Source organism: Tachypleus tridentatus, chromosome 8, assembly GCF_004210375.1.
Source record: "Tachypleus tridentatus isolate NWPU-2018 chromosome 8, ASM421037v1, whole genome shotgun sequence".
In the NCBI taxonomy this organism is placed as follows: Eukaryota; Metazoa; Arthropoda; class Merostomata; order Xiphosura; family Limulidae; genus Tachypleus; species Tachypleus tridentatus.
In genome coordinates, this window is record NC_134832.1 from 3,690,582 (window position 1) to 3,832,402 (window position 141,821).

General features: G+C 34.8%; 3 protein-coding genes across 7 annotated transcripts; 1 reads left to right on the forward strand and 2 right to left on the reverse strand.

Annotated features, from left to right (window-relative positions):
- The first annotated feature begins 7,906 nt into the window (after nt 1–7,906).
- On the forward strand, nt 7,907–89,132 carry LOC143258421 (palmitoleoyl-protein carboxylesterase notum1-like). Of its 3 annotated transcripts, none has more exons than XM_076517328.1 (14): nt 7,907–8,252; nt 40,837–41,456; nt 64,984–65,036; nt 65,628–65,723; nt 68,762–68,822; nt 69,606–69,664; nt 69,898–70,000; nt 70,668–70,856; nt 73,527–73,627; nt 74,359–74,497; nt 76,110–76,157; nt 76,451–76,603; nt 85,181–85,380; nt 87,504–89,132. In XM_076517328.1, exons 2-14 carry the CDS (start codon nt 40,969–40,971, stop codon nt 87,809–87,811), a joined length of 1,998 nt encoding a protein of 665 aa, XP_076373443.1. In that variant the 5' UTR covers nt 7,907–8,252; nt 40,837–40,968; the 3' UTR covers nt 87,812–89,132. The 3 variants fall into 3 exon arrangements, with proteins under 3 accessions (XP_076373443.1, XP_076373441.1, XP_076373440.1); XM_076517326.1 differs by having other exon boundaries at nt 69,606–69,658; nt 85,181–85,416; XM_076517325.1 differs by having other exon boundaries at nt 7,908–8,252; nt 85,181–85,416; nt 87,504–89,131.
- A 7,170-nt stretch (nt 89,133–96,302) lies between these two features.
- On the reverse strand, nt 96,303–105,047 carry LOC143258422 (uncharacterized). 3 transcript variants are annotated; one of them, XM_076517331.1, is made up of 5 exons: nt 104,389–105,047; nt 101,535–102,264; nt 99,108–99,253; nt 97,824–97,862; nt 96,303–96,837 (listed from the first exon to the last, which is right to left on the reverse strand). In XM_076517331.1, the coding sequence occupies exons 2-5, from the start codon at nt 102,176–102,178 to the stop codon at nt 96,695–96,697; spliced, it is 972 nt and encodes a 323-aa protein (XP_076373446.1). In that variant the 5' UTR covers nt 102,179–102,264; nt 104,389–105,047; the 3' UTR covers nt 96,303–96,694. The 3 variants fall into 3 exon arrangements, with proteins under 3 accessions (XP_076373446.1, XP_076373444.1, XP_076373445.1); XM_076517329.1 differs by lacking the exon at nt 104,389–105,047 and adding an exon at nt 102,744–104,331; XM_076517330.1 differs by lacking the exons at nt 97,824–97,862; nt 104,389–105,047 and adding an exon at nt 102,744–104,326.
- A 15,653-nt stretch (nt 105,048–120,700) lies between these two features.
- mRpS26 (mitochondrial ribosomal protein S26) lies at nt 120,701–141,402 on the reverse strand. The gene is made up of 8 exons (XM_076452336.1): nt 141,263–141,402; nt 137,696–137,801; nt 137,049–137,221; nt 136,025–136,166; nt 135,544–135,572; nt 133,485–133,610; nt 122,553–122,676; nt 120,701–121,884 (listed from the first exon to the last, which is right to left on the reverse strand). The coding sequence occupies exons 1-8, from the start codon at nt 141,286–141,288 to the stop codon at nt 121,741–121,743; spliced, it is 870 nt and encodes a 289-aa protein (XP_076308451.1). The 5' UTR covers nt 141,289–141,402; the 3' UTR covers nt 120,701–121,740.
- Between the last annotated feature and the right edge of the window lie 419 nt (nt 141,403–141,821).

Genomic DNA, 141,821 nt, shown 5'->3' on the forward strand with positions numbered 1-141,821 from the left:
CCGGGCACTATTCTAATAACCCTTCGCTGAACCCTTTCCAGCAATGCAGTTTCTTTCCTAAGGTAAGGAGCCCAAGACTGAACCCAACATTCCGCTTTCCTCCATACAGCACTCTCCTATTCAGTTTGCGAAGTTATCTCCCACACCTACAGAAATATTTTTACAACTTTTTTATGTGGCGCGTTGTCAAATGATTTCTAAAAATTTAAGTATACCAAATCTACACTCTACATAAGCAGTAACCTTTTCAAAGAATTTCAAAAGATTTGTAAGTCAATATTTTTTCCTTACGAAAACAATCTTGTCTATCCAATAAATTTCTAATCTTTGTTAAATGACTTTACAAAACATCTTTTATCAGACTTTCCAAAACTTTTCCACAATTGATGTAAGACTAATGGTTCCATAATTACTGGGACAGTTTTATTAGTTCCCTTGAAAATAGAAATTACATCAGCTAACTTCCAGTCCTCTGTTACTTGTTCACTATTCAAGAACTTGAAAAATAATAGCAAGTGGCTCACATATCCAACCTTTAACCTCCGTAAAACTTTTGGAGAAATATTATCTGACCCAGAAGTCGTATCACTTTTCTTTTATAACCAACTCAGAATTTACGCAAATATTCCGTTCGAACTTTATCAACTGTTCAAATTGTGGAATACTACTTAAATCTTCGTTAATAAAAACCAAACAAAAAGTAAAATTTAATAACCCAACCATATTGTACTCATCATATATGATCCTTTCTTTACCATCTCTCAAGGTTCCTACCCTATTCTAACATTTTGTTTATCATTAATGTATTTTTAAAAATCCTTACTGTTAATATTTACATTTTGACCAACCTTTTTCACACATACTTTTTGATGCCATAATTTCCCGTTTCGATCTCCCGCTAATACAGCGGTATGTCTTCGGATTTACAACGCTAAAATCAGGTGTTCGATTCCCCGCGGTGGGCTCAGCAGATAGCCCGATGTGGCTTTGCTATAAGAAAAACACACACACATTTCCCGTTTCAACAATATTTTTATCTTCTATAATATTTTAAATTTCCTATCACTCCAGTCAATTTAAATGTCTTAAATTTATGATGCTTTAATTTTAATGTGTATACTCTTTGTGACCCAAACTGGTTTTTACTTGCATCCACTATTTTCTTTTTATAAAAAATATACTTACGCCCAATATTTAAAAAAAAAAATCTTTAAAACATTTCTACACCTGCTCAGTGTCTCCACATAATTCAGCTTCCCAATTTATAACAGATAATTCATGTTGCGTTCCTTCAAAATTTGCTTTTTTGAAATTTATAACCAAAAATCGTTATTACTTATCTTCCTCTACAGTATAACATTGAACCTAATGAAGCAATGATCACTTGCGCTGATGTTCCCCAGTTCCACTCTTTCGATTATTTCTACGTTTGGAGTTAACAATAAATCTAAAATATTGTTTCTAGTAAGTTTCTTGACTAATTGGTGAAGAAAGCCATCTTGAACAGTTTTCAAAAAATTTTTCTAGCACTTCCTAATCTATATGTCTGAAATTAAAATTACCCATAATTATGACTTAATTAATGGCTGAAAATGTAATCTCATTGTAAAGTTTCTCGCTAATTTCATCAGAATCATCTTGTGTCCTGTAACAAATTTCCACTTTAAGCCTATTCCCTTTACATCTTTTAATAAAATACTAATTGATTCAGTATCCTTTGATATCCTCAACTTCAACATCATGTAACTCACATTTAAACATACAGATCCACTCGTTCTCTCCTTCTTAGTAATTTATCACTATTAAATAGTCTGTAACACTGTAATTCAAATAAATAATTTCTATTATCAAAATCATCTACATTTAACCATCTTTTAGTTATTTCCATTATATCAAAATCTTCCATTTCTACCAGTTCTCTAAAATCATCTGTTTTATTTCATATACTTTTAGCATCACATTAGTAGCAATGAAGCTTATCTTTATAACTACGTCTATACTTATTTCCTATGCTTAACTTTGCTCAGTCTCTTATTCTCTTTCCCTTTAGTTTTTCCAGGTCCTCACCACTATCCTAGTTTAAAACTTCCTTTACACCTGAGTTAATAGCCGTAACAAACAACCCAGCCCCTATCTTATTCAAATGTAAACCATCCATTCCAAAAAACTCATTTTCTTCCACTGAACTGATCCCATAAATCCAACCAGCCAATCTGCTCATCCTTATATACTAATCTAAGCCTAGCATTTAGTCCTAGTGACATACTTATAATAGTTCTGGATTGTATTCCTCATAAAATTAAGTTATGGAATTTTTCTTTAAATGCCCCTTGTACTTATCAATTAGCTTCTCTGATCTATCTATCCATGCATCATTAGCCCCTTTATTATATTTCCTGTTGTGTTAGTAATATCCTCCATCAGTACCCCTGGGTAACAATTTGTTTTCCCCTATTTACCATACAGAGTATCCTATCCACAAGTGTTGTTAAGGAATTACCTAAAACTATAACCTTATAATCCACTTCATTCTCTGACCCTTTAATTTTCCTTCTCTCCAATAGTTCCTCATCTACATAACCCAAATAGTTTAAATGTGTTGCTCAATAAAACATTTTCATTATAATTAAATTCACTGCTTTTGACCCTAATAGTTGTTTTAACTTTCTGAAAGTCATTGTTGACTGATATATTTATTGCATTTAAAAACTTAAGGTATTTTGAATTCCTGCTGCCATTTCCCATAGTCCACATTTCTTTTCATCTATTATCTCTATTTTAATTAGGACAGACTTCAACTTTTTTTCCAACCAAAAAACTGTACAAGCATATTGCACATCTTCGTTACTAGCTACCTTAAAGTACAGTCCCGGGTTCCCAAATAAGACTTGCACCCATTACACCTAACAAACTAAAAAACCTTAATTCCTACACTAGTATTAACCATTGTTTTTATACATATATGCGTACAAAAATAATTAATCATTACGAATTACCAGTAGCCTATTATAAACACTCTTATGCTAAGCTTAATGTTTAAGAACCAATTATATTAGATTTTACCACTAGTTTATCTTCATACTAAAGTAATAAAGTTTATCTTTAATCATACAGAACTTTATTAGAAGTGACAATAACTAGTTTTTGATGTATACGTAACGTTAATACTACATTGTATTTATCCTGATTTATATTATAATCTACCTATAAAAATAGATTGAATTTAAACTCATGGACCTAAGTTCAAGTAAACAAGTTAATCCTTAAAACACGAAAAGACTAAGTTAGTTTTAGGTTGAATTTATTTAATAAAACATTGTATTAATCTAAGCCTAAAGTTTTGTTACATGTACTAAGCCTTTAACGTTGTAGTGAAATTTACATCACTGAACTGTTACAACTTTTACCGTCTTACACTTATTTGGCAATCCTACCATAGTTGCTCTTGTGTTATTTAACCCAAACCACTAAAAATTATAATATTAATATTAATAGTAAATCATTTTCAGAAATCTATAAGTGCTTTACTTTTAAACGACTTCTCTGTTTCGAGTCGTCTGTTGTCCCGTTTGAAGGTAATACTTAAGACGTTTAGTAAAATCCTCTTTTCCAACTATAATAATGTAAACCTGATAGCAGTACTGATCGAATTTAGATTGTTTTCAAATTGTAATGAAGTTCCAGCGTCATTCCTCCACACTAAAAACGCGTCATCTACTTACCTTAACCACACTAGAGGTTTCACCTCAAAGTGTTAAACAGTTTCAAAATTGAACATAAATAATTTTCATAAAAGGGAACAAGGGAGACCCCATTGCTAAACTTTTAATTTGTTTAAATAAATTATTGTTCATCTTAAATTATGCGTTATACACACTCATAAGCAAATTTTAAAACTTCTTTGTCTCCAGTAATCTACTTCCCAAGCAATCCAAAGCTACCTTATCTGGAACATTCATAAACAGTAACACAATATCAAAAGATACTAATTTATTAATCCATTCTGTATTTATCTCCGAGATTTCCTTAACAAATAAAATAAGTTTTCTCATGTATATTCATAAGAGTTCAAAATTAATTGGAACATTTCCAAACACCAAATTTCAATAAAGGGTTAATTTGTTGATGATTTTTTAAATCACAAAACTACACAATGGACTGTTTGTGTTCTGTCTACCATGGGTGTTGTAACCAGGTTTATATCGTTATAAGCCCGAAAATGTACCTCTGTACCACTGGATCAAATGAGAAATCTATATTGTCCACAAGTGGACGAAAGTGGATACCAATTTTGTGGATTTTAGGTAGAGCAAAGAATATTGACAAAATGAACATTTAGGGAACGAGGTCTTTCCTTTATAGTGGTAACAAAATAGCAGAGTTTTAAAGTTCCATTTTTATACTATTAAGAACCGCTGAGTTGTGGCCCTTTTTTACTTGTTCATAGCATTCACACTCTAACAATTATTTTATTTTGTTTTTATAAACCACCACTTTATGTAATATTACAACTTGACTACATTTACGAGCTTTAATAATTACTATTATTTCTTTTTAATGCCCGTAACTGTGATGTCTCATCTTTAGTTAAATTTAGGTTTACCTGGATAAATAATGCATTGGCTATTTCTGCTCTAATTGCAAGATTCATCCTATCATTAGGCCCGGCATGGCCAGGTGGTTAAGGCACTCAACTCGAACCCACGTCATACCAAACATGCTCGCCCTTTTACCTGTGGAGTCGTTATAATATTACGGCCAATCCCACTATTCGTTGGTAAATGAGTAACCCAATAGTTAGTGGAGGGTGGTGACGGCTAGGTGCCTCTTCTCTAGTCTTACACTACTAAATTAGGGGACAGTCAGCGCAGATAGCCCTCGTGTAGCTTTGCGCGAAATTCAAAAAATAAACAAACTATTCACTTTTAATGTTTAAACAAGCTTCTATTGATATAATAAGGCCATCTTTCAATAAACAGTTGTTGTTAACTGAAAAATGTAAGCCTAAACTTAAAATTTCCATCCGTTTAGATGAAATATTCTCATTTGACAAGTTAATAACATTAAGGTTTTAGAGTAATTTATTGTACTTATCTTCTAAAACTGCAATCTTGTTATTCGGTTTATCTCTTAAAATTTCCTCTTTTTCTCTTAATCAAATTATTAAGTTTGTTACTCAATTTCCCCTTAGCATTTATTCTTAATTCTTTAACCAACTATACGAATCTAATCTATTCCACAGCACTCTGGTTAATTTTAAATACAGTTAATATTCAGTTTATGATATCTGTCTTCTTTAATCATAATTCTCAAATTTTTGACCTGTGTTTGTTGTACAATAAACTTGACCTTCTTGCTTTTCAGATTGTATTTCACTTTAATACTGTTCGGAATTACCTTCTATCCTTTTACAGTTTTCAACAAAGTAAATTTCCTTGTGTGTTCGACTTCTGAATTTGCTAAGCTCTGTGTTCAAGTCTTGAATAACTTCAGACATTCTAGTTATAAGTTGTAGATGATCTCTAAGTCCCAGCTGTTTACAACTCACAACAATGAAACCAACACTGATAACTTCTGCATAGTTTCTCAGGTCACAACAATTCAGAATTCGACACAGAAGGAAACACAGTGTTTATTCTATTCCAAGATATATCCTGGTTGTGCTTCTTGAAGAAATTGTTCGTATCCAGTTTTGTCATTTCCTTTAGTACTGTTAGGTCTGTGTTTCGCTCGGTCACACACTGTTATAAAAGTGGATGAAATATATTTGTAACGTCATACAGGTGTGTTGACAGGTGTTGACAGTTAGGTTGCACTTGTACCTATCCAAAAATCTCTAGGTACATACATCCTGATGAATGTATCAACCTCAGACAAAGCCTGGAGTGAAATGTCACACTGTATATTGATTCTCATTGACAGTCATTACGCCTTCCAACAGAAAAAAAGATTTAATTGATCACAACAAGATGTTGGTTGCTGTGCCTGATAACATCATGTTATCTTGTAGCAATATTCATCCACTACTCGACCAAACATGGTTCAGTTGAGTGCTTGTTAATGATTGGAATAGTTAGCAAGTGCATTGAAACCTCAAGTATGTCTTGCGATTTTAGACCACTTATCGCCACCGCGATCCATCTTTTCTGTCCTATACTTAAGCAGAGGTTGTCTAGCAACAGCCTGGATTTCCTTATAGATTCCTATAAAACATTTAGCCCAGAGGATCGACTGAGATATGGACATATTTCTCATTAGCTCTTGGTCCAGAAAAAAGTTATCTTCTAGTCTTTTTTTGTACTCTCGGGTCATATTTTTATCCAAAATCTAGTTTTCTCATCTCCATGTTCTACCATTTTCTTTATAAAATATTCTTCAGCAATTTAGGTGTGAGGTATAGGATTAATAGAAATTTATTACTTTTCAGGCTAGGTTTTTAAGAATGATGTTAACTACATGCAGACTACCTGCTTCAAAATTCAAATAATTGACCGGAACATACCTCAATAAAAATATATTCTTCAATACTTATATTAATATCGATGTTTTTCTATTCACAATAAGATGATAATATTGATTGATTGTTTTTTAATTTCGCGCAAAGTTACACGAGAACTATCTGCGCTATGATATTGAACTGTTTTGGATCGTTTGAACTTACTCAACTGATAATTGTGAAAGTTTGTTTGTTTGTTTTTGAATTTCGCATAAAGCTACTCGAGGGCTATCTGTGCTAGCCGTCCCTAACATAGCAGTGTGAGACTAGAGGGAAGGCAGCTAGTCATCACCACCCACCGCCAACTCTTGGGCTACTCTTTTACCAACGAATAGTGGGATTGACCGTCACATTATAACGCCCCCACGGCTGAAAGGGCGAGCATGTTTGGCGCGACCGGGATACGAACCCGCGACCCTCAGATTACGAGTCGCGCGCCTTAACACGCTTGTCCATGCCGGGCCTAATTGTGAAAGAAGTAATAAATTCCTTGTCAAATTGCAACATTATAAGATGTAACTTCCTGCTATGTAAATAGTATCTGTAATTATGGCATTGATTAATATGCTAGGTAATTATAATTAAAATTAATAAAATATGCTACGCATGGGCATAAGAAAACATCTGAAATACATTCATTGACATTTTATGCACTATGTCAATAAGAAGAGCATGTTATAGGAACATTTTTGGCTCGACAAACACGCTTACGCTAAACATATTGTTAATTGGTTAGAAGATATCAGCGTTCTTAAATATATTTTAAGTTGAACGTGAAAGACATAACATAAATATAATTTTTATCTATGGTTTTGTGTTACATGTTAATATATTGTTTTGTTAGTTTGAAGCTACGCACAAAGCTATACGATGGGCTAACTGTGCTCTGTTCACCACAGGTATCAAAACCCAGTTTCCAGCGTTTTAATTCCGGAGACATACCGTGGCGAAACGGGGAATTTGCTGTTAACGAATTTTTTTTAAACACACCAACACTGAGGTTGATACATCCTAAAGTTGTGTAGAATAACGAAAGTTTCATCTTTGTTTTTTATATGGTTCTTCCTTGGGTTTCTACAGGAATTCTTAGTTTCATTTTTATATTTTTAATATGTTGCCTCAAGGGCTGATACTTTCTAGTTTTGTGTACGAAGATTGCTAGTTTTTAATCTGTTACCACAGAATTTGATACTTTCTAGAGTTGTGTATGGAGCTTGTTAGTTTTATTTTTATTTTTAAATATTCCACCTCTTGCTCGCCTCTTTTTTTTTTTTTTTTCAATTTTTACAGTAAAAATAAACATGGGGCTATGAGGATCGCGACAACAGTAAACCTACACGACAAAAGGAGGCAGGCGCCAAGCACAGTACGGCACGCGCTGTTTCCTTGCAGTCGTTTGCGAGCGAGCGTTCTCTCACACTCAACGTTCCCCTATTATGTAAACAAGCCGAACTTTTGATGTTTCCGACATTCTTGTAGGAGGCCAATCAGCGCGCCCCCGGGTTTAAAGCGCCCGCTTTTGGGTACTTATTTCCGTGCGATCCTACGAAACGAGTAGAAATACATGGCCCGCTGTGTGTCTTTCCGTCGATGTCAAGAAACCGCTGTGCTATACTAGTGTTCCTTCTAATGTAGGGATAACAAAACCTGCTTTGGAGCAGCCCTCTTTCTTTTTTATAAAATTTAACGCAAGGAAAATTCTTTGTATAGCTGAAATGGACTATTGTAGTTAAATATTACGGAATGCCTTACATAGGTAAGTGTTATATATTTGTGAAAACCTTGTCATATTAAGCAGATTTGTTAGCTATGTTTTAACTCTTTTTTTATTTCGTAAATTTTAAAACTACTAGAAATTTATTCCTTCTCTAATATATCATATTCTTTTATGAATAACATAAACATCCGAATTATACCAAACTAGTTTTTCCTTGCCAATCATTCTTTATATCATAACAAACATCTGTGTTCCCTCATCAAACCATATACCACACCCGTTTTCTATGACCAAACATCCGAGTTTTATCAAATCTTTTCCGAGTTCGATCACACTTGTTATCTCTTAACAAGTATCCAAATTCCACCAAACCTCCCTACTTTTACCAAACACCCGTTATATCCTACCAAACATCCGAATTCTATCAAATCTGCTATCTCTTACTAAGCACCCTAAACCAGCTTTATTTTGGTAAGCCCTCGTTTCTATTTGTGTATACCTTTCTGTGTCAAACTTTCATCTCCAGTTACTAGTGGTTTTTCATACACCTTTAACATACACTCTAGTACATTATAATGTTCAACACCGGGACCTACTTATTATTAACTCAGTCACTTTCAAATTTATCTCTAACCTTACAATATAGTCATTAATAAATTATCAATCTTACATTCCCGTCTTAAATAAACGTGTTATAGGTTATTTCGTAATTTTTCATATCGTGTATTGGTAAGTACTTAATAAACGTTTAATATTCTATTATACACCGTAAACTTATATAAATATTATTGTCTTCTGAAATAAATTCCGAATTTTGCATCACTTCTTTCGCATCTATTTTTTTTTATCTACATCCTATTGCTGGAAACCTTCATCTTTTATGATTTTTAACGTATTATTTCATGATATAATATCAATATTTAGAAAGTTTGTAGTTAATTGTTATACTGACGAGCAGTTTTAACATTCTTGTGACTATTTCGTATGAAGCACGTTACTCCTTGTCACTTTAGATATACATATCAATTTTTAGTAAACTGTTACATTCTTTAACAGTCTTTATCAGCGTCGCTATTTCTCCATTGCTACTCTCTATTGGACTTCACATCTCTTGGAGTGCACCTAATTAGTGCACAAAACGTAATAGTAATGAGTTCCATTTAAACATTATGACAGCATAAGACAGCTCAATGACCTTAGATAACATTGTTATCTTTAGAAATGTCCTCTTATTGTTAGACATCGTAAAGCATATCATGATTTTTCTCTCTTCCGAAAAAAAGCAAAAAATTTTTGAACAATATATATATATGTAACAACGTTTTAATAGTTGAAATAATAACATTTTTCTTTCAACATAAATAAATTATTTGAAAGTTTTCAATAACTAATATTTCCAAAAGTTTTCTTCAGTGTTTCGTGCAACGACTGTTCGATGATTCGTGTTAACTGTTTTGCTCATTTTTAAGGTATTTAATAATGACTGTTGTTTCTCTTTACTGGTATGGTTGAAAATATAAAACTTTACATTTAATATTCTAATAATAACATTATATATGCATAGAGAGAGAGAATCTTAGTATAGTAGGTGTTTTATCTAGTGTGGACGTTTTGATCGTACACACAATTCTAGTACACCAGACGTTTTATTGAATTTGGTCGTGAGAGTTTCAGACCACCAGATATTTGAATTTGGTCGTAAGAGTTTCAGATCACCAGATGTTTTATTGAGTTTGGTTGTAAGAGTTTCAATATGCCAGATGTTTTATTGAGTTTGGTCGTGAGAGTTTCAGTATACCAGATATTTTATTGAGTTTGGTCGTGAAAGTTTCAGACCACCAGATATTTTATTGAGTTTGGTCGTGAGAGTTTCAGTATGCCAGATGTTTTATTGAGTTTTGTCGTGAGAATTTCAGTGCATCAGATGTTTTACTGAGTATGGTTATCGAAGGCACTCTTAATTCGCTCTTACAGCTGTCAAAATCTGTTGTTGTTGGGTGATTTTTTGTCCTAAACCATTAAAACTGTCGTTAATAATCTCAGTTATTTAATATCTCTGAAATCTCCGGAACTTAATATCTCTCAAAATCCCCGTGATTTAATATTCCTGACACCTCCGTAATTTAATATTCCTTAGATAACTGTAACTTAATCTATCCGACTTCTCCTTAACTTAATCTACCTGACATTTACGTAACTTAACCTTATTGGCTTTTCCGTAACTGGTATGGATGATCAAAATTTTGTTCCAATTAGTAATAGAAAAACCCTTGTGTAAACTTGTTTCTCTTACTCAGATTGTCGTTTTCTTTTAATGGTCACTTGCTTTATCTTCGCCGATCGATTCAATTTCTCTCTCTGTGTTTTGGTGTTACAACTGAATGCATGTACTAGCATAAGACAGCTCAATGACACCTTAGATGAACATTGTTATCTTTAAAAATTTCCTCTTATTGTTTGTTTATAGTTAAGCACGAAGATGTACAATGCTCTGCTCTGCGCACCACGGGTATCGAAACCCAATTTCTAGCTTTGTAAATCTACTGTGCCACTGGGGGCTCCTCTTATTGAGAAGTGAGAGGTTTGTGTGTGTGTGTGTGTTTTCTAAAAGCAAAGCCACATCGGGCTGTCTGCCAAGCCCACCGAGGAGAATCGAACCCCTGATTTTAGCGTTGTAAATCCGTAGACTTACCGCTGTAAATGAGAGGTGAAAAATCAGACCTATTTCTTTCTTCATTCCCTTCAAGATAAAGCTTACTTCCCTTAAGTAGCTTTCATATTTTAATTTTTATTGCAATAAGAATAAACTCATCTTCACATATGTCTTTGATTTAAAGAGTTGTTAAATATCGTTGTTTGGTGTATAGAAAAGAAGGCTACTTACTGCAGTAAAATACACTTCTCCACAGAATTAACAGGTTTGACGATAAGGTTTATTAGTATTTAAACCAAACGAAGATTTCCACGTTTCTGTTTTAATGAAGCCCTTCTGAAGAAGTTGAAACGTTAAGTGAGAGAAACAAGTTTTCTGTTATTAGGTCGTTTATTACTAGTATCAAAATGTTGTTGTTTTTTTACACTAATGTGCGCTAAAATTGAGATTCAAGGGTTGCTACATATCGCTGGTTAGCGTTGAAGACAGAACGATACTGTAGCAAGTTACAACAGTTTAGCTTTATGTTACTTCTTAAGAAAATAAATTCACAGCGAGCAATTAAAGTATTACTTTACTTTAGGACACACATTGTGTATTTTGACAGCATGAGCAGAAGTCGCTTTGATATATCATACGTTAGGCTTACAGGAAAGTATTGCTTCTTCCACTTTGTTATTTGACTGTACATAACAATATTTAAAGACACCAGATATAAAGTATTTCAGATTACCCCCCTCCTTTGGAGTGACAGCTTTCGAAAGGGCCTTGGCGGAATCTTGCACACGTGACTGACTGCTCACAAGATCGTGTCATTCCCCACATTCTTTTTCTTACTCTTCTCCATGATTTTTCACACTAAGAAATTCGTAATTTGTACTTTCTGAACAGGAGCACAAAATAAAGGAAGGGTTAAGTAAAAATGCGTATTTACAAAACCTCCAAAGATGAATTAATATAGAACAGTCTAGTAAAGTGGAACGAACATCAATTACCAAATCATGAATTATATAGATTGTACTCTAGATATCAAATTTTGGCTTGTTATCACCATGTATTCTAGACACCAAATCCTCATTATCTAACACTGCGTATTTTAGACAGTAAATGATTAGCCAACACAGCAAATTTTGATCAGTTTACACTGTTTATTACAAGTTCCAAATCCTGGATAGCTAACATCATACATCCTAAACAAACACTTTGTCTACTTTAGACACAAAACTCTCATTAACAGACAGTACTCATTATAGATATGAAATCCTGATCAAATCATAACACATATTCTAAATTTCTAAATACGGATCATTATTGATGACGAGAAACCCATTTGAAATAAAAATGTATCTCAGAACAACTGGTATGGGTATTAACACCTAGGAATCTCGTAACATTGTTCTCTCCTTATCAATAAAAGTATTAATACCCATTCCAGCCGTTCTGAGATACGTAAATACTGATCAGTTAAGAACACATATTTCACACTAGGCCTTGATTAGCTAATACCAAGCAAAGTGAAGTCCTAGACAGTCAGATCTGAACGCCGACCGTTATGTCACTCCCCGGGGGATCGTAAGAGAGCATGCCAAGCTTGGTTGAGTTCAATAGAATAGCATATGATGCACATAGACTCGGGGGTGTCATAGGAGTGGTCAGCTCACACACCTACCCCCTAGGCCGCACCCCAGACAGCTCAAATGGTAATGCTAGGCTTGATGAAGATTGGTCAAACAGTTCATTAGCTATCAGTGGACATAAAACCTCTCACATGATACAGGCTTTTACCCAATAATGGTTTAGATATATGAAACTTTCTTATTCAACGAAAACATTCATTTCAGAGTAAACATAATATATAATGCACGCTAATAAATCTTAAATAGCTCCCTTCTTTACCGCCATATTCAAGCATGCGATATAGAAATAAATAAGAAATAGCTAAATTACTGATGGTTTCTTAGCGTGTAAAATGTTCATTAGGATATGTAGCTCTGGTGCCACAAAGTAAAAATACTACAGAAGAGAATCGCCTTCTCATACCACACTATGTTAAATGTTACTTTTATACTGAACCGTGACAGAGAATACGTGCTGTGCTCATTTTAACATCACTTGTATTACGAAGAATAAAAGAAAGCCTTCCGTATATTTTGAAAACTGTAAGTACATTTGTCCTAGAGGAAAGCATTTAGCGATATTAACATAAGCTCACTGAGACTTTTACTGGATTTTATGTTTTCGTTCTTAACGTATTTGTTTATTGTATTAATGCAAGCTACAAAAGCTATCTTCTGTCGTGTCCAATTTTGGACTACTTACCATTAGGATTACAGCAACACCATAATGCCAACAATTCACGATAAGGAATTGTTTGCTACTTTTATAACTCACCTACAGTTTAAAGTAGAAAAATAACACGTATTCAAACCCAGTTCATCACTCTATGACAGGACCAACACATGCTCGTTATACATACAGTATATTGACTGCCTTCATTATAATTCACCACATTTCCTTAAAGAGTAGCGAAAATATGTATTGATAGAAAATTAATATAACATGGAAAATAAAATGAAACTATCGAAAATAAAAGCAACATAAGGTTGTTTATAGAAAGTTACATTAGAATAACTCATAATAAAACAAATAAAATGATAGATTAGGATATTATATTTAAAATACGAGTAACTAGACATTTAACAAAAAACATTTGAGCTGGATGAAATAATTTATACTAGTAAGATTCATCAAATAAATGGAAAATAATTCAAGAGGAATATGACAAAAATATATGATCTAATGAAAAAACGCTACCTGCAAACAAGGCGAAGTTCCAACTGGAAACTAGGTTCAGTTATCACTGAAATCTGACTGTGGATAAGATATATTTTAAAGGAACTGACTAAGGCTTATAAAACAACAAAAAAACTCACGAAACAGAAGAAGTTTGCTGAAACTAATTTTTTTCACATGAAAAAAGTTTAAAACTAGGACACAACAGAAGATAGTTGGCTGAAACTAGAGTTTCCTGGAATAAAACGCAGGGTTAAACCCAGTAGTTATGAGGGTCCTCCCTTGGTGGCTCAGTGATAAGTGTGATCATTTATGACATTCAAAATCATGTTTCGATACGTGCTTAGACAGGGTACAGATAGCAAGTGCTGAAGCTTTGTGCTAACGAGTAGACATTTGCCACGTGACCGAGTACAACACGCCGTTGTGCTACTGGGAGAAGGGGGGGGCAGCTAATAAGAACTTGGGTCTAAAGTACGCGGCATTAGCTAATCAAAAACTGAATTATAGAATACTTGGATTCAGTGTCAATAATAGTTACTGTTAGGTAAAGAGCATTTGTTTTCCAGAATATATAATACTAGATAATTAGAAGTTAGTGTCTATAACACATAGTCTCAGCTGATTAGGATTTGCTGTCTAGCATTAGTGCTATTATCTAAAAATAATTAAGTTTATTGAATTCGTGTCAGTGAGAATTAATTATACAAAATGCATAACTTTAGCTAATCAAAAGTTGGAACTTCGTGTAACATAGTTAATTTTCGCAAAAAAAAAATCGTTTGTCTAGCTGATATACATCATTAATTTCCGGATTATTATTTCCGGGGAAGGGTTAACTCTCAGTTGAGACTGAGAATGATCTTATTTGTAATGAAATGGAGATATATATTCGATTTAGTGGTGTTTTTCTAGGGGGGTTATTAGGCTGAAATTGAGTGTGGAAATTCTGGAAAACGTTTATATCCGCTTTTTCCTGCACAATCTCTTTATTCTGTTCGCTTCTCAGGAAGTCACTTTAGAGATAAGCTGTCTCAGGCTCCTATTTCATCAGTTGATCCATCGAGTTTTGGGTCTTTTTTCCCCAGTTGTTCTTTAGCTTGCATCTTGACGGCTCAAAGGTCTCGGAGTAAATACTTCATATATTAATATTGTGGTTCACGCAGGAAAGTTTATTGCTCAGTTACTTAAAAGGACAGCTATGCCTTGTTTGGTCCAGTTGTCAGAGCTATATAATTCAACTTATTACCGCCAGGTGGAGGCGGAAGCATATTCCGACTTTCAAAGAACACATTTGTTCCTTGAAATTTAGGGTCCTGGAGCAGAGTTTGTATTTAACCTGAATAGATCAATGTCATCTGGTGTGACAAGGATAAGTCTAGAGACTTACAACTCTGAAATCGAGCATTTGATTTCCCGTAATGGACACAGATTGACTAACATATTGTTTTCCTAAAATAGACAACTTTCTATGATTCGTCTCACCATATATATAAAATACCAAGTTATTTATTATCCTCTAAACTTAGTTGAAAGACTCAGGTTCACCAAGTCCATTGATAATGAGCTGGAACCATTATTAGCATGCAAACTGGTTCGATTGTTGGTTTCTACATTCATCCCTGTTGTAGGTGGCACATCTCGACTATCATCAACTCCTACAGCAGGTCGTAATTCCGCTTCTGTTCGATGTTCCTGATCCCTTCGGTCCATTGATACCCAGAATAGATTCTGGTTGTTTGATTGGGATGCCACCAGCAGCGTCCGTGACTATTGTATACCTTCGGGGTCTGTGGAGGCCAGACTCTGAGAATTTCTGGACGTGTGGTAAACCTTAACAACATATCCATGATCATTACATGTACTTAAGTTAAGATTAGTCATTCAGTTCACATCTTCACCAATATTATCCACCCAACCTCGAATTTCGGAACTTGTTCTAGAGCTAAGTGAGTTTGGTTGGTCTGAGGTCAGAGGATCGTGACAGTCCTTTTAGGGTTTTATTTCCGTCGGCTTGTTGGACCCTAGAGGACAGAAGATTGCTGTCGAGTCACCTATCTTTCTCGTCTATATCAATTCCTAGAAACTCCAAAGTTCCCAAGTGACTCATTCGTCACTCGGAGTTGAGTTGTTTACTATAATTATGGATATCCAAGTTCGATATCGTCGGCTCCTATTTGCACATTGTCATAGTGGTTGCATCTCGCCAATATCAGTGTTAGTTCATAGTTCTTACCATTGTACTATCATTGGCACCATGGCAATCCTGCCAAATCCTATGAGTTTTCTCTCATAACCTCCATTCCCTAGCCCGGTGCACACACAATTCCATGGAAGACTGGCTATGTTGACACCATCTTGCCTATTTTCAGAACGTCACACCTGGATTTTAATTTCAGAAACAACCAAAGAAGACATATATTCTTGCTCCAACACAGTGTATTGTAGGGCTGGATATTTCCCCTTCCCCATCACATTTCTCAGTTGGGCACAGCCAACTTCACATCCAGCTTCAGGTTTACTCATTTCTCTTCCTCCCAGTGTATGGATGACTCTTAGGCATAATTCGAATCCCCATACTTTTGGGACAAGCACACAAAATATCCCTTCGGTTGTCTGTATGCGACAAGTGGATCATAAACATCGATTCACTGGATTGCCCAGTTTCCTTGTTCAGGATCATTCTCTTCAATTTCAAACGGTTGTTAGATCGAGACAGTACAAAAACATGGGCTTCTCTGCCGGCAGTTCGTTTAGAAACCCATCTTCAATAGATAAGGTGCATATCTCCGTTGTCAGGAAGTCTAGCATCTACACACGGATAACGAGGCTTCACTACACATTGTTTTAGACATTCTTGCTCTTTAAATGGTTATGGCTTGTAGTCTGCACTTAAGGGAGAAATCGTTAGGTTTCACTTCGACAATTCCCAGGTGGTGTTTTGCATTTTCCATGAAGGGAACACTGAGCCCAGAAATATTTGTTTTCAAACTTTAGATCTCTTTTTCTCGAGATCGTTTCTATCATATTACCCTACTAGTTTGCCATGTTATGTGTGATGACTTCAGTGGCAGTTCAATTGCCTCGATCAGAATAGATTCTCCGAAAAAAATAAATGCTGCATTGCAAGATTTTCTGTTAGACTGGCTCTCATTTTGCAACACCTATGATTGGTTGTTTAACCACTCTCTGGAACTCTCTCTCGACTACTGGCAATTTAGTCTCTAGTACCTTAACCTCAGGCTCTGGATGTGGGTGCATTAAGGAACAGGATGGAACAGAACTACAACTAAGCATTCCCAAAATTCCTATGTTACTCAAAGTATTAACTATGATTCGCTGTAACCCATTGTCGAGTCCTGTTGATGGCATCAGATTGGGAGCTATGCCTCTATTTCTACTTCTGTGGTATCATCAGTTCCTTTCTAACCAACTGTGGAAGCAGACATGATCTGATATTGTACATCCGGCTATCCTAAAGCTCATATTTCAGGCACAGAGGTTAAGTAGACCTTTGCATGGCATTGGGTTTAATTTCTAAGGTTGTCATGTTTCTGTATCAGTCTTTGCTTAGTTCTGTGATGAACATTTATTAATGAAATGGCATATATTGCAATGGAGTATTGAGAGGAGTTTGAATCCACTTCAATTAGAAGTGCAAACCACAATTTGCTTTGGATCAGCAAGGGTTTTACATTTTCCATAGTCACTCTGTATAAGATGCCCTTATTGATTACCTTTCATACTAGATATAAACAAATATTTGAGAATCTTAGTATTCTCCGACTTCATCAAGTCGTTTTTGGTCCTTTGTCCCAAACGACCATTCCAGTTATCTGAAACTTTTGTTTCATGTGCCATCTATCAGCTTTCCCTGAAGGTATGTTTTCCATTGGTGCTGGCGTACAAATTTTGCTTGTCAGTGTAGTTCCTGCTAATTTGCACAGGATATGTTAGCATTATACCTATGTCATCAGACCAGTTCTTCTTCTGTGAGGCACCATTAGCCAGTGAAGGTGAAGGGGGATAAATCTTTTTCACCAACTCATCTAGTCACTATTTCTCACTTCTATGACCAATCAAATTTTGAGGGTCTTTATTGCCCGCATTTATGCCTTTAAAAATGCTAGACAATGACTTTCTTCTTCGGATTATTCAGTTTCCCAGGATTTATCCACAGTCGTATTGATTTGATAAGGTGGGTATCAGATTACTCCATATTGACTTTTCTTTGTTATCTTTGAGTACGATGTGTGTGTGTTTTCTTATAGCAAAGCCACGTTGGGCTATCTGCTGAGCCCACCGAGGGGAATCGAACCCGCTGTACTAGTGGGGGGGCACATTGAGTATGATGAAAAGAAGATTTCTGCGAGTCACCACTATTCAGATTGGTCACATTTCTTTGTCCTTAGCAATGTCGTTGAATTATCTGCTGAAAGGCATTGTGCTGATTAGTGTGTGGACTTCCTAGTACTTTTACCTCTCATTCTTTCCATGATTTGGCAGTATCTTCATGTGAGGATTTTTACTATCCCCATATTACTATATTAACCACTCCTACAAGACTATGTAGAAGGGTGAGTAAATACATTGCTACCTATCAACAGTATCCCATTCTGTGACAAGTGTTGTCCAGGGAGATGTGTTTTTATCAAATCAATTGTGCACTAGTAATCACTAATTAAATGTACTTTATCTAGGTTGCAACAGACTCTGTAAAAATGAGGTGTTCTTTAAGGTGTTCTTGAGGCTGATGGGGTAGTATTCTTGCACTAATCAGGACTGTCACTCATGGACTATCATGAGTAAAGCATAAGGGGATTATGCCCATCCATGCTGATCATAAAACTGAACAAACTGGGTTAGGTATACTTATAAAAATGTAGAAAACTTTATTTAATTGTTGCACTGTTTCCAAAGCACTGTTCTTCAGGACTCCTCAGAACCTACTAGTGGAACTAGAGAGTCCTTACAACACTTGGTGTCCAGCCCTTCGGGTGGTGGACAGAGGCTTCTCCTCCATGGTATAAGAAGAAATTTCCTCCCCTCTTAGAAAAGGTGAAATTGAGAGACCTCATAATTCCTCATCCCACGTCTTTATGTGAGCTCAATTTGTTCCACATCTTCCCCATAATTGCCACTCAGTTTGGGAGTGAAGATGGGTGTTCATGATTCCAGATCAGATTAGTGCTGTTTCCTTATATTGAGAAAAGCATACACGATCTCATCATTCCAGCACTAGGGTGTTACCTATCGGACTTATTCAGGTTAAGGAGAAGGTTTGTTCACTTCAGTGTTGCTTACTTTTCCACCGTGATTCTTGTTGCTGAAAACGCAAACATATCACTATATAGCAAAAAACTGGGATCCATTCATAGATATACGAGTATGTGTTTGTGTATTGTGAGCCATTTGTGGGACATGCCCCTATAATTCCAAGCCCAAGCAATGAAACTTCAGCTATGTGGTTAGAACCTGACCAATAGTGATGATAAATCATGTAAAGTTTTGTTCATAGTTCATGATTAAGTTACAGGTGAAGAGCATACCCGTCCTTGATGTAGGGTGGTCCCGCCGTAGGGTGCCAATCTTCTATTGACACACTCATGACCTATGCAGATGCTTTTTGTCTGGATAATGCTCTCAGTGTCCCCTCCACCTCATCAATTTGGGATTCTAACTGTAGTGTGAGAGCAGCTAGTTATGTTTTGAAAGTTAACAGTTTCTTAAATATAATTCCAATAACACTTACCTCTCATCCTACTGTACCTCTCAAATAACAGCCTATGTTAAAGACAACTAATTGAGTCAGTCTCGAAAATACTGACAACATTATCTGGATCATGTGCTTATACACAGTACCAGGATAGAGGGTGTATCGATTTAGTGGAGAGAGTTAAGAGACAAGTATGACCACGGGCAATTAAGTGGAGTTAAAAGATTGGAGTAAGCGAGAAAAAGTTAGACTGATGCCTAGGTGGTTAAAGATGAAACTCCCGTAGTCGAGTAATAGCTGTAGTGTGAAAGTTAAGGACATTTTAACTTTTAAATAATAAGAATCTGTTGTTTAGAATACTTTCTGTTAAACAATCAGAATATGTTGTCTAGAAATCCGAATATGTAAAATGTACGGTGCCACTTAATGAGAATGTGTTGTCTAGAATACTTTGTGTTAAATAATCATAATGTGGCTCTCAGAATACTCTAGATGTTAGCGTTCTAAACTCATAAACTTGAAGACCCATTGGGGACAATATAATTAAAACCAAAATAAGAATTTTGTGTTATTAAAAATAATTTACGATCCATATCTGTGCTTGTATAATAAATGTAAAATATAAAGCATTGTGTTGGTATAAGTCCTGAACTGTTCGCCATTAAATTCTTTTCATATAAATAATATACAAAGAAAATCGTGAGAATAAATAGTTTTTTTTTAATAGTAAGTAACACTTCAAAATTTACAAGCTTTCAACTTCTTATAAAATTAACCAACATCTCGTAAAATCATCTTCACTGGGACTGCAAGTTTTGTTTTTTTAATTAGACTGTGTATCTTTTACCGGTACTGTGTGAGCTTCTTGTAACTGGGTTACATATGGATGGACCTCGCACAGATTATCAATAGCATTAATTGGGATTGATGGACAGCTAACTTATGATATATAAAGCAAATTGTGCTTATTGGATAAAAATTAAACTGGCCAAGAAATTATTGACTTCCGAAGACGCCATTGCCATAGCCATACGCTATACAACTTGAAAATAATAGAGAAACTCATAGTGTATGAGAGCAACCTGATATGACACATCTGTGCCATCTCCTGGTAGAAATACTAACTTTTTAAGAAAGTAATGGGTCTTTAAAGTGCTATGCTTTAATCATATTCACTTTGGTATCATATATATCTCTATCAATTTTATTTTCTGTATGACGATACAATAATAATGTCCGATAGTTCCTTAGATTGTTTTACCATCATTGCTGGCATTATTGTACAAAAGCTATTTTCCCTCTATATGAAGTGCTTAAGAAAATTTCCTCTTGTTGCATCTCAAGTTAGTCTTTTTTAGCTCTATACATTTTACGTTTTTGAAACTTATCTGCTATGATGAGATGTTTCATTTAGCCCTATTCTTACTTTGTGTGCATCTTTTACCAAAATAATTTTAAACATAAACTTTACAAATATTTTACCTAAATACTAGTAAGTTTCCACGATTTTAAATATAAATAAATTATCCTTCCTCGTCCTTATCTATTTTCCCTACTCTCAAAGATCTTGTACAAGGTTTTATTTCAGGTAGCCATTTGGGCCTGATATTTGTACTTAATCTGTTGGATAAGGTTTTAATCCAAGTGGCCGCTTGGGTCTGATACTGCCATCTCATTTCCTGGGGATGTTAGGCTCACATCGGCAAAAGATGGTAGATTTGAAAGGGACATCAATTGGAACTCATGACTTTGTTTCGATTTGATGAGCTACAGTTTAATATACATAAACTTATTTCTAATTAAGTTCCAAGTGGAATATAGGTTGTAATTCTTCTCTAACTACCAAACCTTTAGGTCTAGTCGGAGATGTGACGTCATATCTGTCCACTTCCAGTGCTGTACATCGAATACGTCCAAGATAATTATTGCCATTCACCAGTACTATCCATACTGAGAGGTTGTAATATTCACCATTCACATTGTAAAATATCAGATGTAATAAATTAATTTTATCTTCCTCTGTTAGCAGCTAGGTAGACTTCTCCTCTAGTTCACCTTAGTAGTGAGGTATCAGAGGTCACCAGGGTTGAGGACAAATTATCGTTTCCTATGGTCCTACTTTCTGTCTCATATTTTTTCTTCTTATTTTTTTCACTAGCACCCAAGAAAGAGAGATAGTTAGCATCTTACAAACCTCTTATTGATATCCCCATGAAATAGCAACAGTTTTTGTTTTGTTTTCACGTGTAGTGGCATAAAGTTCACCAGACAACTAGTTGGCTTAGACAGTTGTGTGACCTATAAATAGAAAAAATACCTGACCTCCCTCCAATAACTCTCATTCATCAGTGGTTAGTAAAGTGGCATTTTGCCATCCATTGAAATGGTTCAGATATTTAAGTTAATATTGGCCAGTATAAGATTCTCAAACGATAATTAACCAAATGTTATGAAATATTCTGCACTTCGTGGGTTACAACAGATGATCAATAATTAAAAATATACCTAAATTAGTTTGATTTGATTTTAAAGAGCTTTAAATAATAAGAACAAATACAATGCGTCATAAATAAATAAATCTATTTGTATTTACAATCACAGACATAAATGTGTATAACTTGTATTAATTGTAAATAAATTAACAGCAAAAGCTTGTATGATAAAAGTATGTCCATTACACAAACCAACTGAGACTTCGCAATTATAGAAGCGTTAGAATTTCTCTTATTTTCTACATATTTAAGGTATCCGGCTCAACAAATACAATATAACCGGATATTTCATTCACACTGAAGCCCATTTTAAAGAAACGTTACCTTAAAATATAGAAAACTAGTCATTTAAAGCAACCAATAAAACAATAATATAATGTATTGGACCTCTCTATGAAATAACTATCCTCAAACCAAAATCATTTTAGTAGAAGTGTATAACGTATAAATCTTTGTATATGTTTATGTTCATTTATTGTGAAATGTTACTTATTTATTCTATTTCTCACCTTCCAGTGACACAGCTAAAGGTGTGTAGATTTATAACCCTAGAAACCAAGTGTTGATACCAGTGGTGAGCGGAACATAGATAAGCCTTTGTATAGCTTTGTGTTTAACTTTAAACAAGGCCCGGCATGGTCAAGTGATTAAGGCACTCAACTCGTAATCCGAGGGTCTGGGATTCAAATCCCTGTCACACCAAATAAGCTCACCCTTTCAGCCATGGGGGCGTTATAATGTTTCGGTCAGTCCCACTATTCGTTGGTAAAAGAGTAGCCCACGAGATGGCGGTTGGTGGTGATGACAAGCTGCTAAATTAGGGACGGCTAGCGCAAATAGCCCTCGTGTAGCTTTGCGTGAAATTCGAAACAGATCAAGTTTAAACAAATCTATATTTTAAAATGTATTTATAGAAAATAAGCGTGTTAAAAACCATTTATTATTACATTTAAAGCTATCAATGCACAAACATAAATAATTTTTCTATACACAAGAAACTGGAATGATGAATTACTTAATAGATAAAATGGGTGGTAACTCTAAAATAAGTCGTTTTATGTAAATTAAATACTTTTTAAACTTCATTTCGAGAAGCGCTTTTTGCTATCGAAACTAATAAGATATTACAATTTTTTTATAAACGAATCTCTGCTCTGTACTTTAATACTAATTAATTATTTGTCATAAGACATTAGATTTAGGTCTACTAATATGTTATGACAAGGGTAGTTAATTACAATCATGTTTCACCAGTTTATAAGAGGCGTTCACGCCATAACGATAGCTCTTGTGACAAATACAAAAAGAGTGCTCTGAACACTGCTTTGTTTGTTGTATCCCAGCCGACACTATTCATTCCAGATTGGGTGAAATATGTCGTCGGAAATGGATATGAAGAACATAGTGTGGTTGGAATACTAATATATGTATTCTTCTAATTCTTAAATGACAAGGTAAAGAATGTTCGTTGAAAATATAAAGTCCTAATACTAATTTTTATGACAAATATAATTAATTATAATCATGCTTGACAGCTTAAATGCCTTCACTCCATAACAATAAATCATTAAGCATGTGTTAGCTAAGTTAACTTAATGTACATAAGTACATGTAACCTAAGAAATGTCAGTACAGATCTAAACATGCTTCGTATTTTAGCTATAGTAAGAATACATACCTTTTAAAGATATGATTCTCTTCCAATACATATAAGTGTGTTAGAAATGATAATATAGACTTGGCTGGTTTCTTATTTTTTAAGTGCAAAGCTACATGACTCTCTACACTCTGTTCCCCGTGGAGCGTCGAACTCTGGATTTTAGCGTCGCGATTCCCGGGGACATAGCGCTTCCACGAGGATACGATGTTTGTTTGTTTGTTATGAATTTCGTGCAAAGCTACACGCGGTTTATCTGCGTTAGCCGTCCCTCATTTAGCAGTAAAATACTAGAGGGACTGCAGCTTGCAATCATCACCCATCACCATCTCTTGGGTTACTCTTTTTCCAACTAAAAGTGAGATTCACTGAACTTTATAACGCTCTCATGGCTGAAAGGGCACGCATACTTATTGGAACGTAGATTCGAACCCGCAGATTGCGAGTAGAACACTCTAACCACCTTGCCATGCAAAGCCAGATGGCAATGATACGGGATACGCTGAACTGTTATAGTTGTCAAGGGAACCAATTCGAAGTAATTTTTGGTATGTCATGAATTTGTTTACAGAAATACATTGACTTATACTCCACATATTTATAACTGATATTTATACGTACAAACTGTTCCTTTATTTAGTCTTTTAAAAATAAAACGTAGCCTCAAATACAACCGTAAGTTATTTATCTGGTTTCGACGAAAGATACTGCCCTCTGACAAATTCAAGTACATTTTATCGGTATTTATCTGACAATTTCATAGCATTTAAAAACGACTGGCATCTGACACATTCTGTGTTACCTAACATATTCCATTTATGATAATTTCCGTAATTATATTCCAAAAATACTCTAGATATTATGAGGAATCTATGACAAGACAGCATTTTAAAGAGTATCATATTTAAACTGGTTCCAAAGTTTAACTAACATAATATAAAGTTGAATATTAAGAAAAAGTTAAAACTTAAATTCTGAAAATTAAGCAGTTTGAAACAGGTTTTCTTACAAAAGCTGCAATAAACAAAAATGTTAAATTTTACTTCATATCGTGAATAAAACCAAAAACAAGCTAACAAATTATAACAAAAGAAATGAATACTTATATTTGTTTTACAATCTACTGTATATTTATAGTATTCAAGAACACTTAAAAGTCTCTAAAATCTTTAAGTAGCTCACCACAGGACTCCAGGTCAGCTCATCCACTGTGCTACTATATTTCAGACGAACAACAACGTTAGAACGAACTCGAAACAAAATATTTTGTTACTCCATGTTAGGCCCGACTTCGAGTCCCCGTCACACCAAACATGTTCATCCTTTCAGTCGTAGGGGTGTTATAATGTTACGGTTAATCCCACTATTCGTTGGTAAAAGAGTGGCTCAAGAATTGGCGGTGGGTGGTGAGAATTAGCTAAATTAGGGACGTCTAGCGCAGATAGCTCTCGTGTAGCTTTGCGCGAAATTCAAAAATAAACAAACATCTTGTTTCTTTCACAGAGACGTATCCAAGTTTAATGTTACCTTGAAAGACTGTGTCGTTCCAAGAGTGAATTTGATCTAATGATAATAGTTCAGAAAGCCATGAATGCCTGATGTGTCTGTCAGTTACAATCAATAACAACCTGGTGTTTCTAACTACTATAATTGGTAACAAACTGATGTCTCTATCGGCTATAATTAGTGACTGTCTGAGGTTCCTATGATATAAAATTGGTAACAGCTTGATGTAAGCCTATTATCGAAACAATGCAACTAAAATCGATATTTTTCTTCAATGTAATATTTTAATTTATTTAGTTATTTTGTTTGATTTTATTTTGAATTATAACCACAACTAATACGAAGTCGCGGGGAAATTGTTTGTTTTTTGTTGGGTTTTTTGTTTTGGTTTTGAATTTCGCGCAAAGCTACTTGAGGGCTATCTGCGTTAGCTGTCCCTAATTTAGCAGTATAAGACTAGAGGGAAAGCAGATAGTCATCACCACCCACCGCCAACTCTTGGGCTACTCTCTTATCAACGAATAGTGGGATTTATCGTCACATTATAACGTCACTACGGGTGAAAGAGCGAGCATTTTTGGTGCGACCGAAATTCGAACCCGCGACTCTCGGATTACGAGTCGAACGCATTAACCCACCTAGCCATGCCGGGCCGCGAGGAAATTAAATGAGTCTGAAATACTTTTGACAGTAGGTGTCTATAATTTGCTGTTTAACAAATTGTCGTAGATCACTATCCTTCAGCCCAGTTTATTACCCATCTTAATTCACTTACTAAATTCTGTCGACGTGATTATATAATGTGGTTGTGACCTCTACAATATTTTCGCCACCGCTACAGGTGTGCGTGTTGGGACTGTTTGCCACTGTTGTTTACATCTACTTATACCACTATTTACTACTGTAAATCCTAACTGGCTCGCCACAGTCACTCCACCTATTAGAGTATTACCATAAACGTGCCACAGGCTGAAATGCAGGTTATCTGGTGTCAGGTATAACATTTCTGAACTTTCGACGAAAATCTACCTCGGTAAGTTCATATTGTCTCAACAATGCTTTTATTAATTCTTCACAATCTATGGCATCTTTTGACATCATGTCTTCATACACTTGTAGGAATTTTGACGAATCTTTCACATGTCTCTAGGAGAGCAAGCATCCATTTTATCTTACTGTTCATAAAGTTTGGGCAACGTAAGCTGGAAGGCCCTGACCTCATTGTCGTTCTTTAGCCCTCTCTCTTTTTGTTGGACGAACTTGGTGACCTCAGTTTGTTCTCTATTTGTTTCTCCTTTTACTTTCTTTTTTGGGATAATATTTCACGCTCATGTTTTCTTTTAGTCTTTCTTCTCTGCCTATGTTTTTCTCTCTATCTTGTTGACCTTTAGTGTCATCCTGTTTTTGGTATGCCAGCCTTTATTTCGATTTTGACAGATTATTCTTGGTCTTGCCTGTTATACTCTCTCTACCTTTGCCAGCTTGACCATTTCACCTAGTCTTTCAATGCTCTCTCTTTTAGAAACAGTGAAATGTCAGTGAAACAAGTAGTCATGATGTAATATAACATTAGTATATCTATCAGCCCTTCAAAACTATCTTCACAGTAAATATCACTTAAGAGCACTGAAAAAATGTATATAGATCAACCTAATGTTTTAACACTATTCAGGAAAAGACCTATAAAAAGCTGTACTTCAGCTATGGTAGATACTATGAAACATCTTATAACAGACGATACCCCATAAACACAAATATCAGGAAACGAGGACAATATGGCAGGGTTTCACCAAGGAAAGATTTCCAATTATATCTCCCATTCAAGCAAGCATATCGCAAACGCTAAAAAAATAAACAGATGGATGTCCCATTCTGTATAAGAACGTCCATCCTTTGAAGGGGGGAATTATGGTCATTACAGACTTCTAACGGAGTCTTTTGTATTTGAAACAATTGTGCAATGTTATTGTCAAGGATTATAAGATAGAGTATATATAACCATGGCTACGAGGACATTGGCGATGCTCTGAGGTTCCAAAATTATCTTTAATATAATATACTGATCCTCTGTTTAAAAGAAACTTCATACCATGATTAGTTTAGCAGTGCAATATAACAGTTTATCAATACAGATGTGTTGACCACAGGACATGAGTTTTGTATGGTTGTAGCTTTACACTTTTGTAATAAAAGAAGTTTTGAAACTTTTATATTGAAGCAATAATAAGTTCTCAAGTTTTGTGCACCTTGAAGTGGCATATTGTAAAATATAACATAGTTTTATTTGAAAAACATCCCATACTATGATTACTGAATAATGCAGTTTCATGCTGCACTACCTCTTATTAACTCACCGAAAAGGATCCATTACCAAGCTTGGGTCACCACCATAATATATATAAAATGCTAATTCTGGTGAGTAAAGAATGGATCACTAGACTAAAAGTTATACTTACCAACTTTAGAACACCCAATTCTACTGAACAATGTCAGCACAAAAGCAAAGTGGCATACCACACTTCTTCATGCACACAGAGCATGCATATTTAAATGAGAAACAGTTTACACAACTGAGCATGAACAAAGATGAGAGTTGAGGTTAAGCCTACTGTTGAGAAGTATATTTGTAAACACTGATCACTAAGTTTCATCACTGCCTAACTAGGCCCGTAAAATTAACAAAAGCCAATTCAATTTCTGGGACAGTGAAAGGTGACATAAGCAACTTATTTTTTGTTTTTCTTTACAAAACTTTCAAGCAATAAACTGCCAGCCCAATATTCCAAGGACTGCTGCTCAGCCTCGCTGGACAATGACCAATTGCAACACTTGAGGTACATTTATCAATTACATCTGGTGCTGTTTAGAGCCAGTGAATGCAGAATATAAACTATATGTTTGGTACCATTTAAGGATTGGTGATGCAGTGGAAAGGAAGGTTTGATCCACTTATACATTTAATGGAAGAGCAGTCCTTGATATATCTGTGGAATAATAGGAGGTTTTCATAATCTGTAAGTTAATGCAGTGTTTCCAAGGTTGTCCCCGTAATACTAAACGAGTTTGAGAGACTTGACTTCATTTATGAAAGCACTGTCCGTTTCATTCATCTCAATATGGTAACCTCAAATCAGCACTGAAAAGCTAATGGCAGTTATAGTTATGAAAAAGCAGACTCAGTAGATTATCAAAGTAGTATCTTTAAGGTGAAAGAAGTATAGGATATTCTGTGGAATGACAGCCATACATCTCCTTTTCAGTCAGATAAAGGAAACGTGCTTGCACAGTATGGATATGATGTTTTGGCAACTGGAAGACTGTCAAAGATGGGGATTTTCCTATAGCTGATAAAATTAAAGGGAGCCGTGAATGCTTTGTTTCATTGTTATATCCTGGACAATGCTGAACTGCCAACATGCATTGGTTCATTCCAATAATGTCTTTTGACAAGCGTAAGTAATTAGAATCCTACTTCACCTGCTTAGAAAAGAAGTATAGTCCGTTGGGACCAGAGTTTGACTATAAACGACTTTGGTTTCAGAAGATAAATTATTTCTAAAGAACATGAGTGTACAAAGAAAGACTGATTCGCCTATAGTTTAAGTCATAGTTAACAACTGAAATTCAGGAGACTAACACTTATGGCCAGATGGTTAAGACACTGGACTAGTAATCCGAGAGTCGCGGGTTCGAATTCCCGCCACACCAAACATGGTCACCACTTCAGCCGTGGGAACGTTATAATGTAAAGGTCAATCCCACTAATCGTTGGTAAAAGGTAGCCCAAAAGTTAGCGATGGGTAATGATGACTAGTTGCCTTCTCTTTAGTCTTGCATTGCTAAATTAGAGACGGCTAGCGCAGATAGTCCTCGTGTAGCTTTGCGCGAAATTCAAAACAAACCAAATTAACATGATATGTGAAATCTTTTCTGATTTGGTCCCTGTTGTAGCTGATTATACACCAGTAACGCCAGGCTGGTCTTGATTTATGCAATCACATAAAAGAGGAATAATAACTCCTGGTTATATTAATATCTATAGAGCTCTGTTGAACAATGGTATTTGCTCGTAGTGAAGCCTTCTTTCACATCAGTCACAACAAAACTTTATTTCCTGTTAGGATCAGACAGGGGGTATTACACTCACTCTCAGTACTATTAACATGTAGGACAAATTCATGACCACGTATCTCAAGTAAAATACGGTTATACTGTAGAAGTTTGCTATCAGTATGACTCATGCTTCAAATCTGCAAGCAGAACATTTCGTGTTATCCATTATCTTCAAAAGTACAATGGGCTATATTTGTGTAGCTAGATGGAGAGGTGATCTCACTAAGAAACTTGTTTGTTTGTTTTTTGTTTGTTTTTTTGGAATTTCGCACAAAGCTACTCGAGGGCTATCTGTGCTAGCCGTCCCTAATTTAGCAGTCTAAGACTAGAGGGAAGGCAGCTAGTCATCACCACCCACCGCCAACTCTTGGGCTACTCTTTTACCAACGAAAAGTGGGATTGACCGTAACATTATAACGCCCCCACGGCTGGGAGGGCGAGCATGTTTAGCGCGACGCGGGCGCGAACCCGCGACCCTCGGATTACGAGTCGCGCGCCTTACGCGCTTGGCCATGCCGGGCCTCCACTAAGAAACAACGATAAAGGTTGCTATGTATAGTTTTCTTGTGTGGTTGCATCCACTGCTCTAATCATAGCGACAACAATGGAAGTCCCATATGCTATGATCCAATTAAACTTGAAACCAATATGGGCTTTAATAATAGTTTCCCTTGTTTATATGTAACCACAAATTATTCTGTAGTGGTTAATATGAGCACAAGAAGTGGATATTAGTAGATACAGGCCCTTTCTCTTAATGATTCCACAACCACAACATGCTTACATGGTGCTCACTTGCTTAAGAGCTGAAATGATTTAGACAAAGAACAGCAAAAAGGAGTTGAAAGGACTCATGGACGATTTTTCAAATATCTTTGTCAGACCAGACACATGTTTCAACTAGATCATACCAACATACATCACATAGATACAAATTCCAAGAAAGAGTTACCACATTAAATGTGAACCAAATACTGCCAGGATAGGGTTGTATAGTAACTGGAAAGTGTGCAGTCTTCTTAAACAAGCATCATGAAGGGGATGTGACAGACTTAACTGAACTTTTTGCATGGCCTTTCACAAAGACGATGTGATGGAGCAGCAATTCGAAGCAGTTATTGCTATAATAAAAGTTTCTGAATACCTTAGGAGGTTCACTCTACTAAATTTTTGCACTTAGTATTTGACTAATGGGATGTCTAGCACGTTATGTTGGTTCACCTTAAGATTACTTTTTATATGTTCACTGGTTTCTATAATTCCAAGTAATGCATTTTTGTTTTTTGACCATTTAGTGGCGCTGGTCTTGAATGGTTTGTAATGTAAACTTCGTAAAGCTGAGAAAGTACTAATATTATCATGTATTTCTGTATCATTGCAGACGAACATAGTGCAAAAGCCACACTCAGTGACACATGTTATCAGCTGCGATGATCCAAGAACTTACTGAACCAAGAATGGTAATGTAGCTGGTAGTGGCAAACTGAAATTTATTTGGGACATATCTAGGTAATGCGAAAATTGTATCAAACATGATTCTTAGTGAAAATTCGGATCCTGTCAATACAAGCCAAGACAGAAAGCTATCTATAAAAATGCCAACTATTTCAAATGACTGAGCGTAATGATTGTAAACAGAGCCTGTACAGATATCGTACAACCATTGGATACAGTTTTGAGTCATCCATGTCTGTGGATCCATCTGTGGCAAAACTGTAAACACTGTTAGTAAGTATGCTTGAAATCATTTTGTCATCTTCACAACCCAACATTTGTACAATGGCTGTAGTTTTGGTTCTAGCACAGCCATATTTTTTCGCTATATCAGAGTCTGGGAACATTTTTCTGAATAGATGTCCTACATCACTTCTGCATTTATGGTTTCATATTCTGAATTCTTACTCGTAAATGTCGTTATCTACATCGTTTTTGTCTTCGCCTCAGCCTTTTGTTGGTGAGATGCCAATTTTGTGTGTCTGGAACAATCGTTTATCCCGCCATACGCCATAGAAAAATCGATGTGACAAACTGTACAAAACGCACGACTGTCACTGGCTTTTGACGCAATGACCGGATATTTTGCACTATAATCTTTCCTAAATTTTCGATTCACAGTTTTAGTCCTTTTAGATTTGCCAGAAACAAGACAATCTGGTGAACGAGGCCTCTTTTTTTTTTCAACTGTGAACGATCGCATTGGTGTTTCTATGCCGCTTAGAAAACGAGAAATACCGATCTACGCGAGCGCTGATTGGCTAACAAGCACTAATGACGTAACAATGGATTCCCCCACGTACCCAGTATGGAGAAGCACCACACTCAAACTATTGGTAGACGTCGGAGATACAAATATTTTTTTATTATTTCAAGCACAAGCATGATTATCGCAAGTAGTCATTTGGACTATGTCTTTTATTTATTATCAGAATTTATTTGTATCTCACTAGAAATTTTCTTTTCACCCCTTTCAAGCCCTGTTGGAACAATTTATCACTTTATTGTATAGGCCTATATAATATATAATAATTTTGGAGTTGCAACAAGTCGTAATATTTGTCTGTATGAGCGTATAGTCGTAATGTATACACCAAAATCGTAATGGTTGGCATCTCTGTATCTAACAAACTGCCCTCAAGATCACTGGGACCTCAGCTAGAAAAAACAAGTGGTAATCAATGTGACACTACGCTTGATCAGTTAATTTAGCCCATGGGCTAAGACTCATTCTGTAACCTTGAGTTGTACATATTAAAATTATTGGTTAAAAATAGATTAAACGTCCTGAAGCACATGAAAAAAAATGAAAACCAAGGAAGGAATTATAATGCTTGGGTATACAGTTGCGTCAGATATTGAATATGGTGAATATATGGACTTTATTATATCATATCGACTTTGAAATGAAGGTGGGTGGGCCGCTTAACACAGTGCGCAACATTTGCCAAGATTTTCACCTCTGTATCATTCTTCTACCTCTGCCTAAAGATACAGGCAATCAAACAAGATTATATCAACCGTTTGCTGGATTTTCTGCTAATTAATTGAGAAATTGTGATTGATTAATCAATACTACGATATTCCACCAAGTGCAGATATATATCCTTGTGCCGACAATACTTTATAATAATTGCTGAATTCAACCACCAAATTGCACATAACTTTGCTTGCAACCATTTGGGGAAAGCTGCTCAAAACTATAAGGAAAGGTGTGATAAAAAAAGAGAGGATGTTTTCCACTGTGAGAGCTGGACGTGGATGTATCTACCAGATGTATATTAGTCACTCATTTCTACAGAGATTGGTCTTTACCTCGTTCTTTATGGATGAATTTTACGTAAGCAATATAAGGTCATAAACAGCTCAGGAAGTGCTAACACTTTGCATGGAACAGGAAGAGGTAAATCGTGAAGAGAAATTGGATAAGATTAATGAAACGGTTAATTTTTTTTCTGTTTTAGAGGTAAGCGAGTATTACCTCAGTTGCATTGTTTCCTAACTCGGAAGAAGATAACGTTATATCCGGGTTTCGTGAATCTACTGACCCAATAACCATGATGAATGAAATGCCAGGTAGCGCTGATGATTACTCCATCACATATCCAAAAGGGAACATTGACCCATGTTTGTTGTGTTTAAAAGATATTAAATGTACACCAGCATGATTTATATAGCATCTTACGTAACAGGTATATTATATATGTATACTTATGTTATCGAAGCTCTCATTTTTGATTTTCTCGATGTATGTGCTGGAAAACATTGTCACATAATTTATATTACAATGTCTTTATCTATGTTAGTTTCCAATATGTTACGTCAAAATGTACTTGCTTCTTTGAAAGCATACGTTACATATATTTTTAAAGTGCACGATGATATAAATAAATGGTAATATAAAATGATGATTTACATGGCAATGCAGATATAATATTAAAAGTCTATACATTTTAGTCGGGTTGTCAGTTATTGGAAATGAAAACGGTTCACTTTCGCTTATAGACTTATAGCATTATTGTTATTTTCAGTCATAAACTTAGCCGTATTTGTTTATTACAATATTATTCAGTTTTACTATACTGTTCTGCTAGACTGTTTGGTGCTTATCTCCGTAACTTCAGCAAAAGCGCTTAGTTTTCAGGAAGTTACTTTAATGTTATTGTTTGTAATTAAACACAAAACTATACAGTGGACTCTCTGTGCTCTGCCCACCACGGGTATCAAAACCCGGTTTTTAACATTTCAAGTTCTCAAACATACCGCTGCGCCACTGAGGAGGGGGGGCGTTACTTTAATAAGAATATAGTGTAGCAGCCACCTACAGGTATAGAGTATCAAGTATCTTCAGATCGGGGGATGGGGGGGCAGCCAGGGACTACCAGCATCTTGTTTCTTCAAGGTGATATTACAGTTTTCACATGTGGCGCTGCTACGTGCACTTCTCTTTCTATTTCATTGGTTTGAACAACTCAGTGCATAATGTGTGTGCTCAGTACAGTTACACATATTACATCTGAGAATGATGGAGGAACATGGGCCGGATGAAACAATAGCCACAGACAGTCTTGGACCTCAACCTAGAGCTTGTGGTGCTCAATTTTGCGTGTCAGTCTTATAACAAATCAATCATTTCGATGTATCTGATATAACATTTACACGCAACAGAAAGTACCAATAACACCAAATATTTAAGGTGCCGGTGCCTAGGAAACCGGCAGGCTCAACTACCACTTTTAGACTGCCCACGTGAGCCCTAAGAGTGTCTGGATGAGCATAATATCTATTTGTAACAAAGAATACCACGGTAAATCCAAGTAGTTCCTGCGCGAGCAACTAGAGCCTCTCTGGTGACAAAGTAAACTTTGTCACCTCAGTAAGCTTGCGAGTTGGTAACTCAATACATTTGAATACAAGATAATATTTTTATGGTGGAACTTATACGATATAACGTGTGAAAATGATTGTGTTGTTGTTCTCGCAAAGGACCAAACCCAAAATAGCACTTTGTTTTAATCTCCAATAATATTATTTTGCGACTAATGTTTTACGTTGTTGCCGTCTGTTATACACTTGATAGAGACTGTGAAAGGAACCACTAGATGTGAAACTGTAAGTATTCTCACACACGCCTTGCTCCAAAGATTTTGAAATTCTAATCTCATTTTGCTGGAGAAGTATGCAGGTATAGATAAAGTTTGATATTTGGTGTATGGATTGATCCCGTGTTAAAATACAATCTACTATCACAGTTGGCCCAGCATGGCCAGGTGGTTAAGAATCTCTATTCGTTATCCGAGGATCGCAGGTTTGAATCCCCGTCACATAAAACATGCTCGCCCTTTCAGCCATGGGGTGTTATAATGTGACGGTCATTCCCACTATTCATTGGTAAAAGAGTAGCCCAAGAGTTGGCGGTGGGTGGTGATGACTAGATGCCTTTCCTCTAGTCTTACACTGCTAAATTAGGGGCAGCTAGCGCAGATAGCCCTCGAGTAGCTTTGCGTAAAATTAAGAAACAAGTGTGTATGTTATATTAAAATACACAACGTTGATCGATTGAGTGTTTTAATATGGTTTCAATATTTGTAAAAGTTTCCTTGAATTTTAATCCACGATTAGTGTATGTTAACTTATCTGTCGTGTGACACTTTGTTTTTGGTTTAGTAAGTTTCAATTATATACATACACACACTTAAGTAAGACAAAATGTATGATAAATGTTCAACAGTTATAGAGGTAAATGCATGTCATATTGAACAAACAGAACCATCTCCTGATGTGGTAAAGTACATAAGAGTTTTATACTGTATTGGAATGTAGAGTTTTTAATAAAGGTTTATTTTCTTATCTCTCTCACCACCCCCTCTTTATATCGCATAGTATTTGAGAAAATCTTAATTACTTTATTCAAATATGGGTGGACTTGTGATAAAGGTAATTTATATTAATAATTTTTCTCTCCTTATGAGATATTATATTTAAGAATGTTGTACATTATTAGAAATCCTAAACGTTTGTCAAATTCGTTCTTTTCCTTTCGTAGACATTTTTAATCGATTCCAGTTCGCATATGGGAATGAATAATCCTAGAAGTCTGAGAATATAATAAATTGTGCAACTAAAATCACGATCAAGAGAGAGCCTATTGTTTATTAACCACTCCAAGACCCATATAGGTAAGTTTCAAAAGTGCCGCCGCCGGGGTTCAATCCCGCGAACCAGAAAATTATAGCTTCTCTACGGGTCTTTAATTACCTAGACTAGCGTACTTTCCTAAACACGATGGGAGCGGTTAGCCCCCATACAGCTATGTCGCTACCGCCGCCTGCGCAGCTTGTTCCTCGCGCTACGTGAATACGCTTGTCAGTTGCCCCGTGGATAAACAAAAAAAAAAAAAGAATAGATTTCTACATAACCATAGCGTTTGTACAAGCTCGTATTAATCCCTCTGGAATGTTTTGTAAGTTATTAAAAAACTTCTTTAATAAATAAAAAAATATCAAATGTTATTAACATCATCCTGAAACATTACTGAGAATTGTAAACACTCGCAAGCATTAAAATATTAAGTTGAATTAAATGCTCTTCATAGATGTTTATTTAAAGCTTATGAAAGACAATCAAAACGTGTTAAAGTGATTGTGTCAACAGAGCTTAGAGACGTATACATGAGGAAACCAAAACAATTTTCTGTGTACTAATGTACGATATGTGATCATATGTAACTTACTAGGGTAAGTCGTCCAAAACTGTTAGTTACAACCGTGCTTTTCTCATCAGTTTGTTAACCTTATCCAACGTTTATATTCTACTGTTCTTTGTTCTTCAGAAACCGTCAGTAGAATCTTTCTCATTAGTTTTATTTTTACAACGTTTTTTATTCAGTTGTTATTTTTGGAATCCACAATTAGTTATTTTCCTGGTCTCCAATTCTCTGTAGCCGTAGGGAACAATGGAGTAAACATAAACCAAAAAAGAAGGTAATTATTATAATAAGTAGATTTGAACCAAAGTAAAACAAACTTCAGACTTTAATAATAAGTAAATTTCAAAGCTATACAAGCACTTAACTCGTTAATTTTGAGACTTCTCTATGTATTTGTTAATGTTGGTATATTTAATGCTATAATGCGCAAAATTAAATTTCAGTAAAACAGAGAAGGCACTGTGAAAAGAAAGGAGCCGGATTGTAAGAGTTTATAGAGAAAATAAGTATTAAAGATACGGAAAATTTTGGAGTACCTTTTATTACTATAATAATTCCTCTTTGTGTTACACACTTCTAAATCTACAACGGTCTGTAATAAACCTTCTAATATGGCTTATATGTTGTTGTACCATGTCTACGGACTTCGTTTTTCTATTACTGATGTGGCTTGCGTACAATTGACGTTTGAATTTTTGAAATGTTAAAACGTTTTAACATTACAATTTATTAAAATATGCTGCCTTATTACGATTCTGATCCAGATTTGATTAATTAGGCCTATAAAATTGAATTTTTCACAGTTTGTACTTCAAAGCTTTCGTCACTGAGTAAATACAAATAATATTGTTCACACTTACTCAAATTTTTAATTTTAGAGAAACTTATCATTTGTTTAAAATTGATTATACCCAATATAAAAGATCTGAAATGTAGTTCTATATCACTTTAATACTCTTTTCTTTAATAATAAAGAACGAGAGAAGATTTGGTTTGTTTGGAATTTCGCGCAAAGCTACACGAGGGCTATCTGTGCTATTCGTCCCTAATTTAGTAGTGTAAGACTAGAGGGAAGGGAGCTAGTCATCACCACTCACCGCCAACTCTTGGGTTACTCTTTTACCCACGAATAGTGGGATTAACCGTCTCATTATAACGCCACTACGGCTGAAAGGGCAAGCATGTTTGGTGTGACGGGGATTCTAACCCGCGGCCCTCAAAATGCGAGTCGAGTGCCTTAACCACCTGGCCACGAATGTTAAACATATTGGTAATTAGTGTAAAGGAAAGAAGAAAAGGGTGGAATAGAAGATATAGAACTAATGAACAATATTTAACATCAAGTTAGACACAAAATTATTTTAATTTCCTGCAAGAAAAAAGTTTTATTTTTTATTCGTACTTTCACAACAAAGGTCCGGCATGGCCAGGTGGTTAAGGCATTTGACTCGTAATCCGAGGGTCGCGAGTTCGGATCCCCATCACACCAAACCCCTTTCAGCCATGGAAGCGTTATAATGTGACAGTCAATCCCACCATTGGTTTGTAAAAGGTTAGCCCAAGAGTTGGCGGTGGGTGGTAATGACTAGCTGCCTTCCCTCTAGTCTTGCACTGCTAAATTAGGAACAGCTAGCACAGATAACCCTGGAGTAGCTTTGAGCAAAATTCAAAACAAACCAAACCAAAACTTACACAACAAATATTAACGGAATATTCTGTGGAACTAGCACTTTTTTTACACGTGGAAAGCTTTCGAATTTATTTTTATATTTACTTTTTAATATAAATGGTTTACATGATTAAGCACAAATATAAAAGTGTCATTTAGCTCTACAACTTTGCTGATGAAAATAAGAAAAACGTTAAAGTTTTCCCGCTCTTATAGAATAGTTTTAAAATACCCGCTGCTTTATGTGCTGTCGCATAACAGTTTTAATGTATATTTTAGTACCACTTTCATTAGTTATTAAGACAAATTTCAAATTTTTATCAGCCCTTAATTAAGAACAATTTTCACTATTCGTTGTAACGTGGATATGTTAGTAACTTTACGCTCGAACTATCAAACAGTCACGAAATAAGTTTCAGTAACAGTGGTATATTTTTTGTTTGTTTCTCAACAAATTAAATGTACCACAAAATAGTTATTGAAGAATCAATATTTAACATTGTCTTCACGGAAAGATATTATATCTACTTTTTATACATTTTAGAGATATGCATGTGAATACCTTACATCTTTGTGATTTGAAGAGGCTTAGAGTACTCACTAGTTCAAACAGAGATTAATGATTTTTTTTTAAGAACGGTGTTCTAATTCCTTATTGTCTTGGGAATTTCTCCGAGCATGTTCAGTGTGTTGGCCATGGTTACACAGTATTTCCTGATATCCCAGATTCTTTTGTAGCAGGATTCTCTATAAAATGTTAACTTTACCTCGTATGACCTCAGAAACTTTCCAGAGACATTCCATATGTTCGTGAAAGATAGATAGGCCTATTAGAGCTGCACAGGATAGGTCTAATAGTCAAATGGATTAATTATATTTTTGGATTTTTCAGTCATTGGTTTAATAAGAAAAAAAGAACCGTTGATTTGCTTAGCCTCCATCGATGTGTGTGTGTGGGGAAGGGGGGGGTATTCTGGACTTTTGATCAGAAAAGTCTTTCATATCAAAGCCTCCACTGGATTGATAATAAGGGCCTTTTTATAAATGTGCTTTTGGAGATGTCACTATGCGAAATTTTTCTTGTCAATATATATATCTGAAAACTCCTGTTTCCAATACTTTGTGTCGTTTGGCTCTACAGCATTTAACAAATACGTCCATATTTCCTATCAAATCTTCGTAGTTAATATTTATATTATAGTGTATAAATGCTTCTTTCTTTCTGACAGTGAACTAATAATATATCTCCCTATATATGGTCTTCCACTCTTTCCATGATGCTTTCAAAACTAGTTTATTCAACAGACTATAATATTCTTCCATTTTGATCAATGTTTTAATTTTTGTAAAACTGAAAAGTATCATATTCCCTCTGATGTTACTTTCATTTTTGAATAATTATAAATAATTATTTTGGTTGTTGTAGTTGTTTTTAAGAGTAAAATTTTCCCCACTTATTGTGTCTGTTATTTTTTATTGTTTCCTTTCGTGCCAGTCATTGTACCAATTTCATATTTTGTGTCCAAACTCTTCCTTGGCATTACTCATTACACTGTACTACTAAACTTCACAACGATCACTTTTTCTCGGTTCTAATAGAAAAACCAAATGACTTTTCAACACGTGAGAGGTTGTTTAATTGATACCTCCAAGAAAAAGAATTAAAGGCGTTCACCCAGTACATAAAAGAGCTTCTTTAACTAATTCTTCTAATAAAATGAAGATTATATGAACTCATATCTACAGATGACATTGTAGAACAGAACAGCGTATATAGCAGGTGATCTCTGTCAACCATTGATTACTCAGTTTAAGATACAATGAATCTGGTGTCCTTGGAGTTAAAAACTTCTATATGATATGGAAATGAATAAGAATGTACGACTAGGAAACCATACAATAGTATTGGCTCACAAAATTAGTATCTGTGACGTAAACAAAAAGTTATAGTTTGCAAATATAAGACTTGTTGTGTCGATCAGAGATACATGATAAAACTTAATTTCAATATCGTATTTACCTTTAACAAACCAGTTGTGCACAATCGGATTCGTAATATATCCAACGAGAGTTTTAAGAAACTGATGTAATGGTTATCGTTGAAAGGTGATGTCCTGTTGTCCACATCCTCGATATCATCAATGACTATTTCTTGATTGTTTGTTTTTATGTAATATGGTTGGCATATATGAAATAAATGTTTATTCATTTTTTTAGTCTAATATACAAACATCCAAGTGATAATCCTGCTGTCAGTTTTAAGCATTAGAAGGCTTTCAACGTTCGTAATTTCTTTCTCTGTCTTCAACTCCAGATTGAAACACGTGCATTTTTTTTCATTAACAATACATTGTACACATGCTGATCTATAGAATTCACTAGCTGCTTCAAAGAAGAGTTTTTCCTTGTTGGAAACTCATGTATGGCCTTCGAGCGATGACCATAATTTATTAAAAATGACAGTTTTTCTCTAGTTGAGTTGGTGGCTATATGGAAGTCAGCCAGATAGATATTTGCTATGTGATGGTGACATTGGAATCACATGTGTATAATAAATGTTGAGTTTACCACAACACACTTCTATAAAAAATATAGTCTTATCATCTTCACATTTGAGCAGAAAATGTTACTTGGGTTCAAGTCTCTAACACCAAGAGAAAAGTATAAACTACAATTCTTTTTTTTAGAAGAAAGGGTTAGTATATAAATTAATAACAAAGACTGTTAGGAGCTGTTCCACTGATTCCTTGAACTTAAAGCGATTAGCCATAAAAAGACAGTTACATTAAAATACAATTTTTATCTTATGAATACATTCATAAAATACTTAGTTCATGCAGTTTAATTACCAACAATGTACTTCAATAAATAAAACACATGATGCCTTTATAAGTAGGTAAACAACGATTTATAAGACTAATGAAGTGATGTATTTAGGGTGGAACATACCACATGTTTCGACAGACTAATGTTCTGTTGAAACACGTATTATGTTCTATAAAAATATTTTACTTCATAACGCTGAAAACAGTATTTCCTACTTATTGTTATTGACAATGCATTATCTTACATGAATACTGCTATTAGTTCATATGTTTAGTTATTGACACTGAATAGTTTTGGGCAGATAAAACTACACAAATTTCCCTCAAGCAATTTTACATACATTAAGTATTTAAAAGATGTTGAATAGTTCGGCAAGACTTAGGTTATTTTCACAAGCATTAAGTGTTTATAAATTTTTAAAAGGTTCTGGAAGTAGTCATTATTACATTGATAATTTACACTTAAATGTTAATGTGATTTGGGCTTTTTTTTCAGAAGTTTCAACAACTTGAAGAAACAAGAGTGGGAATCTTCAGACTTACCGTTATATAAAATGGAGAATTGTTATATCATTGGTTGTTTTAATAGTTTACCTACTGAGTTACCGCTGTTAACCTGAACAAAGAGATGTTAGATTGGCAAGGTGAAACAAAGTATGAATATTGCACCACGAAATTTGTATTCAAAAAAAACTTTAAGAAGCACGAGTGTAGTATTAGTCCTCAGGTCGTTGTTAAACATTTTAGTACAATGATCACAACAAGAGCCAATGTTTCAATAGTTTTAAAATGCCACACGTGGCCCTTAGCCTACAAACCAGAACATGAGAAACACATCTTAAGTCAGTTTTCGTTTCTGGTAGTGTTTCTACTTATCAGTTCCTTTCAAGCAACATGTAGTCCATTGTCAGAGTTTTTGGTTCGTCAGTCTGAGAAGCGGGAAATTTCATTTAATCCGAGTGAGCTGGCCAAGATAGGAAGTCCGGCAGTAGGATTGGAAGTTATCAAACAGCTTGCTCAGGCTCTACATGGCTGCGGAGTCCAAGGAACTCCGAGCATGCGCAGAGTTTATTTATCAAACGAAACTGCAACCTGCAACGACGGGACACCAGCAGGGTAAGTGTTATAGGATTTAGCAATTTAAGTAATAGTAAGGAAGCATATGAAAACGTTTCTCTTATATTAGAGTCAAAGCATTTGGTTTACTTGCATTTTAAACCAACTGCTAATGTTTAATACCAAGTGTATGTATACACACACACACACACACATGTGAGTTAAAAGATAATAAACAAAAAATCCTGCATTATTAAAAAAGATCCCAGGGTACAAGCTGTAATGTGGGATATAAAATATACCCTAGGTTTTGGAGATGACTGCAGAAGTTGGACCCACATTGCGGTGGGGATACACGGTCTATCAGTCTTAACCTCCATTCATCAGCCTCACATAAAGAAATAAAATAAAGGAGTGGTAATAGATATAGAATAGAAATTAGGAGAGCGAGATGTGGGTGCTGATGTCCACAACGTCCCACATCTACACCCCTTGATAGTTCTTTATTAAACCTTCAGTATAATTGATAACATTAAACCGACAACAGCTTTATAAGAGGTAAGTTAATATCTTTACTTTAACCTCGGGTTTATTGGTTATATAAAACTCCACTTTTAAGACAATTTGTAAATATTGTAATTGTGTTTAGTATTTTTAGTGTTCCTAGAATTTACCCGGTATGTCATTAGAAAAACTATTTAATTTGAAACTATTTCTCTCAACACTAGGGTAAGAAGGAAAGCTTCGTGTTTACTATTAAAACATTAGCGAAATTTACTAGCAGTATAAACCTTCACTTAGAGTATATCCTATATTACCATATGTTAACGATATTAAAGTATCGTTTTTAGTTAGAAAAACCATTTAATTTAAAGCTCTTAACGCTTTGGTTATGGCGCTAGACTCGCAACCTGCGAATCCTCAACAAACATGCCCGCCATTTCAGCATTAGGAGGGCGTTATAATTTGCAGTGAATCCCATTATTCGTTGGTAATAGAGTAGCTCCAGATCTGACTAGCTGCCTTCTCTCTAGTCTTTCATTGTTGAATTACGGACGGCTAGTCCACATGTGGCTTTGCGCGAAATTCAAAACACACCAAGCTAAACATTCAACATTAGGCTAAAAAAGTATTACTTTATGATATCATCTGGCATTCTGTAGGGATGGGGAATAATTTAGATGTTATGATATATCGTTTAAGGTTTGGATTATGTAATAACTTCTACCATAATAGCAGCAAAATATCCTAAAATAGTAATTACAATTTATAATAAGTCATCTTAACTACGAACAATAGGCCAATTACTAAAGATTTCTATGGCCACTCTGCCCTAGGTCATCGGTTGGATATCCTCGTTGCTGGCTGTGTTTCCGGCCTTCTTATAGAATGACGTAACACGTTTTGTGAGTGAACACAAAGTCCATTTAAAGTAACCCCATTACCTTTTTTATTCTTACTACTATTAATTAGAAACATTCCACACATTAAGAAAAATTAAATAAATATTTCAAAATGAAGTAAAAGATATTCATTCTATACTTACTTGAACAAGTCGTTGTATACAATATCTTATCCAAGATATGGAATAGTTCAACCTATTTACGTAATTTTCCTCGGAACAGTTTTTTTATTTCGAAGTACGTTTGTGCCAATTTAGAACATACGTATTTGATTTCATATGTGGACATATTTATAATTCATGGCATTTCACAAGTTGCATATTTAAACAACTAGTAAATCTTTATGACTGTATATCGTTTGGAGTTAATATTACGACCGCGTTCCAATATATATTTCATCAAGAACCCTTATTATGGCCTAATTTCGGTAACAAAATAGTTTTAGTGAACCTAATGGAATGAAATTATCATGACAGCGGCTGTTTTAAGTTTGACCTGACCTTAAATTTTACTTACATGAAAGGTTGTTACTGCGTCAGATTCATGTATGGCCACTTTGAACTTAAGTATGTGCGCTGCGTTTCAAACAACACCGACACGTGCTACTCTGGACCGAGAACCGTGAGTATAATACATAAACACACCGTACTTGTTGGGAAAAAGATCGCCAACAACCCTTATAGATTTCAAAAGGGTTCATATTGTCAAGTCCTAGAAATACATTAAACTTAGAAAACTATTTTTTTAAACTGTTATTTATCAGATTTTCCTATAATGTTCTTATGACCTATGAAACTACATATCTGTTAGTGTTTTATATCCCAACAGTACTTAAGAAATTCAGTGAAGATGAAACATGATATTCCTGCCTACAAAGTGCTTTGGGCTCGCACTTTCCTGACAAGTATATTCGCTAGTAGCAACTGTATGTGGTGATGTTTAATAGTTGATTAATCATTATACATCTTTTACTGTATAAACATTATGACTACTAACCGTTTTGCTCTGGATTACACAAAACAAGTTCGTCTGGAGGTCAAATTAACACAAAAAAATGTAATAGCAAATGCAGTTCTAAAACCTAATTATTCGACACAGGGTAAAATGTTTTCAAGCTTTGTAGTTTAGTAGCAACACTTGGTACAGCAGTACGGTTACTAGCTGTAGTTTAGTAGCAGCACTTAGTACGTCACTATGATTGCTAATCCTTAGCTTTTATGGCTTAATAACTAGTTTGCCTGCTAAAGAGCATAATGAATTTGAGGTACTTATTAATACATAAAAACAACAGATTCAAACAGACAAGTAGAAATAATTACCTCTAAAACAGAAGTATTTTGTTGCAAACCAATGATATACTATCTTTCCTTTAGGAATAGAGCGGTAAGTGCGCTAGTTAACACTTACGTAAAAACACCTGCAATGTTCTAGTAAGCTTTCGGCTGTCTAGTTGTTCTAAGAATAATATGAAATGAGATATGGGTGTGAAATAAAAAGAATAACACAATCCGAAATCTCTAAGTTTTATCACAACAAGTCCTTGGCCATATTATATCGCTGTGTGATGAGCGCGATCAATCTTATAAAATTGTCCTGTAATTTTTCACCATTGTTAATTCTGTCAAATGAAATTCAGTCAGTTTTCCTGTCTCCCACAGGTATGTTTTGTAAATTACACTGTGCAGTTTTACTTTATTTTATTCTAACTTGAAAGTGTGACACAGCCTTCTGGTGAAATATAGTTTCTCTCCCCAAAATATCAGTGTAGCATCCTCCCATGATTCCTCACCCCTTCCTATTTATCTATCTTTATGCTCCTAATATTTTTATTTTATTCTGGTAGAAAGCTTCAGACATTTTGTTTAATTCTTTCTGGTTAACTCTCCACCTATGTTCTATTTATTTCTGTTTACTTTTCGTACTGTCATGACTTTCGTCTTCACCTGGCTCGACTAAAGGTATTGTCATGACTTTAGTCTTCATCTGGCTCGACTAAAGGTATTGTCATGACTTTAGTCTTCATCTGGCTCGACTAAAGGTACTGTCATGACTTTAGTCTTGATCTGGCTCAACTAACGGTATTCAATAAAAGTAGTTTATTCTGTTTACATCTTTTTCACCTCGATATTTCTAGTAGAGATATTTATGCTGTCTTTACATTTCTCAGGCATAACACACTACTTTAAACTCTTTAATTGTATTAGTTGTTTAACATTAATTTCGTGTTTGACTTCTATTCTGAGGTTTGAAGACAATTAAATAATATATTATCGATCCAGTGTTTTGAAGATGGATTATCGTCTTATTTTCCATCCCAATTACAGTGGATACGTCTTTCCACTGTGGAACTTCATTTACTTTATTCATGATATGAGGTCAATTTTGACACCACAAGTTAAATTAGTTAAAAAATAAACAACAACAATCTTATGTTTTTCATCTTTTTCTTGATCTGTTTTGCTGTCTATTTCTACTGGTGAATACTGTCATCCACAATGATATAGCTACTAATAATCCATTGTGGTATATTCATGCACTAATCGCTGTTTCTTATGAAAAAGTCCTATTGTTTTCGAATTTTAACAAAAATACATTATGGCTTTTTTTTTGCATCTGTCCTATGATTTTAGTTTATCTGCATTAATCTTCTTGTGAATGTCTCACTTTGACATTGCTTCAAAGGCAAGACATCATAAATACATTATTGATCCATTCTGGAATCTGTTATTGCCATATAGTTCTAAAGAAAAGGAAGGTGAGTGTATTTGGTTTGTTCATGTATAACAGACATAGTCTCTCTCATTCAGTTGTGTTTGAGTTATTACTTTCTTGCGGTTCATTGTGGCAGATATTTGCTAACGATTTAAGTTTGTATTCTCAATGCTTTTCTCTTCAACTTCCACTTCTGTAAAGTTTTCTCTTCATAAAAATGATTTTTACCATTCTTCTCTGATCTCAGTAACTTCTCTTACGTTCATCTATGTGGATTACTCTTGGCTACATCAGACTGTCTATACATCCTACCAGCGTTTTCATAACGAAATTCCTCTAGATCCCTTTCATAGTTAGCTTATTTCTTTGTAAAATAAACATAAACTAATCCAATCTACATTAATCTTACACTATAGATTTGGGTAAATAGCACCATAGCTAGATCTGAGCCTACACATTTCACTTGTATAGCATAAAAAATAGATTCTATTTTCCTGTGTTTCTTTTCCTCTATCTTCTGTTGTTTTCTTTAACACAGTGTATATTCTGGTCCACTTGTATATAAGTGCCACTTCATTCCACTCAACACTATGATATGGTTATAGAAACCTTGAAATAAACTGCTCATTTACCATGAACTTCATGTCGTTCAACAGAAACTCTGAAGATGGCAATTAATTGATTCTGCTTTGTGTTGACAAAAGAAAATGTGGTGAATGTTGTAAACCTCATTTGTTTCCTTACTCTTTCTTTCGTAATATACTAAGAAAACCCGTAACCGCATAAACTGTATTATGAAATGGTAAAACAACCTTTGTTTTGCATGTTTTTAATTTTATACGTTCTCCTCAGGTATTGCATATATTTTATTTTTCTCTCTATGAGGGCGGCTTTTTATTTCCAAGAAGAAATCTCTTCATAGGTGTTAACTGAAGTATATTTGGAAGAATCGCATTGGTAGTTGTGCTTATAAGAAACAAAAATAAACAGTTACATTGCTTTACTTTTCATCACACAAAGCTTGGTGTCGGTTTAAATGCTGCTCTCAGTTTGGACCACCCAGCAACTGATAAGAATGAGTGGGAGGTATTTACCACCCATTCTAGCAGAAACTGGAGAGCAAAGCTTTTCTCGCTTTCTTTAGTACAGTATTTAATATGACGCAGAGAGTAGTGGCGGTTATTTAAAGATATCATATTCTTCAGATATTCTGTTTCCTCTACTTGTCTTATGGTCACCACCATAACCAATAAAACTTTTATACGTTCTTAGCCAAAATGTTTCCATACTGTTCTAAATTGATGTTATTATCTAGATGCATGAAATAGTTACTGAGTAAATGCCCGAATTGTAACACAGAAGGAAGCGTATTATGAGGCAAACATGCATGAGTTGTTTTTCTAGTATGTATAAGTTCTTTTGAGCATTTGTTCTTCAGTACACACATGTATTTCGCATAAAAAGGTGTGCTTTTAGTATAATCCTTTTAGAAACACATTAAGGCTTTATTCAGACAATTTCTCTGTACTCTCTATGGTATCATGCCTTGTAACGTGCCAGAAATCGAAGGGCATCAAATCTTTCGATTGTCCAGAAATGTTATGAAGTAAACGGACATTGCCAGAACAGTGGGTATTTCAAATGCACTGTATCGTGAAACATCATGAGACCACACGAAATGTTGTTCTGTGAAAATCTACTGGTAGAAGCCATAAACTACTGCCGCAAATGACCATGTTTTGATCAAGTAACACTTCATGATCGAAAGATGTATTCTAACACCTTACGACAGGAATGGCATGAATACATTCGTTCCAGAATATCCAGAAGAAAAGAGAATAGAAAACTGACAAAACAAGGCTATTTTACAAGAAGAGCTAATTGCAAATCAGTTTTAACCAGAATTCACCGTCATTGTTGTATCTCCAGATTGTAATCACACAGAGAACTATTTGACAGAATTGGACCAGAAAATTGCTTATCAAGACACTAAACCAGCAACTGTACCTATGTTGCAGTGCCATCTAGTGACAAAATTGGATGAAATAAAGATGGTTTACATCGATAACCTTTTCAACAGCATGTCACTTTGACTTTCGGAGTGTATTAAAGTACAAAGAGGACCAACCAATTACTAAGTGTTTAAGATGAACTGATATAGGTTACAGGCGCTATTTATAATAATTTGATGTTGTCTTTTATCATTATACATGTTTCAGTAGGATTTATTATGGTAGATGAAATGTTGAATTCCACATCTTTCTACGGGTGTCTGATAAAACTGTTAGCTGTTATCATTAATGATGTCCGTATAACCTGTTTCATTATACAAAATACATATGATATTTAATATCACATGCATTTCTCGGTTTGACAGCGTTAAGCGTATTTGTGTTCCATATTACAGATAATCTGTTTGTTACAAATTATGCAAGCATTTTGGTCAAGACTGTATATCGATATGTTATAAAAATTCTTGTATAAGACAGGCACATATTGGTGTGTCATAAAGCTGTTGTACAAAACTGAGACGCATACTGGTATGTCATAAAGCTGTGACATCTATTGATGTGTTATAAATCTTCTTATATACAATTTAGACAAGGATTTTCGTTACAAAGCTTACTGTAGACCTCTGAGACATTCTGATGTGTTATAAAGGTTGTTGTACAACACTAACATATGTATTGACTTGTTATAGAGCTTTTTGTATAATATGGATAAAATCTGTTCTGTTATAATGCTTGTTGTACAAGTCTAAGAGAGACATTACTGTTTTAGAAAGCTAAGCGTATAAAGCTGAAAGATATATTGGTGTCTTACAAATATTCTTGCAAACTCTATTTGTTGACCTGAAGATGAACTAAGAATATCGAAACGTTGTTTCGTACTTTATTTCAATTAAAGTTTTAATATCCATATCAGCCATCTTCAGAATACCAACCTTGGTCTGTTACGTGGTGCAATGGTGTGTGGGTGATATTAAGAACTGTAACATAAGTTTATTTGTGTTTCATAGGTGGAACAAATAAAATAAAGCTAGGATGAAGCTGGGATATGTAAAACACTGTTAGAGATTAGAGCATTTATAAGAATGGTTGCAAATTAATTAACATCACCAAAGAGGGAGGATTTTTCTCAATATTTGCTATTGCTCTTTAAAGATCAATCCTATAAGACCATCAATCGGCGTTAAGGTAACTTAAAGACCATATACGTGTTCGGATAATCATAGATTCTCCGAGTAATATTTCAAATGATTATCTACTAAATAACACATTCTGAAGATGAAAGAAACTTCAACTCCTCTACCTAGAGCAACATCTGATAAAGATTTTGATTCTTGATGTCTGGAAGCAGGAAGAAGCAATATATTTCTGGTAATATCACGCTTGGTTGATACTAATTGCTTTCTGAGGAAGTCCTATTATGATAGTTTACAAAGATAAGGTAGTTTCAAAAATTTGTATTCAAGTAGTAAACGAAGTCTTGATGAGGAAACACGAGAACGGACATATTACAGAACTGTTGTGATTCTTGAATGAAACGTTACCGAAAATAAGACATTCAGGAAAAAATGTTCTGGGGAATATATTTTTCCGAGAAGGTAGGTGGACAAGTTATTGCAGATTGCCAACTTCCCTATACCAATACCTAAAAGCCCGGCATGGCCAGGTGAATAAGGCACTTGACTTGTAATCCTCAGGTCGCGAGTTCGAATCCCCGTCGCATCAAACATGCTTGCCCTTTCAGCTGTGAGGGTGTTATAAAGTTACGGTGAATCCCACTATTCGTTGGTAAAAGAGTAGCCCAAGAGTTGGCGGTGGGTGATGATGACTAACTGCCTTCCCTCTAGTCTTACACTGCTAAATTAGGAACGGCTAGCGCAGATAGCCCTCGTGTAGCTTTGCGCGAGTTTCAAAACAAACCAAACCAATACCTAAAGAGTAATTACAGTGATGGAAATTAGTCATATAATATTTCTCTAGTGTTTTAGTTTGAAGAAAATCTTATTGGGTATAATGTAGTAGTTAGATCTCTCATCTAACAGTTTCCTACAGAGAATGAACTGATATGAAAAATTTAAACAAGAGAAATAAAACTACGTTGAATCCAGAATACGTGGTTTTCATACTGAGTTTACAGAAAGACTTGGCTGCACATTCATACTGAGTTTACAGAAAGACTTGGCTGTACATTCATACTGAGTTTACAGAAAGACTTGGCTGCACATTCATACTGAGTTTACAGAAAGACTTGGCTGTACATTCATACTGAGTTTACAGAAAGACTTGGCTGTACATTCATACTGAGTTTACAGAAAGACTTGGCTGCACATTCATACTGAGTTTACAGAAAGACTTGGTGGCTGCACAGATAATTCTGTCTAGAACAAGATGATCTTTAAAATTGGGAATATTTTGTAGAATAATAGAAATCGAAGAATGCTTTCTACGGTTAGGATTAGAAGAGAGTGTTTTCGAAGAAAGTGTAACTGGATCAATATAACTAAGTGAAAAATTGTGAAACGATTGAAAGTTTAGGCCTCGTCTTTAGTTTTAATATTTGAAACAATTTCCTGCTGAATACTTCAGAAGAATAAATTAGTAAAATAATAGCTACATATTCTCAAAGTCTGCGGTAGGTATAAATCAACTTAAAACACTATACAAAACACACAAGTTAAAGGTGTCAGTGTGATACTGTGGTTGCCATCTTTAGCGTCACGTAAGACCGTATACATACGCACGCACACACTTATCGTTCATACAAAACACTATTTGTTTAATTCATAAGTGGTGGCTGTTTTTTCTCATTTTTCGTGCAGACAGTTACATTTTGAACTGATAGGCTGAAGAAAAGTCAGTTATACAGCAGTACCCACCACCAGCTTTTATGTTGATCTTGTCTGAACAAATAGAAGAATTTGGCTGTCACTGTAATAACGCATCAACAGGATCAAATGCGGAACGAGTAGTTGCTAAAAATGGGATGCGAACCTTGGATCCACAAAGTCACAAGATTGGTACGCTAACCTCTAGGTCCTACCCGAGCCCAGTGATTGTTATTGGTAAGTTTACTTTCCGTGTAAATTAAATTTTATCATTGATCAAGAGTTGACCAGTTGCCGGTCTGTGAAACAAAGTCTAAGGTATGAGCCGCGATGCCGTTGAATATGTTTCGCGGTTTGAGTTGTAAGTATATTATAGGTATATTTAATTGCGTTATTGTGTTAAAAACTCTCGTGAAAACATTTGACTGTCTTTCCTCTGTAGTCCCCCAGTGGCTCAACGGTATGTCTGCGGACTTACAACGCTAAAAACCGGGTTTCGATACCCGTGGTAGGCAGAGCACAGATAGCCCATTGTGTAGCTTTGTGCTTAATTCAAAACAGCAGCTTTCCTCTGCACAGTGAATCAAAGTTAGAAATGACTTTACGTGAAACATATGTATAGCTCTGACGTTTCAGAGATCGGTGATAACGACCCTTTGGCTAATACATAAGAATTAAACCTTGCAAGCTTTAAATACAAATAAAATGAAGTTTAAAGAAATGCGTTTCTCTAGAAGTTATTTTGATATTTTTTATATGACAGTTGCTTATAGTTATGTACCAGTTACTAAACAATGAGAGGTCGTTTTAAGTCTTATATTCTTTATTGATTATATTTTATCGAAAATTGTCTATAAACTTGTTGTAAAAGGAAAGAAGCGTTTTAACCATAATCTGGAGAATGTAGAAACATGAACAAACCTTGCATGCCTAAGTTCTGTAGAACCAAATAATTTGAGCATTGAGTCACTTCTGTTTATTTCTGCAGAACAGTGGCTTGTTGATGTGGTCAAAGGTCAATCGCATATTATGTTGTTAAAAAAAATTCCTCAGAGAATTAGGGGTAAAAGAAAAGTTTCCACGTAGTGTCTAAATCTAGAAGATTAGACGGTAAGATCTTTTAAAACTGCCTGCTGTCATGTTTGATTTGTATTTTTTACAGTTTATTTTTCACTTTTTCGTAACTACTGGTATAAGAAAGTAATTAATAAACATTCAAAAGTGACTTTTTTGCAAAGAGCAACATTAGTTTTACGTACGTTAGTAAATTATAATTATATGTATTTCAATACATCCATTGTGTTACTTTTAATCATATATTTGGTGTTATAGACGAGTTTACTCTAAATACGTTCTAATCCGGACATCGGATTAAAGATTCTTTAGACGGTCGGGTAACATTCAAACATAAAACCAAACTGCAGAACAAAGGAAGTCATCAGATTTCAAGTTGGGAGCCATCTTTTCCCCATATTCTAAAAGTTCCTTTGATAACCAAATACGAGCCCTTCTTTTAAAAGTAGTTCTTGCTTAGTGAGGACCGACCCTTTCTTTTGTGTCGGCAATCTGTCAGTAGGGCACCAGGTGTGCTGAAAACGTGACTTTACAAAAGTTTCCAAATCTCTTATTCTTTACTACATATCTCTGACTGCTCCGCTGTTTAGAGGTATTGAAGGAGAAAATCCATCAACGTTTGCCGCCATCTGCTCAAAGCCGTGACGTGCTGAGTCGGCCATCGGGAAGAAAATCACTGACAATCACAATGAAAGGAAGTGGGAACGTGACCTATGACCTACAGCAGTGTTAAGCACGTGTAATCACCATTCCGAACTCTTGCTATACGACTTCAAGTGTGTTTTGTGACGACTGAAATTCATATAGTAAACGAAAAACTTTACATCTATACTTAATTAATAAACCATTTTTACAATGTTTCTAGTAATAAAATATAAAAACCATGTTTGTATAATGGTTTTAGTATTGTAGTTTCAAATATACTGTTGGTGTGAACGTGCTTTTCAGTCACTATGAGAAAAACCTATACACTGGATAGGTGAAGTGTCATTGGCCACTGTTGACTTCTTCATATTGTGTAGCCGCTTAATCTCAAAGTCTGTGTGCAAGGAAAGTCCAGTTCACTGTGATATAGGTCTAATATCTCTTTGGTTAACTTGGATGTAGGAATACTAATGAAAATTGGAAATTTCCGAAACTAGTATAACACAATAACACACGTTGATCAAAGTGCAGACTGAACTAAACTTGAACTTAGACTGAGGTTAAACAGTTTTGGAATACTAAGTTTATTTGTATGTATGTATTTGTTTGCATGACGTATCTGTTATCATAGATTAAACACCGCGTTTACGTGCATGACGTTTCTAGTATTACAACTTCTCACGGTCATATAACAATGGCTACTTTCAATTCACAACAATGGAATAATAAATGAGGGTGTTTATTGTGGTGAAGTGTAATAGTTTGTTTCGTCAGTTATCAGTTATCTTTGAAGCAGGTTTCGCTATGTAGTTTTCGGTTATCATCACTACTTACCGTTTATTACAAACAGTTGTAGGTTCAAACGCTACAGGAATTTATGATCAGACTTCACCCGCAGTGAGTTGTTTTGTTTTTTTTTGTACCACATTTTGAATACCAGATTTGTTCAAAATTCTGGCAAGTTCTAAGTCTCCTCTACCCCTATTACGTTACTAATAATTATATAGAATATCTTTTCAGAATTATATCACCTAAACCTTAATTTCTTATATTACGTTTTAATATTATACTTAACAATTTTAGTATGGTGAATACCGTTAGTTTTACTTTTTACCATCGTTAATACAAGCTATATAACACAGTCGTATATAACATAGCATTGCATCATTAGTTGTTACGTAATTTTACGTTAAAACTCTACTTAGCCCTTATTCTTGCAGTCTCATTTTAATACACGTATGCACATAGACTAATTCTTAGGCTTACCTTAATACTTCAGACTCGCTGTTCAATCGTAGTAGTTGGTTTAGGCCCAGCTTATAGTATCGTTAGTAAAATATTTTATATTTTTTTAAATTAACTTGGTTATTATTATTATTTTCACTGTATAATATTCTATGTTATTCCCCCTCTTCCCGTTTTAACTTTAATAAGCTATCAGTAATATCTTTCTACATGACTCTATACTTAAACTGTAACATTCGTCTTGGCAATTAACTTCATACGTTCACTTTTGTTTGTGCTATTTGTGCTCTGCCCACCACTGGTATAGAAACCCGGATTTAAGCAGTGTGAATCTGGAGACATTCCGCTGTGCAGCTGGAGGTGTCTGTACGTTCACTTCGTCTATTATCTTAAAATATATTTAATGGACTTTTGTTAATCACTGGACGTTGTAGGAAGAAATTATGCGAAATTTTGGGTACATACTCTCTTCAAGTGAGAGAAAATCGGTAATTTAAGTTATAATTTACTATTTATTAATGTTTGTGCATTTTTCTTATAGCAAAGTCACGCCGGGCTATCTGCTGTGTCCACCGAGGGGAATCGAACCCCTAATTTATAGCTTTGTAAATCTGTAGACTTACAGCTGTCACAGCAGGGGACATTTATTTAATATAAGTTTAATCAACAGTAATTATTAAAATGTTTATCTATAAAATATATTATTTGTCTCTTATTTATCATTTAATTTATATAAATTTTTTATTATAAGTTAATTATATGGCCAAGCGTGTTAAGGCGTGCGACTCGTAATCTGAGGGTCGCGGGTTCACATCCCCTTCGCGCCAAACATGCTCGCCCTTTCAGCCGTGGGGGGGCGTTATAATGTATGGTCAATCCCACTATTAGTTGGTAAAAGAGTAGCCCAAGAGTTGGCGGTGGGTGGTGATGACTAGCTGCCTTCCCTCTAGTCTTACACTGCAAAATTAGGGACGGCTAGCACAGATAGCCCTCGAGTAGCTTTGTGCAAAATTCAAGAAACAAAAACAAACAAACAGGTTAATCATAATTGAATTTGTTTGGCTTTGTTAGATTATTTCAATTTAGAACTAACGTATTTCTTCTAAGCTGTCCACGAGTTTTGGCCAAAAATATCTTAAATACAAGAGTAATGTTCCTAGAGCCAGCAACACGTTTAAGGGCTTATAACGGTAAAAACTGGGTTTCGATATCTGTGGTGAGCTCAGCTTCATATTTAACAACAACAACAAAAAAAAAAGACAAGGGTAGCCAGCTGATATTCTATAATTATTAATGTCTGCTCGAGTTAAGTAAAAAGCTACACAAAGGGTTGGCTATCTGTGCTGTGCCAACCAGCCACCACGGGTATGGAAACCCAGTTTTTAGTGTATAAGACTATACAGACCCAATGAGAACAGCATATTAAGTTAGGTATATTCATTACGGAATTAATAATATCTAATTATGATCTGTTTAGGAAGCTTGCTTTGTTGTGAAATTGTTGATAATTGAACTGGGTTTAGATTTTCTCTTCCTGCAGCTATAATATTGCTATTCGAGCTGCCATATACAGAAGTGGTCTAACAACGAACACAACCAACCAGCTTTCATGTTAGATTAGGTTTATAAGAACTTGCTTTGAGCTGAAGGTACTCAGTTTTATTCTAATCCTCAGTATGAACTCTTTCTCATGACAGGTTGAAAATTTACCTTGTAATAATAAAACATTTTTTTTCAATGTTGTCTTGAAAGTGTTGAAACAAATTGCATCGACGTTGTCAAGTTGTCGAGTCTTTTGTCATGTATGTATAATGTCGTAACAAAACTTTGCACACGACATTATTTCTTTCTTGTTTATATAGAACAATAAAAATGTGCTGCTTCATTAAACTTTACAAGACCTTCCTCGTCGCACCACATATACTCGCCGTTTCAGCCGTAGGGACGTTATAATGTTACGGTCACTCCCATTATTCGGAAAACTCAGGGAAATTATGTGCTGAAGTTAGGTTGGGGCATACTTTGTACGTTTTTAGAATGATTACATGATGACGGACTCTTATATTCTGAAAATTAAACAATTTCTAAATCTTGTTAATTTATTCATTATTCTTAAAATGAGGTCAAGATCTTGGATGAAATGTCAAACTTTAAAATTTATATGCAGTAAAGTAGGTTAAATGTGATAGCGTGAATTAACGCTGGACAACAACAAAACTGCTACTGCAGAAAACGCGAGTGATTCTGGGTAATTTGGTGTTGCTGATTTCAAAATGTAGTCAGAATTTATCCTTTGCCTCGAAATATTGAGTTATTGGAATATCACAGTATATCATCATTATGTGAAATACTATGCAATTAACTCATTACAATAAATTTATTCTGTGAAATTAAGTTTACTTAGGCAGTTCACTGGTCAAAAAGGCATACATTTTTGATGATTTCAAACATGTATTGTGGTAAAGTTCCAAATATATTGTTCATATACCCTATTTGTTCTAGATATAATTGTTATGAATTTCAGCACTTTTGTTTCATTCCCACTCTCACCTTCTGCGCCAGAGAATCGCAAATCTTTTTTGTGCTCAGTTTGATAAAACATTCAAAAAGTCCTTCGACTGATCATAAAACGGGCAGAGTCAGATGCTTTCCTTTCAGTTGCCTTTCACTCACTCACTTGGTCACTTCGCCTTCCTCCAACTACAGTAAAAAACACGGTCTGATCGTCTTCCTCATACCCATGATACAATCAAATTCTGCAAAACCGTCTTTTTAAAATATCTTAAACTTTGGTTCTTTAAATATAAACTTTTATATTTTTAATAAAATCATTTGAAATGCTGGCTGCGTCAAACTAAAGTAAATTCAGAAAAGGCAAAAATTACCCAAACATTTTCTGTTACATTTATGAAAAATGTATTAGTTTCACGTAAGAAACGCATCGCACACAAGGTAAAAATAGCTTTCCACCACTATTTTGTGTGTAAGATTATCTATCTGACTGTTATTTTTACATGACCAATGTTAATGAATACTCAGGCAAAACTAAACAATACATCAAATATTCAGATAATGCATCTGAAATAAAAGTACTTTAAGGTGATGACCCACCAGTGAACTAGGAATCAGAATAGTTATCGTACGAAAAAATCAGTGAACCATCTTCATCCTCTTTATCTAGTAATTTTCTTCCACGGGTACTTCGACATAAGCTACCTCATCTACCACAAAAGATAAACCAAATGATCTTATTGGTTACTTGTCTATATCAAAGCAACATATATAAAAATATTTTTATTAAATTTATCATAGCTCGAAACCTAGGAACGATCATTAATTTTCTTCATGATTCGTAGAATCATCATCGTCAAATTACTCTAACAGTTGCATGTTTTCTAATAGCAGAGAAATGTTTTCAGTTTTACTGAAAGGGGCGTGGAATAAAATAATTATTAAAAGGTAATTTCGGGCAACAGCCTCCTAACCAATCAGTAATTGTTCATTTTGGGAGCAGTCCCTTAGAATTATTGAACATGTATTTATATTGTTGTTTAAAAAAACATTAAATGAAGTTGCCTCATTCCCTACTGGTACTCGATATGTACAGCTAATTGAAGTTACTAGCACGCTGCTTCTGATTAAATAAATATATATTTTTTTAATTATTTCCAGTTGGAAAATAAAATAGTCAATCAATACATGTTTCTGGATATTATTAACATTGTCGGTATTTTATCTTGAATGGCACGTTATACAACACATTGGACAAATGGTTAGGTGAGATACCACTATAATGGCCAGATCATATACCATTAAAATGGTCAGTCAGGTGCGATGCCACTAAAACGGTCAGTTGAAATACCAGTGTATTTCAAGCATAACAAGTAGTAAGTTAGAAACGTTGACTGAAAATCAGCATTAGAGGGGAGTATCAGTCAGCTGAATTCCCCAACTATGGCGTTATTCTCAGCAAAATTGTAGGATTGGGTATCGCTGTTATGAACCCCTACCCCCACAATGAAAGTGAAGAGCTTCTTCAACATCTCAAAACCTCGATCTTCCAATACGCAGCCCAGAACGTTGACCACTAGGCTATACCAGTTACACGGAATTAATTTAAAATTCAAATGCAGTCAATAAAATGGTGCTTTCTATTTATGATATATTATTTTATGATTAGTTTTAATCGTTTTTCTTTTAAAGATTATAACAGGTTGAACAATAAACTTTAAACTAGTAACTGGTTTGTAAGAATACTATAAAGAAAATTCCACAAACAAATGAAAGTTATTCAACACAGTTTGTATAAAATTTGAATTGAGAATTTATACAGTTTTTGGACATTCACAACATGGGATTGAATTCCCTGCAGTAGACATGGAAGATCGCCGAGTATGGCTCTGCAAAAGAAAACACATTTACAAGACAATTTAGTTTTTCAGTTGTAAGCTTTCTTCTCCTAAGACACAGATTCTACTGTTGCACAGCGGTAAACTCGAACTACTAACGCTAAGCTTAAAGGTTTAGTCCTTGCGGTGAGCACATTTAAATGTGCGCCTTCGTGATTGAAAAAAAGGTATGGCTTGTTTTAAACGTCGCGCAAAGCTATACAAGAGCTATCTGCGATAGCCGTCCTTAATTTAGCAGCGAAAGGCTAAAAGGAAGGCAACTAGTCATCACCAACTACCGCCAAGTCTTGGGCTACATCAGTTGTGCACAAACTTTTTGAGTCAGGGGCCACAAACAGGCTTCTCGTAACCGTTGGGGGCCACAAAAAAGTGAAGATTAAAATCATCCCACAGTTGTTTCACACAAGATGGACATCACATTTAAGAACACAAATAACGATTACATCAAAGAGTTTGCACATTATTCTAAGAAATGTTATGATACATCAACTGTCACAAAGTAAGTGCGATGAATGGTGCAACATGTCATCTACGAGCTCAGAAATGTCCGGCTTGATGTTTGACGTTGAAAGACGCAAGACTGCTTCCAGATGATCATCAGTCAGCTGATTGCGAGTGTTGTTTGTGATCAGTTTCATATGCGAGAAAGCCTGTTTGCAGCATTAAATGCTGCCAAACATGCTGGTGTGGACAAGTGCATTCTCTTTCAGATTAGCAAATGTATCAGGTAATGATTTGTAGAAGTCAAGCAAACTGTTTTCTCGGTAAATATCACGCAGTCCATCAGATGCCTGGACTTCAGTAAGTTCGAGCTGATATTCTGCTGACAAGTCATCCACTGACACACTGAACGGATCAGCAAAAAGTTTCATCAACAATCTGCATTGGTCAAAGTGATGAAACCGTGAGTTGAAGGATTGAATCAAGGTATCTAGCTTCCCAACATAAACTTGTGTATCAATGTTCTGATTCTTCTGTAGCTGTGACTGAAAAGTGGGAAAGTGCACAAAGTTGTGTGATGTTGCTTGCTACCGGAACAACTGCAACTTTGTCCTGAAAGCTGAGACGTGATTTGCAAGCTGACAGACAAGCTGATTTTTGCCTTGCAACTTCAAATTCAGATCATTCAAGTGTTGTGTCATGTCCACTAGAAAGGTCAAATCAGCTTGCCATGCTGGATCAGTCATGGAAATCACTTCTGTGTCTTTGTTCTTGCTTCTGAGGAATTCTATCACCTCATCAATCAACTCCCAGAATCTTCTGAGCATAATCTCTTGACTCAGCCAGCATACTTCACAATGATACATAAGGTCACCATAGTCTGAATCAATTTCTTCAAAAAGGCTTCGAAACAAACGGTGATTTAGACCTCGTGATTTGATGAAATTAATGATTTTCGTCACTAATGCCATCAGTGCCTGAAAACCAAGTTCTTTACTGCACAGGTTCTGTTGGTGAATAATACAGTGCAACTTCACCAACTGTCTGTTCTGCTTTCCTCGATGCTTCATCAACAATGCTACCAGCCCGCTACTTTCTCTGGTCATGGCTGGTGCTCCATCAGTTGTCACATTACCAGTTTCGTGAAATCCAATACTGTCTCCTCGAATAGAGCAGACCCAGTTGTCTGACCCTTCATGGAACCCATGCCGATTAATTCCTCTGTGATATCAAACGATGACGACATACCACGAACAAAAACTAGTAACTGTGCTGTTGAACTTATGTCAGTCGACTCCTGTTGCCAAAGAAAAGTAGACAAAGTTGGCTGCTTTATTTGTAAACTGCCTTGTCACGTCTGCTGAGAGGTGTGAAATTCTTCATTGAACTGTCATACGATTCAAAGCCACCGTCTGTAGCATGCGAACTGCTCCCGGACACAACTTTTCCGATGCAGGAATCATACATTGCTTGACAAAATCAGTGAACGGTCGGCCAGATTTCGCAATCATCAACAAAATATCGTAACTGACCTTAAATGCTGCACCTAAATTTGCTGACTGCTTTGAGAAAACCTTCTGTTGGTGATTCAGCGACCGCCGCAGAGATTCAATTCGAGCTGTTCGTTCATCACCGACAACGTTGTGGAAATCTTTATGCTTCGACTCATAATGACGCTTTATATTGGGATACCTTCGCCACTGCTACTGTCGAATGACACAGCAGACAAATCATGTTCTTCTGTTGTTGAACAAAACAGTATTGCGCGGTCCAATCATCATTAAACTGCCGGTTTTCGTCGTCAACATTTCATTTACGATTATCTGCCATTTTTGTTACGAAATAATATCAAAATAGGGCTCGTAAGTAAATCTCGGAGAACAATTGGAACGCGTAAGTTTTCGTAATTACGGAAATACTACGTCATTTCGCCAATGATTAAATGTCTATGCATTAACGAGATTTGTTTCTTAAATTTTCTTTATTGCTCGACACAAATATGAAACCGACCAGTATCTAATCTAATGCATATTCTTCTATAGCGCTTAATCTTCGCGCAGGCGCGAACTCTAAGCGCGCGAACTATCTATGTTTGACTTTCCCGTTGGACATCGCGGGCCACTCGGCGACTCGTCGCGGGCCGGATTTGGCCCGCGGGCCAGACTTTATGCACCACTGGGCTATACTTTATCAACGAATAATGGGATTGACTGAAACATTATAACGCTCCCATGGCTGAAAGAACGAGCATGTTTAGTGCGACAGGTATTTGAGCCCGCGACCCTCAGATCGCTAGTCGAGCGCCCAAACCATCTGGTCATGCTGGATCCTAAACAAAACGAACTATCAAACATAATAGGCTGTGTGTAGCAACTGCAGTGAACATTGTAAATACAAAAGTGAAACAACAATGAAAACAAATATTCAACATTAAATCCTGCATCAAACCAAACATACCCTTTTTAGCCGTGGGAGCGTTGTAATGTGACGGTCACTCCTACTATTCATTGGTAAAACAGTAGCCAAAGAGTTGGCGATGGATGGTGATGACTAGCTGCCTTACCTCTCGTCTTCCACTGCTAAATTAGGGACGGCTAGCGTTGATAACCCTCGTGTAGCTTTGCGTGAAATTCAACAACAAACAATCCTTGTTTTTTATTAATGAAACCTAATAACTGTTAGGATGGTCTCGGATGATTTGTAGTGGAGGCCAGTGTAATAACCTTTATTTTCTAGATCGTCATAACAAAACCATAGTAAAAACCATAGTCTCGGTATTAGTGTTTGATGCCTCTCTTGAGGCTGCACGAAATGGCCATTCATCTCCTCTGTATACTATTTACTCTACATATGCGAGTTTTGCCTACCTTTTATGCCTTCTGAAAATATAACATAAATGTTTTTGACACTCCTAATTTATTCATGTATGAATGTATCTCAAGACGGCTGTTAACTTGAAGATAACCGAAGAAGGTCGGAATGTTGTTCTCTATTTTAATATAAGTTTTAATACCCATACCAGCCATCTTGAAATACATCTTTACTTCAATTGAGCTTCTCGTCATCACGAATTATTCATGTATATTACACATAAAAAATATTCTATTTGAATTACAGGACTGTGTAGTCTCTACTACCTTATTTCAAACAGCACAACAGCTACAGCCAAGTCATAGCGATACCTGTTAGGCCTAGTGAAAAGTATGTAGTCTGCTACCCTTTTCAAACAATGCAATAAACACTAATAGTCGTAATAATATCTATTAGAACTAATTGACTACATCAAGTTTAATAATTCACTTCAAACAGTGTAGTAAGCACGATTAGTCTTTTTTTTTCAAATTAAAGTTATTCTTTGTTTCTTTCACCAAAGAGATTTATCTTCGTTAGTCTTTGTCAGAAAGGCGGACACATACTTTCAACTTAGGAGGACCACTCTGTTGGTAAATATTGTGGGTTTAGGCCATCGTCAGTACTCACACATGATACGTGTTCACGTTATAATTCTTCCTATCTTTACTATGAAACGATGATCCTGAAATTAAAGCACTTTTTCGCGTCAGTTTATGTACATTTATCTCTTGTAAAATGTGTTTCAAAGCCTACTTACAGGTACTCTTGAGCACCGTTGCAAATATTCAGAATGTAATATTTCATCCACGATTTTCACTAGCCAATCTACCTCGCTGTTATTACTGGTCGATTATATCGCAATAATATTTTGGGGTCGCATGCCGTGTATTTACAGAAAATATGTGAAATATTGCATGTTGAAAATTATCAACACATGATTCATTCAAGTTTTAACTTTTTAACAAGTTCATTTTGTTAAATAAGAGTAACTAATTCACTTCGTTACAGTGGCGTAATTAATTCATGTTATCAAGGAGTGACTAATGCACTTTATTAAAAGTAGCGGAACTAAGTAACGTGACCAATTCGTTTTATTACAGAAGTGTCAAAATGTAACCATTTCATTTTGTTAAAGTAGCTTATCTGATTCATGTTTTTAAAGTAGCGTGACTATTTATTTATTCATATTTCTAGTATCTATTCCATATTTTTATTTTTTATTTTTTGGCTGTGTGAAATTTCTGATTTCGAACATTCTAAATAGGGTCAAACTAATTCTCTTGTTAAGCCGTAAATGTTATGATATGTAGCAGGATTTAGTTATGGAGACTATTTATTGCTTCACGGCAAACAATTGTATTCTGTCCACCTTCGCCTTATACACGTGGACTTGCCGTGCAACTACAGAAATATTTCCGGACACTGGTGATTCATTTTTCATTTTTGTCCGCTAGAGTTTCGTGAAAAGTGAAAACAGTTCTTCTCGGCACTTGAGACGCATTACGGAAGTCTAATCTTCATTCTTTGCGTCTTTCAACCCGCTGATCATATACGTGTATTTGTTCTTGGTTGTCCCAGTAATCACTAGTTTATTTTCAAACATAGTTTACATCATTATTTATTTGTTAAATAAAGTGTGGCTTGTTTTGTTTTTTTCTCAATTCAAGACAACTTTATCTATTCTATAATAACTCAAATCACACCGCAATAGTTCAACTACAAGATGACTGACTACTTTCCTGTTTGTCTTCGGTAAGTGAGGTGTTTGTTTTTTGTTTGTCTACAGACAGTCATCTCTCTTTCATTTAACATAAACAAAGTTGCTGCACAGGTGGTTAGGGTGCTCGACCTGTAATCTGAGGGCCACCGGTTCGAATCCCCATCACACCAGAGATGCTTACCCTCCCTTTTAACCAATCCAACTATTTGTTGATAAAAGAGTAGCCTAAGTGTTGGCAAGTAGGTGGTGATAAGTAGCTACCTTCCTTTTAGTCTTACACTACTAAATTAGGGAAGACTAGCGTAGATAGCCCCTGTGTAGCTTTCTGCTTAATTTAAAAAAACAACAAACTAAGTCCACGATTCTCTTGTTATTGTAACAATCAGATGACTCTATCCTTTGTTAACCTTTAAACGTTGGTCATCACCAATTGATACTGCTACCTACAACATTTACGCTGTTTAAGAGTTAATGTAAGGTGTAGCACTAGTGCTCGCATGTCTCATACGACGTTTGGTATATTCTTCATGACTTTTACTCGCCAGACACATGGCTGGTCTAGCTTTGTTGTCTTGTGACCTTACTGCGTACAGACACCTCTTAGTTCCTTAAGAACAGTTGCAATGTGCATTTTCATGTACACATTATAGACTCAGGATGTATCTTGACAGTGTCACTCCTTTCCAACAGCCCCTCCAGTGGCACAGGGGTAAATCTGCAGACTTATAACACTAAAAACTAGATTTCGATACCTAAAGTGAGCAGAGCACAGATATCCAATTATGTAACTTTGTGTTTAGTTCCATATCTTTTCAGCGGTATTTGTGATTGTTGTAAATTGACTTTTCCTTACTTGTACGTTTGTACAGTGAGAAGAAAATAGATACAAATATCTTGTGGCAACTCTTCATCATACTTTACAAATGTTGCTACATTTCTATTTCAGAGGCATTTTTTGTAGGTTTATAACCTACTGGACAAACTAAATTCAGATCAACAAATTGCACGCATATATTTTGAAAGTGTTTAACCTGCAAAATATACATTAAAGCTAAATGTATTATATTATTAAGACAAACATCATCAAACTCTAAACATGGACCCCTTCCCCTCGTCACACTTCCTAGTGTGGGAGTACCTGCAGGAGCACAAACATGACAACCCTTGAACTGTTAACACAGTTCTACGTCGTCACTTCACACTTGACACTTCATGGACTTTTGGAGAATGTGACTGACTCCATTCTTACACTGAGGCATCTGGATGTGAATTTTGTAGAATTGTTTTACATCCTCTAACTCCTGTCTATTCATGTAATAATTTCTTGTTGAAACTAAGCAGTATTCACATGAGAACGCTGGCTGGAGAACTTTATGGTGACTGTGAAACAACTAAATGTAACAAACGTAAGATGGCTTACTTTCTGAGGAGCGTAATGTTATATTAAAATAAAAACTTTCCATAAAGCTAAATATAAGATATTGCAAATTTTAACTAGAAAAAATAGCAAAGAAAACATTACTTTGTGTCAATTCAATGCTCTGTTAACAAAAGCCTAATTTTTTGTCGTAATTTGTCATATTATTGTTCTCTTTGTTTGATAAGTAAATAATAAAGCTGAGTAACAGTGGGTCACCTTTCCTTGGAATGACGAAGCCAAGACAAATTGCCGGGATTGTTACAGACCAAAGGGAGTTTGAATTCAAAATGTCCTACAGATATTTTATTTTAGAACTCTGTAGTTATTTTCCGTCAATTTTCCATGAAATGTGTTAGTGAACTTATTTTTCCTAGTTGTTTAATTCTATACAAAATATTCATATCTAAATTTTGCTCCTTTGTGTGAATTAATTTGAAGTCAGAATCCTTTTGAAATTTCATAAATGTACTTAGTCCTACGGGAATTCTTTTTTTAAATTATTTGGAGGATTTGTACATCTATTTACGCATAGTTTTTCTTTTGTTCGAACATAATTTTATCTGCTTTGTTTTGTTCCGATTGTAAGTCGTATGCTGTATTCAATATTTGAATAATATGGTTATTTTTAGAGAAAAAAGCAGGTATCCGAAGGTTTTAAAACATACTTTTTCTGTTTGTAAAATCATCAAAAGAAAATTAAAACATACATCAGTCATTTGTAACACGACATAAACTGTCTCTGGCGTTATGTAGTATTTTGTTATTATACTGTTTTGTGTTTTTCTCAGATTTATTTTCATGTTTTTTATGTCGCTCACAATTTTTTTCCAGCTATTATTTAAGAAAGTCTTACAACAGCAAAAGGTGGCTGATGTTCTTAGAAGGTAAGATATCAGTAAAAGTATTATAACTTGTTACTGTTTAAATTGTCGAAATTGCAAAGTTTTCCTTATTCTTTTTACTGAAGATTCTATTAACCTATATCATGTCGCTGGTATTGTGTTTATAATTACTTACTCCTTTAATCAGGTGACTAGCATTGTGTTGCAAATAATCATATAAATTAATTATCATGTCGCTAGTATTGTTGTGTTTACAACTACGTACTCCTTTATCGGGTGACTAGTATTGTGTTGCAAATAATTATATAACTTCACTGTCATGTCGCTAGTATTGTTCTGTTTACAATTACTTACTCCTTTAATCAGGTGACTAGTATTGTGTTGCAAATAATTATATAAATTCATTATCATGTCGTTGGTATTGTTGTGTTTATAATTGCGTACTCCTTTATCAGGTGACTAGTATTGTGTTACTAATAATTATATAACTTCACTATCATGTCGCTAGTATTGATGTGTTTATAATTATTTATTCCTTTATCGGTTGACTAGTATTGTGTTGCAAATAATTATATAATTTCAGTATCACATTGCTGGTTTTGTTTGATTGATAATTACATAATTCTGTATCAGGTGGCTGGTATTGTTTTGATCACAGAAGCTGTCTCAGCCGATATCTGAATATGCGTAATTTAATGTCTTCAGAGAAATGGCCTGAAACACGACGAGGTAGGTACTCAAAACGAGATAGTCCGATGGAGTATGTTATTATATGAATTAAATTATAGAATAAAGTACTTTAATGTATTGAAAAATTAATATATTTTTCAACTGAGCCCCAATAACCTGAACAATTTAAAGTGGTGAAAGATCTATAACTTATTTGTTTGTTTATGAAATTCGCAAAGCTACACGAGGATTTTCTGCACTAGCCGTCCCTAATTTAGCAGTGTAAGACTAGAGGGAAGGCAGCTAGTCATCACTACCGACCGCCAACTCTTGGGCTACTCTTTTGCCAACGAATATTTGTTTGATGTGACGGGGATTCCAACCCGTGACCAACGGATTACACTGCACAACAATTTTTTTTAAAGTTTTGCTTCCTGAAAAGTTTTTGCTGATTGTGACAGGTACCTGGTGGGTATGCACAAATACAGTTTTAGTTTTGCTTCATCACGTAGGAACTCTGAGAAATAGACAGTTAACTGTTTACCGGCAATAACGTACTTAATTGCGTTTATGTTTCTAATACGCTATTAAGTTCAACATAATTAAAAGTGTTTTGCTCCTGATTTTCGTTTGTATTCAATGTTCGATGCATCACGATGCAGTGTCCAACAGTAGTCAGCAAGCATTGACGGATTCAAGTTGCCCTGATATCGTTTTTCCATTGTAGCAACGTCCTGGTGAAACTGAAGATTTCGATGAAACGGTACGCGATGGGCAAATTTGGATGTGATTTTCGTGATCAGCAACCAAAAATCTATAAGGAACACCCAACAGTGTTCAAGAAGCAAAATTTTGTTGTGCAGTGTTACGAGTCGAGTGCCGGACCATGTGGTGAAAGATCTATAACTTGTATAAATTAATGAATAGAATATTATTTTTAAAAGCGCCAATATTTGTATCCCCACCCATAGGAAAATAACGAAAGTCCTTTATGATGTGAATGTTCGGGAAATCAGTTGTATTTAAATATTGATATTTAATTAAAAGTATACTTCACTTTACATTTCGGTCTTACTATTACACGTAAACGAATGATGGTATAATGATAGTAGGCAAGGGTCCCCTGCTGTGACAGCAGTAAGTCTTCGGATTTACAACGCAGAAATAAGGGTTCGGTTTTCCTCAGTGGACACAGCAGATAGTTCAACGTGGCTTTGCAAAAAGAAACACACACACACGTAACCAAGGTTTCTTTAAATTAGAGTCAGGGGACATGTTAATGAAATACCACAACTTGTGGTAGTTAGGAACTAGAATATACTGTTAGCAATATTAAGAAAGAATCTCTGAGCTTTTATAGAAGAAGGTGTGTGGTCAATGTTGTCCAAGGTTCCTGCTATGAAGGGGGTCTTTCGCATATTTACGGAATGTTCCAAGTCCTCCTTTTCGAAGTGCTAACAGACTGTGGTCTAACCAGTTTTACGCTTTTATCATCTGGTCATAGCTATCGCTTTTAGAAAATCTAAAATAGTAGTTTTTAGAGCAGATTATTCTGTTAAAGCTTAGTCAAACAAAATTTTTGAAAACTAAAATTAAAAAAAAAATCTTCATGGGTAAAAAGAAGTTACTCAGTACCCCAAATCCATGGCACTTTTTTGATATGTCCTGCATGACTCGTACTAAAAATGGAACAGTTCTGATGCTTTGTTCCACCCACTCACAATCATTTCAATCGTTTGTCCTACCACAACTAACGAACTGACTTGAAAACAATATTACTTAGTATTTTCAATGACGAGGTTTTGCACGTGACGTAATAAGCTGGGAAATCCCTGAGGCTCGGCCACTGAAGTACAAGTTACTACGTGATTTGTAATGATGAGAAACCCACTTGAAGTAAAAATGTATCTCAGAACAGCAGGTATGGGTATTAACAGTTTTACTAATAAAGAAAAGAACAATGTTTCGACCTTCTTAAGTCATCTTCTGGTCCTCTTGTCCTGTTGTTGTATGTAGCAACAGACGGGGACAAAAGCCCGATCTTGCTTGCTATCGTTTTACGAAAGACAGAGCAACAGAATCAATGGATTTCAGTTGTCAATCGGGAAGTACTGAAACCATCAGAACACAGCCGTCTATGTAGGGAAAATTTTTATAGCTGTTATGAATACTAATGTATTATCTTATACTATGGGGTAAAAATGTAAAGATTCATACAGAACCCCAAGTCACGCAAAGGGTTTGATAACATGACAATATCGGCCTGCATTGTTGCCCAAAATTATACAAAACAGGCAACAAACAAACTTGTTAGAAATCTTACCTCCGCCATGTGGTTCGGCTCAATCACAGATTAGAAACCTTGTGGCCATTTCAGTATGATATTTTAATAACATTTTAGTACATACTTAGATCTTAAACTCTATCAATCCAACGCATTATATATTTATTTCAACAATATCTAAATGACATTTCAACTATTTGATTAATTTCTAGGTGCCAAGAGTGATCATCCATTCCGGGAGCCCGATTCTTACTGTGTTTTCTCACATCAAGAAGATATGAGCAGATAAATACATAAACAAATTTCATACACGCTAGTCGTGTAATAAAGGAAGTCGTGAGGGGTGAATTGTAGTAGCAGTACAGCTTCGCCTTTCACGACGTTGTAAAATAATCCTTCTGACAAAATGTGTAGGTCGCTTTGAAAGCCCACTAGCCCCATCTTCTGCAGGTATCGCTGTCGATGTTCTACCTGCAGATGTTTAACATCTTCAGATAATGTTACTGACAAAGTATCCGACATAATTTATCACACTGCTGACTTTATCTTATACGTGGTGTATCAGGCCACTATAGACTCTAGCGTGACGTCCAAAATGGCGGACGAGCATGCACCACGTGATTTTGGTCATCACGTATCTGCAAAATCTCAATATAACAAAAACCAGTTACCTTGTGGCTGTTTCAACACTAAAGAAATACAACTGTCGAACAGTATACTTCTTGTTGTTTCTATATCTTAGAAAATAAATCACAGCAACCAAATTTGTTTGAGCTTTTTACACCTATAAAGAACTGTTGTGTACTTTATTTAGTTGGAGGAATTATGTCAGATGACCCCGAAGAAAATCCTTACTGGTGGAACGCAAATCACGTGTACGTATATACGTTAGTTTTATGCTAAACGTAAACGTAATTGTGATTAATCCTAAAACTTTATATTATTCATATTGTTCCATCAAAAAGTAAATTTGTCAAAGTGAAGAAATTAATGAAAAAAAAAAACTCTTCGAGGTCTGAACTGCCAAATCAAATAGTAGAAAATAGTTTTGATTTTGTGGATAAAAATTATCTTTAACCTAGTTGTTCTTTTTATTTTTTCTTTGAAATGAGTTTTAAAAATGATACCTGCTTTACTAATAGTGTTAAAAAGCAACAGTTGGACCACTTTAACATCCAACGTTCTGTTTGACGCTCCAAGCACATTTTGTATTTCATGTGATATTAAAATTTCGTATACTACATGGACGTTATGATGTTTTAAACCATATTTCGTACTACACGGACCTTGTGAGATTTAAACTGTATTTTATACGTTACACTACAACAAGGTTTAATATATGAGCCTTGTGATATTTAAACCGTATTTCATACGCCATACTACAATGTGATTTACTGTACGAGCCATGTGAGATTTAAACTGCATTTCATACATCATACGAAAAAGTGATTTACTGTATGAGCCTTGCGATATTTTAGGTATTTTATACACCACACTACAATGTTTTGCTACGCGAGTCTTCTGAGATTTAAACTGTGTACATTTCCTAAGTTCAGTTCAGAGTGAAAGTTATATTACTAGAATAAATATTTTTTCCTAACGTTTTATTTCAGTAATAAAAGTACGTTTTGTGATATAACTTGTTGGTTTATTTACAGTTATATTCCATACTGTTCCAGTGATACGTGGAGTGGAGCAACACCAGCCTCTAGTAATGGTATATTTCTTCAAACTTTGCTCATATTCATTCTGATATTTCTACATGAATATATATTATTTACCGCCTTTGGAACTTTAAACATTTTCAGTTTGTTATAGCAGGTTTGTTTAGGTTCTGTTTATTACACAAATTGTTCAAAACAATGTGCATTATCTAGGGTATAAGAAGTCCGAAATGCCATTATTATTTTTGTCTTGGATGGCTGTAAATGTAACTTTCTTCTTTTTCAGACGCCTTTGCATTTTTGGGAGCTCGGATAATAATCGAAGTTATCAAAGATTTGTTACCTAGAGGACTTTCTGATGGAGACGTATTGCTCTTGGCAGGCAGTAGGTGTGTGATAGGATTCCATGAATCCATTAACAAGTTAATGACATGAATCATGAGATTGTGATAAATTAAACCGAAGAATAGAAATATTGATATAAAATTAAATTATTGAAATATTTAATTATTTGACTGTTTGAAGCTTCAATGTGTTACTTAACGAACTTTGATATAAACAGTAAGGTATTATTGTAGAGTAATTTAAAATAGCTCACCTGTAATTATTACCGAGCAAGCACTATGATATATTTTTTAATTTTGTTATCCAATGTGTATCATGTACAAATGCTTTGTCTTATTTTGTCATTACTTGGTTAATTTTAGAATATAATGAACACATTAACTTATTATTATGTAAATAAATAACACATATTAACAGGGTTGATTGTAGCTTCTTGACTTTCTATTACATTCAGTGTAATACTTTCCATGACTGACTTTTCTCATTGAACATAAAAAGTATATAGTCATTATTATAATAATTGTGTTTTAACTATTAGTTTTATTCAAGTGACATTAATTCCCTGTGCTTCAATTTCAATTATTTGTTAATTTCGTCTAGTAATCACATATTATTCAATGTAATAGCCTCACATTTCTTTAAGAGTAATTGATTTTTGATTTTTTGTTTCATATCCTCATTCGATCAATTTCAAATAATTGTTTGTTTCAGTGCTGGTGGCGCTGGTGTTTTAGTTAACCTGGACCGCGTTGCAGACACGTTGAAATCATTAAACGCTGGAGTGGAAGTTAGAGGTCTTGTTGACTCTGGCTGGTTCCTGGACAACGAACCCTACAAGCCAATGGAGTGTTTTGATCCACATACCTGTGCTCCAGTTGAGGCTATTAAACAGGGCATTAGGTCAGACCACAAATTTTCTTGTACCAATATTTTAAATTCACGTTCTTCATTCGAGAATATTAGACAGGGTTTTAAATGAAGCCACAAATGCTGTAGTATTAACATTTCATATTTAATAAACATTGCGACACCAAGATTTCCACGTGGACTAACTTTATTTGTACAATGTTAAGAAAAAGAAGAAATACTCTGTGTGTTTCGATGGACGGCATTATCCGTCATCTTCCGGATTCGATTATGTACTAGAGTAAATGATGTACTTATACACTGACGCCAATTATAAAAGGGTATTTTAAAAAATTCATTTTCGTGGCGCCAGGACCTAAATCTCTATTCAAAATGATGATTCTATTTTTAACGATAATTAATGACCCTGTTGTATTGGTTTTTCTAAAATCACCTCTTTAAGCAGTTTCACATTGTCCTAATCAGTGAGATGTGAAGAGTTTGTCGCATATTTAACCAAAGTAGTATTATTCCTTTTCATTAACTGCATTTTTATGTTCTATTATTCTAAACTTCAAATTTCTTCCACGTCTCCCACAACAATTTAAACCTGATTACATAATTTTATACATTCCTCATTTATCCATTAGTCCAATCTTATCTTTCAATCGATGAGTAATATTAATTAACTTTAATCGTGGTGTAAAGATTATTTGACAATTCCCTTATATAATGATTTGTTTGTTTGTTTAGAATTTCGCGCAAAGCTACTTGAGGACTATCTGCGCTAGCTGTCCCTAATTTAGCCTGGGCTACTCTTTTAACAACGAATAGTGAGATTGACTGCACATTATAACGCCCCAACTGCTTGAAGGGCGAGCATGTTTGGTGCGACCGGAATTCGAACCCGCGACCCTCGCTTATGTAATGAAAACATTACCTATTTGTGTCGACTGCAATGGAATATATAACGAACATATTCTTACCCTGTTTTCCTTTTTTGTTGTTTGTAATTCAGTACACTGAAATATTTATAACTGATTACAATATTTTCTGTAAATTCCAGCTACGATATTAACAGCCGCCATATATTTTCATAATTTGATTATTGCGTAACATCTTTATTATATGAACAAGCATATGCAAAAGACGAAAACAAGGGCATTTTTTGCGATAATGGGTGACAAATTGGTGACGCGGTGTTTACCGAAAATCTGCTGTATTAACATTATACATATATGTTCTCTTTTGAATGTGAACACAAATGCTGTGGTACTAGCATTTCAATACATATTCTTGAAGTAAGGGTATTAAACATGGCATTAAATTAGACTACCAACATTTCTCATGCGTTTTCTTTGTTTTAAGATATTAAATAGGTATTCAATGAGACAGTACATTTTGATGTACCGACACTTCTCATACATCTGCTGCAAATGAGGACATTGAACGTAGCATTGTGTGAGAAAACTAAATGTTGTAGTACCAACATTCCAAACACATGTTCTTTATTTGAGGATATTACACAGGGCATCAGTGGGGTAAGGAATTCTACTGTACCAACATCTTACAAATGTGTTCTCCAATTGATGATAACAAATAGTGCCAATTATACTATAAATGTTATCTCAACATATATCACTCATGTTCTTCAGTTATAATATTAAGTAGAATTATAAATGATGTTACACCAATAATGCATATGCATGTTATTTGTTTGAGGATATTAAATAAGGTGGAAGGTAAGATAATAATTGTTCATCGATATTAATCAGAACATTAGGTTAGGCCACAACTGCTGTTGTACCTATATTTTAAATACACAAATTTTGATTTGGGAATATCAAAAAGGACATTGAATGACAATATAAATCACACTGTATCAACATGTTCTGCATCGTATACTTTCACCCACACGCTTCTTGAACAAAACATTAAATTGCAGAATTAGAATTCAGAATTTATTTAAAACAACAGTTATTCAAAATAAAAAACATGACATAGAGGGCCATAGCGTGTGTGTGTGTGTTTTCTTATAGCAAAGCCACATTGTGCTATCTGCCGAGTCCACAAAGGAGAATCGAACCATAGTAAAGATGGATTAACTACTGTGGATAAAACATCGTCTTATTTTTTTAATTTTTTACTCTGGTAAAATGTTTTAACCTGACACCGAAAATATTTTTAATCGTTCTGTTTTATTCAAGTTATAATTAATATAAATTTAGTTATCTAATGTGCCCATATTGTTGCAAATTAATGAGGTATTTATAATCTTACAAAATTTACAGGTTACGTTGTATAGAAATATTTCACTCTCTGCATTTCATTCATTTATTACAGTATGTTTAGCATAAGGTAGATTTTCCACAATTAAATTGCGGTTATTAGTAAATGAAAATAGTGAAATATATCTTTGATTTTAACAGTTTGACAAAAACGAAAGATGTCACTACTATCTTCTAAACAAATATTGAACTTTAATTTCGTAACATTCACCCGTTAGGACAGCAGTTAAATGCATGGATTTACAACGCTAAAATCAGGAGTTCGATTCCCTCTCAGTGAACTAGCTGTTCATTGACAAAACATTAAGACAAGACATCGAGAAAGGCATGTATTAACGCACAGTTTCTCAACAAAGACGTGAATTTAACGTCAACCCTTCGATTGATAAGCCAGTACTTTTTTCTCATGATAAATCTTCTTTAATGTACTTTCTAGACTGTGGAATGGCCAAGTTCCGGAACGTTGTAAAGCTGATTACGATCCTGAAGAACACTGGAGATGTTACTTTGGTTATAGAATCTACCGGACTCTAAAAAGTAGGTCTGGCTTTTCAATTCTAAGACTTCAGTTGATCTACATATCTAACTGAGTGAATTATTCATAAATAATTTTCTTGTCACCAAAAAAGTGGTAAGATGAATTTAAATAGACTCGAATGAGTTGTTTCTTTATGAAGTACATGGAAACATTTATATAAAAACTTATGTTAGGTTCTGATACAAGATGGAAGTTCATCAAATACTTAAGAACAGGTCTGAATTAAGGACTTGAAGGGTGAAGTTTTGTAAAAGAGCCTCAGTACTGAAGTTCATCAATAAACCAAATAAAATTCAGCAATATTTATTAACTACAAAGGAGAGCGATGGATAGATAATAGAATAAAACTTAATTTCTAACATTAGTTAGAGTAATGACAAAAAAGTTAGTTGTTTCATAGCCAAGCTAATATTTATGAATGAACGTTTATGAAAAATTATAAAATAATAAGATTGCATTAATGGATTTAAATCACTTTTCTCATAAAGACATACTTTCATGAGTTATCCAGTGTTTCACTGTTTTGTATTTTTATTTTTTCGTCGAGGTCCCTTCAGTCAATGGTATCAGAAGTGATATCGCCTCTTAACCCCCCCTTTCAATGCGGCCCTAAGTAAGAACACTAATAATCATAAAGAATTACATAAACTACCTATAAAATACTAACAATGACCTTCATAAGTCGTTATTTTTATCCATTGACTTTTCATAAGTCGTTATTTTCATCCAGCTCCAGTATTCATATTCCAGTGGCTGTTTGATGAAGCCCAGATGACAGCAGATAATGTGGTGGCTCCAGCGACCAAAGCCCAATGGGACTATATACATAACATGGGCAAAGAACTGAGGAGAACTCTGCAAAACGTGTCGTAAGAAAACAAAGATGTTTCTTCACTTATTCTTGGACAAAAAATGCACAAAATTTGATTTTGTGATTCGACTGAAGTTATCTACGAGTGTTGGTGTTAATTACTTTTATACTATAAGTTAAACCATGAAATTACTATATCTATGCAATATTCGAACTAATTCTATTAATCTTACTTTTTTCTATTTAACATCAAATCAAATTATAATATCCTTGGTCTAATTAGTGAAGGGTCATAGTTTAATCATTATAATTGTGAGCACTTAATTATTTTAATGGAGAGAATTTCAGATGTCATAAACATTATATTATAAATTAATACGAGTTAAATCTAAGCTTTGTTATACTCTTACATGCTTATGATTCAAAAACAGACTGTTTCACTGGAAACTCGGGCTTATTAAGTGACTGTTAAAAAGGGAAATTGTGTAAAAGACAAAGTTATATAATGTTCCCCGTCTTTCGTTATTTTCTTATTATATCCTAATAACCCCATTAGATGCTAATTGCTTTGTGAAAGGTAATAATTGAATTATTTAACTGATTAAATACTTATCTTTAAGACTCAATAAAAATGTGGAAATATTTCCAATTTCAGGAGTTTTTTATCCCACTTTTCGAGCCCGGCATGGCCAGGTGGTTAAGGCATTCGACTCGTAATCTGAGGGTCACGAGTTCGAATCCCCATCCCAAGAAACATGCTCGCCCTTTCAGCCGTGTGGGCGTTATAATGTTACAGTCAATTCCACTATTCGTTGGTAAAAGAGTAACTCAAGAGTTGGCGTTGATTGGTGATAACTAGTTGCCTTCCATCTGGTTTTACACTGCTAAATTAGGGACGGCTAGCGCAGACAGCTCTCGTGTAGCTTTGCGCGAAATTAAAAAACAAACAAACCCACTTTTCGAAAAGAAAAGAACACAACAGCCCTTGTACATCGTAAGACAGTTTCTAGACACGATACAAAGAACCAAAAAACGTAGCTAACGGAATCAACCAACTCTCGGTGATGTTTGTTAACACATACATTAGAAATAATCTTCATAGTAAGTTGAATAGACGCATATTGGACAACTGAGCAATATTAGAGGTTTATAGCTGCAACTCAAAGAAAAGTCTTAATGAAACCTGAGACGCACTCAGTTTTATGTATAGAAATACGGAAACGAATAATGCAATAGTGTCACGCGTTCGTCCAAGTAATATCAAGTTAAAATACGATGCTTGTTTGTTTGTTTGTTTTTGAATTTCGCACAAAGCTACTCGAGGGCTATCTGTGCTAGCCGTCCCTAATTTAGCAGTGTAAGACTAGAGGGAAGGCAGCTAGTCATCACCACCCACCGCCAACTCTTGGGCTACTCTTTTACCTACGAATAGTGGGATTGATCGTAACATTATAACGCCCCCACGGCTGAAAGGGTGAGCATGTTTGGTGCGACCGGGATTTGAACCGGCGCCCCTCAGCTTACGAGTCGAACGCTTTAACCCACCTGGCCATGCCGGGCCGCAAAATACGATGTAATAAAGATTAAATTATTTTGTTTCAAGGCCAGTGTTTGCATCACCTTGTGCTCTCACACGATTTCAACATAGAATTTATTTGTTTCCATTACAGAGCTGTGTTTGCACCGTCGTGCGTCTCTCACATGATTTTAACACACAGGTAAGCCTTTTTCCGTTCTAGGTTTGTAATAATTAATAATTTTTCGACTTACTTTCTGAAATCCGTCTCTTCTTTTCGGTCTTTCATTCTCATTTTAATCGTAGAGTTTTACTTTTCCTTATATCTAATTGAATATTGCAAGTTTGTGTTAAAATGTCGAACTGTAGTAATATTTCCGTATCGTAGATGAATCTGTAATAAACTGTCTTACAACTTTCTTAATATATGCCTGTGTATCAAACTAAGGGTGATGTTGACAGAAATAAAGTTTTCGTCTCAATTATTTTATCTAGGAACTGGCAATACATGAAGATTAAAGGAATTTCATTTCCACAAGCCTTGCGTTGTTGGGAGATTCAGAAACATGAACATAATCATCACGTTCATCATTCAAATCATGAACTATATGACAAGCTACCTGTTCCCAACGGTACTAGTAATTCAACGTAAGTGGTAACACAAATTTGTTGTACGCATCTAACTATCACTTAATGTTAAGAATTCATTAATCACAGTAAATAAACGGCCCAATTGATTTTATGAAGTTACTGCTTAATAAATAAAACAGATACAAGTAAGGCAACTAGTGTTATGAAGTTAATATTCAACAGATAAAACAGATATAAATTGGACAGCTAATCTTATGAAGTTACAATTCAATTGATAAGACAGATATAAACTTGACAGCTAATCTTATGAAGTTACAATTCAATTGATAAGACAGATATAAACTTGACAGCTAATCTTATGAAGTTACAATTCAATAGATAAGACAGGTATAAATTAATTGACTTAGGAAGTTCAAGTTCATCGAATGATATCTTTTCTATGATATATAATGTGTGCTCATGCCTTTGATATACTTTTCCATGATCCAATGATTATGGATAGAATTTGTTTCTATTAGCTACCTGGTTCTTTTTAATCATGTTCATGGATATTTGCAATGGAGCCAAATACATTAAAATTTCTCTTTTCAACATTTCTGTATCTATCGTCTATCAAAACACAGCACAAATTTGATACTTTATACATAATAGTGTACGTTACCTACAATTTATAATGCATTAAAGCTGATGCAAGTGATATTATAATTATCCATGATAAAACAGTTTAGTTCTCTTAATATATTATTTTTATTTGTTGTGTATCCGATGACATCTGAAGGTTTGAAAAATTATCTGACAACTTTTCGGGTATTTTATAGGCTGCGCATAATAAAGTATTTTGAATGTTTAGTTTTTAAATTTAGAGAGGTTTGTTTTAGTTACGTTTATCTAAGCCGGGCTGGCATATCCAGGTACGAGTATGATAAAAGCTTTATAAACTTTATTTTGTGTTCTATATGAGATTTTAATCGTTGGGTTTACATTGTGGGGTTACACATTGATGTGAATATAACATTATTCTGGAGAGTTTAATTGTTGGCCTTACATTTTGAAGATTAAAAAAGCTATGGATGTATACATACCCCGCAATGAACATTTTCTTTGGAATGAAGGTTAATAATTAACAAGGATGTAGTATGAAACCAATAAAAAGTGATTTGTTGATAAAACCTCTTTTATAATAAATACACAGATAACACCAACAATAATTTTAATTTTTATAAACAAGTAAGTTTTATATTACTATACCTCAAACGTATTAATAATACAAAAACAAACTCATATGATAATACAGGTCATAGTTCTAAGTAAATAAATTTGTTCAATCACAATCATATCTAAATTTCAAATCGACTGTACAATATTTTAAAGTAATTCCAACCAAAGGATTTGATGAAATCATAAAACATTTTAATTTGTTATAATTATTGTAACAAAAAAATTAGCAAATATTGGCATTTCAAACATTTTATTTTACCGTGTTGAGTATCACTTACTAGTTTTACAACATTATAAAAATTGGACCATTAAAGTTTAAAATAGCTTCTACAATGCATGTAACAAATACTCTGGAGTCATTTTAATTTAACTACCATGTAATAAATCCACTGATTTTACTTAGATCTAAGTACAATGTGACAAATTTACTATTATATACTTATTTTAATATTGATTTTTGTATCAGTTATATATATATATTTAGAAATGCATAAAACTTACGCTGTTAAATGTGTTTTGCGAAATTCTCGTTTATTTACTAAAGATGTAAAAGGCTCTTGAATGTAAAAGTCAACAATATATGTTTTATGAAAGCACTAGCGTATCGTCAGTATCATTGGGCAAACTGAAATTTCTAGAATCTCGCCTAACGCTTATAAACAAACGTGACGCATCAAGAGACAATATATGTTTTTGGTTTGCTGCCAGTGGTACACTATAAACCTCGACACCTATAGCTGTGATTAATGCTTGTTAATCGGGAACTTCATATATTGACCAGGAACTTTTATAGATTTTGTACATTACAAACCATTTAACTTCAGCAGATACCATTGGACGTTAGAATCTTTACGAAGACGTTATAAAACTTAAACTGCGAAAAACTTTCGTGTGATCAGCTAAGAGCTTGCTAACTCCCCGTTGAGTGAAATGTACCGATATCAACTCAGAATTAATTCATTCATCGTGAACCCTCGATAAGATATCAAGGAAGTTCCAAATCAAATAGAAAACTCAGTATTGTTTGTAAGTTTCTAAAATGTTCGTATATAAATCATTACTTGTAATAACCGTTATTATAAATTTTATTATTGTTTGTATATTAAAATATATTTTCATTAAGAAGGAAAACTCTATGTATCAAGCTTGTTAGCGAAAATAATAAATTTGATGCATATCAACATTTAATTAAATTATAACATATAATTTAACTCAGTTTTAGACTATTTCAAATAGTAGTACGTAGCATAATAAATTGGAGGCTCTTCCGAAATAAATTGTTACATTTAGGCCCGGCATGGCCAGATGCTCGACTCGTAATCTGAAGGTCGCGGGCTCGAATTTCCTTCACATCACGAAGGCTATCTGCGCTAGCCGTCCCTAATTTAGCAGTGTAAGACTAGAGAGAAAGAAGCTAGTCATCACCACCCATCACCAACTCTTGTGCTACTCTTTTACCAAAGAATAGTGGAATTGACCGTCACATTATAACGCCCCCATAGCTGAAAGGGCGATCATGTTTGGTGTGATGGGGATTCGAACTCGCGACCCTCGAATTACGAGTCAAGTAACTTAACCACCTAGCCTGAAGACCAGACGAGAAATTAAAGATACGAGGAGCTCGGTCAAAATAAACTACCGTAGGAAAAAAAGGCCTAACGATTAATATATAAAACAAATAAGCTAACAGTTGAAGAAAAAATACATAAGAATAGTTTATCTAGTTAAAGAGAATTTTAAAGTAATTGAAATAACTACAGTGGACTTTGACAAACAGACGATTCACAAAAATACAAAATAATTTCAACACTACAGGATACAATTGTAGTAATTCGATGATAGATAAGTAAGTGAATTACAATCAGATAGTTTGACGATAGTAAAAGAGAAGATAAAAAAAATGTTGTAGGTCAAACCACCAAGAAATTAACTACAGATATATATGACCTACAACAATATTTTTCTTTTATATCTTTCATCAACCACTACACCTAATTTCCTACACAGTATTAGAGAAGATAATTCAGCTTGTCAACTGAAAAATCAAATGTAATTGAATAGGCTTAATTGGACTTTCGACATGAGGAAGGAACAATATATACCATGCTTATGATAGACCTATAATCTCCATAATTTATAGTTTGAAGAATTTATTGTTCATACGTTTTGCTTGTTGAGAATGTACATATTACTTTGAAAACAAGTGAAGTGCATGCTGTTCATTCATCGTTAACAAGTCAGACACCTACTGTACAAGAATCCTAGGTCTAACCACTATCTCATCGATCTTACTTGGATCTAACTACCATATGACAGAAACACTTAAATTTAACTACCATAATGCGCATCCACTGATATCTAACTACCACGTGACATATCCACTAACATTTAACTACCGCGTGACAGATCCACTGGCCTTACTTAAATCTAACTACCATGTGACAATCCACGGACTTACTTAGATCTAACTACCATGTGGCAGATTCACTTAGATCTAACTAAAATATGGCTGATCCTCTTAGATATAACTATCAGATCCACTTAGGTCTAACTAACATATCACAGATCCATATGCTTTACTTAAGCCTAACTACCATGTGACAGATCCATTTAGGTTATTATGTATTATAATTTATTTTGGACGAATCTCCGATTAATTATGTTACGTAGGTTAACACATTACAATTTAAATTAATCGAAAATTTGAGTTCGATCTTAGTAGTTAATTAACTATTAATATGTATCATTTATGTTATTTGCCAACAAGATTGATACACACAATTTCCTTTTTAACAAAATATTTAATTTTAATTTTTAAACATGAAAACAATAAATTTATAATACAGCATTTACTAATAGTTATGACAAATGATGGTTTCAATACAACAGTTTTACAAACCTACGGACAGTACTAAGGCTTATATCCGGTCTATAACTGAATATTTTATCGACAATCCAGATCAACGAAAAGCAAATTATTTCTGAGTCGATATTGTAGCATCTCGCTTAAGCTAACGACGTCTTTCTTAGCTAGCCTCACATCAGTTAGAAGTTCTCTCCTTCAAGCAAAGATGTTTGTTTGTTTGTTTTGAATTTCGCGCAAAGCTACTCGAGGGCTATCTGCGCTAGCCGTCCCTAATTTAGCAGTGCCTTACCTCTAGTCATCACCACCCACCGCCGACTCTTGGGCTACTCTTTTACCAACGAATAGTGGGATTGCCCGTCACATTATAACGCCCCCACGGCTGAAAGGGCAAGCATGTTTGGTGCGATCGGGATTCGAACCTGTGACCCTCGGATTACGAGTCGAGCAAGCAAAGATATATAATGTCCACGTAGAAACAATAAAGTCAAAGTAATTCACTGAAATTGAACAGTTTGTAATGTTTGAAATCATGGTCAGATACTGTAGTTTTCCGATTAATAGACGTCAAACACAATTATACCTTCCTGGGCCTATAGCACACTGACTGTAGCTGTCCAATGATATTGTCTTCCGTCTCTCAGCTAGCCGCTTTTTATAGGAATCACGCGAGTTTGTAGAAATGTCGACACTCTTCTGACGCGCTTTCGTTAAACAAGTGTTATTGATTTTTTTTATGCGTACGAACATATTACAATTTTGGAGGACAGGCGGGACTTTTTTAATACATAGTCAACAATATAAGTTACATGCAAAAAATAAAACTCTACAGACAGAAACGTAGGCACTAAATAAATGTACAGTAGTAAATCCGTTACAATATCTAACAACCATGTGACAGAGCTACTTAGATCTAATTGCCATATAGCGGATCCACTTAGTTCTAACTTCCATGTGACAGATCCGTTTAGATCTAACTTCCATGGAACAGATCCACTGGGCTTACTTAGATCTAAATACCATGAAAGGGTATCTTTTGTTTAACAATACAAGCAGATAACTTTAATTTACCCAAACGAACACTTAAAGTAATTCAGTTCATTATGTTTAAGTATAGTAAATTAGATTATTTCACCATGTGTTTTTTGTTTGTTTTGAACTTCGCGCAAAGATACTCGAGTTTGTTTATTTTGAATTTCGCGCAATGCCGCACGAGGGATGCCGCTAGCCATCCCTACTTTAGCAGTGGAAGACAGATAGTCATCACCACCCTTAGCCAACTCTTGGGCTACTCTTTTACCAACAAATAGTAGGATTGACAGTCACATTATAATACCCCTACAATTGAAAAGGGAAAGCATGTTTGGTGTGATAGGGATTCAAACCCGCACTCTCATATTACGAGTCTAGCGCCTTAACCACCTGGTCATGCCGGGCCATGGACCTAATTACAGGATATGTGTAGCGACTTAGTACAGGTTAAATAAAAGAGGGAAGACTGTTTGTGGATAGGCAAAAAACAAACACCTCATTTGATGAAGACAAACAGGAAAGTAACCAAACGTCTTGTAATTGAACTATTGCTTTGTGATTTTAGTTACAATAGCTAATGAACAATTGTTTTATTTATCTTAATAGTGGAATTAACTTTATATATTTCACAAATGTACACGGCTCAAAGCAGTTGGGTAATGACTCTAGTTTATAATCTCATAGCTGTAACAAGGGAAAGATACTGCAATAAAATATTATGTAAATCAGTTACAGGATGATCCACCATGTGATACGAATTACAAATTAATAGTAATTCTACCTGTATTCGTAAGTAGAAGCTGTCTTACGCTCTTGTATTTAATTATATTTTAATTTAGAATGGTAAAGCTGGCACCAGCGTTGCACGTTTAAGATCATAGTGTTCATAAAGTTCTGAGTTTATTTTATTCTACTACCCTCTTGAAGGAGCTTCTACAGAATAAATTTAGCGTCAAGGTCATAAGAAAATACGCGACACATCATCCAAGAATATTCCTTGCATTCTTCATGAGGTCAAAGTTCTGAAAATGAGCATACCAATCCATACAGTCAATCGTTTTCTCTAAACAGAATATTACCCTGTTTAGCATTATCTGTTATTATTCTTAAGTCAAAACCAATTGATTTGGAGCATTTTGGGGTGGGCATTATCTATCATCAGGTTTAAGTCAAGGCCAATTGAACTGGTATATAAGCATAAAGAATTTTAAGGTCTGGTCGTTATAATATGTCCCACTAATGGTGCCATACTTCCAACACCACCATCTACGTAACGTTTCTGTAAAAAAAAATGCGGATGGAATTAGTTCCAAACTCTCCCCAATTGCGTGTACGTTTGTTATGTTGTTCTAAAGTGAAGAACACACTTATTTATAAGGAATATTGGTCTTCATATCGTCCATCTAATGAATACATTCTTAGCACCATTGCAGATGAGTTCTTGATGTCTTGATATGAATCGAATGCACCTCATTTTATGTCTCTCATACAAGCCATTCTGACCGTTTGTATATTAATTTGGCATTCAGTTGCAGCTATAGATATCCGATGTATTTCCTAAACAAACACGCCATGATTAAAGTTAGAAAAAATCAACAGATGGCAGCTTATCACTTTATATTATTGATGACGGTATAATTTGTCCAGATGTCCATGTAATTATACCATTATTTCGTAAATGATCCACATACTGCTGACAAAATCTTGAAACACTCTGAACCCATAGTGAAACAGTCTACTGTAATTAGCTGGGTTTCATTCATCAGATAGGTTTTTATTTACGTGGAATGATTTGTTTTGTTTGAATTTTGCACAAAGCTACTCGAGGGCTATCTGTGCTAGCCGTCCCTAATTTAGCAGTGTAAGACTAGAAGGAAGGCAGCTAGTCATCACCACCCACCGCCAACTCTTGGGCTACTCTTTTACCAACGAATAGTGGGATTGACCGTAACATTATAACGCTCCCACGGCTGAAAGGGCGAGCATGTTTGGTGCGACCGGGATTTGAACCGGCGCCCCTCAGCTTACGAGTCGAACGCCTTAACCCACCTGGCCATGCCGGGCCTACATGGAATGAAAAACTCGAAATGTCGAGATTGAGGTCCAAAGATGAGTCCTGTTAAAATGGGCCATTTTGGTCTTTTTTCACTTGAAAGATAAAACTAAGTGAGACAATTATACGCTGCAAAGGCTGAGTGATTGACCAGTCTTCATATGATAGAATATTAGATCCTGAATTTAGGATAAAGATATTTTATGTTTCTAGAATTGTAATCAAATTAAACATAAAGTTGACACACTCATACCAGTAACAACCGTGTGATTATAGTTTCGTAAAAGTACAGAGTACTTCATAATTACACGGTTAAAACTGAAAATGAATTTTCAAAATTCCAAGAAGAAATTTATCAGGTATACACATTATCGATTGAAGCGTTAAGTTTCTGGAATGAAGAATATTCGATTGTATTATTAAGTTTGGTATTTTTTTACAATTGTAAATGTTTTTATAGTCGTTACGCTTATAGCAAACTTAATTTCTGTTGCACACTAGCTATTTCATTACTTCTATCTTACGTATCTTAATAGTTTTAGTGAAATTCGTCGTACAATCACGACGTATTTTCATTGTTAAGCTTGTTGAACAGTAATTGCTAAAAATCATTGATTATTTGTCTTGTGTTGTTTTTTTTTGCTGAGACTAACAATTTTAAATCATCTATTAATAACAACCAAACTTCAATTCTCAAAGGAACAGACCTTAATCTTAATAGACTCTAAATTGAACTAGTGTAAATCGAAGCTTTCTTGCTTGTCAAGCACGCTAGGAACGTTTGCCTTTATGATACTTTTATCCATAATTCTGTTAGTGCTCATTTTGTGTTATCTTGTGTTAAGTTTTATTTACATTGTAATATTCAGGGAATTCCAAATATTTCTGACATACAAAACGAGCTAAGAACCTTAAGAACCAGGAAAGTAACTTAACCCTTTTAGGAGCAAGGGGTCATCTCCGATTTGCATCAAAAACATTTGTAAATAAGTTTTCAGTTTCGTACCTTTCTAGACAACTTAATTTTTACAGTGACTTGAGGGTGATCAAATCGTTCATTCTTTATTGTACAATGTGAGAACATTGGGTGTTAATCACCTCAGTTGTATCTCGACAACCGAAAACCTGGTTGCACGCTTATCGAAATCTCTGAAATCTAAACGTCTCTACAGATGTTTGTCCATTTGTATTTCCTCTTACTGTACTTTGATATTTATTTGAAATTAAAATATTGTACCAGTTTTTCCTGTGATATTTAATTATACTGAAAGATATCCTTGTATATACGAAAATGGCATTCTTGTCAATGAAAAACTTTATCTCAAAATCAAGAAAAAACGGCAGATGTCTATACCACAGTGACTCTACATACTTCGGTTTACAAAAACGTTTCACAATAATCAGACATCTTTGCAGCATACGAAGCTTACTGGACATATTTAAGCATTAGAATGTTTTATTTCACCAGATTATCAGTCATGCTGGCAGATATGCCTACGTCGACTATAACGCGCCCCCAAATGGAAGCTGGAACTAAAACGGTTCGTGCCTTCACTGAAGAGAGTAAAAAGAAAAACCGCCGTCGTGAAAGGAAGCGCCGAAGGAGACGTCGCCGACGTAGAAAGCAGTGCAACCGTGAAAATCGAGAGAAACGAAAGAATCGAAAATGTAAGAAAAAAAGGAAGAAAAAGAATGAAATGAAATGTAAGCCTATGGTTGCATGAGGATTCGACTATGATTTGTTTGATTTGGTTATTTGTATGAGGATTCGATGTATAATTTGGTTATTTATTTTGAAATCTCATTTCGTTAAGTGGCAACCATTAGTCAGTTACATTTTAAAAATGTTTAAGTAATTGTTTTCCAAATAAAATATTCTGTATTACTAACAGTTTTTTCTTAGAAAGAGGCTTAATCACTTTTACTCCGTGTAAATCATACAAGTTGTTAAATGTTCTACTCGTTACGATAGTTACCTGATAGTTCTCTGTTAGAGAACAAACGACAAAGCGCCATCCCACAATAGAAGTTCGACCACTTCTAACTTATGTCTTCGCGATGGTTTAAGATGGTATAGCTTTTGGTCATTTCAGTTTTTGAATAGTTGTGTAAGTGATTTAGTTACTCATAAAAACCTTGAGAGCCTGGTTGGTACCATTTTAATTTTGATTTTATAATCAAGTACAGGTGATAGTTTGATTTCCAGCATAGCGAGGAACAGTAACAAAAAACAAATACACACACCTCCAAATCGATAGTTATTGCATTAAAGCTTTCTCAAGATTTAATTCTGTCATATAATGGAAATCAATCAATATTTTCTTATTTATTGAAACTGCAGTCAAATTTATGTCATCTTTTTTAGCTGATGGAGCTAATGTTGCGACACTGATATGTTAAATTACTGTAAAATATACGCTATTTGTTTCACACATTGGGAAACAAAAACATATTTTACTTAGCATCTTAATACATAATATTTATTCAAAATGGCTGAAATGTCACAGTTATTGTTGCATACAGTATACTGAGATGGCTCTCAAACTATTGTTCTAGTGCCCTTGCTCATACATCAAACTATTGCTACTATGAAGACCCGTGAAATAACGACCTTGATGATAGCCGATACCAATACTGTACTGATACCCGACACTATACCAATACTTAAAACTGTACCAATACTCAGTACTATACCGATACCCGATACTGCTTACTTCGATCTTGTGATCTTTAAATAAATGGCAAAATTAGGGGACGAAAGCTAAGCAATTTGTTTAAAGAAAAACCCTGAGAAGTGAATAGGAGAAAGGATGTAATTTCGGAATTTGCTTCTCTATTCATAATCTATTCTCAGAGTCTAACAAATAGTACACCTGGAACCACTGTTGTTGGAAGTCCAGATTCATCACAACTTGCAACCAAGACACCCAAAGTGGAAGCTTTTGAACTTCCATCAACCTCAAATCCTTGGTTCTTATTGCAGTAACTATGCTTAAGGATATGCCTAGCATATTTGCAATGACTTTTGGGTCAGAAGGTTCTTTTTCATAACAGCAACTTTCAAGTTATGGTTGAGGAAGTTTCTCCAGATTGGCTTGGTGTGTGGTTTGAGAAACTATTGCTGTCCTAAATGCTTGAATGTGTTAGTTTTATAATATTGTAAAGAATCCTGAAGGCTCCATTCTTCAACATATTGTTTCTTGGCCTTACTTTGTTTAACAATCTTTCTCGAACATACGAAGATTCCGAAGTTTACATAACAATGCTGTACTGTCTCAGGATGAACTAAATATACCGTATTGCTCATGGCGCCATGGTTCACATCTGCAGCGACATGCCACTGCATTGAAATCATTCTTACAAAATTTAATTAATTTTCTGTCATTTAGCTTGTAATAAAACAATCAAATTTACTCTTAAATGTTACTTATGTTTATCGCCTACCACCAAGCTAGAAAATATTTTGAATTATTGAAAATACTTTGGCTGCTGTCTTTAACATATAAACACTTCCTCCATTTTTTTCAATGTAAACTGAGCTATGAAATCATGTATGCTACAAAAGTTGTTATTTGTTTTTAGTATTAAAGTGAATCCAATTGTTCTATTAAAAATATTTGTTGGAAATTTGAATGTTGAAGAAAACACAGTGATTTTTATAAACAAGTGTTTTGATCAAAAACAAAGTTCTAATTATCTCTTATTGTCTACAGTATATTATTAGTGTGTTAATAACTGTTCATGGCTATCATTTTTATTACAACTTTGGTCTGATTATTACACCTGCGCAGACCGCCAGAGCCGTGAAACCCGGTCATTCTTCCTGAAAGATCTCAACTTGCAGCATCGTTGGACATTGCACGAGGATCTTTGTCACCATTGGTTACTAGATGATTGCACGTGGCCTCAGTGTAATCGCCACTGTCCTCCACTGCGGGACCCTTATACTGGTGAAGAAAAAGAATTAATCGAGCTGCTCAAATCATTTGGGTTAGAAATGGGCAGTGTTGCCGATGCTTTAGAGATTGATCCGAAAACTTTGGCTGAAATGGATGGAGACAAACTACGCTTATTACTGACCCAGCAGAAGAATGAATGACCATACCTTTTGTGACTAGTGTATATCGTTGCGATTGCAACACGTGTTGCAGTTTGAAAACATGACTGTAGAGGGTTGAAGCTCAGAGTCGAAACTGTAATGTTTATCGCCTCTGTTTCTGTGCAGTTGCAAATATTTCAGTTTTGTACATTTATATTTAGTGATTTTTAATAAGAAAAATGTATTAAGTTTAGTTACTGGAGAATAGAGAGTATAGGAAGCAACGAACATTTGTATGATGTGGACGAAAGCGAAAATATAGGTTCGTATTTTAAAATTGAAATCAAGCAGTCAATTAATTAGTAAGTTTGATATTTGGTTTTGATTTTATAACATTTCATCAAACTAATTGCTCCTCCCCAGTGGCACAGCGGAATGTCTGCGGACTTACAAAACTAGAAAATGAGTTTCGATACCCGTGGTGAGCAGAGCACAGTGTGTAGCTTTGTGCTTAACTGAAAACCAAACTAACTACAAACGTTCATCAGTTACAAACTTAAGTTGATGAATAATGATTTTATTATATGTTTTGTAACACAAGTTGAACAATGAAAGTGATGAGGTTGTTTCAAATAGGTTTTCGAAATAGCAAGTAGCAAAAAATATTTGGTTACTTAATAAAGATTTTGAATATTAAAATAAATGAGAACTTAGTTGAAAAATTTTGCAATTAAACAATGCGTTAAATTATTTTAGCAGAATCTGACAAACGAAAGCAATAAAAACATTTAGCTTTTCAACATAAGTTTTGAGTACAATAAAAATAAAAGTGAACTGATTGTTCTAAAAAGTTTCACATACAACTAAGCAGTTTTTTTAACAACCGAATTTTCAATTGAAACAATTTTCTAAAAGATTTTCTGTACTATAAAAGGTTTATGGAAACTCCGTTAATTTAAGATAGTTGGGTAAAATAAGTTACAACAATACGATAATTCGGGATAAAGTTTAAAGTAACATGATTTTCTTGTACCGATTTATCCCACAACAAAGTGACTTAATGAGTTTCAGAATAACGTAAGAAAATTAATTGAATGTTTAAAAAGTCGTTCAGTAAATAAATTAACCTTTGGATTTTAGTAACGATTGATAAAAAAAATTAAAAGGAGTTTAGAAAATTAATTGTTAAAGTTGAGCTAGTTATTTTCAAAATGTATTTAACAAAACAAGATTCAAAGAGATTTTTGTTTTACAAACACATTCCATATCGCAGTAAGAACTATTTGGTACAAAATATTTCTGTAATGATTTAAATAAAAATGAATATAATGTTACCAAGTTACTTAACAACTAATTTGTTCATTTACGTGACAAAACTAGGTAGCTGTTTTTAATAGTTTAAGAGAATGATTACCTATTTCAATTTTTCTTAATTTCGCTAAATACAAAATAAGTTAACTACTTTAAAAAGGGCTTATGTTAAGTGAGTACAACATATTAAGATAAGCTGATCCTTTAAAAGGATTTTTGAAACGTAAGTATAACTTGACTAGTTTAAAATGAATTTATATTATGTGTGTATAACGTAAATCAAACTTAGCAACTTTAAAAATGGATTTATGTTAAGTATTTATAATAGATAAATATAAATTGAATAGTTGAAAAATATTTCTGTCAAGTAAGCATAAATATGTTCGATGATTTATTTTCTATTTTTTGCTTTCAACAGCTTCAATCTAGATTAAGTACACTGTAATAATTTACACAGTAATAGAAGAATGCATTGTCTTGGTTATTTTAAACGTATGTGTAGAGAAGTAAAATAACAATCTCATACAGTACTGAAAGAAAGGAAAGTCCTGAAATTGTTTTGAATACATTTACAAGAAAACTAAACTGATGGTAACTACAAATGTAAGTTGAACAAGTCCGGATTTTTAAATTTTTACTCTATATTCATTAAGAAAACTTTAAAAATAATGTATCCGACTAAGTGTTCTAAGTGTCACCCATGTGTGTCGCCGTAACAAAACTTTGGTAGTAGTACATGTGACGTAAACGTGTGTGAGTGTCACAACTACGTGTTAACAGGACAAAACTTGAAACTGGGAAATTGTGATGCATCCTAATAATTGATTCTGAGTGTCTCACGTGTCGCCGTGACAAAACTTTAAAAGGAGTACTGTGTCCTCTCAAGTGCTTCTGAATGTCGCCGATACGCATCGACGTGGACGAAAAAAAGGTCACGTGTTTTTAACGTAGTGAATTAAACCACATTTACTTATTACTGACAAATTAATTGTCAGTGTTTTTTTTGCGTGTTTTGTGAAACTTAAAAGAAAATGTTGTTCAGTTTCTTGAAAAGACATCAGTATTACACACCTCAACTAGTTACACAAAGATATAGTATGTGAGCAGTATTTGATTTGAGAATTTGTTTTTCTTTATTGTCCGTGCTTGAATTAAGTGAAAACATTTGCTATAAAATAAGTTATGCTCGGCTGTACATAAAAGATATAGCTTAGAATTTTTTCCTTATGTTTTAGTACTGAAAAATATATCTCACGTAAAACACTTAACTTAGAATACTATTAAGACCGGTATATTAGCGCTGAACAACGCTATTTTCTACATAAGAACTGAAATATTAGGACTGAACAATCTCTATATAAAACACGTAGATTAGTATTTAACTTAGCGTATTAGGGCTGAACAATCTCTATATAAAACACGTAGATGAGTATTTGACTTAGCGTATTAGGGCTGAACAATCTATTGTTTTCATAAAACACACTTATCATGTGGTCTAGTGTATTAACACTGAACAACACTATCTCTAGTATTTGTCCTGGTGTATTTGAACTAAACAACGCTAAATGAACATAAAGCACACAGCTCGGTGTATTATATTGGTGTATATTATACTTGGTGTGTTAGGGTTGTACAATGTTATTTCAACATAAGGCTTGAAGTAGTAAGGCTGAACAATGCTATCTCTACATAAAACACATAGTTTTGTATTGGGCTTGATATATTAGGGCTGTCTAACGTTATTTCTAAATAATACTTACAGCTTAGTTTTAGACTTGGTGTATTAGGGCTGTACAATGTTATTTCTAAGTAAAACACATAGTTAACCTTTTAAACAGTTAGTAGGTTGGGTTGTCTTGATGAAATCTGTGTATAAGTTAATTAATTATTTGAATTTTAATGAAGCCGTCTTTTAAGTTATGGGACATCTAATTTTAGCATCAATGAAGATGTCAAATATCAAACCAAAACTAATCCTATATGGCGTGTATAGTTAGATGGAAGTGTATTTGAAACAATTGTTTACAACATTAACTTGACACTGTTCTTGTAGTGTTCTTTCTGTTTGAGTGTGTATTACAAGACCATCAGAAACAAGAGCCGCTGAATAAATCTTCAGCAACTTATATTTTTGTCTTAAATATCCGTGTTAACTCGGACAGTCATGATACAATTTAGTGTTAAACTTAAGATAATTTGAGCAGCAATGATGAAACTTGGTATAAAACTTCAGAGAATATGAACAGTTGTGATACAGTTGAGTATGAAAAATGGAATAGCTTAGTTTGTCATGATACAGCTTAGTACCAAACTGCGATACAGTTTAGAATCAACAGTCTTAGTAAAAACGTTTTTTTGAAATAATTAAATGACGAATCATTACCATAATTGCATAATGGCAAAAATACGTGTTCTTTTATAATTCCAAATGGCTTTTTTAGGAGTTAGTATCGCTTTTAACGGTTCACGATGAGATGCCATTAACTTATAAAAAACTTGATACACTTTGAAACAAGGATCTGGCAAAGGTGAGTTTGTATATATTCCGTTCACAACTGATGTCATTTCATACGAACAATCCAGGAAAGTCAAGTGTCAAATATTTTATTTTTGAAAATAGATATCACGTTTAAATCGCAAACACTAATCAAAGAATATAAAAATCAGTACGGGCAAAAATAAAAACATCAGGGTTGTTTTTTGTAAACAGGTTAACTAAGCTGATACCAAGAATAACTAGTTGTTAACCTTGTGCCAAATTTTTCGATATTATGCCATAATTTGGAAAAAGTCATATTAAAGAGTGGAAAGATTGGCTCAGTATCTAGTATTTAAAGTTTCATAATTTTAAGTACACAGTTTTAAACGTTTTATTAATTTATAAGATAGGATCAAGGCTTTTGAATTTCAAGTATATAATTTTAAAATTTCTCAAACTGAGGAAACAACTTTTGGATACTTCCGCAAAAAAAGCGGTAGAAACAAGCACAATTCACGATTTCTTTTCGACGTCGAATGGATGACGTAAGATTTAGTTATACTGACACTAAATAAGAACTTTTTGGAATAAAAACAAAATATGAAAAATGTTAAATTAATGAATTTTCTTTGGGAAAAGAAACATTGTTCTCCTTTCAAGTCAACAATTAATACTTTTTTTTAATTATGAAAACGAAAATTCAGGCTGTCTTTATTTATTATCTTTTTCAGCTAAACTGCATTAATTTTGATTCACTTGTTCTGGTAGATCTTCTTAGATGGTGTCTACAATGTATGCGTAGTTAAAATGAAACACATTTTGAGGTGAATTAGCGAAAAACATCTTGGGCAGTAGCCTTTTTTATTACGCAGTTTAGTTGAAGTCCTGTTCATCTCATTGTTTGGTTGAATCCTGTAAATTCTGCTGAAAATGAATTATTTTCTCAGTAGAGTTTTTTTAGTTTTACTAGCCGTTCTGAAAAAGCTTGATAGTTCACTTGATTTTCAGCTATATACCTGTAATTAACACTTCAATATTCTTAGGTAATTTTGTGAATTACTTTTATTTACTTTTTTAGCTGTTTTAGCTTCGCAAATTATCATGTCTGGTCTGTATATTTATATTCATACTCAGTGAAAGTTATAAACATTAAAAGCTTCAAGCACATGAAGCAAAAAGAACTCATGCCAATTTTAAAGTAATTTGGCTTTTAAATATTTCTACACAGTACTGGAAAACAGTAGCCTAAAGTAATGATTTTTAAGAAAGATGACATAATAAAAATTATTATAACTCTTAATTACCTTTGCTTGTTGCTCCTTAAAAGTTATATGTAAATTAAACATAATTTTTTGTACCTTCACAAGCCTTCTTTTCATGAATTGTATGTTATTTTATAGATAATAAAGATCTACCAAGAATCTGTATGATTCGTGAATTATTTAAAACAAGCTCTGGTACCTGTAAATTTAATAAAGATATACGAAGAATCTGTATAATTCGCGAATTATTTAAAAATAGGTACTGGTACCTGTAAATTTAATAAAAATGTACGAAGAATCTGTATAATTCGTGTATTATTTAAAACAGGCCCTGGTACCTGTAAGTTTAATAAAGATCTACCATGAAACAACATGATAAATGTGTTGCTTTAAGATAAACGGTGATAACTATAAATATAACTTGAAAAATAAAATTTTATTTACATAAAACTCATAATCTAGCCATGCTAATACACTGTTTGTTGATGTTAGTTTCATAATCTAGCCATGCTAATACACTGTTTGTTTATGTTAGTTTCATAATCTAGCCATGCTAATAAATTGTTTGTTTATGTTAGTTTCGTCCCCAAGTGACACAGTGTTATGTCTGCAGACTTAAAATTCAAGACTTTTCACACCTTTTTCATTTTGTTTGAAACAATATTTTTCCTGCTTTGTAATTTAAACAGTGACTTTTATAATAATTTGACATCACTTTAGATATTATTAGATTGGTTTGGTTTTTACCTAATTTCGAAGGGCCCACTTTTTCATTGTGTATTTTATACTATTTTGTCTCATTATGAATTTTTTATTTGTAATGTATTAAAATTGTCTATTTTTGATCACGTTTAGTTTTTCATAGTTTTATTTCGTTATATACTTTATTTTGTATCCAAGTCCGAATTGTATTTAATCCGAATTTTGGTCTTAACATCTTTTAAAGCAATATAAATTAGTGTATTTGATTTTAATTTTGTTTCCTTTATCTAATTTTCTTTAATTTGATTTTAATTCTATTAACTTACAGATGTAGTCCATGTATATAAGTAGTTTATTTTTGCCATGTATGTTTAACACTTCATATCTCTTGTTTAAATATGTGATCAAGAAAGTTACGACCTTGTTAATTAAATTTCTAGTTAAACCTTTTAGCGTTTAATCCCAAAATTCTAGCCTAGGAAAGTCTTAACACAACGAAGAGGGGGATGACATGAGAAAAAAATTCTATATTCAAGTTTCGTGTACTTAAAATTCAAAATTTTGTACAATTATTTTGGTAATATTACGACAAACTATTTGTTTGAATCGATTTTCGAAACATCCACCACTTATTTCTCTTTCGATTTTCAATACATCATCGTCTAGTTATTTTTATTATCTGTGAAATATTTTAATTATCAATAAAAATACACAAGTTACTTGGATTTGCATTTCACTGGTCCAATCTGTTTGCTCAGAGCTACATATTGAATAACTCAAAGTCTAGAAATGAAACAAAGAGATCCTCATTGAATTCCCTTTTTTATCAAGTTTAGTAGTGAACCATACTGAGATTAGCTATGGCGTGATTATTATTTGCATAAACTATCTAAAATAATCGAATTTACTTCTCTGAGTTAAGAAAACATTCTGTTGTATCATTGGACTCCTTATGAAAACTGACAGTTACGTTTTTGTCAACATTCATTGTTACATTCCTGCGAGAATACACAGTCTTACTTCCTCTGAGTAAATTGTTTTTGAGTTTACCCTTATAAAACCAAATAATCTGATATTATAAAACATACAGTCATGTGAAAAATTTAGGACACCCTATGAAAGCCTGTTTATTTTTGTAACATTTTTCGATATATATCGATATTTAATCTCAATTTTAACAGTACTGAGAGATTATAGGAATATAACTAAACAATTAAAACTGAAGAAAAGACTTTTTCAAGATTTTCTGTAAATGTAATTCTACAAAAATGCATATTCTAACTGAGGAAAAAGTTAGGACACCCTACCCCCTAATAGCTAGAATTATCCCCTTTGGCTGAAATAACTGCAGTGAGACGCTTCTTGTAGCCATCTACCAGTCTCTGACTTCGGTCTGAAGAAAGTTTGCCCCACTCCTCAATGCAGAATTCTGTCAGCTGTGAGATGTTTGAGGGGTTTCTTGCATATGCAGCCGTCTCAAGTCACCCACAGCATATCAATGAGATTAAGATCTGGGCTTTGACTCGGCCATTCCAGGACTCTCCATTTCTTAGTTTTCAGCTAGCCCTTGGTGGATTTACTGGTATGTTTTGGGTCATTGTCATGTTGGAGGGTCCAGTTCCGCTTCAGCTTTAATTTTCGTACAGATGGTCTCACATGATCCTCAAGCACCCTCTGATACACAGTAGAATTCATGGTGGATTCTATGATTGTGAGCTGTCCAAGTCCTGCTGCAGCAAAGCAGCCCCAAACCATGACACTTCCACCTCCATGCTTTACAGTTGGTATGAGGTTCTTTTCCTGGAATGCTGTATTTGGTTTACACAAAACATGTCCTCTGTTCTGGTGTCCAAATAATTCAATTTTGGACTCATCTGTCAACAGAACATTATTTCAGAAGTCCTGGTCTTTGTCTACATTCTCTCTGACAAACTTCAGTCTGGCCTTGATGTTTCTCTTAGAGAGCAAAGGTTTCCTCCTTGCACACTTCCCATGCAAGTTAAACTTGTGCAGTCTCTTTCTGATTGTAGAGGCATGCACTTTCACATCAACAGTAGCCAGAGTCTGCTGTAGGTCCCGTGATGACATTTTAATGTTTTTGCAGACCTCTTTAAGCATCTTGCGGTCTGCTATCGGGGTGAACTTGCTTGGACGACCAGACCAGGTCATGTTGGCAGTTGTTCTGAAAGCCCTTCACTTGTTGACTATTTTCCGGACAGTGGAATGGCTGATATTAAACTCTTTTGAGATCTTTTTAAATCCCTTACCAGACTCCTAAGTTGCTACAATTTTCTTTCTGAAGGCCTCAGACAGCTCTTTTGCTCTCACCATGATGCTCACTCTCACTTCAACAGTCAGGAGCACACCAAACTAAATGTCTGAGGTTTAAATACGACAAGCCTTATTCATAATGCTGAGTAACGATCTACTAATCATGTGCATCTGGTGTGATACACCTGTCTGTGAGTTGACCCATTTTAATTGAGTATAAATGTGGAGGTGTCCTAACTTTTTCCTCAGTTATAATATGCATTTTTGTAGAATTACATTTTACAAAATATCTTGAAAAGTCTTTTCTTCAGTTTTAATTGTTTAGTTGTATTACTTTAATCTCTCAATATTGTTACAATTGAGATTAAATATCCATTTATCCAAGTTTGTTACAAACATACACAGGCTTTCATAGGGTGTCCTAATTTTTTCACATGACTGTAAGTTTTAACCGAATCACATCTTGAGAGTGAGATAATACCAAATAATCTAACATTATAAGAGATACGCATTTTGACAAATCATATCTTGGGAGATTATAAACTAAGAATTTTTTATTTTTGATAAATACCTGGCGAAAGTTGAACGTTAGTATAATCACTCCCTTAAACCTGTGGATGTTATGTATCTTATAAGCCTAATCAACGACTCTTTTTATATATTTTTAAGTCTACAAAATAACTTAGAAATCAAAGTATAACATAGCAAATTATTTTTAGATCTTTGAAATACACACTAGAAACAAATACAGTCATAGTTATACTATTGTTTTGAAACATGATTTTACTTAAGCTAAGAAATTTTCATAGCTACAAAAACGATTTTCAATCATATTTCTAAATTATGTAATTATAATAACTTCACAATACCCTCTATTGCTTCAAAGTAACAATATATCGCTCCTTTTCATGGATCGTTTCAACACAGAAGGTCGTTTTCTTTCAGTTTCTTGAGAGGCTTATTTTTCAAGTGCTCAGGAGAAAAACATTCACCTTCAACCTTTTGATATACAGTTCTGTTGATTATCCAACGTATTGAACAGTTGCAGTATAACGGTAAATCTGTTTATAAACAAATACTAACTTAATATCCATAATATGCAGCACTGACAGATATAGTTATCTATAAATATTATATTGTACAAAAAATAAAACATACAAGTGTATAAATGCAAAGAAATCTCCTAGTCATGAACACGCCTGTAACAGTAATTGGTGCAAGTGTAAGAAACAGTGTATCGCACACTTAATCAATGACTTTACGATTTTAGTATAATATATATGAATATTAATGTTTTGTAAATGTCAGTTGTTACTTTATTGTTAAGTGTAAATATATAGATGTAGGTGTAATATAGCATTCATTGTTCAAGGAACAAAAAATGTTGTTTTTTATTTTGATTTTTATATTGCTGCGTCACCTAGAATAGTTTTGAAGTAACGCCTTAAACATAGTTTAATTGATAGAACTTCATTTAAAATGTAAGAAGTAATTACATAGGCCTGCGAATTTAAAGTCCATAAAAGCTGTCCTGGTTTTAATAACGGATTTTCCACAATTCAGCTATGTAGATTTCAAAAATAGTATTTTTACCGCTTTATGATTTATTTATTTTTTTTGCAAATAGGGAAGAAAAACTCTTACTTAGATCAAATATACAACAAATACCACAAATATAATAGAATAGCGACTGTAATAGGTTTACCATTATACGTTTACTTTAATACCTACGTTTATTTCAGTATATTTTTTATACATGTGCATATATTATTGGATGTGTAATGCACAAGTCCCGCCTGTTCTCTAAATTTGTAAAAGATTTTCGAGAATAACAATCAACAATACTTGTTTTACAAAAACGCTAGCGTGTTTTCGAATATTGTTTAAAATTCGAAAATCTCGCATGATTAGTACATAAAACCGACGCGTCAGCTACATTCAGTATAGTATTAGCATCGGAAGCTATAATTGTAATTAGAACTTAGTAATCGGAAAAAAAACTACAGAATTAAACCAGGAACGTTTATAGATTTCGAACATTACATACCATTCATCTTCAGTGATTTAACTTTGGACGTCAGTATTTCTACAAAGACATTAAATAACTTCATCAGTAAAAAGACAGCGACGCGAGGCCAACCAAGCTAGTTAGCTTAAGCGAGGTGCTACAGTATCAACTCAGAATTAGTTTGCTCGTCGTGAATCTGGATGGTCGATAAAATATTCAGTTCTACACCGAACTTAAGACTAAATATTGTCTGTAAATTTGTAACTGTGTTGTACATAAATCCTTATTTTTGATAACTGTTACTATAATCTCTATGTATATTAAAATATATTTATTTTAAGAAAAAATAGTGTGTGTTAATCTTGTTGACAAATATCATAAATTTGATATATATTGAAATCGAAATAACTTTTAAATTCGAATACAGATTTCCGATTACTTGAAGTCGAAATACATAACGTACGTAACATGATTAATCGGAGACTCATCCAAGACATAATATGTAATACGACGAATAAATAATAGTTAAAAGAAAAAATAATCTCAAGGTATGCACACAAACAACTACTATCGAGAAATAACACCTCATGAGCCCTATCAATCGTTCATATAACAGTAGTGTATTTTTGTGAGTTCTAGAATGATCGATAAGACTCACGTCGCGTTTGATCTAAAGAAACCTATAGCCAGTGGTTGTTGAAATTTTAAGTATAACAAAATGTGATCAATTTTCAATGAAAATGATTTATGTAAAAGTACATAAGACGTTTTGTGAAAAATGTGTACGTGACGTAGAGAAATGGATATCATTTTTGGAATCAGCGTACAGGAATTACTGTACAATTATCGCTGGCCTATGAATTATTTCACTTATTTTAAAAATAAGTCGGGCTTGAGTGTATTATTGATGTTTTTTAAATATTTGTTAATTATCAATAATTAGCGAGTTTTAATCAGTTTGTCTGTTACTGCCAAGCACATTATGAATATTGAATTTATGTTTTCACAAAATACTAGAGATAGAAGAAGTATGACACGTACAAAAAATTAGCAGATAAATAAAAGTGTTGTATTAGAGTCTACCATGGACTTATATCTACTATAGTTATAATTAAAATTAGTAAAACTGCATTCCGGAACTTGAAGGTCAAGACATACAGCACTTTCGTTATAACTAAGTATATCTGACTTTGCATTCTTTGTTTATCAAACAATATAAAACAAAGTGCCAATCAGTTGACATTATTACAATGGTATTTTTCTTCACATTTTTATTTTACTCTCAATGCATGTAACATTAATAGGATGACAGGATATACCTACCTGAAACACTGAATGTTATGTGTTTTGCGACATTCCGAAAAAGTTGTTCGTGAAGTACATAGATATTGTTATTATTTAGGGACACTGCATTAAGATTGGGCATATTTGAAAAGAGGTCATCTGGTAACATCTGAAGTTTGTTGCCACTAAGTGAAAAAGAAATGATTAATAAATTAAATGTATTTATTTCACACAAACTTGTCACATTAGATGTTTAATTACACTATTTTTTAATAACGGACTTTAAAGTTGTCACAGAAAAAATCACTTTCAGTTAGTGGACAAGAGCACATATCCTAATATGGTTTTACTGTGAAACAAGCAAGAAGAACTTTCAATTGTTTCAATTCTGTATACAAACTACTTTCGTATGAATGGCATAATAATCTCAGTTCATAACAAATTTTAAACCAAAAATGTTTAAAATTGTATTTTAGTTCGGTTTGTTTGTTTGTTTGTTTTAGAGCAAAATCATATCGGGCTATCTACTGTGTCCACCTTAATGAATCGAGCCTTGAATTTCAGTGTTACAAATCAGTAAACTTGCTACTGTCTCGATGGGGACATTTTATTTCAGAACCGGAACCAAACTGAACTTACAGAAGCATATAGTTTATCCTAAATGAACTGTAAAAATCATGAAAACTTATTTCAGTTCTATATTTTATTCGAAAAAGGATTCATGGAAGTGATTGAAAAGGATCTCGAGCTCGAGCTCGTTAACTAGGTTCATTCAATACCAACCATTCATAGGACAAACCTGAGGGGTTTTGTTTAAATGCTTTTGCCTATAGAGTTAACGTTTTAGCTCATTGACGAATATTTTTTGTTCATTATATTATTTTTCTGACCTATTACCTAATATTTTTTTCACAGCAACAAAAGCGGATATCAAAGAAACCTCTGTAATCGGAGAAAGTTAAATACAGGTGAATGTTATATCAAAAAGTCTTGTCTTATCTAATCGCTAAATCAACTCTTACTTTAAAAGAAATAATAATAGGTTTATGCTATCGTTACAACTGTTAATATTCCGCAAGCAACATATAATGTCATATAGAACGTCAGGAAAAATATGCTCTCTCATCTTGTTCATTACGAAACCTAAATAAAAAGAAGGACAAAAGTAAGGTTTTCAGCTTCACTTTTTATGTTTCTTAATAAAAATTAATGTGGTATTTACAGGTAAAAGTACGACCAACAAGTAAATAAGGAGACCGCAGTACAAGAGGTTCTAAAAGATTTGTTTTCAAGAGAATAAAATGAAGTTAGACAGAAAAGAAACAAGACTTAAGCACACTAACGTAAACAACAAAAGTGAAAGTTATTCTCAAAACCACAGATCTATCCTTATTGTAGGAAAGTGTATTTGACTGATTACGATTCAGATCAGATTCAGTTGTTTGCTGCTTAACTGACTTTCGTTGCTTTTATAGCTAGAAGATTCAACATACTTTACGAAAACATAAACCAAACGATTTTGATACCATAGTCCCATTGTGCGATCTAATGGTCCTAGGTTATCACTATCAGTTTTCATTCAAGAAAGGATTAATTTCTAGTTCATAACAACCTGGACGGTCCTCCGAATCAGTCGAGTATAATCTATACTTCAATAAAAAAGTAATAGAAAAGTTTGTTCGGGTGAGTAGTTTAGATGGCTGCTTGAGGTGTGTAACCTTCTCCTGAGTTGACTTCCATACTGGAACCAAACAAGTAAATCATGGATATTTCCTAGTCAAACGTACGTCTAAAATATAATTAAATGATCAGAAATAAACGTGAGCAGAGGAAAATAATTAATATGATCTAAAAATGGCAGTTTCAAAAATTGATGTGCAATTAGTTATATACATTTTTACTTGCCCTACTGTAAGAATATACCATTGTTTTAGGACCTTACGCACGTGCTATCTGCTCTAGAAAAAAATTAGTATTCGTATTTGGTCTTCAGACTTTATCGGTTAATAACTTTAGTTTTTGTTAACGTTTCTTGAAAACTGTAAGAAAACGATATGTTCTAGTGTCTGGTGGAGGTTTGGTATTTTTACTTTTTTCTCAATAAAAAAGGAGGGTAATATTTGATAATTTACTGAATTTTGGCGGATAGTGAAATATGTTTAAACACTAGCAAAAATCTTTACAGTTTACAAATTCTATCCATCTTCTTGTACATTCAAACATAATGTACTTCACACTTAAAATAAGAAATACAAACTACAACGTAAAACCTACAAGTAAAAAAGAGTTTTAGGTAGTCATAATACTAGCTAATTGAATAGAAATCAATTAATTCCAACTGTAAGGTTTGTTTTAATGAATTTTAACCTTATAAGACAGACAAAACGAAAGTAAGCTTGCTAATTAATCTCAACCATGCTCCTACCATTTGAGTTGTTACCATAAAGTATTGTTTCTAAGACATACCTGAGATCCAAAACTCTCAGATGCGTAGCTTCAAGAGGAAAATCACTGCGTCTGACTACACTTAGAAGGCTTTGAGTGAAACGAAATTCTTCCAGTCTCCAAAATTTTGAAAAGGCGTCTTTTGGGAATTTACTTATGTATGCTCTAACAAATGTCATATCTTTCACTGGAACATATTGTCCGAAGTTAGAAAGTGATGAAGGAATGTAGTCAAGTCTAGAGTGATAGTGGTTTATAGAAAGAGTGGCGTTTTCTTCAAATTTTATGTTCGTAAACAGTGACCAATCCCAACCATTAATAGATCGACAAGGCGGGGATATTAGGACTTTCATCTCATCCATTATTGTTAATCCATCAAATATAGATGTTCCTTCTTGCACAGGAGGAGAAAGAAAAGCGAAATTACAAAGCACTTCTACGTGGAATTCTTTCACTCGATTTAGTTTAGAAAAGAAACCGTAAGGAAAGGCTGGGATAGTAAACTCTTCTCTATCACATCCAGTTATACGAAAAGTAATTTTTCTACCAGAATAGAAATGATTGGTGACTATCTCCAGCACCTCCATTAATGTCCGGCCATCATTTGGAGGAAAGCATGTGATCGTTGTCTCGTCCCATAACTTTTCATATTTGCATGACGTCATCAAACCACTGATGTTATGCTTTCCACTATGGATGAATATAAAATACAACAGAATCAAAGTCAACCGGTACAAAGGTCTTTGTTGATCTGAAATTTAAGAAAAAATGGCTCAATCAGTTGGTATTTAGATAACAAAGTTTTCGTCAGACCCCTTTATTCGTTTATTATTCTACTTCTTATATTGTATATAATGTAGTATCTATATCATCCCCTATGACAAATTAATGTATGTTCTTTCGATAAGATGAATGGCTATCAAATAGTAGATACGAATAAACGTTGATAATTCATGTATTAATACATTTTTATTTTTGGATTTATATTTTTTTCGAAATTTTAACACTTTTTTCTCTACAAGATACACACGTGCCCCCAGTGGTATGCCTGCGGACTTCTACCACTAGAAACCAGGTTTCGATAACCGTGGTGGACAGAGCACAGAGAGCCCATTGTGTAGCTTAGTGCTGAACTCAAAACAAACAAGTACACACACAAGTATGTAGACAAAACATCATATTTATCTTAAAATAACAATAAACGTCTATTAAAATCACTAACTACATCACCTTTAGATGTTCCAACTAACAGCAAATACATTGATGTATTAATTCTCCTGTTCTCTGACACAACCTATAATACATGTAACATTTTGAAACAAACAATTCGTCTTTTCAAACTCAAGCTATTATTATAAGATTCTAGAAATCACCTGACAAGCTATATATCCTTCTAATACTTATAACACGTCAAGATTCCAAATACACTACACAGATTACACGATAAACTGAATAACTTTTTTTCTTCTAAATGTTTATTTAAGATTATTTGCCTTAGTTTTAAGTGGTGCTTAGTACGGTGTGCTTGGGTTTTAAAGAACACAAATGTGATATCTGGTGAATCACAATTACACATGAAGTGAAACGCAAACAGAGTTCTACTGAAGTGTTTACTCATTGATTTCTAAGAATACTGTTAATTAAAAGTCATACTACACATTGCTGATTTACTTATTTTTCGCAGGAGAGTTTGGATGTATACACGAAAACAGCCATGTTTTATGACACACAGATAATTTATTTAAGCAATATGATTTGAGAGTATTTTCTCAAATTGGTATTGAAAACCCAGATTCTAGCGTTATAAATCCGCAGATATTCCGCTGTGCCACTGGAAGTCTCCAATGCCTCTTACAATTCTCTAAATAATTTGCTTGAGTTGGTGAACATAAAATTATAATGATAACATTCAACAAAAACTTCATACTCAAAAAAATTCCAACAAGCATTGTAAATAATCATACAAAACAAAGCATAACGTATTTCAGCATCTGTATAAATATAACAATACTGTCTGTTGTATATTCATGTAACTAACTCGTCATTTAATATTGACATGGAGATTTATTAGACTTGTGTGAAAGTACATGGAAACTAGCGACTTCACGTATTGTGTTTTGCAATTTTTATGGGCGTTTTTACAATAACATACAAGGGAAGCAACTTTTCAGGTCCTAAGCTTACCTTTCATTAATTACGAATTTACATTACATAACTTTCGTCCAGAGTATGGGTATTTCATTTAGTATACAATAAATACGTATGAGGTTCAACTATATTTTGCAAGTTACTGAGCTGCATCAAAGATATTTAAACCTGAATAAGTTCAAAACAGAAGCATACTGAGGAAAACTGTAAAGATATTGTACCTATTATTTACGTATGTATCTACATGTAATGGTATTGTTTTACCAAACTGTGTAGCTTTTCTTGATATAATCTTATTTATCCACCAGTTTCAACCTCAACAAAATACATTCACAATAATAACAAAATACAGTTTACACGGCGCTAAAAGTAAATATTATTAACTATTTCTTGATACAAATATTTTAAATAGATGAAGATACAATATTCACTCCTTGCAGATTATGTTTCTTTTAACGGGTAATCACTGCGATGTAGCGTGTGTTTTCCCCACTAGCAGCTAACAGGGATAATTTTGTGTTATTTAAGTATTACTGGTTATACTAGTATTGTTAACTTTGCATATTTTAATTAATTTTTTCACTTATGAAGATAAGTGTTATTGTGCGACTTTATAGTGAACTGATCACAGTTTTTCTTCACTTCACCTAGCCAGTGTATAGTGATTACAAATCACGTTCGCACCAATATGTTTCGTACTTTTCACTATGATATAGGTGCAGCTTACCTCTCTTTGGTTGTGTTCAGAGTTACTCATGAAAAGTGGAATTCTTTGGAATCAATACAACACACGTTGATGAAATTGTAGGTTGAATTGGCTCCTCTTAAACTTAAGACTTCGAAATTAAACAATTTTCTAATACTATTCATAGAGGAATTTGTTACAACAACAATTGTGACGATGTAAATGTCTTTAACACGTTGGCTGTCACACGATCCACCGGTAAGTCGTGCTGTATTTTCTTTTTAAAGGGTCACTTATTGGCTAGGACACAACGGCTACATATACACTCTTCCTAAAAAAGTAACTGTAAAATGACTAATAGAGCCCTGGAAAGTACAGATAAAATAGGCTTGAGAGCCAACGTGTTAAGAAGCACAACTACAATTAATTACACTTGTCATAAGACAATGTTAGGCCTGTTATATTTTTAACACTTCATTCTTTATATAGTCTCTTAGATATTTTCAGAAATCAGAAGATATTAGTCATATATAGTTTCGTTGTATCTCAGCCAATCCAAGGTGCTTTGGGAGCCAAACACGTCATCGGCAATAGATATGAAGAACATAATGGTGTTTTTGAAATACTATTAATTTACACTTCCTGTTGGAATTTTGACGAGAGCTATATGATATAGTATTTACGATATCTCTATTATCTTTATGGTGTAAAGAATTGATTGTACATATGTTACCTTGTTCCGAATATATATAATTGTTTAAATAAATCTCAGAAAAATCCTACGCCCAACACCTCCAAATGGCACAGTGATATCTCCGCGAAATTACAAAGCTAGAAACTAGGTTTCGATACCGGTGGTGGGCAGAGCACAGATAGCCCATTGTGTAGCTTTGTGCTTGGCTTGAAACAACCAATCAAGACGACAACAACACAGTATATACAGGGTGTTCGGAAAGTCACTGTGCACTTAAACAGATATGTTTCAATATAGGAGGTAAATATGAATGACAATTATAAACAATGTTGAAAGTGACTCCCGTTGGCATCAATACAGGCTTGGATCCTTCTTATTTTGTTTCTAAACACCGCTATCAGTTGCTGGCTTGAAATAGACTGAATGAATGCTGATTACAAAACTGCACAGTGACTTTCCGAACACCCTGTATTTATACTAGAAAGAAATATAAGCCAAAGCCTTTAATTAACAGTTGGCGAACACAACCTTAACCCTGGCAACTGAGGAGCCAAGCCAGGTTCATACAGTGGTAAAGGCAATAGAAAACAATGTGAACGAAAGCTTAAATAAGTAGGCCTATATACACACAACCGTAGTAGTTGTGCAAATACTGTAGAGATTACAATTATTTTGTACAACCATATCAGGCGATTTTGATAGATTGATTAAAATATGAGAAAGTCTTGAGTTAAAATACAGTGAACTACGAGCATTAGTTAAACAACAAAAACTATAGAGGAAAGAACATATAATAGAAGAAGAACGAATAAAAGAAGAAAACTAAAGATAAATTATGAAATAAGAATATGAGATAAAGAAAAGACTGGAACTGTAATAAAAATGCAAACTGAAGGAGATGAAAGAGTAGAAATAGAGAGAATAAAAGCATAAATTGAGATTGTCGGGCTCACACAATCAAAGGAAGAAAGACCAAAGAATAAAAGTGGAGTCAAGGCCAGCTGATCCAACCTGTCCAATTTTGATGAGCATAAATATGACATTGGTGCTTTTCTGGAGAGATATGAAAGATTCACCCAAAGTGAACACTGAAACAAAGGCGAGTGGGCAGTCTGTCTCGCCCACTTCTCTCAGGCAAAGGCCTACAAGTACACGCAGGCATGATGTCAGAAAATGTCATAGATCATGAAAAATTAAAAGTGGCTTTACTAAAACGATATACACTTAATGAAGAGGGTTTTCGTTGGAAGTTCAGGGAAGGCAAATATGACACAACTGACAATAAAAATAAGTGTATTTATTTTTGAATAAGTCAATATTAGCAGAATTAAGCAAATGGTTACATTTTACTGTTTATATATACAAAAGATTAAATGAGAAAACCTAACTTACAGAAGGAAAATAAGTATTCGTCACTGGGTAATAAAGAGACAAAAAACCCTAGAAATTACATTAGAAGTGGCATATCGTTAAGGAATTAAAATATATATTTCACGAGAAATAGACGAAATATAAAGGAAAATTAAATACCTTGAGAGTTTCCAAGTGACAGTAAAATTTACATCTTGTATTTTTATGTGGCAGATTCCTTTTTTATATAATTTACCAAGTACAAATATTATTTTTTAGGTTACAGTATTAACCACTACCATGTTACAACCTATGTTTAATGTGCTGGCCATCATTCTCAGTCACCATATCAAATAAATGTAGCAATTACAAGCACCATCTGTAGTGTATCTGGTTGGTTGGTTTGGTGCTTTATGGCGCAAAGCAACTAGGCTATCTGCGCCAAACATCCAGTAGAAAGTTAAAATTAAAGTAAAATTATTAAAACTCATAAAAAGAAATTAAGGTAAAACAAAACAAAGCTTAATTTTTGAATTAAAAACATAAATAGCATTAAATCCAATTTTTATATCTAGTCTACAACGGTAAGAGACAAACTATGGTAACGCAAGTTGTAAAGGACTTTCAGTCTTTCATGTAGCATAACAATAACTATCATAACTCGCAAGGATGACTAACAGGAAAGTTCAAAAATCAGCGTTAGTCACCTTAAGTTGGCCTTTTCAGTCTGGTTTCGAGTTATTTGACGTCATGGCCGTTTTCAGAAAGTCAAATAATACAAGTTTCAAAAAACCTGTAGCAAAAGTTTAATTATTATAACTCGCCAGGATGACTAACGGGTAGTTCAAACATCAGCGTTAGACACCTGAAGTTGGCCTTTTCAGTCCTAATTTCGAGTTATTTGATGTTACGGCCATATTTTAATTTAAAATTGAACTTAAAAGGGAATCATATTAAAAAAATCAAATTAATAAATTTAAAAACTTAAATAGCATTAAAAAGATTAACGACCCCATCGCCAATGACACTGTATAACTTTATGGATAAACCTTGGGACAAAACATGTTTAAAATGGTGCCGTCGTTGAGAATCGTAACGATGGCAAGACAGTAAAATTTGGCTTATTGTGAACTAAGCGTTACACAGACAACACATCAGTGCATCAGTCCTAGATAAAAGAAAATAATGAGTTAAAAAACTATAACCAATGCATAGTCTAGTTAGGACAACTTCCTCTTTCCAATCCTTGCAAAAGCAAGACAGCCAAAGTCCAATAGAAGGTTTTACTTGTAAAAGCTTGTTTTCACGTTGCTCACTCCAAGTTGACTACCAACTGGCACAAGGCCAAGCCTTGAATGCAGGCCCATAGTCCACATGTGAAACAGGCACATCAGTGAGAGTGCCAGAGCAGACAGATTTAGCTGCAGGGTTGGCGAGCCCGTTCCGGCGAATACCAACATGGCCAGGTATCCAGAAAAACTAGATGGAAGTAAATGTTAAAGAGAAATGGGCCAGTCGGTTTTGAATATCGGCGAAAACAGGGTGAAAACTAACGTGAAGCGATTCCGGGGCCAGAAGAAAACTAAGCAAGTCAGTATAAATTGTGCAGTTTGAGTACTGCTTAGCTTCTATGTGATATACGGCAAGAGAAATGGCATACAGTTCAGCAGTGAACACAGAAACTGCAGAGGGGATTCTGCACGCAACTACAACAAACCATGGCAGGGCCAACAGGGTCGCCTGATTTCGAATCGTCGATATAAATAGGAATGGAAGGATGGTTCGAAATATGTTCAGCAAATAACAGACAGTACTTCCAATCGGGAGTATCTGCTTTTCTCAGACGACTTAAAGAAAGGTCACATTTAGGGATTGTAACAAGCCATTGTGGGATGGGCTGGCCAGTGGATACAGCAGTGTTATACAAAGACAGACCCAATTCATCCAACTGCACCTGGATACGAAGGCCAAAAGAAGCAATGGTAGATCGTCTGTTCTGAAAAAGTATGGCCCACCGAGGAAGAAAAACACAACCCCAGGTGAGATGCTGTGGTAAGGATTAAAGTTTCGAAGAATACAGTAAAAAGTTGCAAACGGCAAAGGTGTAGAGGAGGTTCATGTGGTTTTGTGCATAAGCTCTGAACTGGGGAAGTGTGGAAAGCCTTGGTGCAGAATTGAAGTCCCTTATGATGAATGGGGTCCAGCATCATCAAGGCCAAGATCCTGGCAGACCCACAGAACCATGACCCATAGTCTAGTTTCGATCGAATAAAAGCATGATATATCTTTAGCATAGAACATCGATTCGCACCCCAAGTGGTAGAAGAGAGGGCATGGAGAATGCTCTTGTACATTTGACTCTTAGCTACTTGATGTGTGGTACAAAAGTCAGCTTACAGTCAAAGATAAGCCCCAAGGGACCAAAGGTAGCAAACTTCACCAATACAGAGTTCAGGATCACGGTGAATACCCCTTGGTAGTAAAAGTGCATGAAAACAGTTTTACTGAGAAAGAAGTTGAAACTGTTTGCTGTGGTCCACTGCAGTAAACGATTGAGGGCAGTCTGTAGCTGCTGCACAATATACCTCACAATTGACATGAGATGTGAAAGTCGTCAACATAGAGCCCTTTCACAACAGTAAGAGGAAGTTGTTCAGTGATGGCATTAATCTTTATACTAAAAATTTGACACTCAAAACAGAGCCCTGAGGGATTCCAAGTTCCTGTAGAAAAGAACGGGAAAGTGTCAAACCCATACAAACTTGGAATCGCCTGCCCATTAAATGAAATTTAATAAAAATAGGAAAATGACCACGTAACCTATAAAAATAGAGGTCTCACAAAATGCCATACCTCCATGTAGTATCATAAGCCTGAAATACACTGAGCAGCTGCCTATATAATACAGTCAGTTACTGTTGACACACAGTCGTCTATTGATGGCTTACAGAAATGATGACAGGAACAAGTCCTGTAAGAGCAGCGAAAGAGGGCCAATTGGCTTGATCCAGCTTCCACTGGGGCACGCGGGTCGGGTATTATCGACCACGGCCAGTCTCTCTCAAAATTATAGGAAAATGATCACTGCCTCGTGGGTTGTTGTCGACCTTTCATGAAAAGTGGGAGAAGAGTGAAGGAGAGAAAACTAAGAGATCAATAGCAGTAAAGCACTGACTAGTATAAGAACCAGTGTTGAAAACAGAAAGGTTGTGATCAGAGAGTATACTCTCTATGGAACAACCCCTTCCATCAATATCAGCACTTTCCCAGAGAGGATTATGTCCATTAAAGCCCCAGGGATTAGAAAGAGAAACAGCAACTGTTCAATGAAAGCATCAAGGTCTGATTGATTATAGGTCTCTCCAGGCGATAGATAGAAAGAACAAACAGTGATGGTACGACCCAAGGAAACACGGATGGCTATGGCCTCCAAGGGTGTGTCGAGTGACAAAAATAGGATGGGCACATGCTGATTAACCAACAGAGCCACCTCTCTATGCACTCGTCCATCACACAGCCTGTGACTTCTGTACAAAGAAAACTGCTAAAAGGTGACTGTATTGGCAGGTTTCAGAAATGTTTCCTATAAGGAAAGACATACAGGATGGTAGAAAGCAATCATTGCTTTGATGTCATCTAGATTAGAATGTAAACCTCGACAGTTCCATTGTATCACGTTGACCATTTTTATTTATATGCAGGCGAATTGGATGGAGAACCCTTCTGTTTATGACCACGTCTTTTTTCTTTATTCGAGAGGGGTCGACAGACAGGGATCCTGCCCTGGGTCGATTAACCAGGCCTTTGTTGGAAGAGGATTTCAGCGACTGAAGACGTAAACGAATGATCGTTTTGCATCTTAGGGCGAGAGAAGAAGATGTACCCGAAGAAATGCCCGTACCCAGAACCAGAGAAAGTGAATATTGGGGTTTGCTGGAATCAATGTGAGGCACTGAGATGGCAGTTGTTGTTGATTCATCAACTTTTTCAACCATGGAGGTCAAAAGTCTTTTCATATGGTTTGACAATGATTCTTTTGGAGGCACAGAGAAAACCATCTGCACTCCCATTGTAGTAGTGGAACGAAGTGCAGCAACATAGTCTGAGATGAAGTGTAGACAGCAACTTTTAAGCATCAGGGTAAGTAATGTTTTGAATCGTCTTCAAATAATGCACCTCTTTTTATTCCAACCATTTAGGGCAAGAATGAAAGTGTGATGGGTAAGAGCCATTGCTATTGACGCAATGAGGGTCTGTTTCACACTCTTAGGCATCAAGGTTCTTGCCACTGCAACGAGCACACGTCAATGAACCACAACATGATGTCTTCGAGTGACCAAACCACTGATGCTGGAAATAACTGAGAGGGTTTGGAATGTATGGCCATACCTTGCAATTAAGATAACCTGCCTTGATGGCGGCAGGTAGACGCAGTGATGTAAATGTTAAAATGAGGACATTGGTCGACATCATAATTCCATCTTTGCAAGTGGAGATACGCCTCACTGCAGAAAGTCGTTGGGTGGAGAAACCAACAAGAATCTTTGACTCAGAAACGTTCTTCAAATCCCTCTCAACAATAATTCCACGTGATGAATTCAAAGTAGCATGAAGCATAACCTCAGTGGGTGTATCCCAATCACCTTTGAATGTAAGAGGAGTTTACTGTACTTAGATATGGATGTTTCCACCGATATGTCACCAGAGTGAAGCTTTTTGACTGACTTTGGAGAGCCAACAAGTCCCTTCCAAATAAAAAAAAGGGGACACTTGCCCTAAAGGTTTGTCTGAAAGAGAATGTAGTACAAAAAATGAGGTACAGGTGTTACAGATGTTGAAGATTGCTGCTCAAAATCTTAAAGGCGTGGTCGTCTACCTATGGGCTGTTTTTCACTATTTTATTTGGAGGATCTGTAATTAAAAACGAATTTTTCGGTGCCCACTGATCCCACCCGCCATGGAACCCTACGAGGAGATGCACTATAATGCTAAACAAGGACACTACAGCAATGCCAGGGTTTCGTGAGCACTATACGCAAACATCAGCATCAGATACAATACAACACCTGTTGAGAATATCCAACACTGGTACTTGGTTGACCCCAGCCTAAGTGAACCAGCCGATTGACCCAAAGAGGGCCACCCTAAGGCCGCCCGTCTAGAGAAATTCAAGGCCAAAGTATGTGTTAGGGTTGAACCCTTCAACCACCAGAGTCTTCTACTGTCCTTCACACACGATAAACACGTGGGTGGATACTAAAATCCCAGAGGAGGTAAACTGAAAAAACAGAACCTTCCTTGAGAGGTCCCCTCACCACGTACAGGAATCCACATCGAGGGGGTAATGTATCTGAGTGAGCCATATATCTAGCTTAATATATGTATAGTGAAAAGTTTATTGTGAAAAGACAGCTAAAACATCACAAAAGCATCTAATGGCAAAAATAACAACGAAATATTTATTTTGAAAAAATCTAAAGCCCTCATTTCAATAAAACCATGCAATCTTCATAATATTAAAGGGCAACAATGGTCAATCTATGCCGTTTTATTCCCTAAACTAATTAAAAACCATCTCAGAGCTAGTTCTCATCATTCAAATGGTTATCAAACACTCTTAAATTCCCTTAAACTGACTACACACCTTACATCCAAATGCAACTATGTTCGAAAAGTAGAGCTCTCTTAGCTGAAAATTACTTCTTTCTGGCAACATTTATATTTGAATCCCTTAGTCTTACCATTTTCACCATTAAATTTGAAAAACAGATGATACTTCAGCACTGTCAATTCACTTAGCAATCTTAAACACCTCTATCTGACCCTCTTTTCAGGCTCTTTTTATTTATTTTTTATAACTAAACAAATTCAAAACTCTTAATCTTTCTCTCATATAACAACAATTCTATCCCTAATAGCTCTTTTCTGAACCCTTTCCAATAATTCAATGTCTTTTCTGAGGCAAAGATCTTGATACTGAAAATGTGGCCTAACCATCGTAACCTCTTTAGATTTGTGTTCAGTATTTCTGTAGATAAAATCTAATGTGCTATTTACCTCGCCATTATTCACACCACATTCCTTGGATGACTTAACAATGACAAAACAGAACGCCAAGATCTTTCTCTTCCATAACATCATCCCTTTCACTACAGGTAGGTCAAAGTGTGCATATAGGGGCTTTGTAAAATTAGGTTCATATTTTAAGTAAATTACTTCATCATAATTTTATATTCTATACAAATTAACTTAGCATCAAGATGTAGTTGACATATCAAATTTTTATACGTTTGTAGTTGTATAAGGAAATTCTTTTTTTTAATCCTCAGTCTCTAGTAGTATGATAATTATGACATTCATTCTCTAGGTCTTCTCTAATTTACTTATTATCCTCCAAGAATTATAGAATTTAATATAAATTACTCATTATGATATAAATATTACTCTGGAAAACCACAATTTTTATAGGCTTCAATTTAATATTTTTATGGAAACAAACTCAAAAAATCAGACCCACTTGCTGCACCCATTTGTCACTTTTTCTCTTTCATAAATTGCCAATATTCCTCATTTATATTACATTACCTATACCCAATAGAAACTCAAAGTTTTAATTTACCAAATCACATACAATATTACATTTTCTATTTTTGGTTCAGTTTCAAATGTATTCTCATAAAACTCACATTGACCAGCTTAATTAACTCTTAAATGGGTCTTATAACAGATTTAGAAAAAGCTAGTAAAATTATAATTCACAGGTCATTGTTTGCTCTGTGCCTGTTTTTCTTCTGTGTTCTTAAGCACATTATTTAGTGCAACAGTACCATTAATTTAAAAAAGTAGGCTTAAGTTCCATCAACAGTAAAACAGCAAAAAAGAAGACTAAAAATTCGTTCATGTGTATTTTTTATTATTATAAATGTAATTAAAATATAGAAATAAAAAACTTAACAGGTTAAATATAGTTAGAATAGGTAAGATAAAGAAAAATAATAAAATGTTTCACAGCTGCACATGTGCAGCTGGTGTGTCACATAATTTATTAACGTAATGTGAGCTACACATTCAGCAAGTGATATCCAATTTGTTTAAAGGGGAATAAAATAATAAAATTTAAATCAAAACAGATGTATACTATTACCTGCTTTAAGATATTTAGGATAAACAACTGTAGTTTTCTGTTACAATCTGTAGTTATTATAGTAAAAAAAAAAATGGTCAAAGTGACTGAATGCATACCGAGTTAGACTAGAGAAAATAAGCACTAAAATGTGGTTTTACAGAAAAACTTAGTTTCATATTTATTTAGAATGCTTTAGAGATTATTAAAATGAAATTTGAAAATTTTCAGATGAATATATAGTTTATAATCTTAACGTGAAAGCCTCTTTGCATTTAATATCAATCAACAAACTTGGCTCCATATGTTCATGGAGAAACGTTTTGTATAAATTTTTCAATAAAAATTCCAATTTTTATCAACAAAAGACTCATGTTTACTGAAAGCTTATGAAATTTCACGAAGATACACAAAACATATTAAAATTTATAGTATAGAAGCCTAACACTGAGCCCTGAGGTACCCTTTAATGAAATTAGTCCAATTTGATTGAGCTCCATTTCTACCTTCTTCCATCTAACCAGTTTCCTATTTAATAAGCCAACCCCACACCTATTGAAATAACTTTTTAATACGACTTATAAATGGCACCTTGTCAGATACCTTCTGAAAATCCTGATACACCACATCCACACCTGTACCCTCGTTAACATAAACAGCAACCCTTTCAAAGAATGCAAAAGTTCAGTAAGACCAAAATTTTCTCAAGTGAAACCATACCAACTATGGAAAAAATTTGAAACTTTATCAATTGACTTTGTTGATTGATTGATTGATTTAGTGTTTTATGGCACAAAGCAGCGAGGCTATCTGCGCCAGACATTCGGTAAAAATGTAAAAAAAATAAAAATAAATAAATGTAGTAATAGACATAAATGGAAATGAAGGTAAAACAAAAAAGTATAAAACCAATGTTGACACCTAGTCTACAATGTTAAGATAGAAGGCAGAGTATAAGAAGTTGTAAGGTATTTACTCTAGCAAAAAGGTAATGATCATAACCCGCCAGGAAGACTAACAGGTAAGTTCAAGAACCATCGTCAATCACCTGAAGTTGGCCTTTCCAATCCTGGTTCCGTGTTATGTGTCATAGCAGCAATTATCAAAATATAAAAGAATAAAAGTTTTAAAAGACACTCCTCAAAATCGTAATAATGAGTAGCCAAATGTCCAGTAAAAAGATAAAAGTCAAGTAAATGGAGTAAAATTTGTAAAAGTAATTGAAGATAAAAGCAAAACTGCAATTAAAACAGAAAATGGTGCAAAAACCAATGTTGACATCCAGTCAACAAAGTTGTAAAGAACTACCTGTAGCAGAATGGTAACGATCATAACCCGCCAGGAAGACTAACAGGTAAGTATAAAAACCACCGTCAGTCACCTGAAGTTGGTCTTTCCAGTCCTGGTTCCGGGTTATGAGTCCATATGGCCAGTACTAGAAAGTTAAGTAGTAAAAGTGTGAAATGATATGCAGCAAAAGTATAATAACAACTCGCCAGGACAACTAACGAGTAGTTCAAACGGATAGTTCAAACAGTAGCGTTAGTCACCTAAAGTTGGCCTTTCCAGTCCTGGTGTCGAGTTATTTAATGTTCTGGCCATTGTCCAATGTCAAATTGAAGGAGAGAGATTAAAACTGTAAAAATGAACCATAATTAAAAAGGTGTAATGAATAAATATGCAACACTTAAATGAGATTAAAAAAGATTAATGGCCATTAAAAAATTAAAACATTATCAAGGTGGACAGAGTCACCATCACCAATAACTCTGTCCAATGTTACAGACTGACCCTGGGAAAAAAATATGTTTAAAATATTGCCGTCGTTGAGAATTGTAACGATGGCAAGAAAGTAAAATGTGGCTGATAGTGATTTGAGTGTTACACAAACTACACATTGGTGCATCAGTTCCAGATAAAAGAAAATGATGAGTTAAAAAACTGTGACCAATGCGTAGCCTAGTGAGAACAACTTCCTCCTTCCGAACTTTACGGAAGCTAGATGGCCAAAGTCCAATTTTGGGTTTGATTTGAAAAAGTTTGTTGTCACGTTGCTCACTCCAAGTGGACTGCCAGCTGGCACGGAGCCGAGCCTTGAATACAGGACCATAGTCCATGTACGGATTAGGCACAGTGGTGATAGTGCCTGAACAGATAGATTTAGCTGTTGTGTCTGCAAGCTCGTTCCCGCGAATACCAACGTGGCCTGGTATCCAGAAAAACTGGATAGAAGTAGATGTTAATGAGAAATGGGCCAGTCGGTTTCGAATATCAGCGAGAATAGGATGTGAGCTAACGTGTAGCGATTCCAAAGCAAGTATAGAACTAAGCGAATCAGTATAAATAGTGCAGTTGGAGTACTGCTCAGCTGCAATATGATCCAGGGCAAGAGATATGGCATATAGTTCAGCAGTGAACACAAAAGCTGTAGAAGGGATTCTGCGCGCAACTACTGACCCATAGCAAATTATAGCAGAGCCCACTGAATTACCTGATTTGGAACCATCTGTATAAATGGGAACTGAATGATTGTTTGAAAGATATTCATTGAATAAAAGACGGTACTTCCAATCTGGAGTATCTGCCTTTTTTAGGTGACTGAAAGAAAGGTCACATTTGGGGGCTGTAATAAGCCATGGTGGGATGGGCCAACCTGTGGAATCTGCAATGTTATCCAAGGACAGACCCAATTCATCCAATTGCGCCCGGATGCGAAGGCCAAACGGGGCAATGACAGATCGTCTGTTCTGAAAAAGTACTGCCCACCGAGGAAGGAAAACACATTTCCAGGTGGGATGCTTTGGTAAGGAATGAAGTTTCGAAGTATATTGTAAAGATAGTTGCAAACGGCGAAGGTGTAGAGAAGGTTCATGAGATTCAATGTATATACTTTGAACTGGAGAGGTACGGAAAGCCCCAGTGCAGAGTCGAAGTCCTTGGTGATGAATGGGGTCCAGCATCTTTAAGGCCGGAGGTCTGACAGAGCCATAGACCATTGATCCATAATCGAGTTTCGATCTAATAAGAGCACGATATACCTTTAACATTGAACAGCGATCTGCCCCCCCAACTGGTAGAAGAGAGAACACGGAGGATGTTCAGTGCTCTTGTGCATTTGACCCGAAGCTGCTTTAAGTGTGGTATAAAGGTCAGTTTACGATCAAAGATAAGCCCCAAGAACTTGGTCTCTGAGACCACTGGCAGCAAAACTTCACCGATATGAAGTTCAGGATCAGGGTGAATACCCCATCGACGGCAAAAGTGCATGCATACAGTTTTGGAGAGAGAGAAATTAAAGCCGTTCGTCAGAGTCCACTTCCGTACACAATTGAGGGCGGTTTGTAGTTGCCGCTCAATATATCATGTTTGACGACTGACATGAGATGTGAAAGTCGTCGACATACAGCCCATTCGCAACAGTGAGAGGGAGTTGTTCAGTGATGGCATTTATCTTTTTTACTGAAGAGTGTAACACTCAATACACAGCCTTGAGGGACTCCAAGTTCCTGTACAAAAGAACGGGAAAGTGTCGAACCCACACGAACTTGGAATCTCCTGTCCATTAAAAAATTTTTAATAAACATGGGTAGATGGCCACGTAACCCATATGTATGGAGGTCTCGCAAAACGCCATACCTCCATGTTGTGTCGTAAGCCTTCTCTATGTCAAAGAATATTGATAAAAGATGTTGGCGGTTGAGAAAGGCTTCTCTGATTTCAAGACGAATTAGGTGGTCTGTGGTGGAGTACTGTCGACGGAACCCACACTGGGTGGGCGAGAGGAGGTTGTTTGATTCAAGGAACCAAACAAGACGAGCATTAACCATCCTTTCTAATGTCTTACAGAGACAGCTCTGTCAAAGGAATTGGACGGTAGTTTGAAGGAATCTTGGGATCTTTCCCTGGCTTAGAGAAAGGTAAAATAATAGCCTGGCGCCAGGCATCAGGAAAAACATTCTCCTGCCAGATCTGGTTGAAAACAATCAGAAGGACAACAAGAGAAGCAGGAGATAGATGGTGCAGCATGTCATAATGAATATCATCAGGTCCAACAGACGTACTGGCAGACCGATGAAGGGCCATTTTCAGTTCCACCAGGGTAAAGGGACAATTATAGTCAAAGAAACAGTCAGTTTGAAAGGAAAGAGGTGATCGCTCTGCCCGAGTCTTGATGGCCAGGAAGGGGGAGGAACAAGCAGAAGTGCTAGATACCCAGCAAAAGCTTTCACCTAGAGTGTTAGCAATGTTCCAAACATCAGTCACCTCCTGACCATCAGAGAGTAAGATCGAGAGGGAGACAGAATTGTAGTGCCCATTAACCTTTCGAATCCTGTCCCATATGATCTTGGAACTAGTGGTAGAAGATATGCTGGTTGTGAACTTAATCTAAGATTCCTTCTGGCTTTGACGTCTTACCCACCTAGCATGTGCACGGGCCCGTTGGAAAGCAACCCGGTTTGAAAGTGTGGGATATCTACGAAAAGTATCCCAGGCCCGCTTTTGAGCCTTCCGTGCTAAGTGGCAAGCAGGATTCCACCACTGCCTAGTGGATTACTGTCAACCCTCCATGAAAAATGGGAGAATAATGAAGGGGAGCAAACCGAGAGATCAACAGCGGTAAAGGACTGACTAGGTGCATGAAAGTAAGTGGAAGAACCAGTATTGAAAAGAGAAAGATTGTGATCAGAGAGCATCTGCTCTACAGATCGGCCCCTCCCATCAATAATAGCACTTCCCCCAGAGGGGATGATGTACATTAAAATCCCCTAGGATTAGAAATGGAGATGGCAATTGTTCAACGAGGGCATCAAGATCTGATTGATCATATGTCTCTCCAGGGGACAGGTACAGAGAACAAACAGTATGGTATGACCCAAGGAAACACGGATGGCTACAGCCTCCAAGGGTGTGTTGAATGAAAAAGACAGGGTGGGCACATGCTGATCAACCAACAGTGCCACCCCTCCATGTACTCGACCATCACACAACCTGTCATTTCTGTACAGAGAAAACTGCCGAATGGAGACAGTATCAGCAGTTTTGAGAAATGTTTCTTGTAAAGAAAGACAAACAGGATGGTAGGAAGCAACCAGCGTTTTGATATCATCCAGATTAGAACGTAAACCTCGACAGTTCCATTGTATCAAGGTGGCCATTTTTAAAAACGGGTAAGTGAAGTGGCTGGAGAACCCTTCGGTTTACGACCACGTCTTTTTTCTTTACTGTCTTTAGTCGGAGGAGGTCTATCAACCTCCATGGATCCTGCTCTGGGTCGGGTGGGCAGGTTTTTGTTATTGGAAGGGGAATCCAGTGACTGAGGACGCGAATGAATAATTGTTTTGTCTCTTGTGGTGGGAGAAAAAGATGAATCAGAAGAAATGCCTGTGTTTGAAACTGAAAAACGTGGATCTTGAGGTTTGTTGGAAGGTATGGGAGGAACAGAGATGGGTGTGGAAGTCGATTCATCAACCTTTTTAACCACGGAAGTCAAAAGGCTTTTCATTTGTTTTGAAAACGATTCTCTTGGAGACACAGAGAGATCTGTCTGCACTCCCACTGTAGTTGTGGAATGAAGTGCAGCAGCATATGTCCGAGATGGAGTTGTGGACAGCAATTTCCGAGCCTCAGGATAACTAGTGTTATGTGTCGTTTTCAAACGCTGCACCTCTTTTTCCTCCAACCATTTTGGGCAAGAATGAAAGTAAGAGGGGTGAGAACCATTGCAGTTTACGCAATGTGGGTTCATGTCACAGTCATCGTGGTCCTTGCCTCCACAACGAGCACATGTCAGGGAACCACGACAAGATGTCTTTGAGTGGCCAAATCTCTGACATTGAAAACATCGAAGAGGGTTTGGTATGTATGGCCGAACCCTGCAAATGAGATAACCTGCCTTGATGGTGGCAGGTGCACGTGGTGAAGTAAATGTTAAAACGAGGGTATTTGTTGGCAGTGTAACTCCATCTTTGCGAGTGGAGATGCGCCTCACTGCAGAAACTCCTTGAGTGGAGAGACCAGCGAGAATCTCTGACTCGGGAACGTTCTTCAAATCCCTTTCAACAATACCTCCTTGTGAAGAATTCAAGGTAGCATGGGGTGTAACCTCAATAGGTATATCCCCAATTGCCTTTGAATTCAAGAGGAGTTCACTGTGTTGGGATGTGGATGTTTCAACCAATATGTCACCAGATCGAAGTTTCTTTACTGATTTTGGAGAGCCAGCAAGTCCCTCTAGTCCCTTTTGAATAAAAAAAGGGGACATTTGCCCTACAGGTTTTTCTGAAAGATAATGTAATATAAGAAAATGAGGTACGTGTGTTACTGATGTTGAAGATTGCTGTTCTGAGTATTCAAGACATGGTCGCTTACCCATTGACTGTTTTTTACAATTTTATTTAAATTTTTAGAGGATCCATAGGAAAAGGAAAAAATTTCAGTACCCACTGACCCCACCCACCATGGAGCCCTACAAGGGGACGCACTACAAAGTCATGCAAGGACAATGCTGCAACGCCAGGGTTTCGTGAGCACTATACCCAAACACCAGCATCAGGCACAATGTCCACAACACCCGTTGAGAACTTCCAACACTGGTACTTGGTTGACTCTAGCCCAAGTGGACCAGCCGATTGACCCAAGGGGCCACCCAAAGGCCGCCCGTCTACAGAAATTCGAGGCCAAAGTGGTGTGTTAGGGTTGGACCCCTCAACCACCAGGATCCTCTCCTCCCCTTCACGGTCGCCACGCACGGCAAACACGTGGGTGGATGTTTAGATCCCAGAGAAGGTAACCAGATAGAACAGAACCTTCCCTGGGAGGTCCCCTCACCACGTACAGGAATCCACACCGAGGGGTAAATGACTTAGTAAAACATCCTTTATAGACTTTCAAAAACTTTCCTTGTAACCAATGAAACACTAAAAGACATATAATTACTGGGACAATTTTATCACATACTATGGAAAGAGGAGTAACATTAGCCAACTTTCAATCTTCTGGCACCTGCTTTCTATTCAAGGTCTTATAAAAATAGCAAGTGGCTCATATTTCCAATTTTTAACCTCTTTAAAACCCTCAGTTCCTTTAAGGACACTATTTAAACATTTTTCTTAATGACCCCTGAACAAAAATGAGTAAGTACTATGTCTCATGATGTAAGATCAATAAACAAATGACCAATGACATTGTTTAGTATGACTTGGAAATTTAATATTTTTTTAAAGCACAAAATACATGAACTTATGGACTTTTTTTTTTATTTGGCATACTAAAAATTTCCATTTATTTTTCATAACAGATATCCATGTAAATCAAAAAAAGCTAAGGTCTCAATACTGAGCCCTGAGGTACCCTACTTCTAACATTAGTCCAATTTGTATCTCAAGACAGCTGGTATGGATATTAACACTTTTACTGATAAAGCAGAGAATGATGTTTTGATCTTCTTAAATCATCTTCAGGTTAACAATGAGAGGGTTTACAAATTGTCCTGCAAGTCAATACTCATACTAGCCATCCCTGAGATACATTTTCACTTCAACTGGGTTTCTCATTATCGTGAATTAGTCCAATTTGATTTAACTACATCTGTAACTGCTCTCTAATTTTTCCATCTAGCCAACTTTCAACCCAATAAGTCAACCCCACAAATACAAAGAACTTTTAATAATGTGGCACCTTGTCTTGACATACCAGCCACTTGAGTTTTACTGAAGGGTATTTTAAGGTCTCATACTTTCACCCCTGCAGTTACTTTTTAATTTTATCTTTTTTTTTCTCCCTCTAGATAAAATTGTCCCACAAGCAACATGCTGAAGAGACACAATATTTGTAAACCTACTATCATGGTTCAATTTTTACGATGCTACTAAGAAATTTCGTAAATTCATTCAGAAAATAATTATTAAACAAATGTTAGCATTTTATTTATTCCTCTGATCTATCTATAAGATTCTGTACAACATGGTGCACTTTCTTTAGAAATTATTTCTAAGCAAGATGTGTCAATGGTACACAACAAGTCAGTTGAATTATGTTATAATAAATTTAAAAACGTTTATGACTTTTCCTTGAATTAATATGAACACACGACTCATGCTAATCTCATTTCCATCACTTACTCTATACATAAGGTTAACAACTCTTTGTATTACCACATGACAGACCAAAATACTATGTCTGTGTTTTACTACACTACAATAGGCATGTTTTCATTTATTTCATACACCTATACACAACTGGATTCTTTTTTATCATCTCTATTTATGATTCCTTTAAGATCAATAGCAAAGTCGTAAGTGGTTGGGTGATCAAGAGCATCTTCAATGGCTGCTTCGAGTGTTTGAGATGTGACATATGTGGAATTCATTTTCTGAAATATAAACAAAAACTATTACTTTCTACTTAAAAACTAAACCAACATCATAACAACTGTATGCAAGAGACTTATGAGTCATTAATAGTATTGTTGAAAGTAAAATCTTTGCCTTCTATCACAACAATGCCTTATATCATGTAAATTAAAAAATTTTATCACACATCCATCACTGTAGTACATTAATAGGAAAGACATAACTCTTCTCAGTTTCAAAACCCTTCTAAGAAACTTTCCATTATAACCTAAACTTATACAAATGAAAAATCGTTTTCCACTCTGAAAGTTGCCTTAACCTCTGATAATAAAACTACACATTTGAAATCTGCAGAAGCTACCAAATACTGAATATAGAGGGATCAAATTTCTTTGCACAGAAATATTATTGCTTACTTTCCCAGCACTTTCCTTTCCCTAATATTTACACATTAAACAATAATACTGATCATTTCTTTTTAAACAACATAACTCTTTCTATCATTATAATTATAAGATTTAGATGTACTAAGTTTAGTTTTTCCTTTTTACCAATCATCAAGAAATCAATTTTTTTATCAAACAGCTTCATGAATTTATAGTGAATATTAAGTAGTGAACATTTGTATTGAATATTCAACCAATGCATTTGAACAAACTAATTTTGCACATGTTAACAAGATGTCTACCTTTTCTTTCAACACCAACTCATCCAATTTCTTCCTCTCTTCTTGGATTAAATGACTTAAACTGAGCTGAGCTTGAGAAAATTCGTCCTCAAATTTAGCCATATCACATTTTCTCCTTTCCTCTCTGAAACATAAAACAAATATAAATTATTATGAACTATTTTAATAAAAATTTCAATTATCATTCCTTTAATAACATAATAAATGTAGATCATTTTCAGCCAAACAAGGATTTGGAAAGGAAGAATAATTATGAGCTATTCTACATTCTGTTCATGGAAGAAAATTAATACTAACCTATATATTCTTTAACATTATGATACTGCCGCTAAAAATTACTCATTTTAGTAAGCACGAAACTTTTATATGATTATACAGAAGCATAAACAACACAAACATTAGATTTTTTTCATATTATTAATACAATTACAGAATCTATGAAAATATAAAATATACTATTTTACCCTCTACCATGAATTCTTCATCACGAATGGGAAAGAGTACATCACACAGTATGAAATATTTTTTGCCATTAACTTCAAAGCTGAGCAACACTGATGCATGAGTGATGTTGAAGTAGAACATTGCAGACAACAGTTTGCTGAAGCATAGTGAAAAAAATACAGATTCCTTTAGGCCTAGCTTACAAAGAATGTCAGAATTCTTGCCAGCATTCCAGACAAAGTTTGTGAAGTTAGACAAATGTATGCTTTATATACATTATCATGGGCTGTTATATTTTGAAAATTAAGAAAGTTCTAAATCTTAAACAGCTGACTAATAGTGTTAACACAAACAACAATAATGTTTTATGCAAGTGGAATTTTAAAATGAGGGTGAGGCCCTTAAACAATGTTGATCTCAAAGTTTTGTGAAGACTGAAATGGCTGAGATCTTAAACTTTACCTTCACTTGCGTATTATAAGAAAGGATAATAATAATATTCCTAACCCCGAGTTTTTTGTAAAAAAATTCTAAAACTGATCTCAATTTGGCAGTATCTATACAAGTTAAGAGACTAAAAGAATAAGTAAATCACTTGAGCCAAACAAGATTTTCCCACAATTTTAAAAAGTGGTCAAATTTCATAGAATGTAAGGCAGTTTCTTTCTCTGGTTTATAGTATGTTGGAACACAATGAATAGGTGGGTGAGAACTGGATGATTGCTAATGTTACTCCTATTTCTAAAATAACTTAAACTCTAAAATTAAAACCAGCTTTATAAAATTATTTAGTGAAATATTGTATCACAAATGAAAACATACATGGATCAATTAGAGAGAAATTTTATCTTGCTAATCTGTGATGTTTTGTTTTTTCCAAAGAGACATTTTGCCTTGCTAATCTGTTATGTTTTCCGAAAATAAAACTATGCCTAATCTGTCATACTAGAGATGTTGCTTGTTATCTGTATCATGGAAAAAGGATATTAGATTTTCAAAAAGCTTTTAATAAAATACCACACAAAAGATTAATTAAACCACATTGGCATGGATTAGAGAGAGACTATTTCATTGGATTGTACCAAGTTTGGATGGGAGAAAGCAAAAAGTTGCTGTTAATGAAGTCCAGTTAAACTGGACCTTCATTTCTAAAGGAGTGCTTCTTATTTACAATAATAATACTGACAGTGGAATAATTAATAGTTTACTGGTAATATTAAATTAATGAGTATTTCTAGTTGTATGGAAGATGGTGTTGCAGAATGACTTAAATCAACTGGTAAAATGGACAAATATTTGGCAATATTATAATACTGCATAAAGGTAATACATTTAGATTATAATAATTTGGAACATAAATTGAACATAAATGGGAATCTACTCATTAGAATGGTTAAATTCAAGGATCTTTGTAAATTGGTGGATAAGTTACTGAAGCCATCAGAGCAGTTCTTTGTTACCAGTTGTAAAGCTAATAGAATTTTAGGATGTACATATAGACACAGTGATTACAAATCAAAAATAAATAATTGTATAAATACACACACACCAATCACTAATTAGGCTTCATATGAAATCCTACAGTCATGTGAAAAAATTAGGACACCCTCTGAAAGCCAGTGTATATAAGTAACAATTTTGGATAAATGGATATGCAATCTCAATTGTAACAATACTGAGAGATTAAAGTAATATAACTAAACAATTACAAATGAAGAAAAGACTTTTCAAGATCTTCTGTAAAATGTAATTCGACAAAAACGCATATTCTCACTGAGGAAATAGTTAGGACACCCCCACACTTCTACCCACATAAAATGGCTCAACTCACAGACAGGTGTACGTGATTAGAAGATCGTTACTCAGCATTGTGAATGAGGCTTGCCCTATGTAAACCTCGGACATTTAGTTTGGTGTGCTCCTGACTGTTGAAGTGAGAGTGAGCACCATGGTGAGAGCAAAAGAGCTGTCTAAAGCCTTCAGAAAGAAATTTGTAGCAACTTAGGAGTCTGGTAAGGGAGTTAAAAAGATCTCAAAAGAGTTTAATATCAGCCATTCCATTGTCCAGAAAATAGTCAACAAGTGGAGGGCTTTCAAAACAACTGCCAGCATGACCTGGTCTGGTCGTCCAAGCAAGTTCACCCCGAGAGTAGACCTCACGATGCTAAAAGAGGTCTCCAAAAACCCCAAAAATGTCATCACGGGACCAACAGCAGGCTCTGGCTACTGTTGATGTGAAAGTGCATGCCTCTACAATCAGAAAAAGACTGCACAAGATTAATTTGCATGGCAGGTATGCAAGGAGGAAACCTTGCTCTGAGAAAAACATCAAGGCCAGACTGAAGTTTGTCAGAGAGAATGTACACAAAGACCAGGGCTTCTGGATTAATGTTCTTTGGACAGATGAGTCCAAAATTGAATTATTTGGACACCAGAACAGAGGACATGTTTGGCATAAACCAAATACAGCATTCCAGGAAAAGAACCCCATACCAACTGTAAAGCATGGAGGTGGAAGTGTCATGGTTTGGGGCTGCTTTGCTGCAGCAGGACCTGGACAGCTCACAATCAAAGAATTTACCATGAATTCTACTGTGTATTTGAGGGTGCTTGAGGATCATGTGAGAACATCTGTACGAAAATTATAGCTGAAGCAGAACTGGACCCTGCAAAACGACAATGACCCAAAACATACCTGTAAATCCACCAAGAAATGGCTGAAAACTAAAGAAATGGAGAGTCCTGGAATGGCCGAGTCAAAGCCCAGATCTTAATCCCATTGAGATGCTGTGGGGTGGCTTGAAACGGGCTGTACATGCAAGAAATCCCTCAAACATCTCACAGCTGACAGAATTCTGCATTGAGGAATGGGGCAAACTTTCTTCAGACCAATGTCAGAAACTGGTAGATGGCTACAAGAAATGTCTCACTGCAGTTATTTCAGCCAAAGGGGGGTAACACTAGCTATTAGGGTGTAGGGTGTCCTAACTTTTTCCTCAATTCAAATATGCATTTTTGTAACATGACATTTACAGAAGATCTTGAAAAGTCTTTTCTTCAGTTTTAATTGTTTAGTTATATTTCTATAATCTCTCAGTATTGTTAAAATTGAGATTAAATATCTATATATCCAAAAATGTTACAAAAATACACAGGCTTTCATAGGGTGTCCTAATTTTGTCACATGACTGTATGTACAGTTTTGGTTTGCTTCTCTAGAAAGGATGTTTGTCTGTTGGAAGAGGTTTAAAGGAAAGGTACTATGATGATTCCAAGGTTACCTTAAAAGGGCAGGTTAAGATCTCGTTACTGGTTTGTTTCTTAAACAAACATGGGTAAAAGGTGATCTTACAAAATTATCCTAAAGCTTCATAAAACAAATGCAGCTCATTTCTTTGCACTATGTTTTTTTAAATAACAAGGCATGAGGACACAAAATTAAAAAAGTTATGTTCCAATTAAAATAATTTTATTTTCTCAACAGGGTGGCAATTTATTTATGGAATGGGTTGTCATCAGCAGTAGTGGATGTCAGCACTTACAAAAGTTTAAGAGGGAATCAATTATTTCATGAAAAAATAAGAGAATTAAATTTTTTTTTTTCAAGGGTGGATTTAAAAGACAGCCTTGAAGTAATAAACAATTTACAGGTTAAAAGAAACCATGCTTTATGGACACTTTTGAGAATTGACAGACACAAACCTTAACAACTGGCATCCCAGTGGAGAGAAAGGGTAGGAAGTGGATGAGAAGAGGATAAGTACCTATTGGAAATACATTTTCAGAGTAAGAAAATGTTAACTTCCAAAAATGTACTGCTTTTGTTCATCCAAAGCTAGAATCCTACACTGTCAAGGTGAAGGGGCATGAAATAATACGTATGTTAGAATATGAAATCACACCAATAGATCCAGCACAACTTCTGGAACAGGTATGCTCTTCACCCAGCAATCAACAGAGTAACACAGTTTGGATGGAAGTGGATTGATACTCACCACTAAAGTCAATAAAGAGACATACAGCACTGTACCTCTGTAAGAAGTCCTAGATAAGTATGACAAAAACAGAAGGGCTTGTGTGCATGCAAGCACTTTCCTTTTCATGTACAGTTACAACAGAAAGTGTTCGTACCAGTGTCCTGAGTGGTTTTTGCTCATAACTTAAAAATCATCACGAGTAGGCTAATAGAAGTATAATATATTATAAATATTATACTAACACACATCTACACAGATTTTTATGTAAATTAAACAACAAATAAACTCTTTATAAACAAATAACCAAAAATAAGAGGAGCAGAAAGTCTTCATACAGTTCAGAACGTGTGAAAAAACTAATATTCCCATAAACATTTTGTTTAGTTTGGCAAATAAACTACATTATACCATTCCAGAACTAGACACTGTGGGTTCATAATTATTGAAATTTAGCCAGCAAAAAAAAAATGTTCTTCCAGCAATTTAGCGCCTTCTCCGTCATTATCTGCTTGGTCATCCTGGCAAACAGGAAACAACTGTGCAGTGATTTAAAAATACGAATTATTGTAAAATACAAGTATCGTGTGTCTTTCTGGTATTGCTACATAACTTAATGTGACCAAATCTACTGTTCAAAGCATAATTGCCAAGTTTAAGCTCACAGGATCAACTGCTAACCTCCCTCGTTCTGGACACTCCACTAAAATTCCAGAGAGAACCAACAGGAAGGTTCTCAGAGAAGTTAGTAGGAACCCTCGTTTAACACATAATGACATACAGAAACTAGGAAGGAAAACTGGGGTAAGCACCTCTACAGTTACGAACATGTTACGCTCTTCTGGGTTCAAAGCATGCTGTCCTCGTAGAACTCCATATTTAAAGCCTGTTCATTTAGAAGCAAGAATGAGGTATGCAAGAAAGCATGTAGATAAACCCTTTACCTATTGAAAGAGTATTCTTTGGTCAAGCGAGACTAAAATCGAGCTTTTCTGCCACAATAATGTTCACTATATTTTCCGTAAGAAGGGGGAACGAAATCTTCCAAAGAACACCGTCCCTACAGTTAAACACAGAGGTGGCTTGTTCATGCTATGGGGTTCTTTCAGCTCTTCTGGTGTAGGCAGCCTTCACCACATCAACGGAATCATAAAAAAAGAAGAGTACATTGATATATTAGGCACTTATATCAAGAATGATGCTTGGAATTTGCGGCTTGGTGTCATTGGACCTTCCAGCATGACAATGACCCCAAGCGCACATCAAAATATGTGCAATTCTGGTTGCAGAAAAACCATTTAAGCGTTCTGGAGTGGCCATCGCAGTCACCCAATCTCAACCAACTGAAAACGTTTGGCATGAGTTGAAGGCCAGGGTTCATCAGCTTCATTCGAAAAACTTGCAAGAGTTGGAGGCCTTCTGTAAAGAAGAATGGAAGAAAATACCAGTCGAGTACTGTCAAACGATCATGGAGGGCTATGAGGAGAGATTGCGCCAAGTAATTCACCTGAAAGGCTACACAACTGACCATTAAAGTAGATGCACGAACACCTTCTGCCCCTCTATGTTTGGTTATTTGTTCATAAACAGTTTATTACTTGTTAAATTTACATAAAAATTTATGTAGATGTGCATTGGTATGATATGTATAATATACTACATTTTCATTATCCTAATCATGATACTGTTTAAGTTATGAGGAAAAAACTACTCACGACACAGGGGTACAAACACTTTCTATCGTAACTGTATGTGCCATAGGAAGTGCCACGGATTACACTAGATTATGCCAAGTGCAGTCCATACAGTGCAAATGCCTTGTATAAAACATAGCAATCAACAAGTGCAGTCAGCCCAGGGTAAAATCATCCAAGAGAAATGCCTTGAACATGAAGTACAAAAAATACAAATTACTGTTACAAATGCAATTGGAAAGGTCACCATAACTAACCCTTTGTGCACACTGAAATCATAATGGGCCACTGTAAAATCAGGACATAGTATTTAATAGTGGAAATGAGTCATATAATGGTTGCAACACATGAGTTAGAGAAAAATTAAATAACAATATGTGGCTAGGACTTAACAACCATGAAATGTAACTGAATAGGCCAAGAGCAAAAAACACTGAGATAAAGTACCTTAGGATACACAGGATTATGCTAAGTGCAGTCCACCTGAGTAAAAACATCCAGTAGCTGCACCCTGAGTTCCACCAAATTATGAAAAGTGTGATCAATCCAGGCAAAAACAACCAGGGACAGTGCCTCAGAAACTGAATATTGTATAATTCATTGTTCAACACAATAATAATTACAACAACTACAGCCTTCTCTTTCCCAAATGGGTACATAAAGGCTAAAAGGCTTATTTTTCAAAACCCATCCAGGACGAATCCTCCACAGTCAGCACCCCAGTAACTGAAGACAGTGCAATAGGTGTCTGAGATTCTCTATCTTAAAAAGCAAATAGACCCTGCTTGTTGGAATTGCAGTACAGAAGGAATGGAGAGAAATCCCCACCTGCTTTGCAGTCCTTTATAAATGAAACTAGTAACTTTTAGTAATACACACACACACACACACATACCAATGGATAATAAAACTGCTGGTGGTTTTACAGAGCACCCCATCTAAACAGTAAGCATTATATCATTACTCATATCTAGTGCAAATATACCTGACTAGGCAACATCCACCACCAGATAAGATCCTGAAATCCAATATGTATCAACTAAAAATATATAGGAAAAGTAACATATTAAGTTACCCCAGCCAAAGATAAACAAATGTGTGTGAAGAATCGCCACAGAAGAAAGACATAGCCAGGTCATGCAGATAATGTGCAACAAATATATTAAGAACTACCTACATCCCAGCCTGAATGATCACCTCCAAAGGCTGGAAAAGGCAAGCAGCCAAACACATAGTTAGATAACTGGATGTAAACAAACATTGTGCAGAATATAGCAACTTTTCCTGGACAAATCAAAATAAGCCAGTTCATGAACCCAACCACTGAGTGCAACAGGGGACATAGAATGGATCCTTGGATCAAATAGATAGGACACGAAAGGAAGCAATATGAGCCACTAACATCTCAAGGAATGAACGAGACAAAAAATAATCTATCTGAATAGGATAGAAAGCCAAACCATCTGCTTGGGCAGCAAATGTCTATGGAAGGAAGGCCTAATCAGTGTAGAAGGTAACATAAAAGGATTGGAAAAGAATGTGGAGAACATCCATGGCATAAATATCAGAATGGCAGTGACTGCAAGCAATGAAGAGGAGAAACAGGACTTACTGGCAGGATGGTTCAAGGAACATGTATCGATGGGTTCACTTGTAGAACTGAACAGGATATGAAGGGCAAAATTAATATTCAATATGACAAAACAAAGGGACAAAGGCGATGGACAAGATGAAAGGAACAGAACAGGAAAGAAATTCCAGGGAAAAAGAAAGTCCACTAGAAATGGGAGAGTCAAAAGTATTTGACAGGGCAGCCTTATAAACTGGTGACATAATAAACCCTGATCAAACAACCAGGCAAAAAACTGGAAAAGGTATTAAAGAAAGAAAGGAGTAGAAGCCACAGCAAGCAGACCAAGGTTTGAAGTTAACCACTGCCATTGGTACAATGACAAAGAGGAAGATCAAATAGAAAAGATGCTACATTACAATTAAGTTCCTGAGCTGAGGAAAGGGACTGGGCAAAAGCCACGCATCAAGATGGAGTATGATGATATTGGAATGAACTATATCTGATTGTGATTGTCAGAGAAGATATTGGGACAGAGGTAAGAGCAGAAAAGTTCACTCCAGTAAAGACCAAGGCAAAAGAAATATCTGAGCAGAACAAAACAGAGCAGCAAGCAGGACACAATAAGGAGTGGTTTGGATAAGGGAAAATTTTCTGGAGAGGAGTCTGACTGGAGAGTAGGCATACGAGTGAGGATCTCTCTGATCCTGACTGAATGCATCTGTTCCCAGAGCCTAAGGGTGTGTAACCAGATAATAAGGAAAGTGATTTTAGTCTTCCAGTGAATGGCAACACATCTACATGTGGTGTTCTTAGTTGAAAACACACCCACCAAGATACTCCTGGAAGAAGGGACCACACACCATGGGGCAAAGCCGACTGAGGGAAAATAAACAGTTGGCCACCAGATTCATAATGCTGGGAATGTGACACACTAAGATTACTATGTAATGGTTGTGGGCTCAGCGGAGAAGATCCAGTGCCTGAAAACACAAGGGATCTAGATTTTGTCCCCCCTTGCTTGGTACTATAGCTGACAACAGTAGAATAGTCAGAATGAGCCATAACCACTTGAGCCCTCAGGAGTGGAAGGAAATGATACAAAACTCAATGAACTGCTGAAAGTACTAGGTTGTTGACAACAGAGAGCAGTCTCCTTGACGTAAAATCTCTTGGGAATCAAAGAAAGCCCTCAGACTACCAAGGAAGCAATGGTAAACAGATGAGATTCCATACAAGATGGAAGAATGGGACCCCCATCATGGCAAGTTACCCATCAAGCCACAAAGCAATGTTGGCCACAATCCCAGTAGAAAGGGTAATGAGATGGTCCAAGAGATCATGGGAGAAGTTTTACTGGTCAAGAAGCATCAACAAAAGGAAACATAAGCTTGAACAAAGAGAATGAGAGCTTCCTAGGAAGCTCACATCTCCAAAAACAAGATAACTCTGACATGGTGAGCAAAAAAAAGGGCCACCGAGACTGCCCACTCCACATCCCTGAATCAAAGGCTAGAACTAACTAAGATAAGAACTGAAAAAAATTCACAATGGAAAAAGATACTGAGTGGAGTTAAGAACAGACTTGTCCAACAGGATCAAAAAACCCTATCCAGTTAGCTTCCCAAAGAAGTAGGAAAGCATGACTGACTGACTGGGCATGGAAACAGGTAAGCAGGAGCCAATTGTCTTTGAAAAGAAGTCTGAAAACCCAATGAGTGAATACAACAAGCTAAAGAGTATACCACTCAGGAAAAACACATGTAGCAAAAGAAAACTCATATGGAAGTACCTGGTACTAAAAGATACAACCCTGCAAATGAACCAAAAAAATGTGACACTACAATGGATACAATATGAAGATAAGTATTCATCACAATAATTTGCTCATCCAGAGTCCTGGGGAAAAAAACAAAACAAAATGAGAAGTAGGTCTCCATGGTAAATCAAAGTGGCTCCAGATAAAAAGTTCAACTGGGACAGGTCTATGATAGATCTGCAATCTTCTGTCTTTTCAGGAACAACAATTAGATGGAAATAAAAATCCAGCTTAATGGGCAACACAACCTGTCTGACAGCCCCTTTGTGCAGCAGGTCTTAATCAGACTTGGTAAGACAACTGAAAGAGGTACAATCCTAAGGAGTGAAAGAGATCTGTAAAGTGAATGGGGTGGGGAGCAGAACTGAAGGCAAAAAACCTTCAGACAAAACTGTAGAAACCAAAAAACTGTCATAGAATGTAACCAAAAAGACACACACAACATGTACTTGGAGAACATACTAATTATTAATTAACTAACAAACTTAAAAATTTATAGTCTACAAAATATATAAAAATATTTTATATATCTGCACTAGCTATCCCTAATTTAGCAGTGAAAGACTAAAGGGAAGGCAGCTAGTCATCACCACCCACCACAAACTCTTGGGCTACTCTTTTACAATAAATAACGGGATTGATGATCATATTATAATGCCTCCACAACTGAAAGGGCAAGCACGTTTGGTGGAATGAGGATTTAAACCCACAACACTCAGACTACAAGTCAAGCACCCTAACCACCCACTGTAAATGAAACACAACACATCAACCAAATGTTCTTGAATTTCTGCCCATATTTTTATTATTACTTTCAAGTTGCAACAAAAAATGAATCTGTTAGAAATACAGCACAGTAAATGTTATCAACAAATTTTCAGACAAACAAAATTATATCAATGTTCTGCAGTATTATATTACTGCATTATATCATGGATGAGAATTTCTGCAAAAATTTAAATGTTCATGTTTTTGTTCTTGAAAATATTTTTAAGATCATTGTGGATATGTTGAAAAAAGAGAAATGTTTCAAAGCCATTTTTTGTAGATTTAGAATTTGAAAAACCTCAACTGTCTTCACTTATGCAGACAATTTAGATTTTTCAATTCATAAATGGGCTCTGGACACCTTTACCTTTAGCTCTGTGAAACTAATAACAAATTCTCACAATAAGAGGGAATATCAGTTGGATAGCCTCACTTATTGTTAGAATTTGCTGTAGGTGCACAGAACTTACTTTAAACAGTAAAATGCAATAACAATATTTAATTTGTTATGTTCATCACTACTAAGTAAATTGCTTGCTTGCTTGGTGCAAAGTTGTTAATTAAACCCTTCATTATATCAAACATATTATAATAATATTATATATTAGCTGTTGCATTTCATTTTCGAAAATTGAAATATGTCCTGTTCAAACCGATACACACCTTATTTTAGCAACTCTCTCATTTTCTAGCCTGTTCTGTTCCATGAGGAAGGAATGCTCAGATACTTCCTCTTTCATTTTTTTCAGCAACAGCAGTACTAAGTCTAGTTGTTTTCTCATATTCACTCTGGAAAAAGTGCCTAAAATGATATTCATAATTTAAAATGAATATAAAACATACATTATATAAAACCACAATATATTTAGTCATAAAAAATCTATTTCTATACATTTTATGAGTGCTACTTCACACTGTTTCCAAACACATTCTAGAATTCATAATTTTGCAAAATAACCATATTCATATATACAATAGGTTGACATAAAAATGAACGTACACTTATTTCCACAAGGTTTAGCACTCAAACAAGTACTGAGAGATCTTTCTCCCATGTAAAAATATCTCTATTGTAGGATCAAAAATTAATACACATCACACAAAATGACTATCAGTGGTGAGCATTTTTTTTTGAAAAAGAAGGGTCAATGTATTTTTTTTGCAAAACTATAACAAGTACTTGTGAAAGAACAATGTTTTAGAAAATGGAATCATTACAAACTCTGTCAAAAGCAGAAATATCTAAACAAACTCATTTAATTCAACTTATTTTCCTCATATAAACAACTTAAATTCATCTAAGATTGCAGTCTATAGCTTCAGGTGTAGAAATAATTATCTTATGAAATAAAATTATTCAAAATTAAATAAAGAGCATCTTTACAGGTTAAAATAATTTACAGGTAACCAAATATGTATTATATGTATCTTTTAATATGCTGCACTTTCAGTTTTTTAGAACTGCAATTTTACAAGATAAAAAAAAATCAACATAAAACTTAGATTACAGTTGTGTTTTGGGTTTCAGTTTTGTTGGTCAAACAGGACATTACAAATTAAAATGGGACATGAATAAAAAACTGGCTGAAAATATAAAACTTAACAAAAAATATTTCTTTAAATATATTAATGTTAAGTAAAATGTTATGATGTAAGTAAGGCCTTTAACAGATGATATAAGAAGACTAATCTCTGATGATTATGAGAAAAATTATGCTTAAGATTACTTAGTATATTAATCAAGTAAACAGAAAATGGCTTTTAATTATAATAAATATGACATAATGCATATTGATTATCATAATTTCAAATGTCAGTGCAGGACACAGAAATCTATCTGGATTAGGTAGAGAATAAAGGTCGGGTACAAAAAGTAGTAACATCGTCAAAAATGTAGAATATCCCTCGAGTCTCCAAAGTTTTAGGGAGTAAATATTGATCAAAATAAATGAAAACATAAGTAGAATGGTACATAGTGTATTAAATATTAATGGCAAACATTTCAGGCCACCAATGCCCACAGGCTAACAAGTGTAGGATATGTCTTAAAAGATAAATGAAACAAGAAATGTCAGGACAAATATTCAAAGAAAGGTAGAGTAAGTCAGTTAAAAAAACAAAGATATTCCAACCTGGAAGGACCACTTGACAAGGAAGTTCATAAATCAAGAAGGAACACAACAAAAGGGGAGAGGGACAAGAGAGGTAAACACTGAGAAAAATGGAAGATGTGAGGTAATGCTGCTAATAATCAGCTATAGATGAGACAGGAATCCCATGATCAATCAGCAAAGTAAGAATATCTGTAATAAGAAGAACAGTGAGCTGGAAAGAGAAAAAAACCTGACTTGAAAACTAACAGCAGATGTTCCACTTATGACAATAAGGCTCCATAGAGGAAGAGTGAATAGATTGTGATAAAAAAGGAAGCAACATGCCTATATAATCCAAATATCCTTACCAGAGACCTGATAAATGTCAGGCACGAAGACAGAGGGTAAGAATGACAGAATAAAAGGCCAGGGATCAAGGTTGATGTAGAAGGGATGAAATGAGAGGAAGAGACAATGGATGGTCTATTTGGAGCTGAAGGAAACTAAGACTGTGTCAATCAGTAAAAAGCACCCAGATGAACCTGACAGAGTGACACTGAATATCAAACTCATTCAGGCAAGAAGTAAAATGGAAAGATAAAAAAAGATATTGGTTGTTATAAAATTGCCTGAAAAGATCAATAGCTAGGGTGAGAATCTGGAGATAAAAAAAGGTAACTTATTATTAAGGAAAGTAGCAAATGCATCCATATGAGGAGTACCCAACTGAATGCATAGCAACTGAAAAACTTTAAGGTTGAGAGAGATCTCCATGGAATAAACTTTCTCTGGTCTAGAAAGGCAATCCATCATGAGGTTGAAAGCACCCAGAACTTGACATACAAGGAAACATTACCCCAGGATGTGAGCCCAAAAGAGAGGACCCCAGTTTCAACCTTAGAGGTAATAAGTGCCCTTTAATGACTGATATAAGTTACCACCGCAAAATTGTCTGAATGAAATATGACAAGTTGAATCCATATACTAGATAAAGAAAATAATCGAAAGCATGCTGTACTGCTAAAGGCTCCAAGATTTTGATATGGAAAGACCTCTTGGACAGATACCATTGTCCAGAAACCTCCTGCTGATTGACTCTTACCAAACTACCTGTGAATACAAGCACATCGGATAAAGTGGAAGAAGCAGTACACCCAATGACATGTAGGTCTTGTTCAACCACCAGTGCAAATCATCTAAAAGGGAAGAAGGAAGAATAGTGAGAGCATACAAGGGATCCTGAGCAAGATTCCTTTGGTCATGCAGAGTCAATTGAAGAGAATGCACAAGTGCTTAACACAAATGAATAAGTGCCTCCATAAAAGTAAATGTTCCCAAAAGTAATAGAACCTCACAAACAGAAAGAGAGAGAGCAGCAAGAACATGGAGGATTGAAATCTCCATCAAATAGAGTCAAAGTGTAAAAGGTTGGCCATGACTGAGGTGGTTGTTGAAAAACACACCCAAATGTATAAAGTATTGAGTAGGTAACAGGAAATACTTCTCCAACATGATAATTCAACTCAACTGAGTTCCATCTATTTGAAGCATATTAGTGTTCTGAAGACTGCAGTTTGGAATGAGCTAACAGAAGAGAGTTGTTCATGTTCAGTTACCATAACCAGTTTTGTTTGTTGTTATACACAAAAAGCTACCTGTGCTCTGTCCAGCACAGGTATCAAAACCTTGTTTCTAGCAGCACAAGTCCACAGATATACCATTGTGCTACTGGCAAGCAATCAGCTTTGTATTGAATGAAACTTATCACTGGCAATAGATATGGTGAACATAGTGTGTTTGGAATACTATTATTATAATAATACACCATTCTAATTCTTCAAAATCCCTAGGAGACTAGATAAAAAATGCAGAGTTTAAAAACATATATATACAACAAACTTAAATACTAACATCCTACAACAAATCTAATCAGATATAAACATGCCTCACCAGTTTCAAAAATATGTTCAAACTATAACATCGTACAGATTGTTTTGGCAAAGTTGAAGCTTGCTCACATTATACAAATGATAGAACTTTTAAAATTTAATTTGAATTACTTTTACAAATAAATCCAAGCTTCTAAATTAAAATAATCACCACGTATTAAAAGCTGTTAAAAATTTTGGTTCACCTCAAAGCTCTGAAATACGTCCTATAAATATCATTTAAACGTTTCAGTTCTTCCTGTTCTTTGAGTGGAATTACAGGTTTTGGTGAGATGCGAAAGTATTTGCTTGGAGCAGGGGGTTCCCAAATCTTCTTCCTTGCAGGTATAGGACGTTTCTTATAACGAATAAATTGAACCTAAAAATATAGAAAAAAGTTACAAGAATAACCAAATACACATAGTATGTTACAAGGATTCATGTTCATGTCTTAAAAAAATAAGATTGTGGTACATAAAAAGCTAATAATATGAATGTGTGAAGTACATGTATCATCCTACTGAAAGTATTGTAGACACAATATTATATTACATTTTATCCCAATAAAAAAACACATTCCCCAACTTCAAAATAATCACACAGATGTTTATTATACGTGTATGTACACAACTAAAACTTATCTTTCCATAAATAACAATATATCCTTGTTCAGATATATACATTCAGAAATGTATCCTTTTCTGTTTTATCTATCACTGTACAATTAAACATCAAAAAACAATGTTACTACATAATTTGACTTTCCTAAAAACACCAAAACTCTGTGAAGGAAGTACAAACAGGCTTAATGTGGTAATTTTATTTTTTTCACACCATATATACATATCCTCACCTGTACCTTTATCTGGTCAAGTGACAATGGTATTTTTGTTATTAGGTAATTCCTTTTGGGCAGTATATTCTTCACAATAGTGGAAGCAGCTTTATGGGAGTTGTAGCTGTAGAACAAAGACAAAGAAACATTTTTTGCAAAGTTCTTTAGGTTTTTGATACCACTTTTAGTACGATATCTATTCCAATCTAAGGACCTATTAACTACCCCAATGTGTTCCAGGATCATACATAAATACACATGGTAGCTGTAATGCCACTTACATTGGCAAAACTATATGCCAACTACAGCTGTACACATATAGGACTATCAAGCAAAACTGGTAAAAATTATCAAATCCACTAGACTCCACAATTCACCCACATAGTGAAAACACTAATCATCCCATCTTGATTACAAATTTCAAAGTCATCTCATCTGGATCATCCAATACTGAACTTTTAATTAAATAAAGTTTATCTGTTTTAAATGAACTCCCAAATTTAAATTATAACACAACTTCACTGCAATCAAGTCTGTTCTGAATACTTGTACAATATTATTACATTATCTATTCTCTATTTATGTGATTGTCTCTTAGTTTATTTCATGCTTTTATAGAATGTTTAAACTTTATATGTCTGTACCTAATAACTTACCATGTTAAATATAGCTTGCTTAAGATGGAATATGTGGATTCCAAAACTTCAAAGAATTAAATGTTTGTTTCTGGACATATACTTGTCAAATGTTAGTTTCCTGTTATTCATCATTAAACTTTGATTCCCATCAAATTAATCTATTGCTAGTGTTATTAACCAATGCCATAGTGATGATACTCTACAGCTATTTTGTTCACTCAAAAAAACTGACCTCAAATTACAAAAATTATCACTGGATGTCCAATTCTTATTAACTAGCAAACAACACGAAGTCGTTCCCAAATTCCTCTACTTTCAAACTACAAGCCGTTATCTACAGAAATTTCCTGTCTATTTCTCATTTGAATTTTGACTCAGTTCTTCTAGAAGAATGGATCAACTTCAATCAGCTGCTTAACCTGATTAACATTAATATCTGAAACACAAAGAAAATATTAAACTGAATAAATCAATGTCACATAAGAATACCAACAGTATAAACCTAACAAAGTGATTTTTAACTTTAATGATGTTGCACTCAGTCAAACTTGTAAAAATGCACTAGCTAAGAGCCTAAAGTTTTGTTTACCTCCCCCTAAAACTTAAATTCTCTCATTATTTGTTCCCCCTTTGAAAGTCTTTATAAAATTTTAAAATTTCTTTTTTTTAACAGGAATGATTCCAATAACCTAGAGAACACTGTAAAAACATGATTAAAAATGCTCCTTTGTTAAAGCATCAACGTGCTTCTACCATTACAAAAAATATACTGCCCTAAAGAAATTACCTAATAACAAAAATATCATTGTCACCATACCTGATAAAGATGCAGGTGTGTTTTTACTTAATAAACTGAATGACATTAATAAAATTCAAAATATATATCCTCCTTTGTGATTAAAACCTAAAACCTCTCATACACCTATGTACATGCTCAACCAATTGAGCAAAAGGGCAAGTCCCCTAAAGCATCCTAGTAAGTCACTTTTTAAGAACTCAAACTACCATTAATATCCACGTGTAGCATCAGTAGAATTTTTGGTCTCATGGTATAAAAATATCAATATGTGAACTTATGTAATGTGCAGTGCAATTATAACATCTGATCGATCTTTGTCTAATGTGTAGTGTTGCACTAATTACATATTGAATTATCATAATTTGAAATACCAGCATATAAATTGTAAGATGCTTTTTGGATAAACATAAGAAGTTCAAACTTTAGACAAAAATGTCTTCAAGAATATAAAAGTAGGTATTCATTTTTAAGAATAAAAAATATTTTAAACTAAACATTTTCTTCCTTGTGGACATTATTTTTTCTTGCACAGATTCATTTGTAAAGATTATTCATTTTAGTAGCAGAATGTAGTTGAATAGGCTTTACCAGTAATAAATTGTTCCGATATATTATCTAATTAAAGAAGCATTACTTTATTGCATAATGTATCAGTATTTATATGAAAGTAACTAAATATTAGCTAATTCTAACATTAACAACAGTAGACCTATTTGTTCTAAAATTTAATCACTAGGTCTAAATAAAATGTAATGTAAGACTTAGCACTACTTCATTAGCTGAAAAATACTGGAATATTGTTTCCTTGTAGGGTGCACACTTCATATGAGCCCAAAAATGTTGGTAATTATAGTAACAAGTTATTCCATTCTCAAAGACATGTACACAAGAAAAACTACATGTATGGAAAGCAACTAGTTGGGTGCCAATATAATAATTTTCTTTTTACACCACTTCATCAACTTGTATTTGAACCTGAGACCTCTACCACACCAGGTGAATGTACTACCAACCAAGCTAAAGGATTAATTCACTAGCACTTGTAAGCATGGCATTTCTAAACAACTAACAAATCTACTGAAATTCTTCACAAATAAGGATACATATTAAGCTGGTAGCAATTTAGTAGTATGGATTGTTAGAAAGCTTCTTGTGTACAAGAGGTCTTCAGTTAAATTCCAAAGTAAGGAAATATACTGAAATTCTTCACAAATAAGGATACATATTAAGCTGGTAGCAATTTAGTAGTATGAATTGTTAGAAAGCTTCTTGTGTACATATTAAGCTGGTAGCAATTTAGTAGTATGGATTGTTAGAAAGCTTCTTGTGTACAAGAGGTCTTCAGTTAAATTCCAAAGTAAGGAAATATACTGAAATTCACAAATAAGGATACATATTAAGGGTCTTTAGTAGTATGGATTGTTAGAAAGCAGTTAAATTCCAAAGTAAGGAAATATATATACATATCTCATGAAAAATTTATAAAGGTTTTTTGGTTTCTCATGTTTACCCATTTTGACAAATAGGCTATTTGTTGAAACACAGCTAAGATTGCTAGGATTTAAAGGTTCTATGAGCATAAATAATTTTATACAGGACAAAAAATACTGCATGATTGTTTCAACTTCAAAACATTGAAATATATTTTTCTTGTTGTGCCTGTTACCAACTTTCAATGTTAGGGTTTCACATCATTCATCAGTGAGAACCTAAAGTGAGCTTTTAACCTCCACATCATTAGTACTACTAGAAGTTGTGGAAGTGGTATAATGTTCTAATGTTGTTGCATAAACAACTAGTAGTTATCAAGTTGTATCATTTGTTCTTAATTTCATTTTCAATTTGCTCACATTTAATATCTTTCATTGTAAATAAAACATACACAAGTTTTCAATAATTATGAAAATATTAAAGATATCTAATTAACAAAATCCAGAAAACTTTAAAAGTGGTTGCTACCTAATCGATCAAATTGATCAGACAGCATGGAGTTTGGAAGGATATTCTCTCTGATTTTCACATTTTAGTCAGGAAAACAAAAGTAGAAAGTGAAATTTAAAACTGAAATACGCCGAAACAAGTCAAACTCTCAAATTTTTGCCAAAATAACGAACTAGCTAAGGTTAACTACTGAAAAATAAAACTAACTTGAAACTCTGGTTGTGACTCGTCATCCTCTATAGTTTATACCTCCTATTTATATCAAAAATATCATAACATCAAAACTTAAGCTTTGCCACAGACTTACTTGTCTAGTAATTTGGCGTAATAACCCAAAATTCTGAAAAATTTCAAACATAATAAAATATTAACCACAAATCAAAATCTCCTAACCCCTACGGTCTTCTCACGACTCTTGGCACGCTCTCTCTGGCAATGACTAATAAATTTTATTCGTTTCTGTCAATAACCGGAGACCTAATATTTATTTATAATTACTAAATATTTCAATCTTGTTGATAAAATTAGAAATAACAGCTTGTTGATGGAGCAGATGATAAAATACTTAATTATATATACTCTACTATACTGGTCACCAGTTTCAATTCAATAGAGATTATTGAAAATTATTATTAGATTAATGATTGAGAAAATGTTTAAAATAAGTTCTAAATTACTAAATACAAATAAAAACGTCATTAAAACTGGCTTTTATAGGTAATATTCTTTCATATAATCCTGCATCAAATTACTGTTTAGTTACTGT

Excerpts from the sequence above, each read along its gene's own strand:
- LOC143258421 (XM_076517325.1), top strand. The coding sequence starts at position 40,969 with ATGTTAGATTGGCAAGGTGAAACAAAGTATGAATATTGCACCACGAAA. Across the intron at positions 41,457-64,983 it reads AACGACGGGACACCAGCAGG|CTATTATTTAAGAAAGTCTT; the intron begins GTAAGTGTTATA and ends ATTTTTTTCCAG. Across the intron at positions 76,158-76,450 it reads CACATGATTTTAACACACAG|GAACTGGCAATACATGAAGA; the intron begins GTAAGCCTTTTT and ends TATTTTATCTAG.
- LOC143258422 (XM_076517329.1), bottom strand. The coding sequence starts at position 102,774 with ATGTATTTGCTGTTAGTTGGAACATCTAAAG. Across the intron at positions 102,265-102,743 it reads GTTAGTTGGAACATCTAAAG|ATCAACAAAGACCTTTGTAC; the intron begins GTGATGTAGTTA and ends CTTAAATTTCAG. Across the intron at positions 96,838-97,823 it reads TAAATCACTGAAGATGAATG|ATTTACCGTTATACTGCAAC; the intron begins GTATGTAATGTT and ends GTTTATAAACAG.
- mRpS26 (XM_076452336.1), bottom strand. The coding sequence starts at position 141,288 with ATGACGAGTCACAACCAGAGTTTCAA. Across the intron at positions 137,222-137,695 it reads TTGACCAGATAAAGGTACAG|GTTCAATTTATTCGTTATAA; the intron begins GTGAGGATATGT and ends CTATATTTTTAG. Across the intron at positions 135,573-136,024 it reads CGATGTGCTTGTATTCACAG|ATTCTCACCCTAGCTATTGA; the intron begins GTAGTTTGGTAA and ends TTTTATCTCCAG.